Here is a 137926-nt window from a genome sequence, read left to right on the forward strand (position 1 = left end):
CAAAAACACTGAATGTATATTATATATGAATATATATCCTGTAGTAGTTAATGGTCTTCTTGTCAATGTGTGGAAGCTGACTCATAATGATTCATAAAAAAAAGATCTATTTTTGTGTTTCACAGGAACTATGCCTGTACAGCATACAGGTTTGGAACAGGGTGAGGGTGAGTGAATAAAGTTTTATTTTAAGGTGAAGTACTCCTTTAATAGTCATGGCTGCAGACAAACTCAGAAGCTGATCAGTGTGTTCTGTTTCGATATGAATCTTTAGAAAATGTACCCAAATTACCTATAAACAGACTAATGTTAGTGTGTGCACAGCTGTGCCAGCTGACATTTGACACACTGCAGTCTGTTTCTTAGTAAGGCTAAAAGAGGAGGAAATAGGGGCATATCTACAGATAAGTGAAACGATAGACCAAATTCAGCGAAAAACCAAATCAGTCCACATGATCACTGACTTCCTCTCTAATGCAGAACATGCTGAATTCAATGCCATTTTGTTCTGCAAGTTATGCAACCCCTTGCCAAGCATGGGGAACAGGGCTGTTCAAAGTACTGGTTTCTGTAGGTTCCTCATAACCTCTTTTAACTCTTTTCTGTTGGTATCCCAAAAGATCAAGGAATATCTAACCTAGAAATGACAGTTCTGTCATTTTTAAACTCAATTTCATGTCGCTTCAACCACAAACAGTATGGCTTTCTTCTTGTGGAACACTCAAGATAAACATTTGAATTTTATCCAGGCCACTATATATATGTAAATAACCTGCAAAATTACAAATAAAGTATCACAAAAAGTAACAAAGGTATCATTAATACAATTTTCTATTTTATTAAGTGTAATCTATTTTCAAATTTCATGATAATATCAGTTTGTTTGTCACACAAAGAAGACTTGAATATATTGTGTAAAGGTCATATGGACTACTTTTTTGATGCTATTATATTTATACTTTATAGAAATCTATTTCCCTTTCAGTTGGTCACTCTCGACGTGACGTAACCAAGATGTTACCATTCATTGTGATTGTAAGGGAAAAGAGCAACCAGTACATAAGGGCAGCAAAAAAAAAAAAAAAACAATTTTCCAATAATCCAGTGTTCATATGGTGAAATAACCCTCGTAAGACTTAACAGCTTTTTAAGACTGTCAGAAATGAGTTCAAACACACATGAGCACTAAAATTCTTTATTGTAGTGAAATAAAGAGTAGAAGTAATACAGAAATTATGTAATTTACAGCTGTACATTCTCAAAACATTAAAATTATTCTATTACCAACTATTTTACTATATTATACAATTTAATTATCTGAACTGTCTATTTACATAGCTTTATACTGGCAAGAATTTACAAATTATTCAATATTAGCATATGAAATCACATTGAATTATATGTGTCACTAAGTCCAAGAGTTCAGCTTAATAGTTGCAGGCTATTTTAAAGCTGAAGTGTGCAATTTTTCTGTTTTAAAAATATGTTCCCCTATCAGTGCTTAATTTAAGAGTTAACTATAAGTAAGCTATTATGGGTTGATTTTTCTGGAAAGTGTAAACATTGTGGCACTATCAGAACATTACTCTGCTTGGTTAATCATCCTGTCCAGCACAACACAGCAACAATGGTTCAACCAATTATGTAAGTTTGGGACATGGCTATCTGACCAGTGTGTGGAGTGTTTGGGAAACTTGTTAGAAAACAATCATTGTTTTTGCAATTCCACTTGCTGATGCTAATCACAAGCAAATTACACACTTCATCTTTAAATCTTAGCAGGAGTTGAGTTTTGGTATTGAGATTATGAAAATAACACTTAAGATTAATTTTCATTTGAGTAGGTGATCTATTAAAGGATGGGTACACCTGCGGGACACTTGTTCATGCCTCGACTGGGACACTGACTCAGACATGGCCCTCTGCCGGAACGACACCAGCTGTGGTTCTTCTAATCGAACACTTTCTGTGAATGTTTCTATGGTTTCTATGGATTGGTTAACTTTGTAATTGTCCAGTAGGTAGTCGTTCATGGATATGGGGCGGGATTTCCTGCCAAGCTCTCGGGCGTGTTGGACCGTCATGGCCCTGTACTCTGGAGGGGCCGGTTGTGCTCCGGTCTGCAGCGCCTGCTCATAGGATGGGGGGCTGCATGGCATACGACTATCCACATGTTGGAAGACTTCGATGGCGGAGAGAGGCCGACGTCGCCGAACAAGCTCATCAATGTTGTCTGTCTCATTTTGTGAGTCCTCTTGGAGAGTTTCACAAGGGAAGACAACTTCCTTCTGGGACTCCCCTTTTTTCAGACTGGCTCTGATAAATGTAAAGTTTCCAAGGCTTTTGGCCCTCAGTGAGAGGGATCGCCGGTTCACTTCCAGGTCTCCTTGGCCATTGCTGTGTCTAGATTTACTCATAAAGGATGAATGCCTAGTAGACTTGCGGGGGCTTGCGGGGGATGGCAGGGGTGACGTGGTTATTGATTGCTCTGAGAGATTTGAGGAGGTGCTATCTGAGGAACAAAACGATTGGCAGGAACCAGCCTTAGATGTTGGAGAAGACACACTGATCGGCAAGTCCATGTTCCCGACCAGTTTCTTGAGAAACATCTGGGATCTTCTGTTCTCACAGCGGTGGGGATGCAAGAAAGAGTCATCCGAGTTCTGCTTCTTGAGTGGTTGGTCGTCAAAGTCTTCCTTTTCTGTTGAAAAGTCGTCATGGCTGCGGGCAAGCTCTCTTAAACCCATTATGGGGGCAGAAGGAAAAATGGAGGGCTCAGAGCACCGCCGATTGAAAGGTTTCGTGAAAGTATCAAATATAGCGTCAGAGGAACAAGAATGAATGTCAGAGCGTTCTAGCTTGCATAGGCCTGGGCTCCCATGTGGCATGTTGTCCTCTTGAGTCTGGCTCTCAGCTTCTACACAGTCACAATCAACATCGGGATCTGTGCTGTCGTATGCTGAATCATGCCGGTGGACATCGAAGGAGATATCAGGGGACATCAAGGAGGCTGAATCTGTAGAAAATAAGTCAATGTCAAAGGTCTGAGTGGTTGTGTCATGCTATCAAAACAATGCTCTGTTCATTGGAGCATTCCAAGCAGCTCAACACAGCAACATTTACTGGTTGGGGCGAGACTATGGGTGATGCTTTTGGTAAATTTTAGACTTTTACTTGCTAACAAGTCCACCCTAACTTGGTAGCTGTGTATTGAAACATGGTAGATTATGTAACATGAAAATGAAAGTTGTGACATTTGCCAAGTGTGGTAACCCATACTTGGAATTGGTGCTCTGCATTTAACCCATCCAAGTGCACACACACAGCAGTGAGAAGTGAACACACACCCAGAGCAGTGGGCAGCTATATATCCAGCGCCCGGGAAGCAACTGGGGGTTCAGTGCCTTGCTCAAGGTCACTTCAGCCATGGGTATTGAGGGTGGAAGAGAGCGCTGTTCATTCACTCCCCACCCACCTACAACTCCTGCCAGCACCGAGACTCGATCTTGCGACCTTCTGGTTACAAGTCCAATTCTCTAACCATTAGGTCAAGCTGAACAAACTAGCTAATGCTAAGCTTCCAAAAGCTAATGATCTACCATGTTCCATATTTCTAACAAGGATTGAGGTAATGCAATTAGATTTGGCCACACTAGGGTTGCAGAAACATCTGCTTTTAGGCCATATTTTTAAATGCCAAAGTATTAACGCCAGAAATTCTCTTTACAATAATAGTTTAGTGAGCATCCTGTTGAGACTTTGTGGTCAACATCAAAATCATAAATGGAGCTCTTGATTGGGTAGATATTGAGTAAAGGTATTGAGAACTAAAATGACCTGATGTAGCACCTGAAAGAGCTCATAAATGGTGCATAGATCTTAATGTACATTTGAGAATGATATTTCTATTATTAAAAAAAAAAATAGTTAAGATTTATTTACCTGATTTGTCTATGGACTCCTGATCCTCCAAATCCTCAAAAAGCTTCAGGATAGCATTTCCAAATACCTCACAGCAATTTTCAATTAGGAACTGGATAAGATGTGTGGCCTTAATAAAAACACAGAAGAAAAATGTTTATTAAATATGCTGTAATGTATTTAGTTTTGTGTGCAACTCAGTGTCACAGTGCTTTTGGTGTTGTGGTTTCTATGCATCTAAAACCGCATCATGCATACGGCAGTGTCAAAAGATTAGTCAAAATGAGACTGCAGAGGAGTTTCAAAAAAAAAAAAAAAACACAACAAAAACACTTCTGACGTTCTCGCTAAAACACTGATCCAGAGCTAAGTTTAGCGCTACAGGCTCATGTTTCCAGAACCAAGACAGACCCCAAGAGAAAGAATTTCATGACATAACAGATTTTTTAGAAGTTTCTTATAAAAAGGCCAAAAAGGACCGTGTCTGACCTTTGCTACAACATCTCTGTCAAGGGGCTGGCTGTCACGATGCAGCAAGGTTGGAGCAATGCACACTGCCAAGTTCCTGGCATCCATTTTGTTGGTTTCTGAATGCATACTGATGTGGTGAAACAGGCACAGCAGGTGCTGCAGGAGGAGACTGTTTGCTTTGGGCAACTTCTCGGCCATTCTGAGAGTTGAGAACAAAAGAAAAATTATGAGTTTTGTGGTTTTTATGTTAAAAAATTTTTGTTTTTTTTTTGTTGAGGGTTGATTGAGTTTTTTATGGTGATGTTCTTCTGACATTTTGTGGTCAGACTTAAGCTTCTAATTTCCCTATTTTCAAATCTCTGAAGAGTACATAGAAAGTCCACAGAAAAGCCCCGTTTCTACCACCCTGCCTGTGCCAGGGACTTTTTTTTTTTTAACAGCCCCCACATCTCATGCCAGTTTCTCTCTACCCATTCTGACCTTACAGTGATTTTACTGCTAGGTCACGAGAGAAAGATTCCTGCTTACCTCCTCAGCTCTCTCTGAGCATCCTCTGTCCTCTCCTTTTCCAGAGCACTGGTCCAGCTTTCATAGTGCTCAAATACCAGCAGGCCTCCAGGGAGTTCCTTCAGGAAAATCTGTAAGTACATTAAAAATAAAGAAATGATTCCTTGTTTCACAGGCATGTCATAACGGAAAAAGGGGTGTTGACAGGAGACAGACATAGGCAAAGGCCGAGCCTACTGTAAACATGGAGTATTATTCACCTTCAATAGTCCAACCAAGAGTGTCACAGGCAGGGCTTCCATGTCCACCTGGGCTCCAGAGTTCAGCTGATCTTTGAGAGCATTCAGGTTTTTGCTGTTACATGAGACTCTAAAGACACCCACAGTAAATGGACCCTTCCTGAACAACAACAGTAGTATTTCCTGTTGGAGGACCAAAAACATGAGAAGTTTGAGGAAATCTTCTACTGACATCATAATCTTTCATCCTAATGACTCACTAGACGTCTGAAACAGTTTTACTTTTGAGATGACATCACCATGTCTACTTCAATTTTTTTGTATGCCATCAGTTTCCAAGGTCTGTTTGGCAAGGATTTTGAATGATTCTGCAAAACCTACTAAACCTGCTGTAGCTTTGGCCATATTTTTGTCTTTAATCAAAATGATCTTGAACACTTCTGAAACTGCACAACGCCTATAAAAAGAAACATTACATGTGCTACTGTACTGAATGCATCTGTGGTGCAGATGTTTTTGTAGACAGATTACTTTTTACATGTTCTTGGACAAAAAAATAAAAATCATGTGTATCATCATCCTCATCAAATCATGAAGTAAACAATAATACATCAATACAATACACTGACGTACAGTAATTGGTTTTGGAAGTGTGGCATCATCTGGGAGATGTCGTCCAAACAGCAAGTTCTTTGCACTGGACTCAGGATGAGCAGGTACACTTGAGTTGGTGGAGCTTCTCTTCAACTTCAAGAAAAAGTTCCTTTTGCTTCCATTCTCTCCTGAAGCCAAGAAAAGCATATTATTAGAAACACTTCAAATGATTTATATTTTGCTGAGTTTACCATTAAAGACTTAGTTTTTCACACCTTTGTTTTCTTGCACAATTTTTTTTTTCACTCCCACTCAGTTTCACTGTTTTTTTTTTGTTTTGTTTTTTTCTGGCGAGCACGCAACTCAACATGTGGTTTCAAACAGCCATTTTGACTAATTTAAACTCACCAATAGGCTGCTGTGTATGCGCCTCCTGGTTATGAAACTGCTTCGAGAGGGTGGAGATTTTGCCGTTGCCCTGGGAACAGGCACATGTTTGTCATGAGGACATGAAGTAGTAGTAGGGTGTGACTACAAATTACACACATGCAACTGTCAAAACTAAGATAGACTTTTTCATTCATTTTAGCGTCCTTTTTGTTGTTGTTGTTGTTGCTCCAGTCATTTTCAAGTGTCATTGGAAATAATTTATTACAAAAAAAAAAGTGTTTGTCAAGAGCATAAATCTAATATGAAGAGATGAAAATGAGAAATACTGAGTGCTCACATCAAAAGGCAACTCTGCTGAGTCCATCCCAACTCCACTTAGAGTTTTATTCTGTAAGAAAAAATAATGTCAGTTCAGTATTGTCAGTACCGTGAGACCCAAAATATATTTCCTTACACAGACCAGGGCCAAGGCTTACGCATTCTGTGATAAAAGCCACAGAAGAAAAAATATCCCATTCCAAGCATTTATGAAAGCTGATCACTTAAGTTAACAAATCAGTAACAGAGGAATGCGTACCGTGGTATTGCCACTCAGCACCTTCATGAGGACGCTGGGCGGTGGAGAAGTGCTGCCTGTCCTCGACCTTGCCTCTGAAGTTTTCCTGCCATGACATTTGAAATTGACTTTTTCTGTTATGCACATCACGTATAGTGACTTACAGCAATAAGTACACAAAAACTCTTTTGAGTACACAGCTGGTAAACATGTTATTACACTTTAGCGTCATTAACTAAAGAGATATGCATTTTCAGTAGGGTTCAGAAGTCTAATTCCACTTGTAATAGTCATATATTTAGCTTAATTTAAGTTGAATGAAAATTTCTGAATTTCTTATTTAGTATGTTCCCCTTTTGCAATCATGACATGTACCAAACGACACCTCACCTGTGTAGAGTATCTAGCCAGTGGTCCTTTAGCTCAGGAAGACTGCAAGTGAGAGAACAGCATGGTGTGAGTTAGTAATCCACAGAGAGTGCAGTGCGCGTGAATATGTTGTGAATATGAAGAGGCCACACTGTCTCGACCTCTTTACATCAGAAAGGGCAGGAAAGTCTCAGTGAGTCATGAGGGCAGGAAGCAGCATCACAGCGACAGCTACCACTTCCTCATTTCAGAGTGTGGCTTGGCGACAAGTGGAAACTTTATCTCTGCGACTTGCAGTTCATAGATGCAAGGTAGGTTAGGCCTAATAAAACCTGTAGACTGGATGACTGTAAAACGTGTGTATACATTTACATTTTTGGATTAGTATAAGACATGGATCCTTTCTGCATTTTTTTTTTAAGTTCTGCCTTTATAACATCTAGTATTACACTTTAGGTGTGAGGTTAGGTGTATAAATGTAAAATACACATTAAGATTTCTATATAACTATATGAGTTATCCACTGAATATTTGTTTTAGGAAATAGCAAATACTAATCTTTAACATTTTTGTATCACAATAACACTAAAAAGATTGATTGATTGATTGATTGATTGATTGACTGATTGATTGAAAAATATTGACTGGCAACAAAAAAAAAAAGAAAAAAAAAAAAGTGTCTTCGGACATTTCATTCCATGTTAACTGCAAGTAAATACAATTAGCTAAGCTTTAACTTTTTGCTTTCTTAACCCACTCAAATAGGACTTAAAAACTGCCAAATTTACTGACCAGCATTTATGGAAAACTAATATATATAAATATATAAATATATAAATATATACTTTTAAGATTTGAAGCAACCTGCAATATCATTAGTACCCAACACTTTTAAGTGAATTATAAAGTTCTTCTTTCTCTTCCAAATCATTGCCTTGATTTCTATTAAGTGTTGTGGTGTTATTGGAAGGCCTCTGTTGACTTTTAAATCATGTGACTGTATCTAACTACAAACTGCCAAATAATACTCATGGAAGATCATCACTGACTTCCCTTTCATGGCTTCTGCCTTAAACCACGTACTCATGTTGTGCAAAGCAGTGTGTATGATCTGCTATTTCTGCTTTCTTATTTTATTGCATTAATGGGTTCTACTTGTTCAAGTCAGGCAAACTTTGTTTTACAAGTTGCTCTTCAGTGGTGCAACCAACTACCAACACCTGTGAGAACACCTACATACCACACTTTCAACCAAGGCTGTGAAAAACACCTACTCTTTATCTCGGAATGACTGCACAAAGACCTTATACACCTGCTCTAACTACCCTGTGCTTTGCCGTAATATGCTAACAGTAGCGTCCTGGCTGTGTATGTCTTTGGTTAGAAACCTGGTTTCAGCATCAGCAACATGCCCACAGACTACCCACATACTCTGCTGTTTGTAACATGGTTGTGTGAACATATTCGCGTGAGTGATCAATAATAATCCTGGAGAGCTACTGTCTTGCAAGCTTAGTTTTGAAAAGAAATGAAAAGAAAATAATAATAATAATAAAAAATCACCAGAATGAGGCCAAGCACAGAGAAACAGACCAAGCCAATATGATAGATGTTCTTAGATCAACATCTGTATCTTCGTCCTCTGCCTCGTCATCATCATTTTCAAAGCTGCACACCCACAGGTCCTTGAGATCAATCCTGTGTTTCAGTCTGTAACTTGCATTTGACCTGTAAACACAGGAATCTCAGTTTTATTGTCTTGTTATGTTTTGCAATATGGTGATGTTCTCCGGACACATGTACTGTAAACTACATTTGGACAGGCATACACTATTGTGTGCAATCTTTTATTATTCTTAATCAGTGAGGGATGATGTAAGGCATAATGTACAGTTAACGCATTACAAAATAAACTCTGACAGGCTCCCATACAGTTTACAATGAATATACATAATAACACATAAATGTAAGATGGCATGGTATTTATGTTGCCATTTTAAAACAGAAAACCAAAGTTTTAAAATTTTTATATTTGTCTTGTCACAAAAAATTATAATCTTTAAATGTCTTAACCCTACACTTTCATCCAACACTTAATAATTTACCATGTCACCAGGGGCCCAAGTGTAGGGTAAAGGCAAACCCTACACTTGGGCCCCTGGTGACATGGTAAATTATTTTACTAAATAAAAGTACTCTTGATATAGAAATATATATTTACAGGGATAGTTCACTCAAAAATGAGCATTCTTTCATCAGTTAACCACCCTCATTCTGTTCCAAATCCCTTTCTGACCTTGACCCAAACAACGTAGTAACCTAAAAAAAAAAAAAAAAAAAAAACTGTTGATTTAATCATATTTAAAACAAAACTGAAACAAATGTTTGAAACCATCACATGTTTTGAGACAGTGATGAAGAAAGTGTGCTTGGCAACATTTTACAAAGTATTAAATCAGAATGTTAGTTCACAAATGTGTAAAGTCTGTCATTGCACTTCGTAACTGCAAAGTTCAAGTAAAGTTTACAGTTGACAAACAGGTGTTTGGGAAAGTAATGTCATGGTTTTTGTTGTTGATATTCATTTACTATTATGGGACAAATTCAAAATGGCCTTTTACCTCATTGGGGACATCCCTGATGTACCTTTAACATCATCATCATCATCATCATCGTCATCATCATCACCACCATAAGATTAGAACTAGTTTGATTATATCAAACTTCATAAAGTACTTATTTTATACTTCTATATTTCAGTTTATTCATATATAACAGCTGCTTAAAAGTCAATAGTGAATGAAACTAATGCAACACCAGCATTTACTTTAGATGCCACATTTAGAAAAAAAGGGAAGTAGCTTAATTCCCTTTTTCAATGACATGTTCATTTCATTGAGATGGTTAAGGGACACTGCTTAAAAAAACTGAAAATAAAATAAAACTAAGATTATCACAAATTCACAATAAACCAAAGACAAGCATCTGACAAAAAATGCATGTGTGCATTCTGTGTGTTATGATTTAAGATTTTTTATTTGCTGTGTTTGTGACTTCAGCATCTCTGAAGCAACATGTATTGAATAAGCCTCACCATGGGTCCTGTGTTATGTAATTGCAACGGTTCTCTGCAGATTAAAGGAGTCATATGATGCGATTTCAAGTTTTCCTTTCTCTTTGGAGTGTTACAAGCTCTTGGTGCATAAAGAAGATCTAAAAGACTAATAGCAAAGACTAAAGAGATATTCTTTATAAAAGTTAAGAGTCAACCACACCCTCCTAAAACACCTCGTTTAAACACGCCCCCACGTCTACGTCACGATGTGGGAAGATATGCATAATGCTGCCCAAATGTTCATGCAAAGAAAGAAGTCGTAACTTTGATTCTCGCTGTTGCCGCCGCCATGTTGTGGAGACGCTGTTTCGTTGTGAAACTGAAAATGCTTTGTTTGGCCTTCCAAAAGAGGACACAACTAGAAAATCAGTGGTTAAGTTGTATTTACAACACTGTTCCAGAACACTTCAACCCAAATATTCAGATGTGTGCAGTGCAATGCATGAACACTGTGTAGGGACCATGTCAATGGGAACACAGTTCATGCACAGAGGTCACTTCTAACCAGCTGATTATCTGACTCAGGTGTGTTAACAAAGAGTGACGTGCGAAATATGCAGAGCTGGGGGGCGCGAGGACTGGAACGTGACACGCATCACAGTATGGCGAGGGCCGTAACATTTCCGTTCAATCAGAAAGCACTGGATAGCTGGCCAATCGGAGCACACCTCACTTTTCAGAACGATGAGCTTTGTAAAAATCAACGTGTTTCAGAAGGCAGGGCATAGAGGAGAAACAATAATGTACAGTATGTGGAAAATAATGTGTTTTTTGAACCTTAAACCGCATAAACACATTTAATTACACAAAATATACAAAATAATGTTTTTTTTTAGCAACATTTTGATCATTAAAACTCACTGGAGTATTTGAATTGTCTCTTAACTGCAGCTAAGGTTATTGGCTTTCTCAGATCCTAATGGGAGTTTACACAAGCGGTGACCAAGCAGCTGAACCATCCAAGCATCTTCTCTGTTCTCTATCACATTAAGGTCAAACAGCTAGTCGACACTGAAGGAAACAGTCAATATAGAACTACTGTAGCAGCGGAAGAGCTATGTGTGCAGGACAGATCAAACCTGCATGAAATCTCTCGGCTGTGTAGGAATAAATCACAGATAAAGGTCACCAAGTTTACAAATGACAATGAAACAAGAGCATGCCAGAGCCAAGCTAGTGCATTTAAACATGTGCCCAAGATTTTTCAAATTGCTTTGTAAATGCAACTTTATCTCTCTTTTAAAACTAAAACTAGGAAGCAAATTCGACCCAAAAATATACATTAAGATATAGCAATGAATAATCTTATAAAGTTTGAATTAATTTGGTGTTTTAAAAGGGTATTGTGTAAAATTGTTAATGATTAATTATTTCTTATTTAAGATATACAACATTAATAAACATTAAGGTATATTAAGGTACATATTTACTGTAAGTTATAGTCCCTTTAACATATTCTTCTAAAACTAGAATACAAACATATTAATTTAGGTAATTCCTTATATTTTTTTTATTTTTATTTATTTATTTTTTAAGACCTGTATCTGTACTAAATAGGTAGGCTGCACAACCATGAATGTATAAATTTATAGATTTTTGTATTAATGTGGATCAATGCATGTCAAATTTGACCCAGTAATTAAAGGTGTGGTAAAGATAATATGACAACAAAGAATCCTGATTTGTTTTTTATTAAATGAGCGAATCATACTGTATCATAAATAAATAAAGGTTCCAATTTACTATTTTCTTAAAATAAATGTACTATTGTTTTGCAAAACACTTTTGCTACTGTTGAGGTGGGATACGTATGGCTAAGGTTAGGGACTGGTTTAAATAATAAAAACGATAAGACAAAATACCTGGGAATTAAGATACATTTTCAGTCTGTTTAAAAAACATAAATAAATGATTTGCAGATGTTGTTTCATATGTACTGTATGTACTAAGTGCATCGAATTAAATGATTAATATAAATGTTGAACATAGCATTTAAAGACATATAATATATAGTGATGCCAAAATAATATATTTAGCCTAAACTTGATTGTGGGGGAATCCCATCACAAATCTTTGTTTGCTAGGTGATTCCCATATCATATCAAAAATGAAAGTTGCTGTAAATATAGCAAGATCACTTCATGGTTTATGGACACTTTTAGTTTGTGTATAAATGCATTTGAGCAGGGGCACTGCTATGGTTTCTGGGCCCCCTGAACAGCATATTGAATCAGGCCCCCTCTGCGATTGCGTTTTGGGCATATCAGCAGATTTCACAATTCTTACTTGAGCTTGGCAATGACCAGGGCATCACTGAGGAGGAAGAGGTGTCTTTCCCTGGTCTTCAGTCCTTCGGTCAGCTGAGCACATTCATCCAGAATCAGCTCTGAGTGCTCACTGGTCAGTCCCAGCACAAAGGGACACTGATCCACCGCCACTAGACACTGAGCTTCCTCCCTGAAGATGAGTAAAGTTCTCACTATAAACCACCAACTCAACAACTACGACCACAGATGAATTAAAAATAGTAAAGTTGGGAAAGTCCAATAGTGTGTGGTTGCTTTGGGTTAAAGGTGCTTTGTAAAAATATCAATGAACAATATAGCACATTAAATATCTGAAAGAAAATCCTATGAATTATTCTTTGCACAAATCACACAATTTTCTGACTTTCTGAGTTGAAATATTTAATCTATGTTTAAACCATTAGTTTCATGATCTATCTGTACTGAAAGATTATTACATTTCACAAAAGAACAACAATAGATTTGTATTTATTTAAGTATTTTATAAAACATACCTTATTGGGCTCCAAGACATTCCTAGAGCTTTCCCCAGCACCAGGTTTGGAGCAGAACGTCTCCTCTGAGCCAGACCCCGCAGGTGCTGTATAGAGCAGCCGTTATTTTATTCATTGTTCTTTTATTTTACTTATTTAGTTAATTAAAACATTTATTTATTCAAATAATTGAACTGCAAACTGTAGGAATAAATGCAGGTATATTATTGAATAATAAAAAGCGTTTATATTGAGCTGATAAAAGAGTCAGATAATGCATCTTCAGCTTCCAAAATTTACTTTACACAGTCAGGTGCTGTATGTTTAAAGTTATGTCATCACAACTGTGTGTTAAATAATGAAACACAAAAATAATCCTTCTTTGTGAATTTCTGAAAAGAAATAAAAAATTAAAAAAAATGTTGTTTTGCTGGATCTTCTTCCCAGTGGAACTGAATTTTACACTGAAACTTATTGGTGTGAAGAATGGAGGTTGTGTGAAGTTTGAAACTGTTGCCATGTACAGCTGTTTGTTTTGTTAAAAAAAAAAAAACAGAAAAAAAGTATCGTGAAAAATGTTTAATGACAAATCACATCCATGAATATGTGCACAGGACAATTAATTAATGAGGTACTTTGAATTCTCACAAGCCAAAATTCAGCCATAGAGCCATAAAACATCAGATGGTATTGACTATAATTCTATGGATTCTCTAAAGCCCGAAGACTTAAATAAGAGAATGACCCATCAAAGCTTTCAGATAACTTGTCTGTTTTTCCATGACAGCTCAATCGAACAAGATTAGGGAACTTAAGACAGGAAATGACCATCTGCGTTTCCATTTCCATAGAAACCGAGCAGAGAGAGTAAACATACTGATCTTTAAGAGATGTGCAGGTTAATGTCTTTAAAGGCAGACTACTGCATTAGAGCAGTATTTAAAGGACATGTAAATACTCTCAAAGCAAGGCCATAAGACAAGAGTTTGAACTAACCTCAAAATGCACAGCAGTAATAAAAGGACAATTCAGCATTTCCGATGTTTATTGTCTTTAACGCAGTAGGGATTCAGAGCATTGAGAAAGGAGAAAGTTTAGGGGTCACCCACATAAATCATGTTTTTTAATAGTAGTTACTGACGATTCTGCAATCGTCTTTTCAGTCTTTACACAACTGCTTTGTTTGTGCACCTCCTGTTGGTTAAGGAATGAATCACTAGTGCAGAAAGCAGGACTAATCCCTGATCTTTCAAGTGCAGGGTCTCATTATTTCTTTTCAAATAAATCAGTTTTTTTTTTTTTTTTTTTTTTTTTTGTAAACCATCTAAAATGAGACTGAACATTCTGTTCCCTTAGTAGGACTAGACTTGGCTCAGACTGAACTGCATTTTACACACTTTGTAAAAGTTCATTAATCTGAGCAAGGGTCATTTACACTTTATGCAAAATTAGACCTCCTCTTTCATCATCTTTTCTTTTTTATCACAAAACTAGTCACTGATCTTAACCGATTTGGCTTCTTCAGTGAAATTCAGGCTAAATCCTGACACACAGTGACCCCGAATAGCATTTTGGTCCTTTAGGTGACATACAAAATATCTAACAAATGCAAACAATTGAGTCTAGAGGTATTTTTTAGAACATTGTTTTCTAGAGACATTTTTGTAAAAAAAAAAAAAAAAAAAAAAAAAACTTTATTTGGTGTAGAGGCTATTGTCACTCAAATTGCATGTATTATAATATATCCATCTATTTTTACATGTGAAGCCAACAACAGAAAATTTTCCTATTTAGTTCATAGAAGAAAAGCATGCCTGTTGGATTATGAAAACACATTTCTAAAGTGATTGTGTAGACTGTCAATGCATACATGATTAATTATGCTTTCATATATCTTAACAATTAAGAATTCCCTTTAGTATGTGTTTAATATTCATCAGGGTTTAAGAATCTCACTAGAAGCAAAAACTATTCAAGCACAGCATGCATCAGTTATTTAGTATATATTAATACAACATGACATAATTACAGAGCCTTCCTGGAACCTATTTTTCCACACTATTGAATTCTGGGGCAATTATGTGGTCCCAAACAACGATCACTTGTTCACACAGCCAGTGAAAAACAATACTGTGTCATTTGTATAGCATGGAGCCAATTAATCAGTCTGTCTGAGATTGGCAATGAACTCTGGCTGCAAAAAGGAGAAATAGTCACTTTATTCATAGCAAAGTCAATATGCCATCGGATTTCTCTATTAGAAATGGTATTCTCCTGTATGGGACTATTAAGTGTATAACACTGAAGTGATGGCAAGGCAGACTGCACTCACAATATCCCACTTTAACCTTAATTATCACTGTTAAAATTAAAATATTGCCTCTAAAGTTGTCTAAAACTTGCATAAACATCATATATAAAACGTTGTATAAACATGTAATTATGCTATAATAGTTCATATTATAGTTAATATAACAGACAGAATTTTTTTTTTATAATATTCTAAGTGTGAAACTTGAGAATGAGAAGCTATAGTCTCTGAATAGTCTCGGAAAATGTAAATATTTAGGCACGAAAATAAGTGCTTGCTTGCTAAATAAGTAAGTAAGTAAGTAAGTAAATAAATAAATTACTTAACTGCCATGGTAATATGTGCTTTTGTGTAAATAGTTATTTCAAACAATGGCCATATTTTAAAATAAGCCACTTAATCCAGCTTTAGTCCACATAATGTACAAACATGGCACAAACATCTGCTAATACTGTAATAGTTTATTTCAAAGCTAATTAGCACAAAATTATGAATGTGGAACTTGACAATGCAAAGCTAGTCTTTGAATTAGCTTGTTTATAATAGAATTACATTAGGAAAATGGAATTCTAAGAATTTTTATTGGTTATTTTAAAAGCTACCCTCAGAGTTACTCACTGGCTGTATGGGGGCAGTGGTCCCATCATAACTTCCTCTCCTCCTCATCCTGAGCACCTTTTCAACAGCACAGCCTGCGTCCAGAGTCTCTCACGGTTTATCCTGTTTTAATCTGGACTCTTTGAGAGGAGTTTTCAGCACCCTGCTTGCGGTCCAGTTTAAAATGAATGCTGGGTTCTCTTGACTGGCATCTTCAGCAGTAACTAATGAGGCTGAGAACAATGGAGGACCAGGGAGGACAAATGGGAGGAGAGAGGGGTTCCGCTTGACCTAGGCCAAACCTGCCCGCTGTGGCAGCCACTTATTCTTTGGGCTTTTTTAGCCATGTTTTCCCCTGATACAATTGAAGCTGCTGCTTCCTTGTTTACAAGCTAATGATGATCAGCTCTCACAATAACAACATTAGTTTAGTGGTTTAAAATCACAACAAAGGAACAAGACTGACCTAAACCCACCAAACAAGCAAACCCCACCTGAACTGATGGTACAGCCAGAGTGATAGAGTATACTTGTGCAAACAATCATCATCATCATCATCATCATCATCACCATAATCATCATCATCATTATTATTTATTTATTTTCAATACTGTTTGGTGATGCTAGAATGGTAGCACAGAAATTAAACACTTTGAAAGATACCTACCAAAGTGTGTCTGTTGAGACATGGAAATGCTACAGTGGTATAGTAGCTTACAGTGGCAACAAAAACAAAACAACTGTAATGTTAGTTAATCAGCATTACAAAATGATGATGTTTCAGTGTTGTAACCACGTTGAATTTCTCAAAAAAACAAAACAAAACAACAACAACAACAACAAACATTGGTAATGTTATTGAATCAACTATGATTTAGGCCATTCTGACACATTCATGCAAGGATTTGTAGGGCAATTCTATCACTGGAGTTGGTCAAAAGCAAAATAAGGATCACATTTATGACAACATTACTTTCAATTCTATTTCTAGTCTGGTCACTCTAAAAGAGCCTTTGTCAGAAGTGGGATTTGATTCTACACCTCCATTTGGAGACCAGAAACCTCAGCAACTGAGAAGGTGGAACTGCCTTGAGTCTAGCATCTTAGACTACTCTGGCGTTCTGACAATTTCATGCAAGAATGTGAAAGGCAATTCCATCACTGGAGTTGGTCAGAAGCAAAATAAAGGATCGAAAATATAGCATTTACTGTCTCAACATTACTTCCAATTCTAATTGTAGTCTGGTCACTCTAAAAGAGCCATTGTTAAAAGTGAGTTTCGAACCCACACCTCCATTTGGAGACCAGAAACCTCAGCAACTGGGAAGGGTGATGCCTTGAGTCTGGCATCTTAGACGACTCAGCCCTTCTGAAACATTTCTTCAAGGATATGAAGGCCAAATCTATCAGTGATGTTGGTCAAATGAAAAAATAAAGGATCCAAAATATGTTATTTATTTTCTTATAATTACTTCACAGGGCTCGCAAAATCGCTAGCCCGACGTCCTGGGGCTATTGTGTTTTCCATTCGGGCTACCAAAATGTATCATCGCCCTGCACAACAGGCTATTTTGAACAGTGATATAAAATTCCTTTTCTTGATTTGCTTTGTTCACTAGCTTGTAGGGGTAAAACGGATCATAGTTGATTGTTTGCACTTGTTTTTTTAAGTCTTGCTGATTTAAACATTCAAGTGTTTTAAACCATTCACGTGCATTCTGAGCTTCACGCACTCATTCAAAGCGTGCACAGAGAACTGCGTTTCAGACAATGCGCGTACTCAGAATTGATTCCTCTTTCGCATATCCTTGCATCTGAATCAACACATACACACACACAATTATCTCAAAATAACTGTCTCGGCGAGTATTCTCGTAAACACAGTCGGTTATGTCTTAAGTGAATGTGAATAGTGGTGAAAGAAATCTCAAGCATCATTTTATTGGATCCCTGCATTCGGTCTTAAAGGGGCAGCAGCCTATAAATACATGCTGTTCCATAAGCGTCACCTGCTGTCAGAGAGTGACATTTGCGGAGATGGTCCTCACTGCAGAACACAAGATCCAGGGGCGTGGTTGGATCCAGATCCAACTCCTCCCACTTTACATATACCTAAACCTACCCGTCTCCACCCTCTGATCCCTAAACCCACCCATCTCCACCAGGGGCGTCATGCACTCATTATTTTTGAGGGGTCATGAGTTGGGGGGGGGGGGGGGTCATCATGTGACACACAGAAGCCACAACAGCACCTATGTTTTATTTATTTATTTTTCCTTTTTATTCGAAACATTCCCATACGCATTAACTATATCATGAAACATCTTGATTCTCACCTTTATAATGTTGCTCTATAGTGGCCGATGGTCAAAGTAACCTAATAATGTAATCTATTAACTATGCATAAAAACCTGTCCGTTTACTTAATTAACAGATATACAGTACTGTGCAAAAGTCTTAGTCACGTTAGTATTTTCACCCCATAGAATGGTGTTCGGTCAGTTATTTCTATCTTTTGCTGTAGTGTGTCAGTAGAAAATGTCAGTTTACATTTCCAAACATTCATTTTGCCATTAATTTGAATAATAATCTAGTGAGATTTTTGAATGCACAAGCAGTCTGACAACAGCCGGTGCTCCACATGGAGATCTGACCTCACCATCATCAAATCTGTCTGTGATTAAATGAAGAAACAGATGAAACTGAGACAAACTAAATCTATCATGCCATAACATGTTTATAATATGACTGAGTTTATATTTAATGTGAATTTAATATTGAAAGTTAATGAGAATAAAAACATTGGAAGTTGGGCTGCTAATCAAAACACTTTCATTTTATAGAAAGAGAGCAAAGAACATTGACATTATCAAAGAACATTTTCACTGATAGTCTAGTTCAAGCCTTCTCAAAAACTCCCATTAAAATCACTGAAGCTGTTCACACTATGAAATTAATATTTTACAGATTCGTACACACATTTGCACTTTGTTGTTTCTGACGAGAGAATTCGCCAGAAAGAGGTATTCAGGCATTTTAGCGATGACTCATCTGAACGTCTCTGATTGGCCATTGCATTCATAAGCTCAACAGCATAGTGTGTGATTGGTTATTGTAACGAATTTGGCTTCTGTGGTTCTCTCTGATCGTCACCAGAGCCTGCCATCACCCGAATATTGACTTTCCTCCCTGAACTCCATTTCCCATCATTCCACACCTGACTCTGATTACGAGCACACCTGATGTGCTTTCATGGGACTATTTAAGCCACTGTTTCACACACTCTCATTGCGAAGTCTTGTTTTTCCCTGGCTGGCATCTCTGAGTGTTTACTACCTTTTTCCATTGGATTTCTGTGTATGACCCTGGACTGTTTCTATCGTTGTGGATTATTTGCTGCTTACCTTTTTGACCCTCTGCTCTGTTTTTGGACTGTTGTTTACTCTACTAGCTGCCTGCCCTGATCTCTTGTCTGCCTCAAGTATTTGCCTTTGTCTCGCCTCTGATAACCCTGTTTGCTGTTACTGATCTGTGCCTGTACAACCGTGCTTTTACCATTAAAAGTTACAAATGGATTTTCACTCTGTTGACCCATCATTACAGAAGACTTCGCCAGAACTGGATCCAGCAACTGTCTTCAGACTCGCCACCGAGGTCTCTGCCCAGGCAAATGTGCTGTCCGTCCATCAGCAACAGCTCACACGCCTCACATCTCTCACGGAAGGAATTGGTAATAACTCTGCAAACATTTAGGCCACCGTCATCCGAGTCTGCCTTGCTGCCATTAAATCCAGCCCCCCAAGCACCTTCTCCTAGCAACTTCACGGCCAGTCCTCACCTAGCCTACCCAGAGAAATCTGACGGCACCTCATCAAAATGTAAGGGTTTTTTACTACAATGTTCCCTGTTTGTTTCACAACAACCCATGTTATACCCCACCGAGGTAAGTCACATTGCTTTTGTATGCTCTCTCTTAACTGGCAAAGCACTGGACTGGGCCACCGTAGTATGGAATTTTGATCGGCCAGTCTTTCCCTCATTTGAGTTTTTTATGGCGCTTTCGTGAGGCGTTTGAATTACCTGGAGGGGGAGATGGAGCAGGCAAGCAGATTCTCATGCTGCGTCAGAGCAGGAGTTTGGTAGCTGAATTTGCTCTGACATTTCGGACTCTGGCTGCTCAAACTGGATGGCCTGATGATCCTTAAAAGCTGCATTTTCGCAAGGGACTGAATCCTGAGTTACAAGCAGAGCTCGCTTGTCGAGACGAGGGGAGAACTCTGAATCAACTGATTGATCTCGCCATTCGCGTTGACCATCTGATGCATTTTAGAAGACCTTGCCGGGGTTCAACGCCCCTTTCACCAAGTCCCTCGACTCTTCCTGAGGAAGAAGCAATGCAAGTGGGGCATGCATGCATCTCTCCAGAGGAGAGAGATCTCCATTATCGCCAGAATCATTGTCTTTACTGCGGCCAAGAAGGTCACCTGAGGAACTCCTGTCCTACACAACCCAAACAACACTCTTCCACTGCGGTGAGTCAGTTTTCACGTTCTTCAAGATGTGTAAAAGTACCTGTCAAATTAACCTCTAGTGATGTAGTGATAGAGACAATGGCTTTAGCTGATTCTGGAGCTGCAGGAAATTTTATGGATGCAGATTTTCTAAGATTCATAAGATTCCCTCTCAAACCCTGTAAGTCTCCCCTGGCAGTGGCAGCGCTAGATGGACCTGACCAGCGCCCAGTGGTCTCCCAACACACCACCAGTGACATCTGCCTGACCACTGGTGCCATGCACTCTGAAGTCATTTGTTTCTACATCATACAAGCTCCTAACAACCCAGTCGTTCTAGGCCTTCCCTGGCATCAACAACACGGACCACTGATCTCATGGACAGAGGGTCAAATCACACAGTGGTCAGCCAAGTGTTTCATTTAGTGTCTCCAGATGCCTGAACTCTCGTTACCTCAAGTAGCTACCATTAAAATGGAACCCTCACACTCAACTGACATCCCCTCTGATTATGTTGATCTAGCAGGATTCAGGAAGGCCAAAGCCACCCAACTTCCCCCTCATCGATCCAGCGACTGTAGAATTAACCTACTTCCTGGCATCACACCTCCTAAAGGTCAAATCTTTCCCCTCTCACAACCAGAAACTGAATCAATGAAGGCTTACATAGAGGAGGAACTAGCTAAAGGTTTCATCGTTCCATCTACCTCTCCTGCATCTGCTGGATTCTTCTTTGTCAAGAAGAAAGATGGGAGTCTTCGGCCCTGCATTGATTATAGATGTTTAAATGAGGTAACTGTTAAATTCCAATACCCTCCGTCTCTCGTTCCCTCATCCCTTGAATGACTTCGCTCAGCTAAGTACTTCACTAAACTTGATCTGCGCAATGCTTACAACTTGATCCACATCAGAGGGGGGGATGAGTGGAAAACAGCATTTTCTACCACGTCTGGGCACTATGAGTACCGGGTTATGCCATTCAGGCTTGTTAACAGTCCCTTAATCTATCAGTCATTCATAAATGTATTTCGTGACATGCTGAACAGATGGGTCATAGTCTACATGGATGACATTCTTGTCTACTCTGACGTGCTTGAGACGCACATTAGCCATGTCCGAGCTGTTCCAAGCACTTCCAGCACGTTTCTGAGGTATGCTGTCAGTCCAGAGGGAGAAGCAATGGATGATCGAAAGGTACAAGCTGTCTTGAACTGGCCCTGTCCTACGACTATCAAGGAGAAGCAGAGATTCCTCGGTTTTGTCAACTTTTACAGGCGATTAATCAGAGACTTCAGCTCAGTGGCATCCACCCTTACATCAATGATTAAAAAGAAGGGAGATCGTTTATCCTGCTCACCTGCTGCGGAGAGGGCATTCAATCACCTCAAGGAACGGTTCGCCACTGCACCCATGCTGCATCACCCTGACCCTGAGAAGGAGTTTGTTGTAGAAATAGATGCCTCCAGCATAGGGGTGGGGGCAGTCCTTTCACAACGTCATGGCAGTCCTCCCAAGCTTCTTTCCTGTGCTTACTTCTCACTCAACCTAAATCAAGCAGAGCAGAATTATGATGCAGGAAACCATGGGCGACACTGGCTTGAGGTATCCAAGTTTCCTTTCTCAGTTCTTACAATACGAAATAATGATTAAATGTAAATGTTACTGATCATTGTAATCTGGAATATTTTAGCAGTGCTAAAAGACTCATTCACAGACAGGCCAGGTGGGCCCTTTTCTTCACACGGTTCCAGTTCACAGCAACATATCATCCCGGTTCCAAAAACACCAAGGCAGATGCACTTTCTCACCAATTTGAGTCAGCATACCAACCCCTTTCACCAGACCCCATCTTACCTACCACTCTCATCGTAGCACCAGTGCAGTGGGACATAATGATGGAGATTGCAGAGACACAGAGCACTGACCTCATATCTGCTGACTGTCCACCCAACAGTACCTTTGTACCTCCTACCGTGAGGGAGCGAGTCATTCAACAAGTTCATGATCACCCCAGCTCCGGTCATCCAGGAATAACTGCATCCATTCAACTCCTATCTAATAAATTCTGGTGGCCCTCACTTCGCACTGACACAATTACTTTCATTAAGGACTGTGTAATCTGTAACACCTCTAAATCCTCTAAGCAGATGCCTGCAGTTCTACTACAACCACTTCCCGTTCCTCAGAGACCATGGTCCCACATTGCCATAGATTTCATCACTGACCTCCCCAAGTCCAAAGGCAATACCACCATTCTCACTTTCATTGATTGTTTCTTCAAATCCTGTCATCTCATACCATTACCCAAGCTATCCTTACGAAAAAGAAGTTTATTCAAGTGTGCTATTAGTATACTTCTTTTAAACTAAAAATAGGAAAGTATGCTTTTAGTTTACTTTTTATGTACTTCTCAGAAATGGGCTTTATGTACTCCTCAGAAATATACTTAAAATGACATTTAAGTATACTTGACTTATACTTACAAAGTCTAAATATACTTGAACTTTACTTAAGTATACTTAATAAAATAAACTTGAAGTATACTACTTTTTGGTAAGGGTACCCACAGCCCTGGAGACAGCCAAAGCTTTGTGCAGTTATGTCTTCTGCTGTTTGCCAAGATCTTAGCCAAAATCTTATAGTCAGTATTTAGCATACTCAACGGTCTGTAATTTTTAAGATCTTCTTTATCCCCTTTATTCTTATTCCTTTCTTCATGCTTTCACTAAATTTCTTTTGCTTAAAAATTTCCGCAAATACATTGTGCAGAATAGGTGTTAAAACATTTTTAAAAACTAAGATGTTAAGCCATCTAGGCCTGGACCTTTCCCATTATTCAATTAGCCTCTTCAATTTCCTCTTCATACATCATTACACATTCTCTTATCTTTTTCATTTACTTGCACTTGAATTTGATTCAATAAAAACTCTTAATCTTTCACATTTATATAATTTTTTTTTAATAAAGTAGTATAAAAATCCTTCACTTCATTCAACATACATTGTTTTTCCTTCACAACTTTCCCATCTTTTAATATACTTTTGATCAGTTCTGTATGTTTTTGTAATGCCACGCCAGCAGAGGGAGCCATCCCCTGAATACTGACTGAGATCAGCTCCCTCTGCTGCTTCTACCTTGACTTCCTGTTTGGTGACTATTTAGCCAGAGAAGCTACATCCATGCTTTGCGAAGTATTGCCAGTTACACTGCCTTACTGAGTGTTTTCCTTGTTTTCGTGTTTGCTGACCATGTGTATGATTCTGCCTGTTTGTCTTTGTTTATCCGGATTATCCCTTCTGATTTCGCTGTCTGATTGGACTGAATACTGTGTTTAGACCTATTGCCTGCCTGCCACTTTGCCTTTGGATTCTCTGTTTTTTATGTTCACAGATTGGACTGATTTTCTGGTATTGACCCACTGCCTGTCTACGATATATGTTTGTTTCTGTTGCTGCTCGATAAATCCTCTGCAAATGGATTCTACTTCGGACACTGCGTCCTCTTTACAGTTTTCTTGTTTTCTCCAACTCATAAAAGAATTTCGTACTTCTTTCTCCCTCTACTGTATTTTTCACTCTACTTCTTATTTTAGCTCCCCTGCACTTTTCCTCCTCTATTTTCCTAAATTCTTCTTCTAAAAACACTATTTTCGTCACGTCCATCTTTCCTTCAGGCACCTTTTTTATTTCTTTTTCCCATTCCTTATTTCTTACTTTTCTTTGCTTTTTGCATTCTTTTTGAATATTCAGTGTATATTTTTATAGCTTTTTTTCCAAGTGTTCCCACCACACACTTTTTGCTTCTTCGTATAAGATATTGGTTATGTTATTTATTATAAAATTTTCTATTTACATTTTGTAAGACCCATTTTTTTAAAAAAAAATTTTAAGTTCTGCATTGAAAACCCACACCCCTGGACCTCTCTCAACATTTAAAAAAAATCATGATCACTTTCACTGAACATTTTATAAAATACTTTTGAGATGAACAATTCTAACAGTCTGTTACATAAAACCAAATCAAGTCTACTTTGCTTTGAGACTGTGTTCACAATTTGCCTTCTGGAATATTCTCTTTTTGCTCTATTTTCTTTACCTCCATGTGGCTAAATAATTGTGTTTTTGAATCACATTTGTATAACCATCTATTAAAACACTTAAAAATGTGACTCTTTCTAAGCCTTCATCTGGTGCATGAATAGTACATATAATAAATTCTTCTTCTTTGCTTTTGACTTTAACTGCCAATAATCTTCATATTATCTGTGAACATTTCTGTTATTTTTGCTGTTGCTCCCCCTCTAATTAAAATTGCTACTCCTTTTCTCCTGTTTGGGTCAATATTGTAAAAAATTCCTCCGTTCCGTATTTTCCTAAAACCATTAACAATGTCTTCATTCTATCCAGTCTCGTGTATATATTATATCACTCTTCATGTTAAATAAATTACATTTTCAAATTTACTTCTAGTTGACAGTCCTCTTACATTGATTGACACTAGACTCAGTTGACTCATAAACAAAAGAAAAAAGACATAAAAACAAATCAAAACCCACATCACTTTTGTTCAGTCGCTCTCAAATCAACATCTTTAAAGCAATCATCTCAGCTTTCTTCCTCTTTCTTTCTTTAGATTTTCTTCGCATTCTTTGTCTTTCCAATACTTTTTCAATGTTTATTTGTCCTGTATTTTTTTCCCTTCTTTTTTTCATTTTAGTCCCCCTGCTCAAAAACGTTTATTTCCATAAATCCTTTTTTTTTTCTCCCCAGTGTTGCTTACCTCTTCCAGGGTTATACTTTGTTCCATTGTTATCTTAATTTTCCATCACATCCTGCTCCACATTGTTCACAGATAGTTGTAGTCCAGTCATCACCTCTTCATCCTGCTCATTTTCACTTGCTTACTCTTCTTCTTCTCCTTTTCCTTCACTGCTCAGTATATCCCTTGTTAATCTGTTTGTTTGTTGTGATGCATTGCCTTCATCAGCCTCCTCCAAAAACTTCATTTTGTGTCTCTATCTCCATTTCCTCATTATCCTCTTCATCTGTTTCACATGTGCATCTTAGCAATGCCTTTCTGCAGCCTTGGCACCTCGCGGCTGTACAGTCCCGTGCATAATGCACCTGCCCCACCCAGGCATTCTCTGCACGTTAGTTGGGGGCAGTCTTTCTTTTCATGTTCAGCACGTGAAAAAATTCTGCATATTTTTACTTGCTGATCATGAATGACTCTGAAAATCTGTGCTCCTTCCTCTGTTTCAAAATGGGTGTTATATGGAAGTGACACCATCTCCTTAGGGAATTTGACTCTTATAAATCTTGTTCCATCTGCCACCTGGGTAATACCTCCTTCTCAGCAGCAGTATCGGTGTAACTCCCTAGCTTAACAGTTTTTGTAGTACATCCTCGTCATTGATATTAGGCAGACATAAATAAGAAACCACTTTCTCTGTTGTGCAAAGTTTTCTCACTTTTCACATTTGTCCATTTAATATTAGTCCATTCAATAAATTGTCACAGTCCATATAATTTATTATCTCAACATTACTTCCAATACTATTTCTAGTCTGGTCACTCTAAAAGAGCTTTTGTCAGAAGTGGGATTTGAACCCATGCATATATATGGAGACCAGAAACCTTAGCAAATGAGAAGGTGGAAACCCATTGAGTCTAACAATTTAGAATACTCAGCAGTTCTGATAATTTCATACAAGTATGGGAAGGGCAATTCTATCACTGGAGTTCATCAGAAGCAAAATAAAGTATCTAAAATATATCATTTACTGTCTCAATATTACTTACAATTCTATTTCTAGTCTGGTCACTCTAAAAGAACCTTTGTCAGAAGTGGGATTTGAACATACGCCTCCATTAGGAGACCAGAAACATCAATAACTGAGAAGGGTAATGTGCCTTCAGTCTGGAGCCCTAGAATACTTGGCCAACCTGAAACTTTCATGCAAAGATGAGAAGGGCAGTTCTGTCACTGTTGTTGGTCAGAAGCAAAATAAAGGATCCGAAATATGTCATTTACTGTCTCATAATTACTTTCAGATCTACTTCTGGATTGGTCAATCTAAAAAAGGCTTTGTCAGAAGTGGGATTTGAACCCACGCCTCCATTTGAAGACCAGAAACCTCAGCAATTGAGAAGGTGGAAATGCCTTGAGTCTGGTGACTTAAACCGGGGGTCTCCACCTTTTTTACACCACAGACCAGTTACGTTTGAAAAATTTTCTTGCAGAAAGGCTGGACGCGGGTGGGGTGGAGGGTTGGATATATTATATATAAGAATATAAATGTTTTTTTTTTTTTTTTTTTTTAGTCACATATCTGATTATTTTTTCGAATAAACAAGAAAAAAAATATTTAAAGCACAATGACAATGTCGTGAAGCATTTTTGACATAAGCTAATTTTATGTGTACATATAAGCAACTTGGTATTTCTGCACTGTCTGAAACACATCTTTATATGCTTGTGCGCATTGTGTGCAAGAACAGCGCATGAGTATTGAACTGAGCTCTCTTTTGTTTCTTATTCTTGTGGTTTTTCTTCGCTTGAACGTGTAAATTGGCAAATTAACATCAAAACTGATACTTTAACTTGTCTTGCGTACACGTATTTTAATCTCTTTAACCTACAGTTGTGCCGGCGCCAATGAAGTCATGCAGTTAACGCACTTCTAATTCAGCTTAAAGGGCTCATATGATACTTTTTTAAAGATCATTATTTTGTGTATTTGGTGTAACAGAATATGCTGACATGCTTTAATCTTCAAAAAACACATTATTTTTCAAATACTGTACATTATTGTAGGTCCTCTATGCCGTGCCTCTCTCAAACGTGTCATTTTCTACAAAGTACTTTGTCGTAGGGTATGCCGTTAGGGCCGAGGGAGGTGATAGGAAGACATAGGCGTAAACCAGGATAAACCAAAGAGTGTTTTTTTATTAGCACAAGTACCAAGATTTGGGGGTGCTATCTACAAAATAAGTGAGTACTATTAAGGGGAAAAACAATTAATGAGAAAAAAAAAAAAATTACTAACACTTTACACAGCGTACACATGTTCTATCTTACAAAGAACAAAGTACATTTGAACAGCATAAAGGTAACATTCAGTTTAACTCACTGACCCCTCCTCTCTCTCCAAAAGGCTGAGAAGGACTGACTTAAATACTCTAAACTCCCACCAGAATAGGAACTGGACTAAACCAACTCTGTAACCAGATAGCATAAAGAAAGAAGAAAGAAAAAAAAAACATAATAAAATAAAACACTGATCTCACATTTAAAGAAAAACAGTACATCTATTGAAACAAACAATAATCAGATATAGAAAATGCCACTAACACGTATAACAGTTAAAAATGTTTTCTTATTCAGTACATTTGTCCAAAGAAAACACCTGGAAAAAACATACAAAAAAACAATTGGTACATTCCAGCCCTTTAAATGCGTGACCTTGAAAGTGCCCCTCCCGCTTTGGAAACCCCTGATCCAACATGGAAGTGACCAGCAGCATCTAAGCCACGGCAGACAACAAAGACGATCGTCTTTCCTCTTCAAACTAACAATGTGTTATGTCCTTATTTAATGAAAACCGACCAGGTAAATGAAGCGTGTTGTGTCTTACCAAAACAACATGATGGATGCGCAAGACAATTAAACTTTTTGAAACAAACAGCGTTATAGTCCGAGGGTGGATACAATAAATATAAATCATGTACTAACTGCATAACACACAGACCAGGTGACTATAAATACTGCATCTCATCGTCACATCCCTCCTTCTGACAAGCGCAGTCTACTCTGATTGGCCAATTCGCCCAGTGCATTGTGATTGGCCAAACACCGCAAGCACTTTCCATAATCACGAGCTTCATCTTTCAAAATAAATGTAAAGACAGTTAATAATGTCCTTAGTTTTAGCTTTAGTTTTAGTTCAAGCCCGAAAGGGTAACAGAGTCGCGTGACAGACACAGTGATGAAGCTCCTATGTGTTTGCAGTACACAAGCCACGGATGGTTAAAACAGCTGACTCCACTGTGTGACGCTCTCTCTCTCACACACACACACGCACGCGCACACACACAACGTGCAAAACTCTGCATTTGAACAGTTAGTAGCAAATGCTTAAACTAATAACAAAACATGCTTACAGTAGCTGATTCAGAAGCACCAGATTGTCTTGGCAAAGTCTGAATTACCTCCTCTTCTAGGTTCACGAAACGGTTGTCCATAAAATGAATTGCTGTTCTATTGTAAGTAATCTTAAAGATTCCTAAATGCATCTACTTTCGGAAGGCCAAATAAAGTGCTTTTGCTTTTGCCTAGATACACACAGCATCTCCCTGACATGACTGCTTCAACAGTAACTGCCGTTACTGAAACCACGCCTTCTTTCTTTGCGTGAACATTTGGGCGGCATTATGCAAATATTTCCACATAGTGATGTAGACATGTGGGGGCGCGTTTGAATGAGCCGTTTTTTTTTTTTTTGGGGGGGGGGGGGGCAGAGTCTTAACTTTGATGAACAATATCTCTTTGGATTTGAGACTTTAAGCTTTGCAACTTTACGGATCTTTTTTATGCACCAAGAGCTTGTAACACTCCAAAGAGAAACGAAAAATTTAAATCGCATCATATGACCCTTTAACCAACTTAACATTTTACAGAGTTTAATGTAGCACTGTGGTCACTCAGTTTTTCTAGATTTGTTTTAATCGTGTAAAAGATTTGAACAAAGAAATCAAGTGCTACTCATGTGTATTGGCCCTGTCTTGATTGCAAATAAAAATACAAAAATTATACGAGTGAAGAAAATGCGGTGTTTATTAAAAGAATCACCCTTTATTTAAATACATGAACACAGGAAACCACTGTTAACAGGTTAATATAATGTTTCCCATTCCATGACTGGTAAAATAATGGCAACTTACTCTCTGTATAATATTGAACATGGCTCTACTAGGAGTAGCGCTGCTGCGCACTGAGTCTTCTTCTTGTTTGACCGGTGTCAGTGTTAAGGTGCAATACTGCCCCCTGGGAGCTCAACCAGGTGCTGGAGAAGGCTATTTGTGTGTCATTTTATCAAAAGTGTCCTGTTAATTTTAAATATTGTGGTTATCGTGGTTCATCTATCGTCACACCCTAAATTAACACAATGTCGATATTTCATGATTTGAATAACACGGTTATCGTCAATACCGGTATATCGTGACACCCCTATCTGACACATTCAAGGAAGGATGTGAAGGACAATTCTATCACAGAAGTAGGTCAGATGGCAAAATACAGGATCCAAAATATGTTATTTATTGTCTCATAATTGCTTCCAATTCTATTTCTAGTCTGGTCACTCCAAAAGAGCCTTTGTCAGAAGCGAGATTTGAACCGACACCTCCATTTGGAGACCAAAAACTTCAGCTACTTAGAAGTGTGAAATTTCTTGAGTCTGACGCCTTAGACCCTTCGGCCATGCTGATATATTTGTGTGAGGATGGGAAGGACAGTTCTATCACTGGAGTTGGTCAGAAGCAAAATAAAGGATCCAAAATATGTAATTTACTGTCTCATAAGTACTGCCAATTCTATTTCTAGTCTGGTCACTCCAAAAAATCCTTTGTCAGAAGTGGGGCTTGAACCCACGCCTCCATTTGGAGACCAGAAACCTCAGCAACTGAGAAGGTTGTAAAGGTTTGAGTCTGGCGCCTCAGACCACTTGACCATTCTGATAATTTCATGCAAGTATGGGAAGGGCAGTTCTATCACTGGAGCTGGTCATTTGGCAAAATAAAGGATACAAAATATGTCATTTACTGTCTCATAATTACTTCCAAATCTACTTTTGGTCTGTTCAGACTGAAAGATTTTTTTTCACAAGTGGGATTTGAACCCACGCCTCCATTTGAAGACCAGAAACCTCAGCAACTGAGAAGGGTGAAATTTCTTGAGTCTGCCACCTTAGAACACTTGGCCATTTTGACATATTCAGATCAATACTTGCTCCAAGATGGCGTCGAGCATGGCAGCCGTGTTGCGAGCTCCAAGTAAACTCTGCAGTTTTTCATTTGTTTTAATTGTTATTTTGTTGTTCTACGTGTTGGATTGTAGCATCTACTTAAGATCATGTACGGTCATTTGGGCTTTATGTTGTAGGGATTCCTTTAGCCTTTTGACATTTGCATATAAATTACAGAATCTGGCCCAATAGTATACATTTATATGAGTGCTTAATGGCAAGGTTTACCCCCATTATCTGGAAGATACTGAGCAGACCTTCTTTAAGGTCTCCCATCCAACTTCAACCACATTCCGAGTTAACTAGATCGTCCTCGATGCCAGACACCTAATGAGCCCGGCTGAGCAGCCAGCTCTCTCTCTCTCACACACACACACAATCAAACCTTCTTGCATTTAACTCAGGATATAAGCCATTCCAAATGTATACGATATATCCCTGTGTGTTTGTATGTTTCCCAGCTCATATTAGCATAGTTATGATTCTCTAGTTGTGTTAGTTGACCTCTAAGTGCCTATATTCAAGCATAAGAATGTATCTTTATGTTTCTATCTGTCTTGCATATCTTTCTTGGTACCTAATTAAACCTTACGGTTTGCCTTAGCTAAATATCTCTACTATGTGAGCCTAAAATGCATCATACTATTTGTACCATAGTTTAGGGTGGCCAAACGTGCCATTTTCGCAGGAAACGTCCTGGCCAGGATTTTTATATTGCCTAAAATATCTACGTTTTGGCTTTGTTTGCGCTGCGCAGACCAATTGTTGTATAAAGTACAGTGAGAGTTCTAGAGAGCAGACGGCTTCTTGTGCTTTTGAATTGCTCTCACGGTACTTTGATGTCATACACCCATCGGTATGCTCAGTGCTGCTTCCAGTCCAACACTAATATTTACATGTATTTGCATCGCTTTGACCGTTCTCTGTAGATCCCACCTTCTCACACACCATGATTGGTCGATTGCATACAATATCTGCATTTTATTGGTCAAACGATCATTACCTTCATTAAGTATGAAAACAGGAAACATAAGCCAAAACCTGGATATTTTAGGCAATATAGAAATCCTGGCCAGGACGTGTCCTGCGAAAATGGCACGTTTGGCCACCCTACCATAGTTTGGGTTACCAGATAAGTAGTTAATCACTCCATTAATAAAATATGCAAATCAGGTGTCATTGAGACAAAGAAACACTTTCCCGTTGAAACTATATGCCTTGTTATTGGTCAATCCAACCAAAAGGGGTGTTACTGGGAAACCAGATAAAACCTCTTCCACACCCAAAAGGCATCTCTCTTAACTCTTTTTAACTTGCGATTCCCTGGAGACACCCATCACCTTGGACACCTCGCGACTCGCCTTCCGGCGGGGGGCGGGGGGTCCGATCTTCTGGCAGTTTTCAGCAACTTTGTTGATTCACTTGTCAACCCATGGATGAAATGACGAACGTTTCACTCCTAACAGGATTCAACAGGAATCTACGCATTATACATGCACCGGGACACTTTACTCAGCAACTTCTAGGCTTTGACCCCTTTTAATTAAGGTGATGAGATTATTTGATGGTTCTTAACAGGTTGTGATTTAGTTTATGAGTAAATACTGCCATGACTCTCCACTCTCTTGCGTGTGAGCGCTCGCTCGCTCTCTCACTCTCTGCAGTGCGCTCTCTCTCTCTCTCTCTCTGCTGCACGCTCTCTCTCTCTCTCACTCTGTCCATGCCTTCCTTGTGTTGGCATCTATGTTTAATATGTGTATGTTTGTTTTTAATCTGATGTTGCATGTTCCCCTGTAGTGTAGTTTAATAAACATCCATATGTATTCACACTTGGTTGTCTGTGTTTGCTGCTCACAGAACGAGGTCACTTTAACGTTCCGGTTTCGTTACATGCTCTGGGAACAATGTATCTCACATCTCACTTTGAAATAATTTGTTACAGGATGTTGTTAGTATTACTGTCTAATATAGAAACAGGCTTTTAAACAGTGGTTCCTATGTCGCACAATGCAAACCAGACTTTGAGTTCTTGAACGCCGCTGCTTTGTTTACAGACCCTGCATCTGAGGCCTTTGTTTGGGCCACATGGTCGAGACCAAGGAAACGCTGCCAGAAAAGGGGGAAGAGAGCCGGTGTCCTTGTCAGACTCTGACTCAGCAATCAAGCGTACAGGGTTCTCCGTGCACCGCTGTTTACATTCCCCCTCAAACCAACACAGACCAGGCACTCAAGGAACTGTATAGGAATATAAGTGAGCAGGAAACCGCGTACCGCGGTTTTCAACACATCACCATCAACATGTGTGGTGATTGTGCACTGGACCACTGCTACTCTCCTTTCCGGGACACCTACAAATCCCTCCCCAACCTACCTTTCGGCAAATGGAATCACTCTTCCACACTGCTCCTGCCTGCTTATAGGCAGAAACTGAAACAGGAAGCACCCACCCTCAGGATAATTCAATGCTGGTGGGACCAATCGGATGCTATACTACAGGACTGTTTTGATCATGTGGACTGGGACATGTTCCGGGCAGCATCTGATGATGACATAGAGGCGTACTCAGATACTGTAACGTGTTTCATCAGGAAGTGTGTAGAAGATGTACCGTGAAAAAACGTGGATTAATAGAGATGTTCGAGCAGCCTTGTCAGTGCAGACATCTGCTTTTAAATCCGGAAACGCTGACGATCGCAAACAAGCCAGTTACGATCTCAGGAAATCCATCAAAGCCGCAAAAAGACAATATAAAAACAGTTAAAGAAAAATTCAACACAACAATGCAAGAAGCATGTGGCAGGGCATCAATAACATAACAGACTTTAAAAGGAATAAACCAGCTGCTGTGAACATTGGCACCTCTCTAGCATATGAGTTTACAAACTTTTATGTTCGTTTCGAGGCTCACAACACTGCCCACAAAGAGAGCGCTCCCGCGGCTGCTGCAGAAGAGGTGAGTGCACTCTCCGTCTCTGTCGCGGATGTAACCTGATCCTTCCGACGGGAGAATGTCCATAAGGCTGCGGGTCCTGATGGCATCCCAGGCCGTGCTCTGAGCATGTGCATTCCAACTAGCCGGTGTTTTCAAAGACATTTTCATCCTCACCCTCTCTGTCTGTGGTTCCCTCGTGCTTCAAAAAATCCACCATTGTGCCCATACCAAAGAAAAATAAAATCACATGCTTGAATGACGCGAAGCCTGTTGCTCTTACACCCATCTCCAGCAATTGTTTTGAGAGACTCGTCAGAGACTACATCTGCTCTGTGCTGCCAGCCTGGATCCGCTACAATTTGCATTTCATAGCAACTGTTCTACAGACGATGCTATTGCTTTCACCCTACATACTGCTCTCTCCCACCTGGAAAATAAGAACACCTATGTGAGAATGCTGTTTGTGGACTACAGCTCAGCATTTAACACCATAGATCCCACACTAGCCGATTGACGGATAGCTTTTTCCCTCAGGCTATCAGACTAATGAACAGTCAGAATTAATACACCCTACAGCACCCTACAGCATACTCCCACAACAGGGTATGCTATACACTGCACTTTAACTCCAACAGTTCGTTACTGGACTAAACATACACACTGCATTTAATACAATAATCTGTCTGCTACCACTGGATATCAACCAATGCACACTCATGACATTTTGCATATCCAGTTCATGTATAATCTGTTGCACCTTTGCATATTTTATGTGTATATATGTCTACATAATATAGAATGTGTACATACTGTGTATAATGTGTATTGCTAAATATATGTCTATACTGCATTATAAAACCTTAATACCAAACCTATATAATGAGTTTGGAAATTTTAAAGAAATGCCTAATAAATTGAATTACACTAACTAAACCCATTAGATTTTAGCTGACTAAATCTACTGCAGATTAAGATGAATAAAATCTTATGATATTTAGTCGACTACAACTAAAACAATTCAGATGACTAAAATATGACTTAAACTAAATGGCATTTTAGTCAAAAGACTATGACTAAGACTAAATCAAAATTTGCTGTCAAAAATAACACTGATTTGAAGTCTAAGGTGCCAGATTCAAGAAACTCCTGACTTTTGCTGCAATTTCTGGTTTCCAAATGGAGGCGTGGCTTTAAATTCAATTCTTACAAAGGCTCTTTTGGAGTGACCAAACTAGAAATAGAATTGAAACTAATTATGAGATAATAAATAATATTCTTTGGATCCTTTATTTTGCCATTTGACCTTCTTCACGGATACAATTGCCCTTCACATCCTTGTGTGAACATGTCAGAACGGCCGAGTGCTCTAAGGCGCCAGACTCAAGACAGATAGACAAGATTTCTATCTGACCAGCTACACTGATAGAAATGCCGTTCACATCCTCAGCAACTGAGAAAGATTATTTGTCTTGAGTCTGGCGCCTTAGACCGCTCGGCCAATAAAGGAACCGAAATATTATTTATTTTCTCACTATTTCTTTAAATTCAATTTCTAGTCTGGTCAATCCATTTCATTTCACTTCAAAAGAACATCTGTCAGAAGTGAGATTTGAACCCACGCCTCCATTCGGAGACCAGAAGCCTCAGCAACTGAGAAAGATTATTTGTCTTGAGTCTGGCACCTTAGACCGCTCGACCATTCTGACATGGATACACAGGGATGTGAACTGCATTTCTATCAGTGAAGAAGGTCAAATGGCAAAATAAAGTATCCAAATAATATTTTTTATTGTCTCATGATTTCTTTAAATTCATTTTCTAGTCTGGTCAGTCCAAAATTGCCTTTGTCAGAAGTGGGATTTGAACCCACGCCTCCATTCGGAGACAAAGCCTTTTGATTTGACCAGTAGAAATTGAATTTGACATGATGAGACAATGCTCAGAAACTGAGAAGGATTATTTGTCTTGAGCCTGACACATTAATACAAGAATGTGAAGGGCAATTGCATCAGTGAAGAAGGTCAAATGGCAAAATAAAGGATGCAAAGAATATTATTTATTGTCTCATAATTTCTAGTCTGGTCAATCCACTTCATTTCTCTTCAAAAGAGACTTTGTCAGAAGTGGGATTTGAGCCCACGCCTCCATTTGGAGACCAGAAACCTCAGCAACTGAGAAGGATTATCTGTCTTGAGTCTGGCGCCATTCTGACATGTTCACCCAAGGATGTGAAGGGCATTTCTATCAGTGTAGTTGGTCAGATAGAAATTATGAGACAATAAATAATATTCTGACATGTTCACACAAGGATGTAAAGGGCATTTCTATCAGTGTAGTTGGTCAGATAGAAATTATGAGACAATAAATAATATTCTTTGGATCCTTTATTTTGCCATTTGACCTTCTTCACTGATACAATTGCCCTTCACATTCTTGTATTAATGTGTCAGGCTCAAGACAAATAATCCTTCTCAGCTGCTGAGGTTTCTGGTCTCCGAATGGAGGCGTGGGTTCAAATCCCACTTTTGACAGAGGCTCTTTTGAAGTGGATTGACCAGACTAGAAATTGAATTTAAAGAAATAGTGAGAAAATAAATAATAATTCGGATCCTTTATTTTGCCATCTGACCAACTTCACTGATAGAAATACCATTCTCATCATTGTGTATTCATGTCAGAATGGCCGAGCGGTCTAAGGCGCCAAACTCAAGACAAATAATCCTTCTCAGTTGCTGAGGTTTCTGGTCTCTGAATGGAGGCGTGGGTTCAAATCCGACTTCTGACAGAGGCTCTTTTGAAGTGAAATGAAGTGGCTTTTTGAGGTGGATTGACCAGACTAGAAATTGTGTTTTAAGAAATTATGAGACAATAAATAATATTCTTTGGATCCTTTATATTGCCATTTGACCTTCTTCACTGATAGAATGCCCTTCACATCCTTGTGTAACCATGTCGGAATGGCTGAGTGGTCTAAGGCGCCAGACTCAAAACAGATAATCCTTCTCAGTTGCTGAGGTTTCTGTTCTCCAAATGGAGGCGTGGGTTGAAGTCCCACTTCTGATAAAGGCTCTTTTGTAGTGAAATGAAGTGGATTGACCAGACTAGAAATTATGAGACAATAAATAATATTCTTTGGATCCTTTATTTTGCCATTTGACCTTCTTCACTGATGCAATTGCCCTTCAAATTCTTGTATTAATGTGTCAGGCTCAAGACAAATAATCCTTCTCAGTTTCTGAGCATTCTGGTCTCCGAATGGAGGCGTGGGTTCATATCCCACTTCTGACAAAGGCAGTTTTGGACTGACCAGACTAGAAAATGAATTTAAAGAAATCATGAGACAATAAAAAATATTCTTTGGATCGTTTATGTTGCCATTTGACCTTCTTCACTGATAGAAATGCCCTTCACATCCTTGTGGAACCATGTCAGAATGGCCGAGTGGTCTAAGGCGCCAGACTCAAGACAGATAATCCTTCTCAGCTGCTGAGGTTTCTGGTCTCCAAATGGAGACGTGGGTTCAAATCCCACTTCTGACAGAGGCTCTTTTGAAGTGGATTGACCAGACTAGAAATTGAATTTAAAGAAATAGTGAGAAGAAAATAAATAATAATTCGGATCCTTTATTTTGCCATCTGACCAACTTCACTGATAGAAATACCATTCTCATCATTGCGCATTCCTGTCAGAATGGGCCGAGCGGTCTAAGGCGCCAGACTCGAGACAGATAATCCTTTTCAGCTGCTGAGGTTTCTAGTCTCCGAATGGAGGCGTGGGTTCAAATCCCACTTCTGACAGAGGCTCTTTTGAAGTGAAATGAAGTGGCTTTTTGAAGTGGATTGACCAGACTAGAAATTGAATTTAAAGAAATTATGAGACAATAAATAATATTCTTTGGATCGTTTATTTTGCCATTTGACCTTCTTCACTGATAGAAATGCCCTTCACATCCTTGTGGAACCATGTCAGAATTGCCGAGTGATCTAAGGCGCCAGACTCAACAATAATCCTTCTCAGGTGCTGAGGTTTCTGGTCTCCAAATGGAGTTGTGGGTTCAAATCCCACTTCTGACAAAGGCTCTTTTTTGGATTGACCAGACTAGAAAATGAATTTAAAGAAATAGTGAGAAAATAAATAATAATTTGGATCCTTTATTTTGCCATCTGACCAACTTCACTGATAGAAATACCATTCTCATCATTGTGTATTCTTGTCAGAATGGCCGAGCGGTCTAAGGCGCCAGACTCAAGACAAATAATCCTTCTCAGTTGCTGAGGTTTCTGGTCTCTGAATGGAGGCGTGGGTTCAAATCCCACTTCTGACAGAGGTTCTTTTGAAGTGAAATGAAGTGGCTTTTTTAAGTGGATTGACCAGACTAGAAATTGAATTTAAAGAAATTATGAGACAATAAATAATATTCTTTGGATCTTTTTTTTGCCATTTGACCTTCTTCACTGATACAATTAGAACTTCACATCCTTGTATGAATGTGTCAGAATGGCCGAGTGGTCTAAGGCGCCAGACTCAAGACAAATAGTTCTTCTCAGTTGCTGAGGTTTCTGGTCTCCAAATGGAGACGTGGGTTCAACTCCCACTTCTGATAAAGGCTCTTTTGAAGTGATTTGACCAGACTAGAAATTGAATTTAAAGAAAAGATGAGAAAATAAATAATAATTGGGTTTTGGACTGACCAGACTAAAAATTGAATTTAATAAAATAATGTTTTGCATCCTTGTGTGAACATGTCAGAATGGCCGAGTGGTCTAAGGCGCCAGACTCAAGACAGATAATCCTTCTCAGTTGCTGAGGTTTCTGTTCTCCAAATGGAGGCGTGGGTTGAAGTCCCACTTCTGACAAAGGCTCTTTTGAAGTGAAATGAAGTGGCTTTTTGAAGTGGACTGACCAGACTAGAAAATGAAGTGAAATGAAATTATGAGACAATAAATAATACTCTTTGGATCCTTTATTTTGCCATTTGACCTTCTTCACTGATGCAATTGCCCTTCACATCCTTTCTTGTGTTAATGTTGTCAGAATGGCCGAGCGGTCTAAGGCGCCAGACTCAAGACAAATAATCCTTCTCAGTTGCTGAGGTTTCTGGTCTCCGAATGGAGGCGTGGGTTCAAATCCCACTTCTGACAAAGGCAGTTTTGGTGTATTTAAAGAAATCATGAGACAATAAAAAATATTCTTTGGATCATTTATTTTGCCATTTGACCTTCTTCACTGATAGAAATGCCCTTCACATCCTTGTGTGAACATGTCAGAATGGCCGAGTGGTCTAAGGCGCCAGACTCAAGACAGATAATCCTTCTCAGTTGCTGAGGTTTCTGGTCTCCAAATGGAGGCGTGGGTTCAAATCCCACTTCTGACAAAGGCTCTTTTTGAAATGAAATTGAGTTGGTTTTTCAGACTAGAAATTATGAGACAATAAATAATATATTCTTTGGATCCTTTATTTTGCCATTTGACCTTCTTCACTGATGCAATTGCCCTTCACATTCTTATGAATATGTAATGTGGTCTAAGGCTCAAGACAAATAATCCTTCTCAGTTTCTGAGCATTCTGGTCTCCGAATGGAGGCGTGGGTTCAAATCCCACTTCTGACAAAGGGAGTTTTGGACTGACCAGACTAGAAAATGAATTTAAAGAAATCATGAGACAAGAACAATAAAAAATATTCTTTGGATCGTTAATTTTGCCATTTGACCTTCTTCACTGATAGAAATGCCATTCTCATCGGAATTCATGTCAGAATGGCCGAGTGGTCTAAGGCGCCAGACTCAAGACAAATAATCCTTCTCAGTTGCTGAGGTTTCTGGTCTCCAAGTGGAGGTGTGTGTTCAAATCCCACTTCTGACAAAGGCTGTTTTGGACTGAACTGAAGTGGATTTTTGAATTGTACTGACCAGACTAGAAATTGAATTTAAAGAAATTATGAGACAATAAAAATAATATTCTTTGGATCGTTTATTTTGCCATCTGACCTTCTTCACTGATACAATTGCCCTTCACATCTTGTTGGAATGTGTCAGAATGGCTGAGTGGTCTAAGGCGCCAGACTCAAGACAGATAATCCTTCTCAGCTGCTGAGGTTTCTGGTCTCCAAATGGAGTTGTGGGTTCAAATCCCACTTCTGACAAAGGTCCTTCTCAGGATTGACCAGACTAGAAATTGAATTTAAAGAAATAATGAGAAAATAAAATATATAATTCATTCTCTTTATTTTGCCATCTGACCAACTTCACTGATAGAAATACCATTCTCATCATTGTGTATTCATGTCAGAATGGCCGAGCGGTCTAAGGCGCCAGACTCAAGACAAATAATCCTTCTCAGTTGCTGAGGTTTCTGGTCTCTGAATGGAGGTGTGGGTTGAAGTCCCACTTCTGACAAAGGCTCTTTTGAAGTGAAATGAAGTGGATTGACCAGACTAGAAATTGAATTTAAAGAAATTATGAGACAATAAATCATATTCTTTGGATCCTTTATTTTGCCATTTGACCTTCTTCACTGATGCAATTGCCCTTCACATCCTTGTATGAATTTGTCAGAATGGCCGAGTGGTCTAAGGCGCCAGACTCAAAACAGATAATCCTTCTCAGTTGCTGAGGTTTCTGTTCTCCAAATGGAGGCGTGGGTTCAAATATCCCACTTCTGACAAAGGGCTTTCGTTGATTTGACCAGACTAGAAATTGAATTTAAAGAAATGATGAGACAATAAATTATATATATTGGAACCTTTATTTTGCTATCTGACCAACTACACTGATAGAAATGCCCTTCACATCCTTGCGTGAACATGTCAGAATGGCCGAGTGGTCTAAGGCGCCAGACTCAAGACAGATAATCCTTCTCAGTTGCTGAGGTTTCTGGTCTCCAAATGGAGGCGTGGGTTCAAATCCCACTTCTGACAGAGGCTCTTTTGAAGTGAAATGAAGTGGATTGACCAGACTATAAATTGAATTTAAAGAAATTATGAGACAATAAATAATATTCTTTGGATCCATTATTTTGCCATTTGACCTTCTTCACTGATACAATTGCCCTTCACATTCTTGTATTAATGTGTCAGGCTCAAGACAAATAATCCTTTCTCAGTTTCTGAGCATTCTGGTCTCCGAATGGAGGCGTGGGTTCAAATCCCACTTCTGACAAAGGCAGTTTTGGACTGACCAGACTTGAAAATTAATTTAAAGAAATCATGAGACAATAAAAAATATTCTTTGGATCGTTTATTTTGCCATTTGACCTTCTTCACTGATAGAAGTGCCCTTCACATCCTTGTGGAACCATGTCAGAATGGCCGAGTGGTCTAAGGCGCCAGACTCAAGACAGATAATCCTTCTCAGCTGCTGAGGTTTCTGGTCTCCAAATGGAGTTGTGGGTTCAAATCCAACTTCTGACAAAGGCTCTTTTGAAGTGGATTGACCAGACTAGAAATTGAATTTTTAAGAAAAATAGTGAGAAAATAAATAATAATTCGGATACTTTATTTTGCCATCTGACCAACTTCACTGATAGAAATACCATTCTCATCGTTGTGTATTCATGTCAGAATGGCCGAGCGGTCTAAGGCGCCAGACTCAAGACAAATAATCCTTCTCAGTTGCTGAGGTTTCTGGTCTCCGAATGGAGGCGTGGGTTCAAATCCCACTTCTGACAGAGGCTCTTTTGAAGTGAAATGAAGTGGCTTTTTGAAGTGGATTGACCAGACTATAAATTGAATTGAAAGAAATTATGAGACAATAAATAATATTCTTTGGATCCTTTATTTTGCCATTTGACCTTCTTCACGGATACAATTGCCCTTCACATCCTTGTACGGATGTGTAAGAATGGCCGAGTGGTCTAAGGCGCCAGACTCAAGACAGATAATCCTTCTCAGTTGCTGAGGTTTCTGGTCTCCAAATGGAGGCGTGGGTTCAAATCCCACTTCTGACAAAGGCAGTTTTGGACTGACCAGACTAGAAAATGAATTTAAAAATGGAGGCGTGGGTTCAAATCCCACTTCTGACAAAGGCTGTTTTGGACTTATGACCAACTTCACTGATAGAAATGCCCTTCACATCCTTGTGTGAACATGTCAGAATGGCCGAGTGGTCTAAGGCGCCAGACTCAAGACAGATAATCCTTCTCAGTTGCTGAGGTTTCTGGTCTCCAAAATGAGGCGTGGGTTCAAATCCCACTTCTGACAGAGGCTCTTTTGAAGTGAAATGAAGTGGATTGACCAGACTAGAAATTGAATTTAAAGAAATTATGAGACAATAAATAATATTCTTTGGATCCTTTATTTTGCCATTTGACCTTCTTCACTGATGCAATTGCCCTTCACATTCTTGTGTATTGTGTCAGAATGGCCGAGTGTCTAAGGCGCCAGACTCAAGACAAATAATCCTTCTCAGTTTCTGAGGTTTCTGGTCTCCGAATGGAGGCGTGGGTTCAAATCCCACTTCTGACAGAGGGAGTTTTGAAATGAAGTGGACTGACCAGACTAGACAATGAATTTAAAGAAATCATGAGACAATAAAAAATATTCTTTGGATCATTTATTTTGCCAATTGACCTTCTTCACTGATAGAAATGCCCTTCACATCCTTGTGTGAACATGTCAGAATGGCCGAGTGGTCTAAGGCGCCAGACTCAAGACAGATAATCCTTCTCAGTTGCTGAGGTTTCTGGTCTCCAAATGGAGGCGTGGGTTCAAATCCCACTTCTGACAAAGGCTCTCTTTTGAAGTGAAATTGGTGGAGACTAGAAAGAATTTAAAGAAATATGAGAAATAAAAAATATTCTTTGGATCGTTTATTTTGCCATTTGACCAACTTCACTGATAGAAATACCATTTCATCATTCTTGTATTCATGTCATGTCAGAGTGGCCGAGCGGTCTAAGGCGCCAGACTCAAGACAAATAATCCTTCTCAGTTGCTGAGGTTTCTGGTCTCCGAATGGAGGCGTGGGTTCAAATCCCACTTCTGACAGAGGCTCTTTTGAAGTGGCTTTTTGAAGTGGATTGACCAGACTAGAAATTGAATTTAAAGAAATAGTGAGAAAATAAATAATATTCTTTGAATCCTTTATTTTGCCATTTGACCTTCTTCACTGATAGAAATGCCCTTCACATCCTTGTGAAACCATGTCAGAATGGCTGAGTGGTCTAAGGCGCCAGACTCAAGACAGATAATCCAGCTTCTCAGTTGCTGAGGTTTCTGGTCTCCAAATGGAGACGTGGGTTCAAATCCCACTTCTGACAAAGGCTCTTTTTTGAAGTGGATTGACCAGACTAGAAATTGAATTTAAAGAAATGAATTGAAACTAATAATAATTCGGATCCTTTATTTTGCCATCTGACCAACTTCACTGATAGAAATGCCCTTCACATCCTTGTGTGAACATGTCAGAATGGCCGAGTGGTCTAAGGCGCCAGACTCAAGACAGATAATACTTCTCAGTTGCTGAGGTTTCTTTTCTCCAAATGGAGGCGTGGGTTGAAGTCCCACTTCTGACAAAGGCTCTTTTGAAGTGAAATGAAGTGGCTTTTTGAAGTGGATTGACCAGACTAGAAATGAATTTAAAGAAATTATGAGACAATAAATAATATTCTTTGGATCGTTTATGTTGCCATTTGACCTTCTTCACCGATGCAATTGCCCTTCACATCCTTGTATGAATTTGTCAGAATGGCCGAGTGGTCTAAGGCGCCAGACTCAAGACAGGTAATCCTTCTCAGTTGCTGAGGTTTCTGGTCTCCAAATGGAGGCGTGGGTTCAAATCCCACTTCTGACAAGGCTCTTTTGAAGTGGATTGACCAGACTAGAAAATGAATTTAAAGAAATTATGAGACAATAAATACTATTATTTGTATCGTTTATTTTGCCATCTGACCAACTTCACTGATAGAAATACCATTCTCATCATTGTGCATTCATGTCAGAATGGCCGAGTGGTCTAAGGCGCCAGACTCAAGACAAATAGTAATCCTTCTCAGTTTCTGAGGTTTCTGGTCTCCGAATGGAGGCGTGGGTTCAAATCCCCCTTCTGACAGTGGCTCTTTTGAAGTGAAATGAAGTGGCTTTTTGAAGTGGATTGACCAGACTAGAAATTGAATTTAAAGAAATTATGAGACAATAAATAATATTCTTTGGATCCTTTATTTTGCCATTTGACCTTCTTCACGGATACAATTGCCCTTCACATCCTTGTATGAATGTGTCAGAATGGCCGAGTGGTCTAAGGCGCAAGACTCAAGACAAATAGTTCTTCTCAGTTGCTGAGGTTTCTGGTCTCCAAATGGAATCTTGGGTTCAAATCCCACTTCTTACAAAGGCCGCTTTGATTTGACCAGACTAGAAGTTGAATTTAAAGACATGATGAGACAATAAATTACATATATTGGAAGATCTGTTTTGCTATCTGACCAACTACACTGATAGAAATGCCCTTCACATCCTTGTGTGAACATGTCAGAATGGCTGAGTGGTCTAAGGCGCCAGACTCAAGACAGATAATCCTTCTCAGTTACTGAGGTTTCTGGTCTCCAAATGGAGTTGTGGGTTCAAATCCCACTTCTGACAAAGGCTCTTTTGAAGAGAAATGAAGTGGATTGACCAGACTAGAAATTATGAGACAATAAATAATATTCTTTGGATCCTTTATTTTGCCATTTGACCTTCTTCACTGATACAATTGCCCTTCACATTCTTGTATTAATGTGTCAGGCTCAAGACAAATAATCCTTCTCAGTTTCTGAGCATTCTGGTCTCCGAATGGAGGCGTGGGTTCAAATCCCACTTATGACAAAGCAGTTTTTGATTGGACTGACCAGACTAGAAAATGATTTTAAAGAAATCATGAGACAATAAAAAATATTCTTTGGATCATTTATTTTGCCATTTGACCTTCTTCACTGATAGAAGTGCCCTTCACATCCTTGTGGAACCATGTCAGAATGGCCGAGTGGTCTAAGGCGCCAGACTCAAGACAGATAATCCTTCTCAGCTGCTGAGGTTTCTGGTCTCCAAATGGAGGCGTGGGTTCAAATCCCACTTCTGACAAAGGCTCTTTTGAAGTGGATTGACCAGACTAGAAATTGAATTTAAAGAAATAGTGAGAAAATAAATAATAATTCGGATCCTTTATTTTGCCATCTGACCAACTTCACTGATAGAAATACCATTCTCATCATTGTGTATTCATGTCAGAGTGGCCGAGCGGTCTAAGGTGCCAGACTCAAGACAAATAATCCTTCTCAGTTGCTGAGGTTTCTGGTCTCTGAATGGAGGCGTGGGTTCAAATCCCACTTCTGACAGAGGCTCTTTTGAAGTGAAATGAAGTGGCTTTTTGAAGTGGATTGACCAGACTAGAAATTGAATTTAAAGAAATTATGAGACAATAAATAATATTCTTTGGATCCTTTATTTTGCCATTTGACCTTCTTCACGGATACAATTGCCCTTCACATCCTTGTATTCATGTCAGAATGGCCGAGCGGTCTAAGGCGCCAGACTCAAGACAAATAATCCTTCTCAGTTGCTGAGGTTTCTGGTCTCCAAATGGAGGCATGTGTTCAAATCCCACTTCTGACAAAGGCTTTTTTGGGACTTTTTGACCAGACTAGAAATTGAATTTAAAGAAATGATGAGACAAAAAAATATATTCTTTGGATCCTTTATTTTGCCATTGGCCAACTTCACTGATAGAAATGCCCTTCACATCCTTGTGTGAACATGTCAGAATGGCCGAGTGGTCTAAGGCGCCAGACTCAAGACAGATAATCCTTCTCAGTTGCTGAGGTTTCTGTTCTCCAAATGGAGGCGTGGGTTGAAGTCCCACTTCTGACAAAGGCTCTTTTTGATGAAGTGCTTTTTGAAGTGGATTGACCAGACTAGAAATTGATTTAAAAAGAAATATGAGACAATAAAATATTCTTTGGATCCTTTTATTTTGCCATTTGACCTTCTTCACAGATGCAATTGCCCTTCACATCCTTGTGGGAACCATGTCAGAATGGCCGAGTGGTCTAAGGCGCCAGTCTCAAGACAAATAATCCTTCTCAGTTGCTGAGGTTTCTGGTCTCCAAATGGAGGCGTGGGTTAAAATCCCACTTCTGACAAAGGCTGTCTTTTGAAGTGAAATGACCAGACTAGAAAATGAATTTAAAGAAATCATGAGACAATAAAAAATATTCTTTGGATCGTTTATTTTGCCATTTGACCTTCTTCACTGATAGAAATGCCATTCTCATCATTGTGTATTCATGTCTGAATGGCCGAGTGGTCTAAGGCGCCAGACTCAAGACAGATAGTCCTTCTCAGTTGCTGAGGTTTCTGGTCTCCGAATGGAGGCGTGGGTTCAAATCCCACTTCTGACAGAGGCTCTTTGGCTTTTTGTTTTTGATTGGATTTTTGTAGGTGTTGTGTTTAGAGTAGTATTTGAATTTAAAGAAATAGTGAGAAAATAAATAATATTCTTTTTTTACCTTCTTCACTGATAGAAATGCCATTCTCATCGTTGTGTATTCATGTCAGAATGGCCGAGTGGTCTAAGGCGCCAGACTCAAGACAAATAGTTCTTCTCAGTTGCTGAGGTTTCTGGTCTCCAAATGGGGGCGTGGGTTCAAATCCCACTTCTGACACAAAGGCTCTTTAGTGAAATGAAGTGGCTTTTTGAAGTGGATTGACCAGCCTATAAATTGAATTGAAAGAAATTATGAGACAATAAATAATACTCTTTGGATCATTTATTTTGCCATTTGACCTTCTTCACTGATAGAAATGCCCTTCACATCCTTGTGGAACCACGTAAGAATGGCCGAGTGGTCTAAGGCGCCAGACTCAAGACAAATAATTCTTCTCAGTTGCTGAGGTTTCTGGTCTCCAAATGGAGGCGTGTGTTCAAATCCCACTTCTGACAAAGGCCCTTTTGATTTTGAAGACTAGAAATTGAATTTTAAAGAAATGATGAGACAATAAAATAATTTTTTTGGATCCTTTATTTTGCCATCTGACCAACTTCACTGAGATGCCATTCACATCAAACAATCAGAAATTCTTGGTCTAAGGCGCCATAATCAAGACAAATAATCCTTCTCAGTTGCCATTTGGACGATGGAGGCGTGGGTTCAAATCCCACTTCTGACAGAGGCTCTTATGAAGTGAAATGAAGTGGCTTTTTGAAGTGGATTGACCCTTCACATAAATAATATTCCTTTATTTTGCCATTTGACCTTCTTCACTGATACAATTGCCCTTCACATCCTTGTGTGAATGTGTCAGAATGGCTGAGTGGTCTAAGGCGCCAGACTCAAGACAGATAATCCTTCTCAGCTGCTGAGGTTTCTGGTCTCCAAATGGAGGCGTGTGTTCAAATCCCACTTCTGACAAAGGCTCTTTTGAAGTGGATTGACCAGACTAGAAATTGAATTTAAAGAAATAGTGAGAAAATAAATAATAATTCGGATCCTTTATTTTGCCATCTGACCAACTTCTCTGATAGAAATACCATTCTCATCGTTGTGTATTCATGTCAGAGTGGCCGAGCGGTCTAAGGCGCCAGACTTATGACAAATAATCCTTCTCAGTTGCTGAGGTTTCTGGTCTCCGAATGGAGGCGTGGGTTCAAATCCCACTTCTGACAGAGGCTCTTTTGAAGTGAAATGAAGTGGCTTTTTGAAGTGGATTGACCAGACTAGAAATTGAATTTAAAGAAATTATGAGACAATAAATAATATTCTTTGGATCGTTTATTTTGCCATTTGACCTTCTTCACGGATACAATTGCCCTTCACATCCTTGTATGAATGTGTCAGAATGGCCGAGTGGTCTAAGGCGCCAGACTCAAGACAAATAATTCTTCTCAGTTGCTGAGGTTTCTGGTCTCCAAATGGAGGCCTGTGTTCAAATCCCACTTCTGACAAAGGCCGTTTTGATTTGACCAGACTAGAAATTGAATTTAAAGAAATTATGAGACAATAAATTACATATATTGGAAGATCTGTTTTGCTATCTGACCAACTACACTGATAGAAATGCCCTTCACATCCTTGTGAGAACATGTCAGAATGGCCGAGTGGTCTAAGGCGCCAGACTCAAGACAGATAATCCTTCTCAGTTGCTGTGGTTTCTGGTCTCCAAATGGAGGCGTGGGTTCAAATCCCACTTCTGACAAAGGCTCTTTTGAAGAGAAATGAAGTGGATTGAGCAGACTAGAAATTATGAGACAATAAATAATATTCTTTGGATCCTTTATTTTGCCATTTGACCTTCTTCACTGATACAATTGCCCTTCACATTCTTGTATTAATGTGTCAGGCTCAAGACAAATGATCCTTCTCAGTTTCTGAGCATTCTGGTCTCCGAATGGAGGCGTGGGTTCAAATCCCACTTCTGACAAAGGGAGTTTTGGTCTGACCAGACTAGAAAATGAATTTAAAGAAATCATGAGACAATAAAAAATATTCTTTGGATCCTTTATTTTGCCATTTGACCTTCTTCACTGATAGAAATGCCCTTCACATCCTTGCAGAACCATGTCAGAATGGCCGAGTGGTCTAAGGCGCCAGACTCAAGACAGGTAATCCTTCTCAGCTGCTGAGGTTTCTGGTCTCCAAATGGAGACGTGGGTTCAAATCCCACTTCTGACAAAGGCTCTTTTGAAGTGGATTGACCAGACTAGAAATTGAATTTAAAGAAATAGTGAGAAAATAAATAATAATTCGGATCCTTTATTTTGACATCTGACCAACTTCACTGATAGAAATACCATTCTCATCATTGTGTATTCATGTCAGAATGGCCGAGCGGTCTAAGGCGCCAGACTCAAGACAAATAATCCTTCTCAGTTGCTGAGGTTTCTGGTCTCCGAATGGAGGCGTGGGTTTAAATCCCACTTCTGACAGAGGCTCTTTTGAAGTGAAATGAAGTGGCTTTTTGAAGTGGATTGACCAGACTAGAAATTGAATTTAAAGAAATTATGAGACAATAAATAATATTCTTTGGATCCTTTATTTTGCCATTTGACCTTCTTCACTGATACAATTGCCCTTCACATCCTTGTAGAATTGCCCTTGACATCCACGTGTAATTGCCCTTGACATCCACGTGTTATTATCCTTCTCAGTTGCTGAGGTTTCTGGTCTCCAAATGGAGGCGTGGGTTCAAATCCCCCTTCTGACAAAGGGAGTTTTGGTCTGACCAGACTAGAAAATGAATTTAAAGAAATCATGAGACAATATGAGACAAAAAATATTCTTTGGATCATTTTATTTTGCCATTTGACCTTCTTCACTGATAGAAATGCCCTTCACATCCTTGTGTGAACCATGTCAGAATTGCCGAGTGGTCTAAGGCGCCAGACTCAAGACAGATAATACTTCTCAGTTGCTGAGGTTTCTGGTCTCCAAATGGAGGCGTGGGTTCAAATCCCACTTCTGACAATGGCTCTTTTTTTGAAGTGGATTGGATTGACCAGACTAGAAATTGAATTTAAAGAAAAATGTGAGAAAATAAAATATAATTCTTTGGATCCTTTATTTTGCCATCTGACCAACTTCACTGATAGAAATGCCCAGAAAGATCCTTGTGTATTCATGTCAGAATGGCCGAGCGGTCTAAGGCGCCAGACTCAAGACAAATAGTTCTTCTCAGTTGCTGAGGTTTCTGGTCTCCAAATGGAGGCGTGGGTTGAAGTCCCACTTCTGACAAAGGCTCTTTTGTAGTGAAATGAAGTGGCTTTTTGAAGTGGATTGACCAGACTAGAAATTGAATTTAAAGAAATTATGAGACAATAAATAATATTCTTTGGATCCTTTATTTTGCCATTTGACCTTCTTCACGGATACAATTGCCCTTCACATCCTTGTATGAATGTGTCAGAATGGCCGAGTGGTCTAAGGTGCCAGACTCAAGACAGATAATACTTCTCAGTTGCTGAGCATTCTGGTCTCAAAATGGAGGCGTGGGTTCAAATCCCACTTCTGACAAAGGCTCTTTTGAAGTGCTTTTTGACCAGACTAGAAATTGAATTTAAAGAAATTATGAGACAAATAAATAAATATTCTTTGGATCCTTTATTTTGCCATTTGACCTTCTTCACTGATAGAAATGCCCTTCACATCCTTGTGGAAGACATGTCAGAATGGCCGAGTGGTCTAAGGCGCCAGACTCAAGACAGATGATCCTTCTCAGTTGCTGAGGTTTCTGTTCTCCAAATGGAGGCGTGGGTTCAAATCCCACTTCTGACAAAGGCTCTTTTGAAGTGGATTGACCAGACTAGAAATTGAATTTAAAGAAATTATGAGACAATAAATAATATTCTTTGGATCCTTTATTTTGCCATTTGACCTTCTTCACTGATAGAATTGCCTTCTTCTCATCGTTGTGTATTCATGTCAGAATGGCCGAGTGGTCTAAGGCGCCAGACTCAAGACAAATAGTTCTTCTCAGTTGCTGAGGTTTCTGGTCTCCGAATGGAGGCGTGGGTTCAAATCCCACTTCTGACAAAGGCTCTTTTGAAGTGAAATGAAGTGGTGGCTTTTTTGAAGTGGATTGACCAGACTAGAAATTTGAAATTAAGAAAGTATGAGACAATAAATAATATTCTTTGGATCCTTTATTTTGCCATTTGACCTTCTTCACGGATACAATTGCCCTTCACATCCTTGTTTTTGCCATTTGACAGAATGGCCGAGTGGTCTAAGGCGCCAGACTCAAGACAGATAATCCTTCTCAGCTGCTGAGGTTTCTGGTCTCCAAATGGAGTTGTGGGTTCAAATCCCACTTCTGACAAAGGCCGTTTTGATTTGACCAGACTAGAAATTGAATTTAAAGACATGATGAGACAATAAATTATATATATTGGAAGATCTGTTTTGCTATCTGACCAACTACACTGATAGAAATGCCCTTCACATCCTTGTGTGAACATGTCAGAATGGCCGAGTGGTCTAAGGCGCCAGACTCAAGACAGATAATCCTTCTCAGTTGCTGAGGTTTCTGTTCTCCAAATGGAGGCGTGGGTTGAAGTCCCACTTCTGACAAAGGCTCTTTTGAAGTGAAATGAAGTGGATTGACCAGACTAGAAATTATGAGACAATAAATCAATATTCTTTGGATCCTTTATTTTGCCATTTGACCTTCTTCACTGATGCAATTGCCCTTCACATTCTTGTATTAATGTGTCAGGCTCAAGACAAATAATCCTTCTCAGTTTCTGAGCATTCTGGTCTCCGAATGGAGGCGTGGGTTCAAATCCCACTTCTGACAAAGGGAGTTTTGGACTGACCAGACTAGAAAATGAATTTAAAGAAATCATGAGACAATTCGAATGGAGGCGTTTGTTTAATTTATTTTTCTGTTTGAGGTTGTTTTGTGATAGAAATGCCCTTCACATCCTTGTGGAACCATGTCAGAATGGCCGAGTGGTCTAAGGCGCCAGACTCAAGACAGATAATCCTTCTCAGCTGCTGAGGTTTCTGGTCTCCAAATGGAGTCGTGGGTTCAAATCCCACTTCTGACAAAGGCTCTTTTGAAAGTGGATCGATTGACCAGAGTAGAAATTGAATTTAAAGAAATAGTGAGAAAATAAATAATAATTCGGATCCTTTATTTTGCCATCTGACCAACTTCACTGATAGAAATACCATTCTCATCATTGTGCATTCATGTCAGAATGGCCGAGCGGTCTAAGGCGCCAGACTCAAGACAAATAATCCTTCTAAGTTGCTGAGGTTTCTGTTCTCCGAATGGAGGCGTGGGTTCAAATCCCACTTCTGACAGAGGCTCTTTTGAAGTGAAATGAAGTGGCTTTTTGAAGTGGATTGACCAGACTAGAAATTGAATTTAAAGAAATTATGAGACAATAAATAATACTCTTTGGATCCTTTATTTTGCCATTTGACCTTCTTCACGGATACAATTGCCCTTCACATCCTTGTACGGGTGTGTCAGAATGGCTGAGTGGTCTAAGGCGCCAGACTCAAGACAGATAATCCTTCTCAGTTACTGAGGTTTCTGGTCTCCAAATCGAGGCGTGGGTTCAAATCCCACTTCTAACAAAGGCTCTTTTGAAGTTTGACCAGTGGAAATTGAATTTAAAGAAATTATGAGACAATAAATAATATTATTTGGGAAGATTTATTTTGCCATTTGACCTTCTTCACTGATACAAATGCCTTTCATCATTCATTGTATTAATGTCTCAGGCGCCAGACTCAAGACAAATTGTCCTTCTCAGATGCTGAGGTTTCTGGTCTCCGAATGGAGGCGTGGGTTCAAATTCCACTTCTGACAAAGGCTCTTTTTGGACTGACCGGACTGACCAGACTAGACAATGAATTTAAAGAAATCATGAGACAATAAAAAATATTCTTTGGATCCTTTATTTTGCCATTTGACCTTCTTCACTGATAGAAATGCCCTTCACATCCTTGTGGAACCACGTAAGAATGGCCGAGCCGTCTAAGGCGCCAGACTCAAGACAAATAATTCTTCTCAGTTGCTGAGGTTTCTGTTCTCCGAATTGAGGCGTGGGTTCAAATCCCACTTCTGACAAAGGCAGTTTTGATTTGACCAGACTAGAAATTGAATTTAAAGACATGATGAGACAATAAAATATATCTTTGGATCCTTTATTTTGCTATCTGACCAACTACACTGATAGAAATGCCCTTCACATCCTTGTGTGAACATGTCAGAATGGCCGAGTGGTTTAAGGCGCCAGACTCAAGACAGATAATCCTTCTCAGCTGCTGAGGTTTCTGGTCTCCAAATGGAGGCGTGGGTTCAAATCCCACTTCTGATAAAGGCTCTTTTGAAGTGGATTGACCAGACTAGAAATTGAATTTAAAGAAATAGTGAGAAAATAAATAATAATTCGGATCCTTTATTTTGCCATCTGACCAACTTCTCTGATAGAAATACCATTCTCATCGTTGTGTATTCATGTCAGAATGGCCGAGCGGTCTAAGGCGCCAGACTCAAGACAAATAATCTTTCTCAGTTGCTGAGGTTTCTGGTCTCCGAATGGAGGCGTGGGTTCAAATCCCACTTCTGACAGAGGCTCTTTTGAAGTGAAATGAAGTGGCTTTTTGAAGTGGATTGACCAGACTATAAATTGAATTTAAAGAAATTGTGAGACAATAAATAATATTCTTTGGATCCTTTATTTTGCCATTTGACCTTCTTCACTGATACAATTGCCCTTCACATCCTTGTGTGAACCATGTCAGAATGGCCGAGTGGTCTAAGGCGCCAGACTCAAGACAGATAATCCTTCTCAGCTGCTGAGGTTTCTGGTCTCCAAATGGAGGCGTGGGTTCAAATCCCATTTCTGATAAAGGCTCTTTTGAAGTGGATTGACCAGACTAGAAATTGAATTTAAAGAAATAGTGAGAAAATAAATAATAATTTGGATCCTTTATTTTGCCATCTGACCAACTTCACTGATAGAAATACCATTCTCATCATTGTGTATTCATGTCAGAATGGCCGAGCGGTCTAAGGCGCCAGACTCAAGACCGAATAATCCTTCTCAGTTGCTGAGGTTTCTGGGTCTCCGAATGGAGGCGTGGGTTAAAATCCCACTTCTGACAGAGGCTCTTTTGAAGTGAAATGAAGTGCTTTTTGAAGTGGATTGACCAGAACTAGAATTGAATTTAAAGAGACTAGAAATTGAATTTAAAGAAATTATGAGACAATAAATCATATTCTTTGGATCCTTTATTTTGCCATTTGACCTTCTTCACGGATACAATTGCCCTTCACATCCTGGTCTCCAAACGGAATGTGTCAGAATTGCCGAGTGGTCTAAGGCGCCAGACTCAAGACAAATAATCCTTCTCAGTTGCTGAGGTTTCTGGTCTCCAAATGGAGGTGTGTTTTCAAATGACCCACTACACTGACAAAGCCCTTCACATTTGTGTGACCATGTCAGAATGGCCGAGTGGTTAAGGCGCCAGACTCAAGACAGATAATCCTTCCAGTTGCTGAGGTTTCTGGTCTCCAAATGGAGGCGTGGGTTCAAATCCCACTTCTGACAAAGGCTCTTTTGAAGAGAAATGAAGTGGATTGACCAGACTATTCTTTGGATCCTTTATTTTGCCATTTGACCTTCTTCACTGATGCAATTGCCCTTCACATTCTTGTATTAATGTGTCAGGCTCAAGACAAATAATCCTTCTCAGTTTCTGAGCATTCTGGTCTCCGAATGGAGGCGTGGGTTCAAATCCCACTTTATCAAGAACAACAGAAAACAGTAATTAATGACTTACATGGCCAAAATGTGTTACATTATTGAGTTGTTTTGGACTTGTGTTTCTTTCAGCCCAGGATTTTTGGCCATATACAACACTTATAGTTTAATGGATGATACCACAGACAAGATTGTGCAGGTCAGTTTACATTACATAAATTTACATTCCGAATGTTATTTAAAAGACACCCTAGTGAGTGTTAAGTACTTTAAAGTGAAGTACAGTATTGGATTTTTTCCTTTTTTTCACCTCATTTGAAATTCTCTCAATATTTCATAACACTTGTAGGATATTTTGAACATGAACGACAATACACACCTTGTTTGTCTCGTATGGTTTTAATTGTCAGGTTACTCAAGCATCTAGTTCTGTGGCCATGGAGCCAATCGGTTTCAAGAGCAATCCAACACTCATTTCCTTATCTCAGGGAACTGAGGTTACATTAGTAACTGGAGCATTTTCCACTTGGCAAAACAGAGACTTCTGTTGGTGTAAAGATAATCTGCATTCAGGATTTTGAAATATAATGAAAATCAATGAAAATTCCAGTATTTCTCTACCATCTTTTTTTTTTCTCATGGAACACATTGGAATATATATATATATATATATATATATATATATATATATATATATATATATATATATATATATTATATATTTTTTTTTTTTTTTTTTTTTTTTTTTGAAGAAGAAGAAGAAGAAGAAAGAATCTTGATTTAGCTTTGTGTACAACTATAGGTCATTGATCATGTTTGTCAAGCTACGAGAGAGAGAGAGAGAGAGAGAGAGAGAGTTTGCTTATCATACTATGTCTCCAGAATAGTCAAGTTAAGTCACTGTGTAAAAAGCAGCTTTACAGAGATAAACAGGGAAAGCAGAATCAATTATGGGAACTCAACTATGGAGACAATTCAGATTCTGTTGTAAAGCAGCTATAAAAGACAATAATATTATTATTATTTAGCTCAAGTCATATACTACCTTTGTAGTTTAATTTTTACAAAACCTCAACTTCAGCCGTGTTTTAAGATGGGTCATGATAGGATGTATTCTCAACATCCTCCATAGTATTTTCTGTGCAACAACAGGCACCTCTTCAGATAAAATTGTTTTAAATAGAATTAAAAAATGTAATGGTTGTGCATGGTTGGGCCTGGAGAATTTTTGTCATGTCCTGACATTTGTGCTTTTTTCAGTTTCTTATAAATATCCAAATGGCTAAAGTCTAATCTCACTGTAATCAGCACAAACTGGGCTATAATAATATGTGAGCAGCATGTATGTACATGATTGTGTTTTTGAGAAAAAAAAAATGTTATGCGTGGTTAGTGAAAAACTAAAAATGTTAAATCACTTGAATAAGGCAATAAAACACATACAGAAAATTGGTTCCCAGGACTTTTGAGAACTGGAGCTTGTAGTCTAGAATTTTTTTTTTTCTAAATGATGTATAAATCATCTTGTTTACTCACTTACAGAAAACAATATATTGATTTAAATTTTCTAAGACACTTTTTGTTGGTAAAAGTCATATGGGAGTAGGCGTCAACTATCATGAATTCACACCTGAGAAGACAAAGACCTGCATAATGAGCTGCATAATGAGCCATTCAGTCAGCTGTGTCACTGAGAGGGGATGAGTTACAAGAAAAAATGTGAGGACAAAATAAATGTATATAATTTTATGTTTGTTGTTTATTTAGAATATATTTAATTATCCCACAACATAATTTAATATTCACTTGTGAGTGCAGTTAAACAGTTTATTAGGAACAATCAAAGCTGACTTTCAAACTGAATTTTTTGCATCATTACTCCAGTGACACAATCCTTCAGAAATCCTTTTAACAATCTTATTTTCTACACAAAAAAAAACATTTATTGTTATTATTATCATTATTATTATTATTATTATTATTAATGTAGAAAAGAGCTGAGAATATTTTGTCCAGGTTTTTTAGGGGGGATAAATTGAAAGAACAGCATTGTTTATTACATTTGTTACAGTTACATTTATTGGTACGTTTATATTATTTACATCAAGCTTTTGATTGGTATAGTAGTGTATATTGTTATTGAAACTTCATAATATTTCACTTGATTATACATTTAGTCAGGAATTATAGTTTGGAAAAAGTCTTTGGAAAAAGTCTAACTAGTAAAATGTTTACACGTTATGTGAAAACTAGTACAAGTATATAAATAAATAAATAAGAGACTTACTCATGTTTATGATCTCTGCTGGATAAAGTGCTTCATTCTTTTTTTCTGAGGAAATCCAAATCTCAAATCCTCAACCACATCACATCTTTTTGGGGTGAATTATGTCTTATTCCTCTCATCGCGAAGCAAACAGTAAAATAAAAAAAAAACTTGAAGAACAGTCTCGCTGCGTTGTCGTCTGTTTATGTGGGCGTATTCAAAAGCCGCGCGCTTCAGTGAAACATTTGAATCTCAAAAGCGCGTTCAGCGCGGGGGCGTGGTCGCATTAGAAGATAATGAAGGAAGACGTGAAAAACGGACATCGCGTTGTTTTCATATGGATTACTTTATCACAGAATATTTGTTCTCGGCAGTACTTGTTTAGTTTAAAAGTAGACATGTCAGGCTTTCTATAGATATCTCTCTCATGTCTCTTCGTTGAGTATTCACAGAGTTACAGTTCATTTTAATGACGCGTTTTGTAACTGAAGATCAGCGCAGACAAAGGCTGCATACAGCACTCCTTGTTTGTTATCTTTATTTTATAAGTGCACAAAGTTTTGTTGTTATTATGTCTGTATACAAAAAAAAGTAGACCCTTTACAGATTCGATTGATGTATTGCTCTTATCTGTACGATCAAAACTGAAAGTGTAATTTAAGTTCTTTTCGGGGTTATCAGGAAAAAATACCCCAAAACGCGTATACGTGTTAATCGACTTCAGAGGGTTAATATTTAATATGTTTATAAAAATTATCTTATATAGCAGAGTCCAGAGGCCACGGTGGATCGATGGACGATGGTGGAGGTGAGGGAGCTAGGAGTCAAGATGGAGCCGTTAGGTCTATGGGCCGAGGGCGGAGTCCGGGCCTCGGAGGTTGGAGGCAGAGGAGAGGGATTCCTATAGCTATGGAGACGATGGAGGTTGGCAGACCCACGAAGCTCGCACCATATAGATGGTGGGCTGAGAGCTAGCAGAGGGGCTGACAGACGACAGCAGAGGAGGAGGCAGGAGCAAGCGGGAGTGTGGGCATTTGTGAGCCTCCAGGCTTTCAGGGATAAACTCAAAATTGGGAGGGTCCTCTGAGCTGGACAAGGAAATGGGGGGACAAGGGGCTCCAAGGAATGAGGGAGTAGAGGGAGCAGGTCAGCCTTCCAGTCAATCAGGTCTTTTTCCGCTTCTCCTCTACCTGGGTCCATCATAAGCTCACCTTCAACCACGGTGCAGGAGGCAGAGCTCCTCTCTGTGCTCTCACCGTCTGCTGCTTTCTCTTTTATTGCAGCCGGCTCACATACCTGGCCTGATGGGTTGGGCTCTACTTCCGGGGTGATCCTCGGCTTAGTTACTCGGCATTGCACTGGTTCATTGATCGCGGCAGGCATTGGCTCTCTGTTATCGGTGGGCTTGGGCTCATGCTTTACGGGGAGATGGTGGGTCTACTCCACGAAGGCAGCGAAATCCTCTCGAGGACCATCTTTGGACGACGGCGCTCTGCTTGAGGTGTTCAAGCTTGCGTCATATAATGAGCATAATACGTCGTCCGGGTAGCTGGGGGCATTAGCTGACAACAGGAACAGTCTTGTATGGTCCTCGATAGATCTGTCCCCCTGCTCCAGCAGAAGGACGAGGTATTCGATACGGGGGAAGGCATCCATGAGGGAAACACAATGGAAACAAAACACTGAGGAAAAACGGAAACAAAAACAGAGGGGAGACACGGAGGTTACTGTTTTTAGGTCAGGTCTTAAGTCACTATCTGCACTCGGAGGAACAAGAGAGAAACATGGAGTACAAGCAATAATCTTTAATTCAGGAAACAGGGGAATATCCACAATAGAAACAACACGAACACAAAGAGTAGACACGACAAACACTGAACGCAAAGGCAGAGACTTAAATACAAAGGATAATAGGGAAACACAGGTGACATCAATGGAACATGACCAAATAAGGACAAACAGGAACAGAAACCAGGGCAAAAGACACAGACAGTCCAGAATCCTTACACTTTGCTTTACTTAAAGGGTCATGAAACCCCAGACTACTTTTTCTGAGATTTTAGCAGAGGTGTTTATGTTGCACCTCATAGAAGACAATGTTAGCATCCGATAATTTTAACTGTTGGAGAAAACTGGTTAATTTTAAGCTTTTTTGCGCTATTTTCATCTTCCGGGTTTAAAATCTACATTGTGTTGACGTCACAATCTGTGATGTGGTAGTGGACTATAGTACATAGATGACGCGTCGGTGTCTATTAAATTATTCATGAGACTGCATTTTCTTATCCTATGAGAAGACGCTTCGCTTAATTATTCACAACCACATGTGTTGATTCGCTATGACAGACGTTTCATACTGTGACATGACATCGCACACATCAACTGAGAGAAACGTTCATGGATTGAAGAAGAGTGTTTGTTTTTGTTCTGTAATAATAGTTCGAGCACAAACACGAATCATTTACTTGGTGAGCATAACCGTTTTTCTGTCAAAAGGCTTATATAAACGCCACAGAATAAGCCGATGCAGAGTGCAAATGGCTGTGCATTTATTTGTGTTTTTAACTTGATAGGAGTGAAATGAAACTGTCTGTCTCCCCTCTTCTTCTTCTTCCTCCTCCTCCTCCTCGGCCGTTGCGCACCACGGCCACTTTTTTAGCCTTTTTTAAAACTGTGGTGTGTACTAACCCGTGCTGAAACAGGGGGTTTCATGACCCTTTAACTAAGAAGATTGTGTTGTTTTTCCCTTATTGTTATTTTTCCATGGAATATAATACTTTTACTGCGTAGTTTAGGGTGCAAGACTTCAATTTAACCTTTAACTGATAAGTCTACATTTGGTACCAAAGGTGCATTTTTCTTTTAGGAAGTTTGTCATGTTTCAGCTCAAAGGTATTTTTAGATGTAACTTATTAAAAGGACAGATAAACATTCATCTTTACTGACCCCATGAGGTGACCATTTTAATCAGCTATCTACAATTTCCACTATTTGATCCTATTTCCATTGCCTACTTTTGAACATTGCTATGATACTTTTTTTGCTACTGGCCTCAGGCAAATCTTCACAAGTTTCACTAATATTATATAATATCACCCAAATAAGAGAACTTTTATAAATATACTTTTTAATGTTTTTGGAGGAATGGTACTGTATGTTATATGTTATTTATTAATTTTTGTTCATTATGCTAAGACCTATCAACATAATAGTGAATAATAAACTCAATCCCTCTTACTATGCATACTACTGCAAAGATCTCACAAAAGACTTATGCACATACAATTACTTCTTAAAAATAACTTGCTTCCGCTTCCTCAGGGTTGACCTTTTTTTTTTTTTTTAATAAGATTTGCTCATGGAAACCCAATGTTTTCCAGTTATAAAGATTATCTATTAACCAGGTGATTTCTTAAGGGGAATAAACAAAATAGTAGCTGAGGGCAAAGTCCACTCAGTGGAATCACCTCATTTAGAAAGTAGGTAAAACCACATTTAAAAAAAATATCTGATTCAATTTCAACATTTCATCATTAATGACAGACAGACAGACAGACTGACAGAGATGGATGGATGGATGGATGGATGGATGGATGGATGGAGGGATGGATGGATGGATGGATGGATGGGGGATTGTTGGTTGGTAGATAGATAGATAGATAGATAGATAGATAGATAGATAGATAGATAGATAGATAGATAGATAGATAGATAGATAGATAGATAGATAGATAGATAGATAGATAAGACTTACTGTTTTTGAATTGCCCACTGGGGGTCATAGTTTACCAACTTTTCCAAATACAGCTTCCGCAAAATACTACCAAAAGCATTAAATTAATTCATATTATTTGGTTTAATTTAGTTGTAAACTGTGGTTATATAGTTTTCTATTCTATTGTGTGGACACTTTAGTTTCCTGCACTTCCAAAGATGTTCCTTTATATATTACACATGTAGTACTATATATTACACATGATCCTGGGATCTTCAGCAGCAGAGCTGGGCCGGTACCGGTGCGCGTGCCCTCACTGAGTCTGCGCGTGCCCGCGGCCTGTGGTAGGAAGTCCAGAATAACGGAGCTAAAGATCATCAACATCATCATCATCATCCTGGAGGAGAGGCCCAGTGACTACATGCCCGACAAGCCTCGTCCGGAGCGGAAAGATGAGTTTACGAGTCTGATCTCAACCGTGTACAGTGTTCGATTCGGGGATTCGAGAGCAGATCCAGAGGTTCGGCCGCGGGACTCCAGCAACATGCGCGTGTGTAGCTGAAGCGCATGCATCCGAACAGGAAACGGACTCTCGGGACCGAGTCAAGCCGTGGAGTAGACGATCTAAAGCTCACGGGTTCACCGATCATCTTCGTCCGCTACATGTGACCGAACCGAGCTGTCCGAACCCATCTGCAGCTTCACCAGCAGGCTGCGCGTTAGCACGGCGAGGGTGAGAAAACACTTTCTCGTGAAGATTAGAGGATTAATAATATGAGATTGTTTCAGTTGTCGTTTGTACCGTCGACGCGTTTTATTAGATCTGGATGGCTGTTCTGATCCTGTTCGTCTCGGGTGGGTAACGGATCCGTCAAGGACTTTAGTCCAAATCTCATTAATTACCCGAATCAGCCAGACACCGGCCACTTTGTGTGAAGGACAGACAGTCGGAGATTACCTAAAATAAATAACCACTCAAATAAAGATTTGATTTCAATAAATAAATAATCATACAATGATCAGATGTGACCGTTAATCTGAATCAATGACCCGAGTTTGCTTCGCATTAGCTTAGCATGCTAACACAGCAGCGCAAGCACAGACACTTTCTGCTTTATTTAACAGCAGTGATTGTATATATCATCACGTTTTATTTAGTCTTTTATGTGTCTACATTTGTATTTTTAGAAAAATACACACGCTTTTGAATAATCTGGCAGTGCTGTTAAAGCAGCAGAAAAAAAAACTATGTAGCATGTTAGCCGGGATAGCTCTGTGTTCAACACCTCAATTTAAACATTTCACCTTCATTCAAAGGGTTTTTATTCTAATTTACCTTAAAACAAATGAATGAAACCCGTACAAACATCAGTAATGAAGTGTGTTTAACTGAATCAGGTCTTTGATGTCCAATCAAATGTTCTGGTGTAACGTTATATCTTTAATGTTATGAATAATTATAAAGACCGTTATTCTCATCGTTATTATTTTGTACAGGTTTGTTTTTATGGCATGCTCTAGCCCTGGTAAATACAGGATTAAGCATGGTATTGTGGTAAAGTGGATCTTGGTTTCTTTGGTTAACCTGAAGTAGCTCCTCCTCAACATGCTTATCAGGAAAGACACTATTTCATTTGAACCAAAGTTGTTCTTCTGTCAGTGTGAACCGGCACATGTTTACCTGAAGTTACTTGGAAGTGTGTTAGTAAATCGGTTCACATTCGTAAGATGCATCTCTATACATTGAGGCTATTTCTTTTTGTTTCTTTTTTTAGTCACCTCAATGTTTTGAGATTTAATTCGCTTGGGTGTTTTCTTTTTTTGCAGGCAGGACAGTACAGTATGGCTCCCCATCTGCACACGGCCCGCAAATTGTTCTGGATCTTAATGAACTCTCTGCTCCGTTTCACCTTCATGTTTGTCAATAACTGTGTTGCGATCCCGTCCTACTGCCTCTATCTGTTAGTCCTGCAGCCCTTAAGAGTTGTAGATGCCCCCACGTTCTGGTACATCGAAGGGGTCATGTTCAGGTGGTTACTGGCGATGGTGGCGTCTTGGGGCTGGTGTGCAGGTTACACAGGTAAGACCATCTTTTCCTACCCCTTCTGACTTTCTGAATCCCCTAAATGTTCAATTTTACTGCCTGAGCATGTAAAACAACCTTTTTTTCAAAGTAAGCCTAGCAGGGTGCTAGACTTCAGTCAGCGTCTCCAGTATATCATCTAGTGGCGCCAAAATTTGACTGCTGAGTGCAGATCTATTGACTGTTTTTCAACTTTATTGACTCTCGCACTCTAGGGTTTCCTGTGTTTGGATCGATTTCCTTATTTTCTTTGGGAGAGAAGTTTGATTAAGCCGTTACAGTGTGTTTTCTGCTTTAATAGAGTGTATTTGGACAATATTATACAGTGGGAACCTCATGGGAGGTCTTTGTTTACCTCCCATCTCTACTGACGAGTCCACATCATCGTTCATCAGAGACTGGAAGTGTTATCCGTATTGCTTCATGTGTAGTTTGTTACGAATATCGATTTGAATTAGACTTTTTCATTTGAAAGAGATTTTGGGTTTTCCTCCTAAAGGAGATTTGAATTTATGGCTAGGTTGGATCTAGGAGAGTTGATGCACCGCCTGCTTACTCACGGGAATTTCATGGGTAATTTCATTTATTGCATGCTGGTACTAAGAGTAGCCAGTGTGTTGATTGTGCGCAGAAAGCTCTAGACTGATTATGTGGACCACGAGATGGAAGTGCAGGGGCTGGGACAGTCAGACGATCACGAAGACAGATAAGACGGGTTTGTCAACTTCTCAAAAGGTAGTGAGCAGTGCTCCACAGTTTGACATGCTTTATTTAATCTCAGATAATTTTGCATAGATTTTATGAGCTCATTAGTTGAGAGATTAATATTTGTACTTTAAAAGGTAAAATGATATTTTAAAAAAGTGGCGCAAAACCTAAAAAGAAATAGTGACCAGTTTCTAGTTCTTGGTTTGTTTAAAAAAAAAAGAAAAATGGTAATAATAAAAATTTAATTGGAAATAATCAAGGAATGTTTTTTTCTTTAAGGAATACATTTACATTTTATTTTATATACACAAAACAATGTAATAAGCAGCTACATTTTTGTCTGCATGTATTATTAAAAATACATTAACAACAAATAAAATGGAGTTTCACAGAGACGAGTCAAACTGGCTATTCAAACACTGTTTTTGCAACTGAAATTTAAATCAGGAATATGATATATCAGAGATTTCCTGTAAGCAGGTCTCTTTGATGTGCTCGAAAAAGCGATGATTGAATTCCGCTTCATGCTGCATTTTACTACCAGTATTTTGAAAATTAGATTAGTGTCTAATGGATGCTTAGCTAATTGAATTGGCTATTGTTTATATGTTTAATGATGATAAAAAATTGGATTTCTTAAACTGAAGTGGTGTTTAGACAAGCTTCCCTTTCATATTCACAGTTCAAGTTTCTTTTTGTGTCTTTTACGTTTAACAAATTTAAGACAAATTCCTTAATTCTGCGTTGTCACGTTTGGAGTTGAGTCTTGTAGAATTTGAATGGTAGTAAAAGGAACAGTGTGAGAACTGCCTACAGTTTTAGGGTTACGCTACGCTGTGAGCTAAATGCTCACAAATTGGGATGAGCAGTATTTGGAAAGCAACAAGAGTGTTAAATTATTAATGGTGCTTTTCTTATTGAATACCTGCTCATGTGTAGCTGAGCTGGGAGACACATTGACGGTGTCTTCAGTTTAAAGGCTGTCCTTGAGCCCTAAAAGGAAAATATGGTGCTTTTATAAAATATTCAAAATAAAAAGGGTATAGATTATCAGATTTGTCAGTCAAGGTCAAAGTCGTTTGTCGTAATTTCTCACCTGTTTTGAATTTTACTCAAGATGCCTCACCACACTGATTAGAGGCTGACCTGATGATGCAGGTGGAGATAACTGTGTGTGGCAGAGGTCGAATCTGTGTGTCGTTCACCCGCTTGACTGCTTCCTTTTAAAGAAAGCACAAAGAACAGATCAGTTCTCACCTGTCCTGAAGGAACGACCTCACACAAAAATCAACATTTTGTCATTATTTAGTCACTTTCATGTTTATCGAAGTGTGATTGTTTTTTTGTTTTTTTTGGAACAGAAGAAATTTCAAGCTCCATTCAAAGTATCATACTAGTAGTCCATAATACTTGTGCATTGTTCCAAGTCTTTTATAGTTCTATATGAAGAACTGATAAAAATAAATAATTAATTACTGAAAAGCTTTCTTTCCGGTCAGTTGTTAACTCAAAGTGTTGAATTAATGAATTTAACTGATTCTGTTAAAGGTGCTGTATGTAGGATTGACACTGAGTGGTTGAACTAGGTATTGCAGTCCAAATTCAAAATATTGGAGAGGGTTTGTTTTACATGGCCCCTCCTCCTCAGACTTGACACACACGCAGGTTGCCAGCTTGACGACACAAACAGGAACAAGCGCACTTGATAATGAATTAAATGAATTATGCTGTGTTTTCTGCCAACTGGCAACCCGGGGTGCTGAAATACAATTGGGTAAACTGGCAGTGGGTGGGTTTCACAAACCAAAACAAAGATCGACATTCCAGCCCGGAACGTATATTTGCAAAGGAGAATAACTGACTGTAGCATTGTTTTTCAGATAAACAAGTATGTTATCTTAAATATCCGAGAACATATTATGGTATTTTTATGCTTTAGTAGAGTCAAAATCTTACATAAAGTACCTTTAAAATAATGAAACCAATTAAATGATGAAAATGAAAAGAACTGGTTGAAAATAATTATTTGTTCAATGATCTGGTTCTTAAGCTTGACTCAAGCCTTTTTCACACTGCCAGTCCAAATCCGATTTTTGTGTATACATATGAATGTGGCTTGAAGCAAATAAAAAATCGGATTTTTTTTTGTTGCCGTTCAGACTTGCTAAATATGATCGGATTCCAATCTGATATGCACAAAAATCAGATTTGCATCTTTTGTGTTCCTCTAAAATCAGAAAATCTATAAATCCCACATACTACTGTAACTTAAATTATTACAGAATTTTATTTACCAAGGTTTTGATCGATCAATCTTCTTCAGGCTTTCAATCAGGTAGATTGACAAAAATGTTGCTAATAAAATGTAACTATGATGCAAGTTTGAGTAGTGTGCAGACTTTATCAGTTGTTTCAAGTTTATATTGGACTTTTATCCTATTCACCTAGGAATGATTTACTGTGATCCACTGAAATAAAAAAAATAGCATACAGCTTTAGGGGCCATTCACTATAGGGCTGAAATGGTTAGTCGACATTATCGACAACGTCAACAATAAAAAAATGTTGTCAAATATTTTTGTTGTTGAGTAGTCATTTGATCTCATATGACCTTATGTCAGAGACTGCAATAATGTGGTTTGACCAGTGTGGCGCTGTAGCGCAATACTGTAATTCACCCCTACGGATGCAATTTAAGAGAAGACCTCGCAAACGCATCTGAACCTGAAGCTGTTGAGCTGTGTTTGGATGAATATGTAAATATATGCTGTACACTTTCCTCTAAGTAACGAAATAAACAACAAAAACTGACAGCGGTTAGAAAGCAGCAGTTAAGAAAGCATCTGACTACAGCCATGTGGATGTTTGCACGAGCTGTGCAGTCCGGTGCTCCAGTAAAGTCCAGTCACGTCACGTTTATTTATATAGTACTTTATGCAATAGATTGCCTTGAATCAAGCATCTTTACAGTATTAAACATGAAAAGTCAGTGTCCCTCTCAGTTTGAATTACAATCTGATTTTCTGTTCTAAAGCAGCTTTCCAGTGTGGAGCTAGCTAATGATAAAATCTTTTTATTAGTGGATTTTTTTAAGTGATAGTTTGGTTTGCAGAGATCAAAGCTTGATCTAGCTCAGGACTGTTATGATTTTCATAACCCTACTGTATTTTAAGATAGATTATGTTGTGAATAAAATAGTTTATACAAAAATTAGGTGTCTTATCACTTACCTTTTTTTGTTTCTTATTCATATGACTTACAAAAGGAGATGTTAGGCAGAATGATGTGTCATTCATATAGCTATCAGTTACTTTTTCATTTAGCTAATTAAATGATGAATGAGAGAGTTTCTTTGTAATCTCATTTTGTGTGCCAAATATATTTAATTGTATAATTGTAATTACATATGACTTTCAAAAGCTGAAGGTTTGATTTGTTAGACTATATCTCAATATTTTAACTAACTGCAAAAGCTGAGTTATCATAGTCTACTTATTAATTAGTGAAATAATCGAATATTAGTCGATTAATCGTTCTAATAATCATTAGACTAATCTATTATCAAAATAACAAATCACAAAACTCAGAACAATAGAATGAAAAAAAAAAAAAAAAAAAACGAAAAAAATAACTAAAGATGTTCTTTTATGTTGAGCGTGGAATTGTTAGAACGCAAGAACATGTCCATCAAGTGCATGTTTGCATAGAAAACCAATGGAAAAAGTGTGTCTGTGTTGAGTAAATAAGCCATTTTTTTAGTTAACTATTTCTTAAAGTGGCTTTCACATAATGAATAGCAGCGACAAAAAGACCTGAAGTCATGTTTTGTCATTGAGAGTTACCATTTATAGTGACATGAGTGACAGTGACCGCTGGTGTTGCGACAGAGTTGAGAAGCTTTATGTAAATGAGCATCGTCATGATTCGCATCTATGAGCCGGAATGAAGACCATGAACCACCGGCTGATACAGTTGGATGCAGAAGTTGAGTTGGAACTCGTGCTAGAAACTAATAAATGACTGTGAATGACAATTTGTGATTGGGAATGACATCTGCAAATAGCAGCACAGGTCACATGACCAAGATAAGGACACGTTGCTTAAATAGATGGGCATGATGTCATATAACATTTGGGAGGCCACAGTATACAAATGAAGTTCTCTCTCCGCCCTATCTTCATTTTTATTATTGTCCCGTTTTTATTTATTTTATCATACAGATTTTTCTTACACTATTGATGATTTCAGAGTTAACAAGGAAGGAAAAGCTGTTTTGCGTTGCATTTGCATGAGTTTTCCCCCACAAGGTTTCCATGACCAGGTTCCTGTATTACATGCAAAATGCTGGGAGGGATGTTTTATATTGTTCTCTGAAATGCAGATTTGCATTAAAGTTGTTTTGTTGATATGAGGGAATAACACCAAGCCAGGATCATCACACCCCTCCCCGTTTTGTTGAATTGACTGCACAGCAGTGTCTTTGCTTTGTTTTTGTTCATCTGAGTTTTGTACTCACTGGTTGCAAATGAGAATATGAGAGACCTGATGCAGCTCATTGGCTTGATCTGTCTAAGGGCCAAGTTTTGCTCCTGAATGACATATTGCTGAGCATGTCAGCAGCAGCTTGGTGGTGTAATTGCTGTTGGCTTGAAGTTGTGACTGTTAGTAAATGCCAGACAATATTGTCAAATGGTTACAAAAAGTGTTTTCTGATTGGTTGATATGTGAATATGTTGTAAAACAGTGATAAAAGCAATCACTTGTCAATCAGTTGTCATTCTACCTTCCTGAAGAGTCCCAAACATTATTTTATTTTATTTTATTTATTTTTTGAGCTGGCAACAGTGGGTCATGATGGCAAGGCTCAACGCTAAGGATTTTTTTCTACTGGCCCTGCCACAAAAATAAAATAGTTACTGTTATAATTGTTTTTGACCCATGTTTGACTGCTCCGGGTGTGTGTTCATGGTGTGTGTGTGTGTTTTCACTGCTGTGTGTGTGCACTTTGGACGGTTTATTTTAATGTTTTTATTGGTTAAACGCAGAGCACTAATTCTGAGTATGTGTCTTCATTTTTTTTTGTATTTTAATTAATTTTTTTATATGGTATAAAAATTTTAAATTCCAGTTCAAATTTACAGTTATCGGTTCTAATTGTAATACCAAAGAAAAAATTACTAGCCTAAAAAAAAAAAAAAACTAAAGTTCAAGCATTATTAAAGACAAGCGAAAAAGCAGTAAGAATAAGAACAAATTACAAACAAAAGCACAAATAAATTACAAAGATACAAATTAAATGGTGCTTCAGATTTTTTGGTTTGTAGGTGTTTAGGTACAGAAGTTAATGAATGATCAAATGAAAAATAACATTGCATATTCTTCGCTGTATAAATTATATATATATAGAGAGAGAGAGAGAGAGAGAGAGAGAGATTAAAGTTATTCAGTCAAGAGCAGTGAATGATTTACATTTTTTAAAACAACATTAAGTACACTGACAGCAGCTGGTAAATTAGACGTGGTCACTTTAAACACAATGCATGAATCAAATATTATGATACAGATCCGATTTCTTTCTCAACTGTTTAAATTTCCCTTATAATTGTTTTAAACTGCTTACATTATCAGAACTGTACACATAAATCCAAGAATTGCAGGCACAAAATGCAAAATGCCTCACATCTCTTGCAAAACGAAGCACTGTATTCAAAATTACACAAACGCATCTCAAAAGCAAACATTTGTCTTATGTTGCAAACACCTTTGGGAAAGTATGCTTGAATTTGAAATATTATTATAATATAATATTCGCTAATATTCGATTTATCGCCCAGCCCTAGTGTGAATTGAATGCTTTAAACTTTAAACTCGTGATTTCAAATTATGCTGCAATTTGCCCACTGTCATATTCATGTCATTTTCTCTGTGTGCTGTATGTAAAATGAGTGTTACCCTGGCTTTATTTGAAATATATGATTCCCAATGCACACAAACTTCCCAGAATACTGAGTGCCCTGTAGGTTACAGTGTTTACTTCCTTTTTAATTATATTTTTATTGTATATTTATTAATTTGTGAAAAATACTTTGTCATCCAAAGTATAAGTATGTTTATTTTACACATTTATTTTTTTTAATCCATTGTCAAATGATTTCAAATATCTTAAATATGAATTAAAAAAACTATATATATTAGCTTTATATCGGCTATCAGCCCCGCTGCTTTCCAAGATATAGGCATCGGCATCGGCTGTCCAAAAAACAGTATCGGTTGACCACTAGCACTGAAGAATTAGTTTGGCATTTTGATGTTTGAAAAAGGAAATCCAGATACGTCCTGTTAGATTTTTGTGTGTTACATAGATGATTGTGTGTTGTGTTTTACAAAAAGTGTTTTGTGAAATTGAAAACGGAGTCAAAGGCAGAGAATTAGTGTATGGTTTTACAGATGTGGTGTGTGTTTCTGGTGTTTGAGTGTCAGGTTTTAGAAATTGTGTGACAAGTAAAGATTTTGTGTGTAAGCAGTTGAAAAAAAAAAAAACTGTAAAGACATACCTGTCTTGGCCAGTATCCTCGAAAAAGAGTTATTTTGACATAGGCTACATTTTTATGTATTTTTCCTTTCAAGTAAAGGAAGACGCGAGTTGTTTTGAAATAGGTTTAATTTTTTGTTTTTGTATTTTTAAGTAAAGTTGGAAATGATACACTATAGTGAGGACACTGGCCCCGGGTCATCAGCCAGTCCTTATTGTCAAGTCCTGAATGGTCATCCACCATTAGTGATTATAGGCTAGTGTTTATTTCGTTATTTAAAAAAAAAAAAAAAATCCTAAAACTTGATGTAATTAATTTCAAAATAGTTTAGAAAGCATAATTATGACAACAAACAATAATTTATTTTGTAATTGTACAATTGTTGTGCATAAATTGGCAATTACATGGCAATTATATACCAATACACATAATAAAATGAAGAGTTGCATAAACCTATTAATAATTATTTTTAATGTATAGTTGTTTTGAATTATTTGGCAATTACATGGCAATTATATACCTATATATAGTCATGTTTATATCCCGTCATGTTTACCACCCCTTAATTTTTTTTTTTTTTTTTTTTCTGTCAAAATTCAGTCATTTCAATAGGAATCCACACGATCTGGAATTTGGTGTGAGGACAAAACATTTCCCCACACAGATTTCACAAGGGGGTTCAAGTTGTTCATGTGGATTTACCATGTTGACCAACAGAAAGCTGCTTGGTTCGAAAGTGACTTCTGCGTGAGCTGTGCTTCATACATCACTACACCATTGACAATGGACTTTTTTGCTTGCAAAATTTGTCTGAAATTGATGCTTTTGATATCTCTTATCCGATTTCCTCGCAGAAGCAGTGGGTGATCATTCTTAGAGCTGTTCACAGAGCTTTTTGTGATCTAGAATGTCGTAGCAGTTCCGCTTGTTGTCCTGAAGTCTGTAAGCAAATACTCTTTGTTTATAGAAGGTCTGGTGGTATCTTTTAGCAAACATCGGTGCCCGTAACTTGTCGTGTCAGGTGCCCTTAACCCGTGAGCTTGATACAGTGGAGGTGCTGTAATGGTTTTTGTTTGTGATCTTTGACTTGCTGGTAACAGCAGAGGCTGTCGGCCGTGCCATGACTCAGCATGACCTCTCAAAGAGGTGTTCCTGCTCTTCATAGAGTTGTTTAAACACACCGTCAAGGGCAAAGTACAGCGGTAGTAGAGGGGAGATTTACACCCTGTTGTGCAAGTGCATCTTGTGTCTTTTATTAACTTGCATAACTTGCTTTTGTAATGTTATGTATTATTTATTTATTTATTTATTTATTTAGGTTGCCAATATTTTCTTTAAAGACCAATGAGATATCTTGAGAGTAGGGTGACCGATATTACCAGTGGACACAATAGGGCTTGGTAACAGCAACTACCTCATGATATATGATACACATAGCTGTACATAAATCACAGTCCAGTACATAATGTTATTATAATCAGATTGCGATTGTGTGTCCGTAAGAGGGAATATCTTGTTGAAGCTGTTCTGACTGCACTGGAAAACATTGCCCTCCACGTTTGTGCTAATTAAGTCGATCTTTTTATTTTGGTGATCGATAGGTAGTGTTGCTTTCGTCAACGAAAATTATGACTAAATATCATCGTCAACAAACCTTTATCACATGACGAAGATGAGACGCAACGTAAATGCTGGTCATGTGATGATGACGATAAGTATAATGTTGACGAATAAAAACGAGACTAAATGTGGTTTACAAAATAAAAACTACGCTAAAATGTCTCTTCATTTTCATTGACCAAAATGAGATGAAACTAAATGTTATAATGTTATTTCGTCTCGTTCAGTCTCGTCTCGTTTAGTATTATTATTTTGCAGTATTTCTGTTTCCTGTGTCTCACTTCAAGGGCTGCATCAGTCGCGCTGCGCAGACGCAGGCAACATCACTTCCTCAAGCCCCACTCGCGGCATTATTTGGAAGATGACAACAAACAAAGTTAAGCAGGATTTATACTTTCGCCTGGCTCTGCTGACTGCAAGCGTACCTTCCCAAACAGTCATACTTTTCTTTGTACTATTCTTTGAAACAACAGGAGAGCGACGAGGAGTAATTGTCCTCTAAAACCGACGGGAATCACCGGTGAGAAGTCGTCATTTGCCAGTACAAGTCTTGTGATGAATGAGTTGATGAATTAATAATTTCTTTATGTACAAACTTGAAACAGTCTTAAACTATTGGCTGTATTTCCCATCAAACACAAGACAACTGTAAGCAAATAGTGTATAATTAATATCTAAATTAATTCTTATTCTATTTTATACAATAAAAATAAAACATACTTCAAATAAGAAGCCTTGTACAAACTATGCAAATTTTTTTTTTTTCTCAAAAAGTTACAAAAAAATACTGTGCACTCCGCCACGCGAAATGAGTTCACACGCACTCGAAGCGAACTTCCGGCAACACCGCGATGACGTCATATTTTCCGCGCTCACCCAAGCGAACTAGTGGACGCGTTGAGTATTAATCAGCCTTGACACAGAGAAAGGGACCGATGGCCGGCCAGCCAGGGTCTTTGGGAGAAAAATTAGCCGATTTTTATTTTATTTATTGTTTTTATTTAAATTTATTTGTGTGTACTTCTAACATGTTTGGTTGGTAAAATAAATGTTGTAAATCCAAATCAGAGAGTCTTCCGTGTCTGGAATGGATGTATTCTTGAGTCTATAAGGTAACAATGATATAATAAGACAACCTTGTTTGAAATGGGTTTGGCTAAAAGAAAATTGTGGTTTCGTCTATACTGCTAGGTACTTGTACTACATTGACTGGTTTAAATAGAATGGCATTATTAAAAAGAGACAAAAATAAAATTTTCATTGACTAAAACTAGGCTAAATGTCATCAGTTTTTGTCGACTAAAACTAGACTAGAATAAAAAGAGTATGAACGTGACTATAACTAATAAAAACTAAAATGACAGCTTCAAACAGACTAGACTAATACTAAAATTAAAACAGGCTGCCAAAAACAACACTATTGATAGGACATCATATGAATACACCAGTAAATAAATAAAAATTGATATAAGGATCTGTTGATATAAAAATGCTGTTCTTCTGAATTCTATTCATCAAAGAATCATGAAGAAAGTGTATCACGTTTCCACAAAAAATGTTAAGCAGCAACACCACTGCTTTTAACCTGAATATTAAGCAATGTTTCTTGAGCAGCAAATCAAGATCATGTGACACTGAAGACTGGAGTAATGATGTTGAAAATACAGCTTTACATCACAGGAATAAATTACTAAAATAACATAAAATATATTTATATATATATATATATATATATATATATATATATATATATATATATATATATATATATATATATTAATAAGAAATCTTTAAATATAAAAAATAGAAAACAGTAAATGTTAAATTGTAACAATAAATGGAACTAAAATAGTCATAATATTGTTCAGTATGATTGTTTTTAGTTTATTTTTTAACAAATAAATGCAGTCTTGGTGAGCATAAGAGACTTCTTTCAGGAACAGTAAAAAACATTTAAACAGTATTATAAGTATATTAATAAAATGTATGAATATTTGTGTTTATATATTCTTTTTCAATAACACAGAATGTTTTCTAACAATCCGCATAATGTGTTTTGTCTTTTTTTATTATTTTTTATTTTAGTGACAGAATGGGGTGATGATGTGAGACCGATGTCTGAAGATGAAGCCATGGTCATAGTCAACCATCAGTCTACAGGAGACGTGTGCACCCTAATGATGTGCTTGCAGGACAAGGGCACGGTAAGCATGCCTCTGCTCGGGTTAGGGTTAGTACTGCTCTGATGGTTGGGAATTATACATTAAATATAGGATGATATCACATTGATAACATTTCAGATCGCAATCAGAAAACAAAACTAATTGTCATGTTCTTGTCCAGGTTGTACGAAAGATGATGTGGTTGATGGACCATGTTTTTAAATATACCAATTTTGGGGTTGTGTCCCTGATTCATGGAGATTTCTTCATCAGGCAGGTAAGACCTGTTCACTTAAAAATAAAACTCGTATTTGTATTTTGTAACATGATGTGACAAGGATATTCCAACTTCATCCATATTTAATAAAGTAACACAGCGAACAAACTAAATGGTTTTTAGTGCAAGGGGAAATTTACTCAATGCTGACGAGATGTGTCATTACCAACAGGGCAAAGCACATCGAGAAAAGCAACTTGTTTACTTGAAGGATCACCTAGACAAGTATTACTACAGCAGAGACAGGAAATGGATCGTGCTGTTTCCTGAGGGCGGCTTTCTAAGAAAGAGGCGAGAGACAAGTCAGTCCTTTGCCAAAAAGAAAGACTTGCCTTACTTGACTCACGTAACACTGCCACGACTGGGGGCCACAGAGATTATCCTGAAGACCTTAGGACCCCAGCAGGAAAACGGCATTCTGGGAACAGAGGGAAATCCACCAGGTCAAAGTAAGGAACAAAATCAACTTTTTAATGTTGTAACAGATATATGGGTCTTTCACTATTTCTCTTGGTTCTGTGTATAAATTAATGTAATGGGATACCGATAACAGTGAGGCATTTGCCCTTTTCAAAACAGTATGAGTAATATCTGTATTATGGGATCTACTAGAACCAAAACTATGCATTGATGTAATCAGTGACGTTTACGTTCACACCCTAGAGCAGAAAGTATTTTTATGAGAAAATGTTTGGATAAAACATTGCAAGATTAATCACAGAAGTTGTTTTATTATTTATTAGTAAGTTAGCTAAAGGATTAATAAAAAAAAAAACATATGGAGTAATAGTCGATTAATCGTTTGTTGCAGACCTAGAATCTAAACTAGAGTCGAATCATTTTTAGTGCTGAATTTTAGTTCTGAACTTTATGTAAATGTAGATGTAAATGGCAGTTTATAAAATGTCAAACAAAACAAAATCAAATATTTTTTTAAACAATTGGCTGCACCAAATCTGTTTGCAATATTCAATTTCAGTGCAAGTATTTGTCATTGTTGTAATGTCTGAAAAGCTAAATGGATGGTTCAGCATCCAAACAATAAAAAGGAAAAGTAATTATTTTTCTTTCATTTGATCAGGATGATAAACATTAGAAGTAAACAACAGTGGACTCAGTGTCTTTTATTGTATTGATAAAAGTAAGGTAGTTGTTGTAGTTATGTTTAGGTATGGGTTAGGGTTAAGGGATATTGAATATGGTCATGCAGAAGTACTAATAATCAGCTAATATGCTAGTAATGCATACAGTTTTGGGATGACATTAGGGTCAGTAAATAATAAAGCAATAAGTCCCAAGAACTTTTATTTTTTTGGATAAACTTTAAATTTATTTAAACTAATAATAAAACTAACTTCAAATACTGATATTTCAGTGCGTTGACTGTGAGTTTTGACAGAAGTTTATTTTTTTTAGTACTGTACTGTCAATATTTTCCTACCACACCTAGTACATGCTTGAACTTCCTTGCCGGGTGGATCTTCCATTTTGTCTCCTCAGACCACTTATGCAGAGAATATATTTGCTTTGCTTAATGGTGGACTTACTGTTATTGGGTTAACTAATGGAGATGATGCATTCTGATAGGCGTGGATTCAAAACAAAGAAACATTAAGTCTAGTTAAACAAGATAATAAGCTGCTTGTATTGTCTTTCTGTAAATATGTGGAGACAACTATCACAGTAGCTCAGAACGCATCAGAGGACATGCCCATACAGAATGCACATTTTTAAAATTCATCTTCATTTTAATAATTCCTCTTGGAGGTTTGTAAGTACAATATGAATATGTTAACTAAACAAATGAACAACTGTCACATACCTTTAAGGAGATTAAAGCGGCACAGTCTCTGCATGTTTAAACTAGTTGGTTATTAAGGTGGACTTTTTTTTTTTTAGTTCTGTTTGTTTTCTTCCAGCTATATTATTTTAAAGCAGTGGCTCCTCTCTCTAGGAGTTGCATCTCTAACTTGATCTCTTTTAAGCCATCACAAGACTGCTCCAGCAATAAATCTCCCACTCTGTAAGACTTTAAATCACTTTGAGTGAGCAGTATTCCCATTTTAGGTAATATATAAACAATGCATTTTCCTAATGCTTCTGTTTTATTAGGAAGAATATGGTAGTTTTTGTAATTAAAGTTTTTATTTAGAATAGAGTTGTTTTAGTACTATTTATATACAGTTGTATATATTTTATTTTTTATATTGTCAGATTTTATTTAATAATTTTTTTATTTTATGGTCTCTTTTTTATTTTTTTATATTTCTATTTAGCTTTAATTTTTATTTCAGTTTTAGTACTTCAACCTAAACTTTTTTTTTTTTCAGTAAATATTTTACTTCAGTTTCACTGTAAATTTGTTTTATTTCCACTTTAGTTAACTGTAACAACACTGGTATATAAAAGATATTTGATAGGTGGCTATTTGTTGTTTTTATTCATTTATTTATTATTATTAATAATATGTTAGTTATCCTATTCAAGGCATGTGTGTTCTTGAATCTGTCTGCACTATTTCTTAAATTAATAAACAGCCAGTGCCGTAAATTCTCATACTGTTGTTTTGGTTGGATTTTATATTAGACATCCCACACCATTTTACAGACAATGTGTCATGTTAAATATAGTTAAACTTTTAAAACTGTATGTTCTGTTCCATTCTGTCATTCCCCATACAGCTGTTTGAGCACATGAACACATCTTATTTGAACGTCTCCTAAGAAACATGTCTAATCGGTGTCTGGTGGACCATAATTACACACAGCTTTCTTAAAGGGGACACTGGATTTAAAAGTTTGCATATAAATGTATCTTAGCAGTGTGTGGACAAAACCACCCTACAATAATACAAAGCCATTCGCGCCTTGAAGTTAATATTTGTATAGTTTTTCTCTGGCTGAAGTTTCTGTGTCTGCCCACCTTCAGGTATCAAAGCAAAAGGACTACAGTGGGTAATAGATATGACCATAGCCTACCCTAATGCAAGACCCATGGACATTCAGACATGGATTTTTGGTTACAGAGATCCAACAGTCACACATGTACATTACAGGTAAGAACTGTTTGAACTGCTCCTAAGTGAAAGTTGTAAAAACCAGACTGTTAAATGTGGTGTTAAACTACTTTTTATGGTCTGAACATGATGAACACTTCAGGTTTTTAATTCTTTACACTTTTACAGTCATTTTCCCTTAACAAAATAAATATATTAATAGAAAGAAAAAAAAAAATCTTAGTTTCTGCATGTTCTAATGATTGATATTTTTTCAAATCATGAAACAGGTTTGTGTCGTGTATTCATCAGCACAGTTTGCAGTGCAGGCTGTAATATTAATATTAACATGTTTTGTCTCTTAGAAATGCACATTTGACAGTAGCTTGAGTTAGGATGCAGATACACATTGACATCTGTAAAAATTGTAACAACCTAATTTTTATATTTTATATTCTGACTGTTTGAGTTTTTTAATATTAACCATTGGTCTTTCATAGTAGCATACATTTAGATCATGATAACCATAGTTAAAGCCACATATAGCACCTCCATACCATGGTAAATATGTAATTAAATGGTTTCTAGGTATTTGTATGAAAAAAATAATAAAAAAAAAATAAAATGGTAATCTTAATACATTAAACATAAATGCAAAAATAGCTTAATCATAATAAATATACATACATACATACATATACATATATATACGTATATATATATATATACGTATATATATATATATATATATATATATATACACACACACACACATATGGTAACCATTATATTGAACATTTATCAAACTCTTGTTATTGCTTTATCGAGGACGATTATATTGCGATAATTATAGTTAGTTTTATCGCCCAGGCCTACTTTAAATATGTTCTGATTGGTTGTAATTGTGTTTAATGTGCAGCACTTTCGCTTCCATTTTGGACAGCTAAATTACTTGTACTTGGAAACGTCATGCGTGGTTGGGACAAAGTGCAACATGGTGTTAAATATAAACAATGTCAAATGCATGTGAACACTTTGATTGTTCATTTAAATAAAACTAATAAATTATTTGGACACTAATTCACAGAATAAATTAACCATGATATATTACATTTCTATAATCTGTATGATTACATGCGGTAGATTTAGTCAATATGAATGAAGCCAGTTCACTTTTAGATTCCGTTTACGTTCATATGCGATTTATTCAGCAAATGCGCAATGCTTGTTCATGCATTTAGAAACAGAAAAGGCCACTGCAAGAAAGAAAAGCTTTTTACTAGCAAAAGTGTAGCAAATATGCATTGTTCTCTTCAGACCATTTTGTAAGATGTAAATAAACACATGCACATTCATAAGATGTATAAAACATGAGCAGCATGTATTTTTGAATCCTATTAAGAATGTCAGGTTCAAGCATTTATGTGGCTAATATCTGGATCATTCATGTAGATTTAAGCTAAACTTCAAAAACACTCTACTTGAGCCACTGTTTCATGGAGACCAGTCACTACTAGGGGTGTAATATACTCATGTCATGAGTCGTGATGTTGATCTCATTATATGATTAATTTACATTTATTCATTTAGCAGACAACTTACAATAGAGATTGAGGAAAACAACAAGTGATTCATCAAAAAGAGGCAAAAAAACAAGAAGGGCTCATAATACAAAGTTTCAGATGTTGTTCAGATTTGTACAAGCTAGACAGGGAAGGATTAAGGAAAGAAAAAGTAAAGGGTAATATATATATATATATATATATATATATATATATATATATATACATATATATATATATATATATATATATATATATAAGGATGCAGTCAAAGAGATGGGTTTTCAGCTGTCGCTTTAAAATTGTCAGGGATTCGGCATTCCGGATGGGGGTGGGAAGATCATTACACCAGCCAGGAACAGTGAACAAAAATGTTCTGGAAGGTGAGTTTGTGCCTCTCTGTGATGGTACCATGAGGCGTAGTTCACTTGTAGATCTCAGGCCTCTGGACTGGGATGTAGATTCGTAAGAGTGAGGAGGAAGTAGGCGGGTGCTGAGCCAGTGGCTGTTCTATATACAGGCATCAATGTCTTGAACTTGATGTGAGCCACAACAGGAAGCCAGTGCAGGGAGATAAAGAGAGGTGTGACGTGGGCCCTTGTGGGCTCGTTGAAGACCAGTCATGCTGCTGCATTCTGAATCATTTGTAGAGGTTTAATTGTGCTTGATGGAAGTCCAGCCAGAAGAGCTTTGCAGTAGTTCACCCTAGAAATGACAAGGGCCTGGACAAGAAGTTGTGTAGCATGCTCTATCAGGAAAGGCCTGATCTTTCTGAAGTTATGCAGTGCAAACCTGCATGATTGAGCGTTTTTTGCAATATGGTCTTCAAAGCTGGTCATCAGAGATTACACCAATATTTCTGACTGAACTTGATGGGGTAATTGTTGATGAACCTAGCTGGATGGTGAAATCATGCTGTAGAGTAAGAGTTGCAGGAAAGATGAGAAGCTCAGTCTTTGCTAGGTTGAGCTGTAGGTGATGTTCTTTCGTCCATGCCGAGATGTTTGCCAGGTATCCTGAAATCCGATTGTATTCCGTGCAGCTACCGTTAGAGCTGTGTGTCATCAGCATAGCAATGGTAAGAGAAACCATGTGCCTGTATGATGGGTCTCAGTGATGTAGTGTATATGGAGAAAAGGAGGGGTCCAAAAACTGATCCCTGAAGAACCCCAGTGACTAGTTGATTAGCTTTGGATACCTCCCCTCCCCAGGCAACCCTGAAAGAGCTACCTGTGAGATAGGATTCAAACCAGCAAAGTGGAATCCCTGTGATGCCCAATGATGAGAGCATGGACAGAAGAATCTGATGATTCACAGTATCAAAGGCGGCAGATAGATCCAGTAGAATGAGAACTGATGGTTTGGAATCAGCTTTCGCAATCCACAAGTTTTCAGTCACTGACAGTAATGCAGTTTCAGTTGAAAGTCCACTTCTGAAACCTGATTGGTTAACGTCCATTTGGTTATTCTGTGAAAGAAATAATGATATCGGGTTGAAAACAACTTGTTCAAGTGTTTTTGCTATGAATGGAAGGAGAGAGACAGGTCTGATACTCTCACAATACTTTATCAGGGTTTCCGCTGGTCCTTACAAAGTCTTAAATTTAGTTTTAAAAGTCTTAAATGGTACAATAAAGTCTTAATTATGATTTCAGGAGGTCTTAAATTTGGGGACTGAAAGACAAGAATTACGATATGGCTTAGTGTGATGATTAAACTTCAAAAGGCTGTGATTTCATTGCATGAGTGCTGCATGTTTCAGGGTGCTGTGCTGCTTTGTGTACTGCCATTACCGGGGAAACCACTATAGTCTGCCATTCCGAAAGCACCACCTGCTGGCAGAGAATAAATTTGCATTTTCATTAAAGGGATACCCCACACCAAAACGAAAATTTTGTCATTAATCACTTACCCCCATGTTTTTCCCAACCCGTAAAAGCTTCGTTCATCTACGAAACACAATTTAAGATATTTTGGATGAAAACCGGGAGGCTTGTGACTGTCCCATAGACTGCCAAGTAAAATACACTGTCAAAGTCCAGAAAAGTATGAAAAGCATCGTCAGGATAGTCCATCTGCTATCAGTGGTTCAACCGTAATGTTATGAAGCGACGGAAATACATTTGTACGAGAAGAAAACAAAAATAACGACTTTATTCAACTATTTGTCTCCCCTGTCTCTCCTCACATAACTGTAGAGCCAATTTGGAAAACACCTGCTGAATGCAAACTGCGTACGCTATTCTGTGTCAGCCGCGCTGCAGGGATGCGCTGTTTTCTTTCAAATCAAAGCGTAAATACTCGTAGAAAATGTATCCTTGTGTCGTGCCTGACACAGAATAGCATACGTAGTTTGCTTTTCTGTATCATGCTCTTCTGTATTATCCGCACCACAAGGATGCACTGTTTCTACGTGTATTTATCTTTGATTTGAAAGAAAACAGCACGGATGATCCTTGTGGCGCAGATGATAAAGAAGATCATACACAGCATACGGTGATATGGAGAGACACAGTGGAGACTGTTGACAAAGGAATTGTTGAATAAAGTCGTTAAGTGTTGTAACAAAAAGTGTTCCCGTCGCTTCATATAACCAAGATTGCACATCTGATGGCAGATGTAGTATTCTGACGACGACTTTCATACCTTTTATGGACCTTGACACTGTTATTTACTTGGCAGTCTATGGGACAGTCACAGGCCTCCCGGTTTTCATCCAAAATATCTTAAATTGTGTTCTGAAGACGAACAAAGCTTTTACGCGTTTGGAACAACATGAGGGTAAGTGATTAATGACAAAATTTTCATTTTGGGGTGGAGTATTCCTTTAAGTAATGTCTAACTGTAACAAGACTGTTGCTTTCCCGAATGTCAGCATGATCGCAAATGAATTGATTTTATACAACAGCTCAACAAACAAGATGCTAGTATTAAGTGTGTTATATTAGTCACAATGCTGTCTGTTTATCTCTGTTTCGGCAAGATTTTTTTTTGAACGAAGCCGAAGTAAGACCAATTGTGTGTCTCCGAGCAGCACTGTGTATTTTGTTACTGAATAAATCTGTGATTTTGAACAAATCATTTGAGTCAATGATTCAGTGGGCCATTTATACAATCACTAGCTTTGTTTCTAAATGAATCAGCTGTTTTGAATGAATGAGTCAATGGATCACTCATTAAGATGGAGACTTGCTTCCACCTACTGGTGCTTTAGTGTCATATTTATTTATCCATGACAGGATTATCACTATCCAAAAGAAAAAAAGACATTTTGTGTCAGTATTGCACACCCATAAAATAACCTAGCAGCATCTTTTAAAAAAAAAAAAAAAAAGTGCTAGAATTTTTTTTTTTTTTTTTGGAAATTTTATTGCATTTTTTATGGTTTTTGTTTTGTGTTTTTTTTGGTTTATTTTTGTTTTAATTGTGGTAATTCGTCCTGCACAAGGGGTCATTTTCTCCGATTTGGCCCTCAACCTTAAATGAGTAAAAGGACTGAATTTGATGTGTGTTTTCTCTAATTGTGATAATATTTGCGAGCATTTGTTTCACAGCCAGCATGAACAGCTTGAACGTATATCAATTAATTTGTTATGGGTTTTTATTAGCTAGTATTAATTTCCCTCCTCTCAGGTTAACATTCTTTTGTGGAAAAATCTAAACAAATTTGCAAATATTGTGAGGTTAGCTGGATTCTGTAAATGCCTGTAGGGACTGGTTCGAATTTAAATTGAATTGAAATATATTTTATTTTACATTTATTAATAATAATTAATAAACATGAAAGCTCAAATGTGTGACCTTCTGGCTTTACCATATTTGAACAAAATCTCTGTAAACTTTCATTTTGGTGAACTACAATATTTATTGTCACTATCCACAATACATATTGTTGCATTTTTTAATTGTTCTAAATTTTGACACCCTTAGGCACTGCACTAATGAGTACAAGAGATGACGAAAATGATGGGGAATGATTCGTAATCTCCTTCCATGTGTTACTCCCTATTTCTGAACCCTTGCTGTGAAACTGACTTTAAGCCATTTTTGTGAATGTAGGATGGTCATACTGGGTCAACAAACTGCCTGAGATTTTTTTTTTTAATGCTTCCCTGCAAACTGTCTTTTATTCTGCTTTGCAGTGTTTGCTGATTCAGTCAGAGTCCAGATTGCACTGCTGTGATTTATGAGCACCTCACCGTTTACATGCTCATCAGTTTTATCTCCAAACCCTGCCCTCAGTGGCAAACAAGAAACAAAAGTGTTGAGTTAATGAAGTTTTGCAAGGAAAGTAAAAAATACAGTCAATGTGGTTTTATATTTATATTTATAATGCAGGATGCCACATGATAATGGTTGACCAGCATGCTTTGTTGGTCACTTGCGTTCTGGTTTTATTTGTTAAGCCTGTAATGCCTAACATGTAAAATAATAGTCAGATACAATAGTCATGTAAAAAAGTTTACATGTGTGATTTTATTGAGTATCATATTTGATACATTTCATGGCTCATATAGGAGAATATGGAGCTCATACACCTAAAAAAAAAAAAAAACACCTGAATTTTATTCAGATCTGTCCTGCAATTGGGTCGTTTCTGATATTTATATGGCCAAAAAGTCAGATGACATTCTGATAATTTGTAAATGTACCAACAAAATTTTATAATAGTTAAACAGACTGTTTACTTAAAATGCTTATAAATATCTTGTTACTCTATATCTCCCATATAACATTCATTATCAAGATGGTATTTAGATGCTTGGTTTTAAAAACAAACTGTATTTCTATACTGCAATGCAATACATTGACAATGGAGAGATACAAATAAACATTCCTCAAAAGCCCGATTTCTTCAAAGGCTTGTGCACTCAACTGTTTGTGAAATGGAGCTTTGTGTTTGTGTATCCTACCTCTCTCATTTGTCACAAATCCAAATATTCCATAATATTTCCATATTTGCGATGTAATGTATCTGAATGCTAAACTGTTATTATGTAAATTATAGGCTCTGTACTTCAGTTCCAATGGTGGCACAGAGGCGGGTGCGCTGATGTTTGGTTCACTGTATTTTATTTTGATAATGTAACAACTGTGCTGCCAAGTTAGTAATGCTGGAACTGTTGTGTTGTGTGCGTGCGTGCCAGCGCAATTTATTTTCAGTAATTTATCAAAATATTTTAAAAGGTTTGCTGCATGGTTAAAATATGCTACGCGTATACATTTTTTATTTTTATTTTTTAAGAGAAAAAACAAGTTGCATATAATAAGTCACCTTTTATTATTTCATTCAGAAATAGGCCTAATGTCGACGCAAAATGTTTACAAACATGATGATAAACTGTAAACATAGCTAGGCTATTTTAGTTCCTCTCACTCCACAAAAAATCCTTTCAATTAACAGTATTTAGAAAAGAACAAGAATAAAAAAATAGGCCTTTCAGAAGTCATATCAATATAAACGACAAGCCAAAACAAATTCATTTAGGCTAAAATGAAACTGAAACCAACGTTGGTCCTCTCGTTCGACACAAAATCAAATGTTTCCGTATTCGCAATATTTGAATGCCAAATTATTATTTATTATGTAGCCTACTTAACTCGCGTTCCAATATCCACGTAAAACAAAATGTTTTGCATAACATGACAGTGGTACGGTGATAACACTTAACAGCAGATTAAGATAGATTTTACTACATATTTAAACTGAGCAGTGTGTTTTTTTTCTCCATATGTTTGACTTTATTATGATAAATGAACAGTCTGCATTGTCAAGGTAGCAAAGCTTAACCAGCGCAATCACTTGATTTTTTTTTCCTTCTAACAGTGGAAGCAACTACTCCTTTTAGTTATAAAGATAATCAGAGTTGTAAATGGATTGCCTTTATTTGTGTAAATAAAATAAAAGAATAATTAATAATAAATAAATAATACATTTAGTGTTTCACAATAAAAACAAATCTTTGTGCGTAAAATAAGCCTAAAGAAAAATAGGATAACGCTTTCTGCCATCTGGTTTCTTTTCGCACGGAACAAAAAAATTAAACTGAAAAAAAACTGAAAATGCATTTTTCGTTCATTTTATTAATTTATTAAGTAAAAATATATTTCTCGAATAGGACTATTTATTCATCATATATATAGCCTAGCTTTATTATGTTTTTCTCCGCTCTCAGAAGCTCCGCAGGTACGTGATGTGATGCATGTGAATCCTCATGTTCTGTTGTTTGCTGCTTTTTGCGCATGTAAAATTAAACCCCGGGAAACAAATGTTAGTATTTTTAACAGGTCACAGACACAGATACTTTCTAATTTAATTCAATTCTAATTTAAAATAATCTTGTGGGTTAACGGTTAATAATCGGTTAACGAGCGTCAGTTGTTGGTTAGGAAAAATAACCGAAATGAACATCCCAAATCCCTGTATAAAGGTCTGCTTTTATTTGTGTACACTTACAATGAAAACAAAACATTGTGCTTTTGTAAAATAAAGTAAACAAATAGGATGTCACTTTCTGCCACTTGAGTTTCCTTTCTGTGAACAAATTAAGCGTGTCACAAAAATGAACTGAAACTCAGCATATATAGGCTATGTTACGTGTTGCACTGTTTTTTCACCTTGTTTATCTGTAAACTAAATCAAATATATTTCAAGAATTTATTCCTTGTATGTATGTATGTATATATTTACTGCATATTATATATATTTAACATAATATAATAATATTTAGTATATTCACATCTAGGTGGACAAAAATTGTAATTTGTAATACTGTCTGTTCAAAATAAATGAAAAGAAACAGAGCATAGTAAAAAAAAAATTCCAGTTGTACCGAAATTGTATCGAACCGTGTCCCCCGAACTGAGGTACGTACTGAACCGTGACATCGGTGTACCGTTCCACCCCTAATATATGGATAATCGAGTAACCTAAGTTGATTCAGTAAGTGTTCGTCTTGATATACTACTCACAATATAAAAGTTATTCTTATGTTTACTTCTTAAAAATCAGTAAAGATTTTACAGCAGAAGCACATGAGAACCACAACCTGAAGGTGGACAATTTTAAAATTATACTAAAAGATATTTTACTTGTTGGTAATTTACAGGTCTTAGAAATTTGCGTATCAAATATAATACAGTGGACTTTATAGGGTTAAGGACAATAACAGAGTTAATTGTTTACAGAAAAAATGAATATATAAAAATGAATGTCGTTTGTTGATTGTCAGACATACAGACAAGGCATCTGTCAAATGACAACACTGAATCGGGGCTGAACTCGAACAGTGACTTGCCAATAACTCAATGTTTCACTGATGCTCTTTTCACACTTTGTTTTTGACATTGGCTGGCTAGAGGAGGGCCGAGAGCAACAGTGAAGATTCGAGGAGAATCTGTATCCTTCATCACAAACTCAAGTCTGATTTTAATTCTGACTGACTTTGAAATGACCTAAAGCAAAATGAACTTTCTGTGGGCACTTTTTTCTTGTCACACTTGGTTTGGTTTGACACAAGGTGGTTATGGGCACTTTCTGTTCACAGCCGATATAGTGATTGAAATGATGAACTGGTAGAATTGTTTAAATTTTTTTTTCTTCTTTTAAAGTAAAGGTTTCAATAGGGACTTTACACAGTTATGCTATGAGAACAATCATTTTGGGTGAACAGTTATTAAAGGGATACTCCACCCCAAAATGAAAATTTTGTCATTAATCACTTATCCCCATGTTGGGTTCAGTGCAATATCCGCTGAACGTAAGCAGTGTATGCTCTTCTGTGTCAGCCGCACTGCACAGATGCTCTATTTTTGTTTAAATCAAAGTGTAAATACACATAGAAAACGTATCCTTGTGTCGTGGCTGACACAGAATAACGTAGGTAGTTTGCTTTCAGCGGATATTCTTTAAAATGGCGCTACGGTGATGCGGAGAGAAACAAAGGAGACGAATTGTTGAATAAAGTCGTTATTTTTGTTTTCTTCACGTACAAAAAGTATTCTTGTAGCGTCATAACGGTACGGTTGAACCACTGTTGGCAGACGGAGTATGCTGACGATGTCTTTCATACTTTTCTGGACGACATCGTGTATTTTACTAGGCAGTCAATGAAAGTCACAAGCCTCCCGGTTTTCATCCAAAATATCTTAAATTGTGTTCCGAAGATGAAAAAAAGCTTTTACGGGTTTGAAACGACATAGGGGTAAGTGATTAATGATAAAAAAAAAAATTTCGGGTGGAGTAAACCTTTAAAAGAAGGAAACAAAGCACAATATAGAGTTTTGCTCCGTGGATTCTAAATCTACCAGGTCACGGAAATTCCCCTGAAACAAATCTCTGAGAGACAGAGAGGTTTAATTGGTTTGGTGGAGAATGCTCCATTTCAAGCAAGACTTACAGAGTCTCTAGGGAACATATTGCAATCCGCAACAAATTAACGTCACAATTTATGATTACAAGAACTTTTGCAATTCAACAAAATCTCATCCTAGTGAACTAGATGTTACCTTGGTGACATCAAGCCATACTGAGTTTTGAACAAAAAGAAAGACATGCTAATTTATATATTCTCATTCATTAGATGACCTGCCCTATAGAACATAAAAGATTCATACATGACATTACGAAAGCTTGTGGGACACATCAGTAACGTGACATGACAAACGTGTGCAGTGCTCATCTTTATGGAGCTGTATGTCCTTCTAGCGGGAAAACGTGTGATCTGATGCACAGATCTGTCCTATAGATGGTTCTGAGCGTCTCTGGTGACTTCTGTTCCCAGGGCTCTTATCTCACATCATTGCCAAGCATTTTCTGGAATTTGTCCACAAGGGCCTTATTACTCCACACCTATTGATTTGTGTGTGGTAGATGGAAAGAGAGCAAAGATAAACAAGTCGAAAGAAAGTAAACTATAGATGTACAGTATTCAGTATATGTTTCTACATGAATATTGGTGGTACCAGAGATTGAGAAAGTTGTCATCAGGACATATACCATAAATAGTGTATATAATAATACATAGAGTTCTGTTTAAGTTATATATGGGGAAACTGGGAAAGATTGTATACTAAATTGTCAATATAAAGTTATCTTTGACTGTGTTTTTATATACTTCACTTTTGATTTCCAACATATTTGTACTCGTTTTTGCATATTAGTCTTTATTCTCACATAAACTCATTTCAGCTTGATTCAATATCATTTTGATATGCAGGATTCTGCTAATGCAAATTTGTTCATGTAAGTTTTTTTTTTTTTTCAACATTTCTTGTACCAAAAGAAAGTTGTTAGTTATTAAGGAAACAGTAAAAAAAAAAAAAATGCAGTTGCAATTTACAGTCTCTCAGTAGTGATGTTATCATAGCCTAATGCGAATCTGCTCTTTAAAGAATTTGATTAATTATTTACAAGTACAGAAGCTAAGTTGACTATTTCTTAAACTAAGGGAAAAGCAGAAGCTGGGTAATTGCATGATGTTGTAATATTGCGCCAGTCAGATCTTCTCTGTACTCTTAGTTTTCATAAGAGACGTTTGCAGTCAGTCTTGTGTTTTTATGTCTCTGCTGTCTGTGCGGAGTTCGGACAGTGTTTCAGCAGAAAACTGCTGTTATCAGTTGAAGCGTCTCATCAGCACAAACGCTGAACCTGTCACACTCCTCGCGGCTTAAAGCCTAAAGAGCTGAGCTCTCCACTTCACCGTGCTAACTGTGGGAGATCTGGTGAAGACTGAGAATTGGGATCGTTTGTGCTCCATGCTCATCTGTTTTTTTTTTGTTGTTGTTGTTGTTTTTCAGTGCCTGTTAGATTTTCTCCCTCAAGCTGTCTTCCTTGCCTCCGCAAATTACCTTCATTATTGTAAATTTCCTTTAGTAAATTTTCTATGCTTCTGATACTGTTCTCATTTAATCAGCATCTCTCTCTTAAAGTGTTCAACATGCTAACTTTACTTCCAAAATATCAACTTGGCTTTTTTTTTTTTTTTTTTTTTTTTAATGAAAGAACATGAAAATATTGGGTCAGGAGGGCAACAAACACTCAACGTGTCAGAACTTATAATAAAAATAATCATTATTATTATTATTATTATTCACAAAGTGTGCAACCAAATGTACAAAATGAACTGAAATGTAATGGTTAAAATACATTCAGTGCTGTGTATAAGGCAAGGTACATGTGCAGCAATCCATGTTGTGAATTATTATTATTATTATTATAACTACTACTACATTTTACATTATTTAAATAACATTTAATAAACACTTTGTATGTGTTTACTATTTATAATTATGTAAAAAATATATATATATATATATATTTTATTTATATTATATATTTTTACTATTTATGTAAAACGGCTATATATAATATTATGACTACATTTAAAGTAGCCCATTTCATTTATTTTGTAAATATAATTCAGCCTAAAGTGTATTATCATACCTTAATTTGCATTTATTTTTGATAATAATAATTGTGAATTAAGTATAACACTCTAAAATGGTATTTGATGATGATGATGATGATGATGATGATGATGATGATTACGTTTAGTATAATGTTCACGTTTAAGTTTTGTAAATGTGATAATGCAGTCTACATTATTATGATTAATTATTATTAATCATGGAAACTAATGTGTTGCTTAAGTTTATATAATGCTTTTTGACCAGTGGTCAGTATAGACCTAAATGGTCAGTTTTATCATTTAGCTTTTGATTGTTTCTCAGTAGTGTTTATACTGAATTCTTATTTGTTATATTTTTAGGACATACCCTATAAAGGACGTCCCAGTAGAATCAGAAGCGCTGACAGATTGGCTGTATCAGAGATTTGTGGAAAAGGAGAAACTTCTGGCCCACTTCTACAAGACAGGTAGTTTGATGACAATCGAATTTTGTTTCGCCAGATTTGTAAATATTCATCCTTCAACTAAAACCAAACTTGCTGACAAGTTCTCTCCGTGTTTCCTTGGTCTCGCAGGAGCATTCCCTCCACCAGACGGCCAAAAAGAGTTGGCCTCCCGAAATATGACCCTTGATAATGTTTGGCTGCTCATCGTCCAAACGTTCGCCTTCGCCTCAGGCTACATGTGGTACAGCGTTCTAACTCACATCTACTGCTGGTTCTTCTGACCGCTCTGAGGAGAGCGTAACACGCAGGACGGAGGAGACCTAGAGCCCCGATTGCCATTCTCCTCTGCCGGATGGTCGAATGTACCCCGCAGGACGACTCCAGTTGCTGTATCCGATCGCGGTCCCCATCCTTACTTCGGACAGACACATCCACCCAATCCCAGCTGCCCGTGCAGACATGCGTTTATCCCTTAGATTTGAGTAGAACCAGATCAACACGTTTACACATGCGCTTACATGCAGAGAGAAAATTATGCACATTTAAATGTTTACTCATGCACATGTGAACCCCGCCCCCTCCCTTTTTTTTTTTTTTACGTACAATCAAAATTAGGCTCAGGAATAAGCCAGAGATAGATCTGTCAAGTCCTCTTATATCTCTCATGTCCTGCCACATGAGCTTCTCCCCCTTTTTATCGTTAACTCCCAAACAGGATGACTGAAATTTTTTTCAGAGACTGCGGTCCTCTTTGGAAGAGCCTCCTCTGGCCTTCATTGCACTATGAATCCTTGTCGCCCCCCCCCAATGGAAGACCCTCGGTGTGTGCTGCCCTCATGTCATTTCATCCTTGTGGCGGTTGACTGGACACTGTTGTCTGTGTGTATCGTCAGTATTGATAGACTGTAGAACGATCGGGATGTTTACACTGACTGAAGGGGGATTCAGTTTTGATGACGCGGCGGGGGGGAAGGGAATTTCAAAGACTAACCTGGTTCTTGTTTTAAAACAAGGAGACTACGTCCTCTGGAGAACTTTACACAGTCAACGCCATACAGATACATCCAAGCGCACCACATGACTGCCGATTCAATAGGACAAATACCCCTCACCTCCAAAGTTTTACAAATATTAAGCCATATGCTTATTTTAGGGTCAAAAGGGGGCGGACATTCTAATGACTGAACTTTTGTGTTTGTTCATTGTCCTAAAAGATTTTAATTTGTTAATTTTTGAGTCTCAAACTGGTCTCATTTCTGTAAATGTGACAGCTTAACCTGCCTGTGTGATTGTGTGCGACTGGCCGTTTCTTTATTTTTTTTTAGATGCACATAATGTCTGGTAACTTCATGTTATATCAGTGTGTTGGCAAATATCTGTTTAATCTTTTTCCTCATCCTGTGGTTAATCTTGTGCAGAAAGGTGTCACTCTCAGCGTTTTTACTTCTGAAACATCATGAATGTTTAAGAAAGACGGAGAGAAGGCTCTAAGGATCTCCTGTCCCGGCAGGTGCGTAAGTTGCTCTCAGTATCTGAGCGTCACCTCGTCTGCCAGTTGCTGTCTTCTGCGGCGGTCGTGTGGGCGCATTTCTGTTCATCAAAAGAAACCGTCTTAAAACTGCTGCCACACGGAGAGAATCGGAGGCGTAGATTCAATTTTGCGCGGAGGCACAAATATTTTAGATTAGCTTTAGACTATCTTGAGGAAAATGGAAGCGTTTTCCTCGAGCTTGAGACAAAATTGCGTTTTTGTTGTGTGAAATTGGATCTGTTTGTGTGTGTTAGTGGGGAAGAATGCCATGCTTGAGTCCGTCTACATTTGAGAGTATGGGCGAGGTCCAGCAATAATGTACTCTAAAATAAATGCCCATCTTGTGGCATTCTAAACAATGCTTAGATGTACAAATTACACATTTGTAGATGAAAACATTGTCATTTCCCCCCTTAACCGAAGCCATGTCATCTGTGAAAGTGAACTTTGTTTCTATAGCTTGCCAGATTGAAATGTGAATGATGCCAGAAGGCTAAAGCCAAGTTAGATGCGGACTGCATTCAGAGCAAGCTACGTCACCATGAACTTCACCGCGAGGATCTCAGACGCTGGCTTCCTCGTTCCGTTCTCGCTGTCTGTCAGATTGAGACATAACATTGTTTTCCTAAGTATGGTTTTATGTTAAAAAAAAAGTGTGAGATATATCTATATATTAGCAGTTTAACCAAATTACAATAGAATGGTCCATGATTTTCATTTTGTACTCCTGTTTCTCTTCCTAGCTACCCAGCCATTTTACAACACACAAATTAATTGTGCTGGAATAAAAATCATGCGCAGCAGTGACCCACAGGCTCTTCTCTGAGTGTTATTGATCTGAACGCATTCGACAGAGTTGCATTTGTTCATCTCTGAATCCTTCTGATCAGACTTTTGGCTTTTAAAGTTGATGTGAATTGCAGTGTTTTGTTCTTTGGAATAACAATAGCACCGATGTTCAATTCACAGTAAAATGTGGATCATGCATTAGATCAATTTTGATATTTAAACATGCCTCAGCTGCCTGTGTATATTGCACTTTATGTTCAGAAGAACGGCCCGAGTTGGTGCTTTCTGTGAATAGGGTATAAATAGGTTCCATTACTTCAACAATAAAAGCACAAATTCCATCTGTTGAGAAAAATGTTAGACATTGGCAGAATGTAGCTAGTTATAATTCATTATACCAACAGTAAAATGAATTAAAGTGGTCATCAATCACAGTCTGTGTTGATTTAATAATATATATAAAATCTCCAGAATGCTGGCAAGTCTAGTAAATGATCTCATTTCATTTTCCTTTTAGTTTACAAATGTTCATTGAAAGTGCCCATTGCTTTGGTTACTCGTGTTCAGTACAATCATATCTAAATATTATATATCTGTGTTTTGGTAAATCTTAATTGTAAACTAGGTTGACTGAAGCAATAGTCAAAACTTCAGCTACAAATTTGAGATCCCACACAGGTATTAATCAAAAATAGTAAAGTACAAAAGCAAAAGAGTGATGGTGAGAGATTTTCCACTTCTAATGAGGCAAAGTATATCTTTGTGTCTTTCTTCTTTGCTGGATTTGCTGTTCTTGGAAGCCTCGGAAATAAATTGTAACCTACTGTATACCAGATCCATACACATGCATTTGAACATTGACTAACTACAGTGATGTAAGTATTTTTTTTAATTATTATTATTATTTTATTACAATTTAATTTGAGTTTTGAGGGGTCATGTCATGTCACTGTCACTGGAGTTAAAATGTCCAGATGTCCATACTGTCCTTTCATTTATGTGGCATTTATTAGAGTGTTTGCTCATAACCAGCTATCTGTGATTCATGATTGATTATAGCTCTGATAATGCATCTATCTTCTCTAGGTCTTTCAGGCTGTGTGCTCGTATCCTGTAAAGCCTTCCAGTGGCATGAACCAGAAAGGGCTTTATGTGAACTTTGGCCGTGCCACACCCAGATATGTTCAGCACCATAAACACACACTGCTGCCACCGAGCGGACAAACAGTCCATGTGCCGCGTGTACAGGTTCAGGTCCTGAGTAACAGTCTGCAGACGGTACGTTTCTCAGAAGCAGCTTATTTTTGTCAAAATGAAGGAAAACATATGGAGCGCGTTGGAAGAAATGCTAACTAATTATTTAAAGCTATGATTTATTTAAAAATCTAGTCTTTACAGATTAGTTTTAAACTTTAAACCCGTTCAAAATGTTCGCTTTTTATACGCCTGTCCCTTTAAGAATCAGCCTCCGGCTGTTCCCGGGCGTTCTCGCGGTTCTTCAGCGCTTGGCAACGTGCAAGCTGTGTCCTTATATGGACCAATGAGATCACCGCCAACGACCAAGCTCAGCCAATCAGAATCCACAGTTCGTGCGCACGTTTGAAAATCAGCTTGCTTGCTTGCTTGACGTCTGTATGTTTCGGAGCGCAAACAAACTCTGTAACGTTTTGTGTTTACATTAAAATAATAAAAGACAGTGGAAGTCAAGCACACGAGTGACCAGAGTTGAATGAATTACGGTGAGTGAACTGACTGAATGAATCCTTCTGTGTTTGTTAGAAGAGTCTGCACATAAATAGCTGAGCTCTGTTGTATTAGTCTGTAGTTACTGTGCGCGTGATGCCGTCCAGAACTGAAGACTATGAGGTGTTGCTCACCATAGGATGTGGGTCGTATGGGAAATGCCAGAAAATCAAGAGGAAATCAGATGGAAAGGTCAGTAAAATACAGATCTCCGTTTAGCATGTGCAGTATGATGTATATGTAACGTTAGGTAACTGTCATACATGTATGTATAAGTCTGGGATCAGTAAGATTTGTAACGTTTTTTTAAGTCTCTTCTGCTCATCATGGATGTATTTGTTTGACCAAAAATACAGAAAAAAAACAGCAATATTGTAAAATATTATTACCATTTAAAATAATGCTTTTCTATTTTATGTATTTTAACATATAATTTATTTCTGTGATCCAAAGCTGAATTTTCAGCATCATTACTCCAGTCTTCAGTGTCACATGATCTTTCAGAAATCCTTCTAATATGCTGATTTACTGTCAATGTTGGAAACAGTTGTGCTGCTTACATTTCATTTTTATTTACTTATATATATTTGTTTGTTTAACCTGTGATACTGTTTTCAGGATTAGGCTATTTGATGAATAAAGTTAAAAAGAACAGCATTTTTTTTTTTTTTTTTTTTTTTCCAAATGGAAATCTTTTCTGACAATATAAGTGTTTATCACTATATCACTCAAGGGCACCTCAGTCGTGGTATTGCCGGCCCAAGACTCGAACCCACAACCTCAGGGTTAGGAGTTATATTCTCTAACCACTAGCCCACGACTTCCCATGAGGGAAGTATAACAAGGGTTCTAAAAAAAAATTAAGCAGCACAACTGTTTCTAACATTGATAATAAATCAGCATATTAGAATGATTTCTGAAAGATCATGTGACACTGAAAACCGGAGTAATGATGCTGAAAATTCAGCTTTACATATATTCTGTATTTCTGATGAAATAAATGCAGCTATGATGCGCAGAAGAGACAACTTCAAAAAACATTACAAATCTTTCTGACCTCAAACTTTATAACGGTGTGTGTGTGTGTGTGTGTGTGTGTGTGTGTGTGTATATATATATATATATATATAATATAGTCACCGGTGTCTCTTCTTGCTGGTTAATTTGGATCATGTCATCTGATCTCTTTAGATTCTGGTTTGGAAAGTGCTGGACTATGGCACTATGGCCGAGGCAGAGAAACAGATGCTGGTGTCGGAGGTCAATTTGCTCCGTGAGCTGAAGCACCCAAATATCGTCCGATACTATGACAGAATTATAGACCGGACAAACACAACATTATACATAGTGATGGAGTACTGTGAGGGTGGGGATCTCGCCAGCCTCATCAACAGATGCATCAAAGACAGGTAACATGAAGCTACTCAGTGTTTCTACAGTCTTAATCCACCCTTCCACAAATTAAAATGAAGTGTATGAATTAAAAAGTAACAGAGATCAGTAGGAAGTTGTGTTTTCAAAAATTAGTGTCTTAAGTGTCTTTCAAATCTTAAAGTGTTTTAAGTCTTCAATTCACCTCCATAAAACATGCAGGTACCCTGCTACTGTTATGTTGTTGTTTTCCTGCATTACTGCAATGTTGGTTTGTTCCACTTTCTTTGCAGACGGTACCTAGAAGAACAATTCACCCTTTGTGTAATGGCACAGTTGTCCCTGGCCTTAAAAGAGTGCCATGGTAGAAGTAACGGCAGCAGTACAGTTCTGCACCGTGACCTGAAACCCGCAAACATCTTTTTGGATGTCAAACAGAATGTAAAGCTAGGAGATTTCGGTTTAGCTCGGATACTGAACCATGATACAAGCTTTGCTAAAACATTTGTTGGAACTCCATATTACATGTCGCCGGTAAGTGTCCTTTCATTTGAATGTGAAAGGGAAAATTATTATGAAAATATAAATTGAACTGTAATAATAAATAAAAATCACTGGGATTGTGAGAAGGGGACAATGAGATGCACAAGTGCAGGACCCTTAAAGCAATAGTTCACCCAAAACTGAAAATTAATTTACTAACCTTAAAGTGATACTCCATCCTTAAATGAAAATTTTGTCATTAATCACTTACCCCCATGTCGTTCCAAACCTGTAAAAGTTTTGTTGGTACATCCCAACACTGTTTAGTTTTTTTGGTTTATGGAAGGTTGGATTTTTTGTGTTTAATAGACTGCCAAATTGTTGAATAAAGTCGTTATTTTTGTTTTCTTCATGTACCAAAAGTATTCTCATCACTTCATAACGTTACGGTTGAATCACTGATGGCAGATGGACTATTCTGATGATGATTTTCATACTTTCCTGGACCTTGACACTGTTATTTATTTGGCAGTCTATGGGACAGTCTCAAGCCTCCCCGTTTTCATCCAAAATATCTTAAATTGTGTTCTGAAGACGAACAGCTTTTACGTGTTTGGAACGCATGGGGGTAAGTGATTAATGACAAAATTTTCATTTTGCAGTGAAGTAACCCTTTAACCTCTTCACTGATATTTCTCTGAACAATGTTCACTCAGAAATTGCTAGTAAATTTCCCAAATAATTAAAAAGAACTGGCAAGTAACATTGAATTACATGACATATTGAAGTAGAAAGAATGACATATTATTGTCTTGTAAAACATCTTTACTTAACTTCAAAAAATGGCTTTTTACAGTGTGTGATTGACTTTCTTCTGCAAAACACGCACAATTTTTAATTGCAAACTGTACTGCAGAAGAAAGTAAGTCATAAGGGTGAGTAAATGAATGCCTGAGTGTGAATTTTTGGGTAAACTATATCTTTAAGTACATTTTTACAGACAGATGTTATACACACTGATGTCATAAAGTGCTTTTTGACCCAACCCTCTTCAAGAACACTCCTGGGGGACTGGAATGAGTCCAACCTAAACAAACAAACAAAAAAACCTGTTGTTAAATGTTTGTCATGACATGCATGAGGAATTATTTGTGCCACAGATTCATCATGATATTTCTTATTGTCAGGCCTGCTTTTATATTCACAGGAACAAATTAATCGCATGTCCTACAATGAAAAATCAGATATATGGTCTTTGGGATGTTTACTCTATGAACTATGTGCTTTATCGTAAGTATACATGTCTTTTTTTTTTTCTAATATGATTACACTGAAATCAGTTACATCCAAACTTGTGTGCTCATACTAACATTTTATTTTTTTTGAACCTCCATTTACAGCATACAACCAAACCGAGCTGGCCGGTAAAATCAGAGAAGGAAAGTTTCGAAGAATCCCATACCGATTCTCTGACGACTTGAACACACTTCTTTCGAAAATGCTCAACTTAAAGGTAAACAAATTTTTGGCGGGAGGCCCATTACTGTATGCTGTTTTGTCACTTCCTGGCTGGCTGTTCTCTTTTGTTAGGACTATCTGAGGCCCTCGGTGGAGTCCATTCTGCAGAACAGCTTGATCTCGGGTTGTGTAGCCCAGGAGCAGAAGAGGCTTCAGGAGAAGCAGCGGTGCAGATCAGCGGACGTAGAGCAGCCCAAACATCCAGAGCCGTCGCTTCTAGCAGATCTGCGGCTGAAGGAGCAGATTTTACGTGAGCGTGAGCAGGCCCTCAAAGAGCGAGAGCAGAGACTACAGCGTAAGTCTGCTTGATCTTATTAGGCCTCTTTACATCTGGAAACCAAAGTCTTTTGGGTTTGGAATGACATGACAGAGAGTACATGTTGTCCGATTTTTCATTTTAGCTGAACTGAATGTTTTTTGGGTTTGGAAGGATGTGAATTAGATTAAATTGATCTTTTAGTGTTTTTTATTTTTTTACTTTTTTCCCAGAAAGGGAACAGGAGCTGTGTGTCCGAGAACAGCAATCAAATGAAAAGCTGGCCAGGTTAATATACAGCTATCTTTGCTGAGCTGGTCATCTGAATGTATTCAATATTAGTAGCATAAACAGTAGTAGTGTGCTGCATAACTAGCTATAGCCACAGGTTGACACATGGTATACAATGTTGATAATATGTGGTTGTAATTGTTCTCTGTCAGAGCTGAAAGCTTGTTGAAGGTGTATAATTTGATCCGGCAGCAGAGGGCGCTGTCTCTACTCAGTGCCAGTGACACAGGTATAAAACCATTTAATGCTATATAGATGAGTGACCGTATGTTGTTTCCTATCTTCTTATTTCAGTGCTCTCTGTTTATGCTCAAGGTTAAGTGCCTGGTATTTGTTTGTATAATAATATTGGGCAAAAGTTTGGAATAATTAAAATTTTTAAATGTTTTGTATGATAAGATAAACATTTATAGTAATAAGAAATGTTTCTTGAGCAGCAAACCATCATATTAGAATAATTTCTGAAGGATCATGTGACACTGAAGACTCATGTACTGATGCTGAAAATTCAGCTCTACATCACATGAACAGGAAGGCTGAGGAGTGCAGTGTGCAGTTACAAGGAAAACATGACTCATAGCCAACATGATTTGGGTTACAGATCCTGTAATGAAAGAAAATACTTTTTTTTTTTTTTTTTCTTTTTTTTTATACACCTTTTAAAACATGAGAATGACATGATTCTGTCTTTTGTCAGAGAATGAAGAGAACATCTCCCCAGGAAAGAAGAGGGTTCACTTTGCAGGAGACGGCAAGGAAAACGGCAGACTGATCGCTAAACCTCAAGAACACTGTCTTGTAAAGAGGCACCAGTGGGCTAACATGCGTATCCAAACTCTTGATGAAGAGGAAAAGATGTATTCATCAAAGCCCAGAGAAATGCAGGGCATCCGCTAACCATGAACGACAATTTACTACTGAAAGTGGTGCATTAGTGTGATCAAGAGTTTTATTTACAGTTGTTTACATTAAAAGCAGAAATCTTATTTCCTATTTATTTGCTGCAACATTTGTACAGTACAGTGGAACAAAACATTTGTGGACATTACACTGGGTTATTTTATCAAAGATAATGTGCTGTATTCTTGTCATTTTATAGATGCTTTTTTACCTGGATTGTTTTATTTGGATGTGCAATTTTGTTATTAAAATAAAGTGTTGATTAATATTATCAGTTTTGTTATTAATCATTAAAACTGAGAAGAATTTTTGCTTTGAGCTCCATAACTTTGTAATACAGCTCGGAGTGTCACGGCTCAAGGGATACTCTACATTTAGTCATTTAGTTCTTCGTTTTTCTAGAAGTGAGTTAAATCTTCCTCGATCCCAAGTTTTCAACCAATCACAAGCGAGTGTGGGCGTGGCCAGACGCTGAGCGTGTTCCGTGTGGAAAGTTCTCTGGTCCGGGTGCAAACTTTCAGCCGTCTGCAGACTGGAGACAGGCGCTATAACAAGACCGAGCTCCGGTCCCCAGCGCTCATTACACACGCATAGAAGCGGCGCGTACTTTCTGTCGGTTATGAGATATTAACGTATCGTGTTTATTTAAAGCTTTGTTACGTGCTCTGCTCGCGGTGGAATCATGGCCTGCGCGCCGAACCGTGTCCGCCTTCTGTGCATGCTGGCACTTACCTTCGGCTTTTTCATCGTGGAGGTGGTGGTGAGCCGGGTCACGTCTTCTCTAGCGATGCTGTCGGACTCTTTTCATATGCTGTCGGACGTGATCGCGCTGGTCGTGGCTCTGGTAGCGGTGCGTTTCGCTGATAAGACCCAGTCCACCAACAAAAACACGTTCGGCTGGATCCGGGCCGAGGTGATGGGCGCGCTGGTCAACGCCGTGTTCCTCACCGCTCTCTGCTTCACCATCATCCTGGAGGCCATCGAGCGCTTCACGGAGCCCCAAGTGATGGAGAAGCCCGTGATGGTGATCACGGTGGGGGTTTTGGGCCTGCTAGTCAACCTGCTCGGGCTCTGTCTCTTTCACGGGCAAGGCGGAGGCGGAGAACACGGCCACAGCCACGGGGGAAACAAAAAACACAAGAACGGGAAGGACCGCCGGTGTGAGGCGCTGGAGGATGGTCGGTCCGCGGCCGAGGAGACCAATAATCTGGTCGGGAATCAGAACAACAGTCCTAATAGCGTTAATCCGGACAAGAGCAAAGCCGGTAAATTGTGTTTGTTGTCATTAACACTTATAAAATATGTAGAAAACTAGATGGGTATCCTTGATGATTCAAAACAAACGAGATCCGGTGTGTATTAATCATGCTAAAGTCGGATGATGCAAGACGAAGCGTGTGGAAAACTTTCCTCTCGGGGCTTTTGTTTCTGGTTTGTTAACCTGCAGCCACTGGCAACAAACCCATCGAGACAAAGCGATTGTTCACCCCAAAATGAGTTCTGTCATTTACTCCCCCTCATGTCGTTTCAACCCTGTGTGACTTTGTGCTGTGTATTCAGAGAAATGTCTCTGTCGGGGTTCAGTAGAAGGCAGGGGTACCAAAACTATTCAAGGTTGAGGAAGGAAGAATTTGGCTTTTGTTGTTGTTGTTTTGTCCATTCAGTTGAAGTCAGTGGTAACCAAAACTGATTAGTGACCAGCAATCTTTAAAATATCTTTGTATGTGTTCCGCAAAAGAAAGTCATAGAGGTTTGAAATGACATGAGTGTGAGCGAATGACAGAAATGACATTTTTGTGTCAAAAATGCCCCAAAATTTTAATGCCCAACTGTTTAAGTGGTGATTTTTCCCTGCTGGGGGGAACTAAACCCAGCCTATGCTCAAGCTGGTGTTCAGATGGTCTCCCAGCCTGCCCAGCTAGAGAAGAGGGCGAAAGACCAGCAAAAACTAGCCATACAGCTTAGGCTGGTTTTGGCTGTTATTGTTGGTGGTGTTTTTCTTATTTATTTATTTATTTAAGTTTTTAACTATTACCATGGTTTCCGCTAACATATAGGTACTACAGCCATTATTACTACAGATGAATTGTGGTAACTTTGTATTAGCCACCACTGTGATCTTTTTTATAGACAGATGCAGAGATTGGTAATTAGGTTCTTTATTAAGACCGTGTGGGATTTTGGGGTCACGATGGGGCCTTTCTCACCGCATTAGTTCCAGAACTAAATGTGCTGTACTAAAGTACTGGGACGATTTTGTGCAAACTTCCCAGTACCATTTAAAGGGTTGCATTCGCACCGACAGTGTGTACTAGGAAGTTACATAAGCTGATCGACAGCGACGTAATTTGTACACTTCAACAACGAAGAGTAAGAAAGGAGGACTAAGAATCTCCAGCTACATCCGGCAGTGCTACAAGTGCCTGCGCCTCAGCATCCATCCATCCATCGCTGTTCGTCATACTTGAGTAATTGAGTAAAAGTTGACGCAGTGTTTACAGTATGTTTACACAGCGTTTTAAATCATGGCGGGTTAGGGCGTTTTCGTACGCTTTTGGCCAATCAATGTTTACCAGGGATCTCCAACCCTGCTCCTGGAGAGCTACCATCCTGAAGACTTCAGATCCAACCCTGCTCCAACACACCTGTCTGTAATTATCAAGTAGCCCTGAACACCTTGATCAGCTGCTTCAGGTGTGTTTGATTGGGGTTGGAGCTGAGATCTGTAGGACAGTAGCTCTCCAGGAGCAGGGTTGGAGACCCCTGATGTATGCTTACATCATGGGTAGTAACTACCTGTTGTGCTGGTTAGACACTGTTTTTATACAGTCTATGGTTAGACCCTGCTCTGGAGTAGGAGCTAATTTGGTTCTCGAAAAAGGCAGTCCGGTACTAAAATCGCACCAGTTCCAGCGGTACGAAAACGCCAAAAAGTGGGTACTTCCACAGTTAGTTCTGGTACTATGAGAAGGTTCCCGCGGTGCGAAAGGCCCTCGTTTTCACTTTTCTCGCTTGCCACATATGGATTTATTTATTTTATTTATACAAATATGTCTAACAAGATACAATTGAAACTGCATCTTGTTAGATGCAGATCATGTGCAGACATTTTCTTTCTGTGCTTTTATATGTTTTTATAAGATAAGCAGAATTATAACCAGATAGGTTCCTTCAAGAAAAGCAGTTTATTCCAAATACAATATGAAATAGTACTCTTCTTAACTGGAGGAATTTAATCCAAGGCCTTGTCTGCTTGCTTGTTTGTCATCTTAGATGAAGGATGAACAGATAGTGTCCTATCACATGAGAGATGAACAGATGGGTTAAATTACCCACAGGCTTCAGTGAATCATCAGCTCACTGCAAAAATGTTATATTAATGAACTGAAGCCTCAGTGTCCAAAGCTTATGTGTATTTTGATACTACATTGTTAGTGAGGCATTTGGATGAATATTTCATTTGTTGGCACACCAAAGGCGAGAAATAACTGCAGCGTTTTAATAAATGGTCTAATTCTGAGAATAGGGAAGTCCACAGTACAACTATAACAGTAATGTCATACAGGAACAATATCATTGGAATCACTTTCAAAATTATTATTATTTTTTCAGTTTATGAAAACATTGACAGCTCATTGGAATCCACTAGGGATGTGCAAAATTTATCATGGACAGTCATACCATGATTAAGAATGTGTGAGCTGAAATTACAAAGACAAAGATAAAAAAACAGTCCAAAGGTATTTACTGTGTGAAAAAGCCCGTAAGAATGCCCATATAACTCGAGGTTTGGAAGCAGAAAATATTACTATGTTGTTTTTTTTTTTTATATTTATGTTTTATTGTTAGTATATATCGAGTTTTGGTGGGTGAAATTTTACCAAATATCGGCACGTGAGTGCACATTTATACAAAAGGTAAATATACAAGAAGTTAATACTGAGTGAGATGCATTTTAGACATAATATTGTTTTTCTGTTTCGCCAACTGAAATATTAACACAATTCTGGAGCAGGACATTGGTGCATCTCAGAGCAACTCTGGGGTGTTTCATTCCTGAATGAATCTGTTTTTGAATTAATCATTTGAGTCGCCGATTCAATGAACTATTCATAAAGACGCTTGCTAGCTTCGTTTCTAAATGAGTCAGCCATTTTTAGTGTTACATTTATCTGTCACAGGCATAAACCAGCCAAGGTACCGACACAAAAACACACTCCGCAAAATATTGTCTAATTATCATTACTGAAAAAAAAAAAATCCCCAAAATATCGAGATATCGTACACCCCTAGAATCCACTTTAGAAGACTTTAAAGAGCCTGAGCATTTAAAGGAGCTAAAGACTGCAGTGTATGGTTAAAATAAACAGAATATTATCGTCTGATGATGTGGATGCTAATATAGTTACTGTTATAGGTATCTTTATCTTTTGTTATGATTCTTGGTGTGAACGAGCCTTTACATTCTGTTGTGGAATACTGGAATAAAATGAAAGTCAGTGGGGTACAATGTTTTGTGTTCCACAAAAGAAAGTAGATCATACAGATTTGAAACGACATTTAGGTTTTTTGTGTGATCGTTTCAAGCAATATCACATTTTACTAATTATTGATATCAGTCTGGAACAGAGTATGTGAGTGGAGCAATGATAGTTTCCCCTCCTCTCTCAAAGTGTTCTCCTCCAGCTACACTCTGAATTGTTCATTCTTGTTCCCTGCTAGTTAGAGTGAGGCACACTTTGAGCCAGAAAAAGTCTTATTAAAAAAATTAATAATAATATTGTAACTTGCCACTGCATTCCACTTCACACTGCTCCCGTACTGTTGTCTGGAATGCTGTGAATACAAACAAGTTGTACAAATAGTGAAACGTTCCAGTGCTTTTATACACCCTAATTTCCTCCAACTGTTTAAAGGTTTCCTCAACAGTTGAAAAGTTTGTCTTTCCATAACTGCTGATTAATTTCAATGAGAATATACAAACGGCTGTTTTGTCATATGTGCAGATTTTCTTTAAATTTAATTCTTTCTCCTCCGTAGAGATGTATCTCAGTGACAGCCTGGATTTGCAGATTAACAGCAGCGCTCCGTACGAAGACTTTGATAATGGACAAGACTCGGCATCCCAGCTCAACATGCGGGGGGTTTTCCTGCACGTCCTGGGCGACGCTCTCGGCTCGGTCATCGTGGTGATCAATGCCATCATCTTCACCTTCGTATGGAAGCCATGCGCTCCGGGCACTATCTGTGACAACCCTTGTGTACACCAACAGTGTGATATCGATTTACTCAATATCACCAATGCATTATCCCCCAACACTATGCCCGTAGCGGGACCCTGCTGGGTGCTGTATCTCGACCCCACCCTCTGCGTCATTATGGTCGTTATCCTTCTCTACACCACATACCCGTTGTTAAAGGAGTCTGCACTTATCCTGCTACAGACCGTGCCCAAGCAAATCGACATGCATCAGCTCAACACTCGCCTGCAGGAGCTGGAGGGTGTGCTGGCAGTGCACGAGCTGCACATCTGGCAGCTGGCAGGCAGTCGCATCATTGCCACCGCGCACATCAAATGCCAAGACCCCACGTCCTACATGGACGTAGCCAAGCGTATCAAGGACTTTTTCCACAATGAGGGCATCCACGCTACAACCATTCAACCGGAATTCGTAACGATGAACTCGGAGTCTCGCATTTCACTCTGCGAGCTCTCCTGTAGAACGCAGTGCGCACCAAAGCTCTGCTGTGGCGCCGCTGATGCTGCAAAGCCTCCTGATGGAGCTGTAGAACCGAAGAAACCAAGTGACGACATAAACCCAATGGTAACCAGTACTTCTGCTACATCTCTGGAGATCATCAGCGAGTCTTTGGAGGAAACAAGGAGGCCAGAATCCATTAAGGATGTGGAATCCTCATCGTAATTGAGGAGCAGGTTAGACAGAGAACGTTCTGTTCTCTTAAGGGTTCAGATATGTATTGGCTCAGCTGACTGATTTCTGCCATGCTGTGAGAAGAACTGAGCCCTAATACACTCATGATAACACACACACACACACACTCCACAGCTCTATATCTCAGATACCAAACCAACATACAGACAATATAAATAGGCTGGAGAGCAAGGCTGGCCTCCTCTGCATGTGTTTACCACATCGTCTGATTGGTGTGTCTTTGCCAAAGCTTCTTTTCATACAGGAAACCAGACACTTGCGTCCTTCCTGTGGATTGTAATGCGACGACATGCAATTTTAACATCCAGCTGCTGGACCAAGTAGAAATGTCTGGACCAGTTTTTTTTTTTTTTTTTTTTATACCCATCCTTTTTCTGTTTTATTCTTCATACTTGTTTGTTTTCAAACTTTCAATTTTGTGAGAGATGTAAAAATGTACATATAAGTTGTTCATTTTTTATTTTATTTTATTTTATTTTTTTACTTTTTTTTTTTACAAAAAGCTTTTTGTAAAATTTAGATCTGGTGATTTTAGAGATAAAAACAAAAAGGATTTTTTTTTGCTTCTTTCACAACCAATGATCTGTACTTTAATCCAGAGTATTTTTAGATGATGATTTTCAAAGATTGCTATTCAGTCTTTCACATTTTTGCTTAGATAATCTGTTTTATTAGACATCAGAAGATGTGTAGACAGTACTTCACCATGCCTATAATTCAAACTTCTGTGTTATAGCAATGAGTCTAGTCAGTGTAGGAACTAGACAAACCTTCTCTTATTGGTTTTTATAAAAGCTTAGCTGATGCCTTGTTTGTTCTGTCGTTGTCAATCAAAACGAGATGTGAAAATGCTGTAAAAGTGTTTTTTTGTTGTTGTTTTTTTTAAAAACATATCACCCTCCACCATATATATGTGGGACTGCTGGAGGGTGAAATGTTTTGTCCATGCTGTCATAAAAGTGAAGGGACCTCCTAAGATTTGTGGAAGACATTAATTTGTGCATGACCAAATATTCATATGGTTGTATGGAAAGCTTTGAGAAGCCGAGAAAAACTTGTAAACCAAAGGACAAGGGAGTTACTTTCTGAAATACACGTAGGTTTGGTGTGTAGCACAATCTTTTCAGTGGCCTTCAGTAGAAAAAAAAAGCATATACTATCAGCTCTTCACAACAGTATTTATATCTGCAAACTTTATTTGGTGAAAATATGCAATTTATGAAAAAGTATAGTCTTTATTATTAGTTGTAGTGAATTTCATAGAAAACTGTTGAATAGAGATGAGCTCAAATGTGCTGACAGAGTGTTTGTATCACTGAGTAGTTTAAAAGTACCATGCCAGCTGACATGTTTTTGAGATATAACTGTCAAATGTGTGTTTGTGAATTAAACGTGCTTGTTTGGTATTATTCAATTCATGTCTCCTGTCACTTTTTTTAAGGAAAGCTGATTCATGCGAGGTTTATTTGATTTGACCAATTAATGAATAGAACAAGACACTTCAACACTGTACAATGAAAGGAAAATCTCTATGGAAATTATAATTTAGGCCAAGTCAACTATAAAGCTGGCCAAAATGAAAAATGCTAAAGAGCAGCTGGTGGGCAGCAGACTTCAGAGATAAAAATCATTTTAGAACATAGTAATGCTGATCACATTTAGTAAACAAAAAAAAAAAAGGTCAGCGCTACAAAGTCAGTTAAAGGGGTCATATGATGCTCTTTCAAGTTTTCCTTTCTCTTTGGAGTGTTACAAGCTGTTCATGCATAGATGCGATCCTTAAAGTTGCAAAGACTTAAGTCTAAAATCCAAAGAGATATTCTTTATAAAAGTTAAGACTCGTTCACGCCCTCCCAAAACGCCTCGTTTAAACACGCCCCCACATGTCTACGTCACAATGTGGGAAGACTTTTATAACGCCACCCAAATGTTCACGCAAAGAAAGAAATCGTAACTTTGATTCTCACTGTAGTATTGTTGCTGCCGCCACCATGTTGGTTTCGTTATGAAAGCGAAAATTGTTTGGTCTTTCAAAAGAGGACACAACTAGAAATCAGTGGTTAAGTTGTATTTACAACACTGTTCCAGAACAGTTCAACCCAAATATTCAGATGTGTGCAGCGGATTTTATGGAGGACTGTTTCCTGAACCTGGGAGAGTGTTTTTATTTAACACACAGTCAAGTATGGTGTCCAATAATAAGAACTCGTGCTCTGAGTTTAAAATATCAAGAGTGTACACACAGCAGTGAACACACACCCAGAGCAGTGGGCAGCCATTTATGCACTGGATAGCTTGCCAATCAGAGCACACCTTGCTTTTCAGACCGATGAGCTTTGTAAAAAACAATGCATTTCAGAAAGGCAAGGCAAAGAGGAGAAACAATAATGTACAGTATGTGGAAAATAATGTTTTTTTTTTTTTTACCTTAAACCACATAAACACATTTCTTTACACCAATATTGTTCTTTTTAGCAACAACATATGACCCCTGATGTATACTGATGTAACCAAGAAAGGTTTTGTTTGCTTCCATGACAAATAGCAAATGAGTCTTCAAGTAGATTATACCTAAATGGTGTAATGTGAATTCATAAGTTATGGTATGTAAGTTATTGTTTGATTGTTTGCTGTCAGATGCACTAGGACTCACTTATTCAGTGACACTCCAGTTGGTAAATGTATAGTAATATTAACATTTCAAAACAAGACTTCAGCTTTGCTTGATTCTTTCATTGTTTGCTGTTACTGACAACTCTATCTTTGCTACAAAAACCTTGCCATATGATCAATTTACCAAATGGCCAGCAAACAATGGAAAGATGTTTTGCTAAACACTCTAGTTTTAGGCCATAGTGACTATTCAGCCAAAAAGAACTTATATTGCAAAAACAGTTTCTATGTAGCTCTATGCTGACATTACATTCCAGCTTCCACTTTTTCCATTATAAAGTGGTTTCACTTCTACAATGGCATTTCAATGGGTAACACGCATTAAATGAATTTTTTAAAAATCTAATATCCTTGAAAATATTTGTGAAATGGAAAAGTTAATAGTATTGACTAATTTTGTAATAAGTTTTAAAACAAACAATTGATGAAGTCTAAGGTATGTGGTCGAAGAGACTTTTAACAGAACTCTGGTTTGAGGAAATGTGACTGAAAGAGACTCCTTTCAGCGTGTTATTGCAGAACCTTGAGTCATGATGGAAACTATAAAGCCTGATAATTAATCTTACGCAGCAGCACTCTGGCCTAATCAAAGCCATCACATGACTCTGCTGTCTAACTGAGAGGTTCAGAAAAACCTGCCTTTCACAATGACTCAGCATGTGTTTCACTGCCAGAAGATTCACATTAACCCCATAAAGCATTCTCCTTCAATGTAAAACCTCCTTCAGTGAAAATCTTCCCTTATATTATACAAGAAGCTGAATATTCATCTTTGAATAAATTTTTTTGTACAACAATACAACATTGAATACATACATGACCACATTTACATGTACAACAACATACCAATAATAAGAATTTGGTCCCATTCAGATTATGCTGTCATCACATTAATATTCCAGTAACTTATGTGATGTTAATCATTCAGAATAAAGACCTGTATAAGTGCATGTCACATGAATCAGCATCTAAACAAAATAGTTTAAGTTAATGAGAATCTTTTCTGTAGATCTGAGAGTGGCCTTAGAGCAAGCAGAAGGCAAGGGTCAGGAGAGTAACGATGTGGGAAGAGATTTTGCTTCACTGCCAGCTGCAAACCCCAGTCATCTGCAGACTTTGATCACACTGAGGTCAATAAATACAACATGTTGTTGTAATTCAGGTGATGTAACAAGCAATAACTTGTATCAAAGACAAATTCCAACAATTCCAATCCCCAAACTACACTGACTTTGTGTTTGTTTCAATTTTTTATTTACATTTTTTATTCTTAATGCATGTTACTGGTAAGCTTGTAAACAATTCATTCATGCATATATATATATATATATATATATATTATGTGTTAAAATTTCCACCTCTGAAGTCGTTATAACAAGTTTGTCATGTTTATCACTGAAGAACAGGGGACATGGAGGACACCAGGTTCATTTTATGTGCAGTATGTTTATACATAATAGTCCCATTCGATGACATATAAACATTACATGTGCTATTATATACATTTACCACGCTGTCTATAAACTCTTCTAGAATTTCAAGCAAATAATTGCTGTTCTCGCTATGTAAAATACATACAATATGCATTAAATGGTTATTTATAAATGCAAATTTGCATTACTGTTATGGTAAGAAAAAGCAATGGAGATGTTGTGGAAAACCAAATTCAAATTAACAGTCACTCTTCACTATTGTGATACTGGCCTACTCAACTTTGAAACTTTGAAACTCTGCCCAACTTTGAGTTTCCTAATCATAAATATGACTTGAGAGGCCATTCATGTCTATTCATGTTCATGTATTTCTGATAATCCTGACAACTCATGAAGACAGCATAAAGCCACATTCCAAATAGATCGGTGATCCTTTCCTTGGTTCCATTTCCTCCAAGAGGTTCCATCTCTCCTTGGAGAACAGAATTAGAAGGAATTAGTCTGGCAGGGAAGGGGTTTTTGTGAATGTCTTAGGGGTTTCACGTCAAATCACATCAAGGCAAGAATGAGTGACAGCTGCTCTCTGTTAACACTGCTGCTCACCATTAAGCCAGATGATGAACAGTCTATACACAGTCAATTGTCATTTAAATTATGGGAGGCACTTCCAGTTTAGGGAATGTCCACTCAAAATAACTGAAACAAATCATTAGAAATAATATGGTTGCACTACAAATAATCTTTATCTGTCTGAGTGAAAGAGCTGTACATTTTCTATCATGGTGTGTATTTATTCCTCAGGAAAATAATATAACACTTGTTTTCATTCACTTATGGACTATTTTAGAGCAGAAGTGTAGGGAATAGTCTATAGGGGTAATTTTGCATGAAGCCTAATCCAGTTATCCCACCCCTTAATCATCTCCATCATGCAGTCACTTGTCAAAAAAAGCTCAAACTTCCTGGATTCAGTTTAGAGTTCTGAAAAATCATGGATGGATCTGACTACAAATAATAATGATGCTACCTGTCAGGATGATGTAAAGTTAAAGTTAGGGTATAGGCTAGGGTTTGGGGTTCATATTTGTTTCAGCATTGTGTAACCAATGAAATCTTCAGAATCGACTATGGGCAGGGTTTGTGCTTAACTCGTTTCAAGGGAAAAATCACACTTTCACAACCTAAAACGAATGGGTCAAATAAGGGAAGACACCTAAAATGAGAATTGTTGGTGTGCTTTCAGGAACAAGGTTGGGAAACACTAATCTATTGCCACACACTTGCCATGATAGCACATCAGTACTTCTACTACATGTGACCGAAAACAAGGAAATAAAAACAATCACCTCTAAACTTGCTGACTTGACACATTAGAATAATGCCAGACCCCTGTGGAAAACAGCTCTGAGAGTGCCTGCGTCAGCATGGTGTTGCATTGGACATTAAAAAACAGCCATCAAACACACTTTCACAGGTTTTTTTTTTTTTTTTTTGAGAAACACTTTTCTGGGATTATGCAACTAAAAGAAATACTGAAGAAAAGTGTTTTCTGCATGAGTCAGACTTGGTGAGTCAGAATTGCGAAATCTTTTAAAAAGGAAGGCTGAAATCTAATGGATTCATTTTTACTTCATGAAATGATGTAAAGCTCCACTGATCTGAGTTCTTTTAAGCATAAACAAAATAATTGTCATTTAGTTGGGGCTGTCAAATTTCAAAGATGGCAAGACGTGCCATGAAAGTTTCATAAAAGTAGTCAGCTTGAACATTATGATAGCTGAATAAGGAACAGACTAAGATTCAAGTTGTAACATCATTGACTATTATGACAAAATCAATGGCAAAATGACAAAGAACAGAATCTCAAGATGAATCTAAACACAAACTAGAAGGGATTTTTTGTGGAATAATGATATAAATGTTGATGTTCTTCACACAAACAAATTGTTTGTCTTCAGAAAACCCGCACACATCACATTAACTACATTTTATGGTGCCTTTATGGCCTTGTAGGGCTTTGTAAAGATTTCTGATTTCATGTTCTACAAAAGAAAAAGATAACAGCATACAGGTCTGGGCAGTGTGATTAAGCAATTGAGTGTTTATATAAGGAATATTCTTTGAAAACCCAAAAGCAGAAAATAAGCTAGCACCGAGGCCTATAATAGCTTTACATTATCAATTACATATAATTTGTCAATGTGTATGTTCCTAATCACTTCCCATTATCAATAAACAGTGTGGTAAAGCTTAAATGTTCAGTCCAGGATCATAAACAGCTTAGATGGTGGAAGAAATCGGTCTTTGAGCAAAGGCCATTAAAAAAACACTTGTGAAATCAAATGTTGGAAACCCCCATCAATAGTACAATCAGATCACATGATCTATACTGGCACTTCCTTTTTCTTTTATTTATCTTATTTCTTTTTTTTTTATTAAATACTATCCCATTTTATTTATATTACATTTTTCATCACAATGATATTAATGTGAATAGTTATGATTTGGATATTGTAAATGTTTACAAGAATATGAATATGCTATTTCTGAATAGCAATAAAACAAAGGGCAGGAAGGACGCTCATTGTAACTTGTACACGTCAGAACTTATTAACAAGAAGACAGTGGATGACTAGGTATAATTTGTTCAATGACTTTCAGATTTTGACATTAGAGTAAAGTAATGCAGCACTATACCTTCTGTGTTACAAACGTCTTTGCTTTTATTTGATACAGTCACCACACAAGTCTGAATCACAGCCACACCAAACTTATGACTAGATTCTTCCTGTCTGTGTTCCGTGTCCCATGTCCCTCTTTTAAGGAAATTCCCCTAATGCACTCATCCGTAGTGAGATTTGTCAGTGCACGCATATACACATAAAAATGTTCACCACTGATCTGTGGTTCAATTTCATCACCAACATGGATTTCGCAGGGAGGATATCTTTAATGATATCAAATAATGAGACAAAGAACCATTGTTTTGGTATGGAAAATTCATGCTCTTTCGCAATTAAACTGAGCAAAAGGTAAACTGAGGTTTCTGATTGCAAGATCACAAGCACTGTAGTTTTAGAAAGTTATTAGTGGGCTATCATAATTTTAGTATACACCTGTAAGAAAAAAAAAGGATTTAAGGGCAATACATGTATATATAATATCTAAAGTGTTACAATATATATATATATATATGTGTGTGTGTTTGTGTGTGTGTGTGTGTGTGTGTGTGTGTGTGTGTGTGTGTATATATATATATATATATATATATATATATATATATATATATATATAGTAACACTTTAGTTTAGGTACCAATTCTCTATCAACAAATTGCATGTATGACAATACAGCCTTAGTGTTTCTAGTACAAGAATATCCTACATTTATAGTAAAATAGTTAACAAAATTATAATTAGTAAAATACATAAGGCAACAAATAATTTACAATGAAAACTGCAAAAGTTTGTTCCTAGAAGTGACAACTGTCACTCCACAACATATTGTTTTACTATTGATCACTTTTAACTTAAAACCTCCAATACATGCAGGTCTGGAAGCACCCGCAGGAACTGCTGTGTAACAGTGGTCAAAGTCTCTCTCTAGTGGTGAGAAGATAGAAAAGCACGTTTCTTAGGTTGGGGATGGGTGAGGCTTTGCTCTAATGGCAGGTAGCCTAATTCTGCTGTTAAGTGGAGGAGTGATTAAGTTGATCAGATCTATGAAAATAAAGTCTTTAGTGAGGAAGGAAACAAGACATTAAAAGTGCTTCTGAAGAGAATCAATGACAACACTCTGACTGGAATTCATCTTTGACACACACACACACACGCATATATGTGTATATATATATATACATATATATATATATATACATATATAATATATATATATATATATATATATATATATATATATATATATATATATATATATACATATACATATATATATATATACATATACATATACATATATATATAGTAAAATCTAATTTTTAGGCAATGCTATTAATTCATTTCTGAATGAAGTTTTTTAACTGAATCGTTTGTGAATTATTCAACGACTTACAAAGTCACTTCTGGCAAAACGATATAACCTACAGAAAAGGTCACTGAAAATCCCCAGAAAAGTCAGTCTGGATTTCGGAAACACTGACAAACTGAGTAAGCCAATCAGCTTTGAGGACCAGCGTTATAACTTGAACAGATATAATAGACCATGCTGTGTGAGTGTGTTTGATTCATTAAGTGACCAAACTGAGCGACTGGCCTCATGCATGTCATGGTTTAACTGCTAAGCTAAGACATCTGCTTAGATTAAACCTTTTCCATCTGCTGTCCTCCAGTCCACTGCAGAGCTACTAGATCACTCAATACATGTCTCAAAACATATCAGCATATCTTAAATGAATAACTACTAATCATTACATTTTTATTTCTTTATTTATGTATTTATTATTTATTTAAACCTGTTAACATGGACATTTTAACACTATTTCTAGGCCACTAATCAAATTTGTGACAATCAGCAGATGAGCGCTTTGAACAAAAGGTCAGATTTCCATGCTTGTATTGAAACTCATGCTCTCAAATCGTGCCGGATAACATAATCATGAGGTTTTTAAGCATAAATGGGGGGAAAAGAAAATAAGGCCTCAACGTTAGTCTTGTACCAGATATCTCATCTTAGTCACATGACCTCATAGCCCATACATGCTCATAATCTGTTTATGCAGCGCATGACCTGTCCTCCCCCTCTCTCCTGCCCTCCCATCCCGCCTGCCTTTCAGCTGATGATGCATGTAGCAGAATAGGCTTGGGGAGCATCGCTATAGCAACCGCAAACAGAAAAGCACTTCAGAGCAATCTCAAAGAGGAAATGTGACCTGGGCCATTACACATCTACAAGCCATACAAGACAACTGGATCACTTCTAAAGGTAAGGGGACTGAGAAAAGGAGAAATGAATAAAGAGGAGATAGCAAAAGAGAACGGGAGAGGAGTGGGTGGATGGATGTAGAGGAAGACAATATTGATTAAAAAAAACCACAAAATTAACGAATTCAGTATGTTTTGAGATGCCATTCTTTGTATTTTGAGAACCATCGGCAGTGATTTACAGTGATGTTAGTGGTAACAGGTGGACACTGAGCATATTACTTTTCGTTTTAGAAGCTTAAAATGTTTAGATTCTAAAAAAGATGTTAAATCGTAAACGCATGTTTACTTTTGTACAATAAACAGTTATGTACTGTGTTTGATCATCACCTAATGTCTGGTAAAATCTGAAAAAATCTTCACAAATTCACATCAGAACAGATTCTGTGTTGGAGATGTGCCGAGAACTCAGCGCTGTGATGTCTGTCAGGTGTTAAAGAGAGCATCTGTGCGCTGAGCTTTAGGCTTTAGTAACATTCAGCCCCAACAATGCTCTATGTTTTGTGTAAGCGTGATGGCTTTTACTGCACCTCAACAGGTAAAATTTAAGGTGAGCAGCAGAGGGCTGGTGACAGCTGCGAGCATGTCGTGGTTCAGTTGGAACGAACCGTACTATCGGAGCCCACGACGTGAGCCGTCTGAAGTGGTTACGGACACACTGATGCTGGAGCTGAGCTGGCAGATGAAGGAGGCCGAGAGGCTGCAGCGGGAGCGAGACAATGAATACCGACGGCTGAAGAGCGGCGTGGACTACAGCTGGCTCATGAGCACCCCACGCAGCTCATTTGACATCAGTCAAGGAGAGAGACTCGGCCTTGAGGACCTGTGTAGCAAAGTACCACCATCATACTGTGGATCGGTAATACAAAGGTAAGACAGATGGGTTAAAGGAACTGCTGCACACGGCACGTTTTGTTTTCGACATGAGGATCATGGGTTCAAGAGAGGGCGATCTGGGTAATTAGTCTACTAAGCTGTCTTTGTGATCTCTGTACTAGGAAACGCACAAAGACAGCCCTGTTTTTCTCTAGGTGAACTAAGCAGCTCTAACCTGCTGAAGTGATAATTGTAAATCACACACAGGCCTCACGGGATGCGCACCTGACAGATTTACCCTGTGTTCCATTCGGAAGGGCTCATCCCTATGCCCTAATCCCTTCCAAGAGTTTACCCTCCGGAGTGAGAGCTTCAAAGTGTTGAAGGGTGTAGGGTACCAAACAACTGTTTCTTGAAGTGCCCTTCTGCGTCATCATCACGTGCCCACACGGAGGTGCCTTCATTATGGAAAGAATCTGCGCAAAGGATCATGGGATCCCGAAATGTCCATCAGTTGTACCCTTTGAAATCCTTCATTCCGAAGGGCCCTTTGAAGTGCCCAGTTTTGAGCACTTCGGTTTGGAACGACCCTTCAATATGGCGGCCATGGTTGTTTTCACTCCAAAGTGCCCTTCAGAGGGCGATATATTCTGTTTGGAACACACCGTTAGATGAGCCATAACTGATGCTGTTCATTTTTGATCAGGTAGCAACTGCATAGCAACTTATATTTGTTCAGCCCCACTCATTATAACCATGATTTAAAAGAATATTTGACCCAAAAATGAAATTTCTGTCATCATATACTTACCCTCGTGTTGTTGCAAAATTATATGCTTTTCTTTCTTCTGTGGAACATAAAAGAGTTATTGTAGTTTTTTTTTTCTCTCTCTCACTATACAATGGCATTCCATAGTAATGGATTGGTTACCAATACCCTTAAAAATATATTAGTTTTCTTCAAAAAAAAAGAAGGTCATACATGTTTGTAAACACATGAGGGTGAATAAATGATTACAGAATTTTAATTTATGGCAGAACTATCATTACTTACTCATTATTTACCTATCGTCATGTCATTACAAAATGTATGCTGTTATTTTTATCCTGTGGAACACTCACAAAAACAATTCAAAGCAGTCGTGGGCTGTCCAGCATTTAAAAAAAAGTATTATGAACGCTATATATATATATATATATATATATATATATATATATATATATATATATATATATATATATATATATATATATATATATTTATATATATATAGCGTTCATAATACTTTTTTTTAATATATATATATATATATAAATCTGATTCAAAATATTAATAAAACAATTACAGTGATCTCAGTGATACCAAAATAACATTGGTTCCTCAGAAAACTAGGTGAAAAAGTACCAGGTGAAAAAGTGAGAGTTCTGAGAGGATTTTGTTGATTAAACAAAGAAGGAGAAGAAAGATTAAGAAAACACTGATTCACTGATTTAACTGGAAAGATAAGAACCTAGCTTGGAAACCTATTTTAAGACTTCCCAAGAACATCTTAGTCTGTGGAGCAAGGGCACAAAGGTCCTGGGAGGCTGTTTTTACTCTGATGTGTCAAGTGCTTATTTTCTGCTCTCATAGGGACCACAGGCGACAGTTCACCTGGGAACAAGTGGCTGGTGTTTTTGCGCTGTGTAAAATCTGCTTTAATGAGCGATTAAAACAGACCCACAACTTTTGGTTAATTTCTTAGTTTGAAAATGGCTGTTAAATGCTGTTTACTAGGTGTATCATGTTATAATATATTAGTAATCATTTAGTTTGTCCTTGAGGTCCACTTAGCTTATACATATGATAATTTTCCTCTCACTCTATAATGTTTACATTAAAAGATATTAATTTTGTCACTGTACTACATGTGTCAATGACCCCAATTATAATTGGCTAACCTTTTTTTTTTTCTTTTTTTTTTTGCATGTGAAATGAGTAATAATACTTATTTATAGGCTTCTAACATTAGGATCATATGGAAACACTTTTCTGCCTCAGAGTAAAAAAGTAAGCAAATGAATTGCAACTTTATTCTTTATCTTTCAGTATCACTTTAAATATCACAAGTGTCACTTTGTTTCTTGTAATACTGACTGTGCCTTTATATCAGTCCTGTCAATGTGACTTTAAATCTTGCAACTGTGACTTTATTTCTTGTAATTGCGACTTTATACCTCACACTTGTGACTTTATCTTTTAATGTTACTTTAAATCTTGCAAACGTGACTTTTTCTCACAATTCTAACTTCATATCTCACAATGTGCCTTTATATCTTCCAATTCTGATTTTATATTTCTCATTGTCACTTTAAATCTTGTAGTTGTAAGTGACTGTATTTCTTGTAACTGTAACTTTATATTTGGCAGTTGCAATGTTATTTCCCTCAATGTGGCTTTAAATTTAGCATGGGTAACTTTGTTTCTAAGTTAATCACTTTAAATGTTACAATGTGCCTTTATATTTTCCAACTGTGATTTTATATCTCACTATATGACTCAGTCTCACAAATGTGACTTTGTTTCTTGTAATTGCAAATTTATACATCATACTTGTGACTTTATCTTTTAATATTACTTTAAATCTTGGAAATGTGACTTTTTTCTCGTAACTCTAACTTAATTTCTCACAATGTGCCTTTGTATCTTCCAATTCTGACTTTATATTTCTGTGTCACTTTAATCTTGCAGCTGTGACTGTATTTCTTGTAACTGCTTTTTAATTGTGACTTTGTTTCTTGTAATTGCAACTTTATACGTCACATTTGTGACTTTACCTTTAATTGTGAGTCTAAATCTCACATGTGTGACTGTTTCTCATAATTCTGGCTTTATATCTCACAATTTTCCTTTATATCTTCCAGCTGTGACTTTATGTCTCAAAGTGAATTTAAATTTTGCAGTTGTGACTTTGCTTCTTGTAATTGTGACTTTATATCTCACAATGTCTTCCAGCTCTGACTTTATATCTCAAAATGTGACTTTATACATTTTTAGAATGAAACGTTGTTTCAGCTTAATTACAGTAAAGGCCTTTTTTTGGATAGACAGGAAGTTTTGTTTCCTGAAAGTTAGTAATATAGTACAAATAATTAATTAAACTTTTTTCCAATATGATGCTTCTTTTACAAAAGTCTTATGAAAAATTCTCCACACTCTCACTTGTCTTCATAGGTTCCGGCAGGTGCTGATGGAGAATGAGCCTGAGCTGCAGGAGGTTTCTGGACTCTTCCGCTCTGTGCTTTTGGAAACACTTGAGCGTGTTCACGAGGAGCAGGAGGCTCAGCGTCTGACCCACCAGTGGAACAACAGACGCTCCATAAGCCTGTCGCTGATGAGCTTCAAGTCTCGCGTGCGAATCAACCCTTTCGGCAGCACCTTGGGACTGAAATCAAACAGTTATGGCTCGGAGGAAGAAGGAGTAGATGTCAAGACTGTGTGTGGGGATGTCGAGAAGGGCTTTGGTCAGACAACAGAGAAAGTGCAGCGTGGGTGGAGCATGCCAGAGTTCCGACACAAGGGAATCAATGGGAAAGCTTGAGTGGGATTCAGCAGGATCTGATCTGATATTCCCAGCATCACCTTCACTTTCAGTGTATTATTATTTCCAGAAGTATGGAGGTAAGAGCTATGTTGATGTTGGGAAATAAAACTAAAGTCTTATAAGCAAAGCACCATGAATCAATAAATCTGCTACAAGGACTATAGATCAAAAAGGCACACTTTTCATTTTTGACTAAATGTGCATATATGCAGTAACTCCTAAAACAGGAAAGCAGATATATGTGAAGCATTCTGAAATAATCAGTTGCCTAATGTATCTAGTGAAATTTGGAAAAATTGGCTTTTTAAATGGCCCTTCTGTTTGACAATTGATACAAAAAACAAAACAAAACAAAACAGCAGGTCAACTTTTGTAATATTGCCCCATTTTTCAAAACAGGTTGTGCTGTATTTTGTGTGGAAATGCTCAGATGCTTGTGATGTGCAAGTGTGTAAGTGATGTTAGTCAGTGTAACTGTAGAATGTAAATGTATGAAACCAATAAATGCTTTAATTTTATTGTGCTGAAAAATAAAGATTTATGCACATTTGCTTTGAGCGTTTGTGATTATGAGACAGTGACATGGTATCCTATATTTTAATACAAATGCCTCACCTATATGGCATCTGATGGTATCAAAACTTTCACAAATATTTTCAAGAATTTACACTCAATACATGAATATAGGGAGAAGATATTGCTAAACTTTATGCTATTTTGCAGAAGTACTGACGAGTATTATAATACAGCCAATGCCTGTTAACAGAAGAAACTGTATAGGGCTAGACTGCAGATTAATATTTATTATTCATGCAGTAACAAACCCTGTGCAAAACAAGCATACCTTAAAAAACTTCCCCAAGTCTCTAAATGATTTTGTCAACTGTTAGAAACCCTGCCAACCAGTTTCTAACAAATGTTTATGTATTTGGTACCAAAAAATAAAGGACACAAACTGGAAATTTATTTAACAGTATTGTTATCAGCACAGTCAGATGCACGTGACTCACAAAGGCAGATGATGAGCTTTTAACTACCTGCTAGTGGTGCCTCTGCATTCGGCTCAACCAAGCAAATACACAGATTATCATGAGATAACAAGAAACACCACTAGAACAACACCACTACAATATTGTTTCAAATTTGAACTTGTTTTTTTTAAATAGATATACAACCTTCATGACGAAAGTTGCTGGCGAATCAGCAAAAACTGTTCATAAATGATTTAAATCTTTCTGAAAAATTCCTAAGAAATTTGAACTGATTCTGTTATGTACTTGAGGTTTGCAGTTTTAGTATGAGAATACAAAGAAATTTTTTTTTTTACAATTTCAGTAACATGTAACATCCATGCTACAGTTCTCAGAAGGTATAGTTAATTAGACAAAATATAAGTATTTCAGGACACAGACTGGATTTATATGTTAAAAAAAAAAAAAAAAGGAGGACAACAACCATCCACATGGTGTTTATGGTAAGGATTTGTCAACGTATAACATCAGGCAACAACATTAATAGTTGAAAATGGTCTTTCCCTGAGTGGTGGTCAGGTGAATAATGAAAAAAAGAAAGAAAGAAAAAGCTTGTCTGTTTCTGCAGCTCCAGGTCTGGACTGAATCAGAAAGTGGAGTTTAAGAACTCCAGCAGTTCGGCTCGGTTTTTGTCCCTCTGTTTAAAAAATAAATAAATAAATAAATAAATAAAGCAATCACCAGCCATCATAAAAAGATAAAATCAGCAGAGGAAAATATCCATTCCACGCGTTTATTTTAAAATCAAACATTTAATTAGTTGTTTTTCTTTAGTGTATTTATGTTATCTGCACAGTGAAAAACTCACCTGCTTGTCCTTCTTTGATTTTTTCAGTTTCATTTTAATCTTTTTCCCTGAAATCATACTGTATTTGCCAGATTTGTTCTTTTCCTTAAGATACTGGGGATGACAGAAATTCTGTTACATCACTAAACTTTGCAACAATTACAGAAACGTTTAATCAAAATCAAAATAAATAAAAGCAAAGAGACTACAGCATATTGCGAAAATGTGATGCTCACTATGAGGTTTTGGGTTGAGCTGAAAAAAGTACCTTTGAAATTTGAACAGGTCCAGAGCTGTCGTCCTGCCCTTTGTGTCCCCTTTCCTTCTTCCGCTTACGGGTCTTCTCTTTTTTTCCTTTCTATTTTTAATAATAGTAAAAACAGATAAGTGAAAATTTATTCCAAACCAACATTTAATCAATGAACATTGAACAGCTTTTATATATATATTAGTAAAAACAGATAAGTGAAAATTTATTCCAAACCAACATTTAATCAATGAACATTGAACAGCTTTAATATATATATGGAATACTTTCACAAATGTAGTGTCAAAAATGTGTGTGTTTATAATTTTTTTTTTGTGTATAAAGTCCTTGGTCAATCAGTGACATTGCAAGTCAATAGCTGTGTAAAATTATTAAAAAATGCTTGCTTTTTTGTTCCACAGAAAAAAATTACAATATACAAGTTTGTGACAATAAGGGTAAATAAATGACAGAATTTTTCTTTTTTTGTGTGTGAAATATCCCTTTATACTTGCTTATTCTGACAACTCTGGGCAAAAGTACACACATTTATAGTGTCAACTGAAAAGAAAAGAAAAGAAAAGAAAAGAAAAGAAAAGAAAAGAAAAAAAGACCCAGGTACCTTTTTTCCATGTCTCTCTTTCCTTTTCTTTGAAGACTTTCTTTGTTTTTTGCAAGAATCTAGCAGTGGAAGCACAGAACACATCTCTTATTCAGATCTTCTGCATCATCGTAATCAACTCATTTCAATTTCTGTTTCCTGTTAATGAAGTACGTGAAGTGATGAAGTTTTACACCTACAGAAATTCTCCTTTCAGACTTTATACCCTCGGGAATGAAGCCGGACTTTTATTAAATGCTGTTTATAATTGTAAATAATACATCATTCGATTTCCACTTTCTTTTTATTATTTAACTTACCTGAGCTATTAGAGCTGGAGTTACTACGTGATGATGAACTGCTGGACGAAGACTGTGAAGAAGAGGATGTTGATGAGGAGGAAGATGAAGAGCTGGAAGACGATCTGCTTCGGCTTCTCGCTCGTTTCCGGTTTTCGTTTTCTCTTCCTGTCAATATATGCACTGTATTTGTAAGCAAAATCATTTCTGCATGTTTGGCCGGTCAGGGTTAGTGATTCTGTTCTCCACATTTCCTTTCCTAACACAGATCGGTCCTGGTGTCCCGCTGCTCTGCATATTCAGCATGTCTCTCTTATTTAACACGCTTGATTCAGATCATTACTGAACCCCAACTTCTCCCCGGCTGCTGCAGCAAAGATGTGTGCTGGGACACCACACTTACCTACACTTCACGTTCACTTAGGGTCGAATAGAACAAGTCTGAAGTGATAAGAGATGCATACAAGATGTGCTGAGTGTGGGGTCTCGCGAGGACTAGAAGTGAGCAGCAGTGCTCCAGAGAAACTCACCTCTGCTCTGAGAACTGCTTCTGCTCTTTGTACTCGACTCACTTCTCTCCACGGTGTCCACTTGGGCAGACTAAAAAATAACAAATAAAGCATAGCAACTCAGCATCCAGATCTTTTCAAATGTTCAAAACATGGACTGTGTTCTGAATGAGAATCATAAACAAGAATCGGAGATCCAGTGCGCTAATGTTAGATAAAGCTCAAAAATGCTGTTTAGTTAAGTCTTACAATTCTTCTACAGGCAGCTGCTTATTTACTTCACAAATGCGTTACACGTTATCAAAAATTTTTAGAAGCAAAAGTTTGTAAACATCAACCAAAGAATTAAACTTCATCTGAAGGTTTAAGGCTTTTAATGTAACGTTAAGCAGCTGAACACTTTACCATGTTTATATTAAATTATCTTCAAAATGTGGTTCTTCCCACCACAACAAAAATCGGAAAAATCAGAAGAATAGCCAGATATGAATATAATCCGTGCTGAAGATAAGTTGCGTGGAATATAAATGACTCTTCTTCATTTCTGCGATCAGTGCAATGAGATAAACACCGCTGCCATCTTCTTTACGTCACACACACCACGTCATCCGGGTACTGTTCAGCAGCGCAGGCGCGTAACCGACGCAAGCAATAAATAGCTCCTGTTTTATGCAAATTGAATACTTTTGACGCAGCACGCAGACGGCGTCATCACACGATAGCTGTTACTTTTCTAAGCGCTGGGCCATTATAGCAATCATGGATGCTATTCATCTGGTATATGCGAGTTTTTTTTTTTAATAATACTCTATCATTAGGAACCCGTTCCTGAACCTGTCAATGCACCTATTGGTGAGATATGTTTCACTGTAAAAAATAAATAAATAAATAAAATAATAATAAATATGGTAGAAACTGTATAAAATAAGAGCTCTGTTCCTTGAGAACATTGTCTCTGTCCCTCCTGCAGTTTCATTTTGGATCAGCCTCTTTGATAGCCTCATTTAAATTGGAAAAATATATGGTCCATGTAGCAGAAGTTTTTCTTTACAAATGAAGTAAAATAAATATCTTTTAAATTACTTCATGACATTTATCCTGTCAAATTTAGATGTGATTTTGACACAAAATGTGCCTTTTGTCAGAATGACACTGAGACTCTTCTTCATTTGTTTTGGTCATGCAGTTATACGTCTCAGCTCTGGAAGGATGTAAGTTTCTTTATCTCGAATAGGCCTGCTATCTTACAAGATTTTTCAATGAATCCCAAATTTACTTTTTTTTTTAAGCAGATCCCAATGCCTGTTTTGTAATAAACCTAATTCTGTTCTTAGATTCTATTCACAAATGTAAATTTTCGAATTTTAAACCGAAATAGTAGTATTGTAGTATTGTAGTATTTTTACAAGAGATCAAAAAGTTATTTCTTTACAATTTCAGTTTCACTTAACAAGAAAGCCTAAAATTGTTCTACTCTATTTAATGTTTAATTTTGTTATTTAATGCCCTCTTTTTTTCTTTTTCTTTTATTATTTATTATGTTTCTATTTTGAACTATGGTACTAATTGTTTATTTCTTTCTTTCTCTCTATTGATGTTATTTTTAATTATCGTGTTCTAATTTTGTTGTACCGTAGTCTAAACTGAATGTTCAAATAAAGCATTATGAAAAAAAAAAATAAAAAAATCTACTGTAAACACAAATATCTTTTCTTTGGAAATTGGTTTAAAAATGTTATTTTTTGTCTCAACTTTTTAATCAAAATGGTTCAATCTGAGTTTTTGGTTAAGCATGTAATTCCTGTTAGTCCAAAAGAGTTTGCATGGAGTTCTTATGCTTTTTAGAGGTCTTTCTTTGACAATCCTTTGTCCCTCAGTGGACATTTGTAGGTAAACAGTTTCGTCAATTAAAAAAAAAAAAAAACAATAAGAAAATTAGAGTTTTGTTTTAGGAGGAGTCTGTTTCTGTGCCTTTTGTAATTTCTTAAGTGATATTTCCTGGAAGAAAGTTGGGTCATTACCTCGCAAACACCTGATAACTAACAAAATGAGAGAAATTACGTTTAAGTTGATTCATTTTCCCAGTTAAGTGCTCTCTTAAAAGACTTAAGAACAAACCAACTGTTCTTTCTGTTTAGAGAACCCTGAAATCTCTTTACATTTCAAACTTGAAATTAAAATGTATTTAGAATCTACTGAGTTTTCTTTTTTGAATCTACTGAGTAATAAGAACAATGGCTAGAGGAACACTGGAAATTTGGCAAATCATTCTAAGATACCCCTTACAGCTTTGTCTTTGCTTATCTAAAGTAACTGCATTGTGTATAGATTATTTAAAAAATAATGTTTCATTGGTTTTAACAGAACAAGAAAGCCTAATACAAGAGAGAACATTTCCTCTGTAATACATGGCTTTTCCTACAGAGGGGGCCCACGATAAATGATACTAAATGTTGGACATTTTCCCCTTCACGGTCACTGAAAGCATTGCCATTATTGCATCTCTTTTGTGTTATGTCTGAAAATTAAGTTGACAATGTATTTGTTAGTTTTTCAGGGTTTTAAATAGTTTAAAATAATGTATCATTGGTTGTACTGATTACAACGATAACTATTGTTGCAAGAAGGTTGAAGGATCTTTAGATGTGGACTACAATAATTATGAAAGCTTATCGTACATCACTATGCATCTCTAATGATGATTAAAAATGGGTCTGCAAAAACAAAGCTAAAATGCTGTTGCTCAAAGATGTTAAAACAAACTATTTAAATCCTGATTATACTCATACATCACAAATGAACATAACAGTCTTCGGTACATTCATTATAACAAAAAAAGAATTCAGCTGGTTTTATAAATGTACAAGTTTAATGCATTCACAGACTTGTTCAAGAGTGAGGCATATGGTAACATACATTCAGAGACACAAAAACTGAATCAGTAAGTCAGCTTGCAGTAAGACCTCTTTATCATTAAAAAACATGGCATTTAGTGGTCTTACCAAGTGCAAGAAGTGACTATCTGATCACGTCTGCTTATTCGTATTACGAGCTGAACATTCAAGCAATGTAGTAAAAGAGCTTTTATGTAAGGCTATTGTATGACATCATAGTTTTACTACAATCCTTACAAAAAGATGAAGTTTCAAAGATGTGAATGTACAGTGGCCACAAAACGCTTTTTTTGACACTACATCACATTGTCAACAAATGATGATTCCTCAGTGAGTGTTTTGTCAGAATTGACTTAATTAATTACTACTTTTAATCGGTTGGTCCCAGGGTCCATTAGTGGAGGTACGCATTAAGTGCTTCTCAAGTTCACTCAGGTGTTCTAGTAGAGTAACAACAGCTGGATATAATCACGTAAACTATAAACACGTTCCACTAATGTTATCCTAACAAACTAGGAAAGTGTGCTTAGCTTTCTTTTAAATACATGCCAATATTTTAGTTTTGATATTTTTTATAAAATTTTAAATGTGACTTTTTAATTACTATTTGGGGCCACTGTATTTCATATTAAAGTATTATAAATTGTGCGAAAATATAAAAGTTAACAATATATTTGTTAGTTCTTTGGGATACAATAGCTTAAATACTTCATATGTAATTGCATAAAGGGTTGTTAATGATCACAATAATGAGCAATGATAATTATTGCAATAAAGTTGAAGGATCTCTCTTTGGATGTGGACTTATATACATGATTATTTAAAGAAAAAACATTTAAAGAGCATTGGTCAAAATATCTAGTGATGATAACAGTTGGATCTATAAAACATAATAATGAAAAAAAGCACATTCAAAGTAAAATTAACTACTTTGATAACAGACACTTAAGCACAAGGTCTCACGTTGGCTCAGATTTTAATGAGCAGCTATTCAGTTATGTGCATTTCAGCAGATAATGACAATAACTGAGCAACACTTTAAGTTAACTTAGTAACTTTTTGGGAATTACTTTTAAACTTCTTACATTTCATTATATAATGCCTAATCCTAGAAGGTTTGAGACAGCGTTTATCAGTGTCATAAAATTAATTGCAGGTGTTTTTTAAAATTTAGCTACATGTATTTAGAAAAGCACCCATTATAAAATAAAACATGACATCTCTTAGTACTTATGATGATTTCACTGTTGAAGATGTTAGTAAGTGGAGTAGATGCTGATGTGAACAGCCCCTGAGGTGCTTATAGGACTGGGTCTCTTGATTTGCGAAGTGAACTGGTTTGGAGCAGAGCTTCAAGCCTCTGTTTTGTTCTTGGAATCATCGCCATGAGTCAAACGATCTTCGTGTTCCTCTTCTTCCTCTTCTTCCCCAGGTACCTGCATATCAAAAGCATCCACAATTATCAAACTTATTAGCTACAAGACATTTTCATAAGCATTAAAAACAGTTGTGGACATGTCCTTGCATTTCAAAATAGCATTAACATATCAATTATTTTGACGTACCTCCCAGAAGATTGAGTCTTCGAAGCAGTTTTGATCAGGTGGCTGCCCCCATAATGGAATCTTCATAACCAGACCTGGAGAAGGTATGAAAAAAGGTTTACTTTTGTAAGATTTTTTTTATTTATATTTTTTTTTTACTTTTTTAAATGTACTCTCTGAATTCATGTTGGTTTCATGGTTTTGAAAAGAAAAAAGAAAAAGAAAAACATTTTCAAGAAAAGTTTACATTTAATAACTCTATAATATGTAACTCTCTCTCTCTCTCTCTCTATATATATATTTGTTACTAGGCAACAATAAAAATGATAAAGATTATGCCAAACTATTTAATATGGTTAAAATGTATGTCAAAACAGATTCAGAATGTTCATTCAGAACATGTTCAAGTTCTTCTAGGAAGAAATATATTCATGTCATTTGTATTGATTTGCATTAATTAAATCCATTTACTGTATTTATACATTACAATATCTTGCAGATTTTATAGTGTTTGTATTAGTACCCACCTGTGACCAAACCACCCACCAAAGCAAACCCCAGAGATGATGCCAAGCCACATGCCTGATAACCTGGTGAAACACTGGGATAAACAAGCACAGAGATATTAAACCCATTTGTTGCCACATTGATAACAGCAAAAATCTAAAGACGCAATGTAAAGAACTGCAAGCTACCCGTCTTTCTTTCCTAGTGCTGCAGCCACAATGCCGGCAAGGCCCCCTAGGATGCCTGGCATGCCGTGGAGGTTATGCACGCCACAGGTGTCTTGGATTCCAAGTTTGGAGGCGAGTATGGGCTGAAGAGAACAACAAAAAAAATCATAATGTGATTGATTTTTAATATAGGCCTATTAGAATCACTGGGATATGAAAGGAACTCATACAGTGAGGAATTTAAAGCCAACGGTGGAGATAACGCCTGCTGTGATTCCGATCAACATTGCTCCAAACGGCTGGATGTCCATGTCAGCGCAGGTACCCACAGCGACTCCTCCAGCCAGCGTGGCATTCTGAATGTGAACCTATGCCACAAAAGACAATAAGCGAAGTCATAAGGATCATGGACTGCTAAAATGTGAGATCTGGTAAAATAACAAGAGACTAGCATGACCCACCATGTCAAGTTTCCCCTTCTTCTCCACCAGACTGGAGGTAGCGTATGCAGCGAGAGTGCAAGCAGCCAGAGAGAAATAAGTGTTGATAACAGCTCTTAGCTGAGGATCACCAGGATCAGCAATTGCAGAATTAAAGCTGGGCCAGAACATCCACAGGTAGACTGTGCCTACAGACGCAGGAAGAGTGGAAGGGTGAATGTTTAGAAGTACCTACAGACACGATACTTGGTGAATTATATTTATATGACTACCTGCTGAAATATCCAGCATTAGGTATGTTTTACCTGCTGGGATCAACATGGAATTCTGGTTTGCCTGATACCTCACTAAAGGTTCTGTGTGTCAATCTCTTACAGCCTTATTCATTTAAATATGGCGTCTACCAATTGCCAGTTACCTTGTGTGTAAAATATTACTGAAAATCTTGCTTATATATGCAAACATTATTTACTGAAGCTCTAGGAGAAAAATGTGGGCAAGTAAGACCCATGTAAGCAAATCTGGTTAGTCACTCTGATTTCAGAGTGCAATTAGGGACACATTTCTGTTATATAGCTTTTTATTCTGTTTTATAGTCTACACATACCAATCATTGCAAACATGTCTGAGTGATAGTTTGATCCTTCCTTCTCATGGCCGTTCCGAAGACCAGGGCGATAAAGAACACGAGCGACAGCTAATCCAAAATAAGCCCCAAAAGCATGGATGGTCATGGACGCACCAACATCAGAAACCTGTTAAGAGACAAGAATGTTTATGAATACCAGATGAAAGATTTTTGGTATGTTTGACAGCTGCTTTAAGGTAAGATTGTCTCCTAGAGATGCCACCACTGTTCAGTGTCAGACCTGTTCCATCTCGACAATAACAGTTTGTGCTGTTGGGAGTTAATAATAATAGTAATAAAAGTTGTATTTCCTTATCCCCAGGTAATCCAGGCACTACAGTGGGTATAGAAAAGAATCACCCCCTTTAAAATAATCACATCTTGTTGCTTTGCAGCCTGAAATGAACAACAAAAACAGCAACAAAATGTGATTATTTTAAAGGGCAGTGATTCTTTTCTATACCCACTGTATATCTTCTTCAAGAAGAAGAAGATGTTTTGCACACTGTTTTTCAGTTGTTATTGGAACACTGGGTGTGTTCATTAAGTTTATTCTGCCAACTTTAGGAAGGAGAATAAAGTAGGAAACTGCCTTAACTGCTTTTCCTTCATCTTTGACCCAGCTTCCTTTTGTAATAAAAGGAGTTCCTTGCAGGATCCCAGATAGCATGACATTTCACGAGGCTCTGCTACCAATATTAAGAAACCTCAACCTAATTAAAAGTAGTATTAAAATTATGCATTATTATAAAAACCTACACTAAGAACTTGATCTAGTGCAAATCAAGTTAATGATCAAATAAGGATGAAAGTGGCTTCACAATGATTCCTCCAGAATACTAAAACAAATTATCATTGCAGTATATGCAGTCATGTAAGTATATGAACTAATGAGCCTGTACAAACCCCAAGGAATTCCACAACCAAATGCTCATTGATGCAGAAGATAGTGATCTCCAGCAGGGTCATGATGAGAAGCTGGACAGGGCTGGTTTTTCCCAGAACTGCTCCAAATGAGATCAGAACAGTCGCTGTACTGAAGTCAGCATTAATCATTCTGCAGAGAAGGAAATATGGGACAGATTTATTTTATTTATTTTTTACTCACGGGCATATTAAATTAAGTACAACAGAACATCTAGCTTTTAACTATTTTGATAGATGATGAAATAATAATCAATTGTGTCACGTCAGTCACCCAAAATCCTCCCATAACCAAAAAGTTTAGTTTACCTATCGATGCTGACTCTTATTTTTCCCTCATGCATATGCCAGATGTTCTGGAGGAGAAGACCCCATTGCAAGCCAAAGGCAGCCAGCAACAGGTTGATGCCCACACTGCTGAAGCCATATCTCTTTAGGAAGGTCATCAGGAAACCAAAGCCAATGAAGATCATCACGTGTACATCCTGAAACACTGGACATATGGATAAAAAGTTTATGAGAAAGAGCTGTTTCTCCACATCTGAAGCCTGAAATTAATCACAGCATTCTAGAACCACATTCACATCCACAGAAAGTTCACCAAAAATGACAATTCTGTCATCATTTACTCACCCTCATGTCGTTCCAAACCAATAAGACTTTCATTCATCTTTGGAACACAAATTAAGATATTTTTGAATGATATATGAGAGATTTCTGTCCATCCATTGACAGTCTATGCAACTACCACTTTGATGCTTCAAAACATTTATAAAAAGATTGTAAAACTAATCCATATGAATTGATTGGTTTAGTCCAAATTTTCTGAAGAGACTCAATCTCTTCATATGATTAACGGATTTCATGTATAGGCTTTTATTCACATGTAAACATTAATCAATGCACACAACATTTATAGCAAATGGAAGTTCAAGCTAAAAATATCTTAATTTGTGTTCTGAAGATGAACAATTGGGTCTTAGGCTCACAAGAACAAAATTACTCTTATGGGTTTTGGAAAGACATAAAGGTGAGTAAATGATGATAGAAAGAATTATAATTTTTGCGTGAACAAACCCTTTAAGAAGACTTGAAACATAGCATACAGGTGGGCTTCTTACATGATATTTTTGCTGTTTGGATATTTTTGTTCTTTGACAGGTATTGTACATGTTTCCACACAGGAAACAATACCAGAAAATGCAAATGACAGAATTTTCTTTTTAGGATGAACTGTTAATTTTAAGGTGCAGATCTCGTCACGGTGAATGCGTAACATGTTTAGTAGTAATGTAATTCTTGATTAACAGCTGTACACCTAGAATTGTTATAGAGCAATACATTTACTCTTTTTGTTTTAAATCAGAAATCTGTTTCAGAATTGAATTGCCAGAACAATTCAATAACCATGCTCTTTCTGTCGCTGTGCAAAGGTCTTGTGTGCTCTTCTATTAGCCCATGAATGACAGGTTAAGAAGTTGCCCCTATTGGCCTTGTTGGCATGTATAATTTTATTCAATTCACATGACTCTGAGTGTTATAATGTACTTATTTCAGGATCTGTCACATTCAAAGCAACCCAGCCTCCAGCCTTTTCGGTGTTCTAACTGGTTGCAAAAAGACAAACCATGAGATAGTTTTGTAGCTTTTTCAGTTTCTGAACATGGCATTGTACATGCACTGAAATTTTGAATAGATGCACATGTAATGCTCATGTAAACGAATTAGATGTCAAAGTTTAGGGTGCATATAAACAGAACTTTCAAAATCTGAAAGGCTGGATTCATTTTGACTGATATAAAGCATTGCATATAAACATACCAAGTGATTTGAAGTCATTCCTTTTCATGAATGATACTCACCATTGGGGATTGAAACTATGTCAGAAATTGAGTGACTTTGATTCATGGAGTAAAAATCTAATTGCTATAATGCATATTACACTGCTGCATTTTGATGTATTGCATCCAGAGTGTTTCCCTTCTGAGATGCTGATGGATGAATGGAAATGGAGATGCTGTGTGCTTTGTTGTGAAAGCGAAACTATTTTGTTTGGTCTTCCAAAAGAGGACACAAGTGGTTAAGTTGTATTTACAACACTGTTCCAGAGCAGTTCAAGCCAAATATTCAGATGTGTGCAGCGCACAAAGGTTGTTTCTATAAAGTGGGTTAATTCCAACTTTGAAACGACAGTCTGGCGCTTCTGACTTACAGCCTGTAAGTATGTTTTTATATTTAAAGAATTTGCCACTGACGATTCAAACATGAGTTTTGAGCAGTGTAGAGTAGCGCTTGTTGTTTGTCATTTCTCCGATCACAAAATGCAGACATGGTTTTATGTTTACGTGGCGCAATGTGTAAAAAGACAGTATAAGTCATTATAATCTGTAATTATGTCCCCACTGGATGCAACAAATGCCTCAGGTTTGTAATGGGTTGTATTGTTTTTGTCTCATCGCGCTGGGACACAGCATCACAGTATGGTAAGGGGCATAACATTTCTGTCACACACTTGAGGCATTCGGCCAATCACAACACACTGGTTGTGCCAACCCTGAAACAACATACAGAACTACCAAATTTTGCTATAAGTTTGATTGTGTTATATAATAATAGCTGTTAATAGTGTTCATCGTCTGTTTGATTATGTCTTTAATTGATTTTTCTGTACATTTCTGCCATATGTACATAAACTGACAGTCACCACTGATAAGCTACTACTAAATATTGTAGAAACTTAATTTTCTGTAAAGTTGCTTTGCAACGATTTGTATTGTAAAAAGCGCTATACAAATAAACTTGATTTGAATTAAATCGAATTGAACTGGATAGCTGGCCAATCAGAGCACACCTCACTTTTCAGATTAATGAGCTTAGTAAAAATTGACACGTTTCAGAAAGGCGAGGGATAGAGGAGAAACAATAATGTACAGTATGTGGAAAAAAATAGTTTTTTTTTTAACCTTAAACCACATAAACACATTGCATTACACCAAATACACAAAACAATGTTCTTTTTAGCAACGTCATATGACCCCTTTAACAACACATAGTGCCAGTACTGCTGGCCTTTGCCCATCTTTCCTGCAGAGAGGAAATGAGTTGTAGACTATCCAACTCAGGAAGCTGTACAGTCAGCATCCCTGGACACAAAGATAGGATACAGTACAGAACACCTGATTCATCAGCAAGGCCCGTTTTCAGAATACACAATACAAACACTATTAATGTGCCTGCTGATAATAATCAGACACATTAACAATTGTCAGGACGTTTAAAAAGGGTCTCATTGTCAGTCCCAAGAGAGACAAGTGGAGCTATGAAGCCTGAAGTTTCAAAAGGTGTGGGACCAGGCTTTGAATAGGCAAACATGCAGTCTTCCTTGGAATGCCTCCACCCATTCAGTAATCAACACAAAATCTAAACTTGCCAGTAACAAACCCAAATAGTCATCAATCATAGTGCTCATGGTCTGACATCTGCTAAGCTCATCAAGATCGATGACCCCTGTAAGTACTCCCAACTAAGCTAAGTGGTGAGGCACTTTGATCAGGACTCAAACTGAACTAAATTTTCTTTGCTCGCTGTATATTTTTATTGCTTGCTATATAATTGTATTGCTTGCTGTCTTTATAAATGATCATATCCTAATTTTATAACATACCTCATGCATCATGTACGAAGATGCAGTAAGAAAGACTAAACAGGAAAAGTTTAAATTAAAAAGCAAATTTCAGTCTTCTTTTGCTATGCAAGCCATCTGAAAACAAACAAACAATTGAATGTGATCTATCACTGCATGCACTCAATTCTCAATGATAATTTTTTAAGTTTTGTGGAAACAAAGGATCCCCAAAAATGTGATAGAATCTAGTTTTGTTATATCATCAAAGCCCTTCCTATACTTCTAACTTCCTGTAGTACAAGAAAAAAGGACAAGGACAAGGTCATCAGTGATGTAGTTCTGGTTCCTGTCTGCTGTGGTGCTGAGTGGTTTGTGATTGTAGCTCTGTGTAGCTTCACTTTTCTTACTATCACTCTGTTTAAAGTGATAAAATATAAATGTAATTCCCACCATATATCTGATATTATCTATCAATAATCTAATCTGACTAATTTGATTGTTCGCTAGCGTACAACGCGTTAGCATTCGTTAGCCGGTTAGCTTATCATTCACGTTTCTATTCGTGTCTATTACCGTTTTCTTTTTTCTCTTGCCCCGTTTATTTTCTCACTAGTTCATCATACAACAGTGGTAAGTCAGAATCATTCATCAATCACGGTGAGTAATGGCTTCTTCTCCTGCTATTGTTGTTTGCACCGCTTGCCACATGTATAGTTTAGCTCTCTTTGTCAGTGTCGAGGGATTCACATATGATAAATGCAGGGAAATAGTTAGGATGACAGAGAAGATTTCATAATTAGAGACACACATTCAAACTTTAACTGAGGACAGTAAGAATGTGAGGGTCATAGTTACAGCTTTGGATATTACTAGCTCAGGAAGTTCCGTACATTGTTTGGTTCTGGTTACAATGCCTGTGCAGCAGGGCAACTGGGTGACTGTGAGGCAACATAGTTGTGGGTCAAAACACTGCTCTTCCGTTCCGAATAAAACAGGTTCTTCCCACTCAGTGACACACCCACTGTGAAACCTGTTCAAAGTGCTCTAGTTATTGGCGATTCTATTGTACGGTACGTGAAAATAGAGACACCAGCCACCATAGTCCAGTGTTTACAGGGAGCCAGAGCCAGAGTGTATGAACTTGCAAGTACGATATCAGATGGAAAACAAAACTAACGGTATTTGTTTGGCGGGAAAGTACCCTATCCTACAGAAAAGCATTAAAAACTGCTAGATCTGATTACTTTTCATCTCTTTTAGAAGAAAACAAGCATAACATCAGGTATTTATACAATACAGTGGCTAAATTAACAAAAAGTATAGCATCAACAGGTGTTGATATTTCCCAACAGCACAGCAGTAATGACTTTATGAACTACTTTACTTCCAAGATCGATACTACTAGAGATAAAATTGTAACCATGCAGCCATCAGCTACAGTATCACATCAGACAGTGCGCTATAGATCCCTTGAGGAACTATTCCACTCATTCTCTACTATAGGATTCTCTACTACACTTAAAAATCATCTAAACCAACAACGTGCATGTTAGACCCTATTCCATCTAAGATCCTAAAATTTAATTTATGCTTGTGATACTCAGCTTTATATTTCTTTGCGGTCTGGCTAAACATACCAGTTTGAAAAAAAGAATGCATAGTCGATCTAAAAAACTGGATGAAGAGTTATTTCTTACTGCTAAATTCTGAAAAAACAGAGGTATTAATTATTGGACCCAAAACCTCTGCATGTAATAACCTAGAACACTGTCTAGGACTCAATGGCTGCTCTGTCAATTCTTCATCAGCAGTTAGAAACCTAGGTGTGCTATTTGATAGCAATCTTTCCTTTGAACTCCACATTTCTAGCATTTGTAAAACTGCATTTTTCCATCTCAAAAATATATCTAAATTACGACCTATGCTCTCAATGTCTAATGCAGAAATGTTAATTAATGCGTTCATGACCTCAAGTTTAGATTAATGTAATGCTTTATTGGGTGGTTGTTCTGCATGCTTAATAAACAAACTCCAGCTGTTCAAAAATGCAGCAGCTAGCGTTCTTACTAGAACCAGGAAGTATGACCATATTAGCTCGTTCTGTCAACACTGCACTGGCTCCCTATTAAACAATGTATAGATGAAAAAATTTTGCGTATTACTTATAAAGCCCTGAGTGGTTTAGCACCTCAGTATTTGAACAAGCTCTTATTGCAGTATAGACCTCCACGTCCATTGAGTTCTCAAAACTCTGGCAATTTGATAATGCCTAGAATATCAGAATCAACTGCGGACAAGACAAGGACAAGACCACAGGAACAAGATGAGTCCTCTGCACAATTACCCCTTTTTCACCAATGCAGTTTGGGTGCTGGTTCGGAGCTAGAGCCTAGTTTCAAATCGGTTCTTTGTCTTTCGACACCCAAAACACCAGCTCCGAACCAAGAAAAATGGTTCGGAAGTAGCACCAAAACATTGCTGGGCTAGAAGTAAGAACTGCTTGTGTCAGGGGCTGGGGCGGGGTTACCGTGACCAACAAAATACCTTTAATCGCCATATTTGAAATAACAGCTAAACACGAACACGTTGGATTTGCTGTGTTTGGATGCCGATGTAGGTTCTTAAAGCCATGAACATCAATAGCAACGCAACGTCCACCATTGTTAATGGTGTTTAGGCTTGTTCGGGATGGCGGCAGCCAGACCGGTCAACGCATGGTTACAGCTGGATGATGACATCACAGAATTCAATGATGAACTGCCTTTAGCTGAAAATTGAGTGTTTACTATTGTCATTTTGCATTATTGACACACTATTTTCCTATTTAATACTGTAATGTTGCTTTTAAAAAAACACCATTCACACCTCCTGCACCACTCCTCTCCCCTCCTCCTGCACTTCAGATCAGTGAAGTTGATATGCGTCAGGTCTTCAGTAAGAACAAGAAAAGAAAGGCACCAGGCCCAGATGGTGTGTCACAAGCCTGTCTGAAAACCTGCTCTGACCAGCTGGCCCCCCATCTTCACACAGATCTTCAATAGATCACTGGAGCTGTGCGAAATCCCCTTGTGTTCTTTGTCTTCAAGCAGTCATTTACTTTATTGTCACTAGTCTTTGATGGTTGTTGAGTACTAAAAGGTGCTTCTGCTGAAGACCCCTCAAAAACATTTAGGTGGGCCTCTGACACGGCTGAAACAGAGGTTATCAACCCTTATCAGCTGTCGCATGACCCACGTCTTTTCCACTGATCTTTCTGTTGCTCTAGAGCAATACATATTTACAATTATAGTGTTGGCTTTTCCCTGAAAGTCCAATGAAAGGAATTTCCACTGGCTATTTCATGTATGCAAACTTTGGAAGAGCATCATAGTGGAATTCAGATAATCTAGCCGACTGAGTAAAGGTGCACAATCCATTTTTCCCAACTGTTGGCTGATACAACAAACAGAATAATATTCCTAGTGAAAGATTTCAAATTTCCCACATGCAACAACTTTGCTGATAACATCTGAAAGGCCCATTTTCCTAAAGGGTGGAAAGTTTCCTTTCTTTGTGGATGTTCAGCAACTTAATTACATTCTGTCATCTCTAATTTAGAGCACTGTGACATAACTTAGCTATATGTGTTTTCTCTGTTGCCAAGATTAAAGTGTCCTTTATTTTCTTTTCTTTGAAGCTTTTCTCACTCATTTCTGGAATGCCTTGTGTGTATGTACCAAAGTGACAGATGGCCTTAATTTTCCCAGTCTATAAAAACATATGCTTTATATATATATTTTTTTTAATTTTTATTTTTTTAAACAAAAACACAATATATTGTGTATGTACAGTTATGATATGTGCAAATTTTACATTTAAAAAAAGTATGTGTGTTAAATAAATGTATAATAGTGTTGTGTATTCCACGTTTATTGTAAAGAGTTCCTTTAGATGGATTGCCTGAGAGAATAAACTATTCCTCTGCCTGGCCATTCTGGACCTCAGTGCTTTGTAGCATTGACCAGATGGCAACAATTCAAAGAGTGAGTGTGTTGAATGTGAGTGGTCCAGAGTGATTTTGCCAGCCCTTTTGCTCACTCTGGATAAGTACAGTTCTTGGAGAGTAGTGGGGGTTGTACCAGTGATTCGCTCAGCAGTCTATCTTCTGTTGTCTTCTGAGGTCAGATTTGGTAACGGAGCTGAACCAGACAGTTACTGAAGTGCAGAGGACTCAATGATGGCGGACTCGAACTGTTTCAGCAGCTCCTGTGGCAGGTTGAACTTTTTCAGCTGGTGAGGGAAGTACAACCTCTGCTGGGCCTTTTTCACAGTGGACTCAATGTGAGTGTCCCACTTAAGGTCCTGAGAGATTGTGGTGCCCTGAATGACTCTACTGCAGTCACAGTGCTGTCCATGATGGTGTTTGGGGGGAGGGCAGGGGGGTTCCTCCTGAAGTCCAATATCATCTCCACTGTTTTGAGTGTGTTCATATGGGTGCTGGATGATAATTTTCCTAGCTTTACTAGCTGCTGCCTGTCTGTCTGTCAGGAAGCTGGTGATCCACTGACAGACAGAGGTAGCACGGATAGCTGAGTTAGTTTGAACAGGAGGAGGTTTGGGATGATGGTGTTGAAAGCCAAGCTGAAATCCACAAACATGATCCTCACATAAGACCCTGGTCTGTCTAGATGTTGCAGGATCTAGTGCAGACCCATGTTGACTGTATCATCCACAGACCTGTTTGCTCGGTAGGCAAACTGCAGGGGGTCCAGTAAGGGTCCAGTGGTGTCCTTCAGATAAGCCAAAACCAGTCTTTCAAATGATTTCATGTCCACAGACATTAGAGCCACAGGTCTGTAGTCATTAAGTCCAGTAATTTGGGGTTTCTTTGGGACGGGGATGATGGTGGAGCATTTAAAGCATGAGGGGATTTCGCACAGCTCCAGTGATCTATTGAAGATCTGTGTGAAGATGGGGGGCCAGCTGGTCAGAGCAGGTTTTCAGACAGGCTTGTGACACACCGTCTGGGCCTGGTACCTTTCTTTTCTTGTTCTTTCTGAAGACCTGACGCATATCAACTTCACTGATCTGAAGTGCAGGAGGAGGGGAGAGGAGTGCTGCAGGAGGTGTGAATGGTGTTTTTTAAACCTGCAATAAAACTCTTTCAGATGGTGTGCCAGTTGTTGATTCTCCACAGTGATGGGCAATGGTGTCTTGTAATCACCGGTGTGATTAGAAAGTTCAATGCGTCACGTGATCAACTGCTGAATTAAATCTATTTTTGCGCTCTAGCTGGCGCGGAGCCAGATCGGATGTGCTGAGTGCTTGTCATATTATCACAACTATTCAGTGTTTTCAACCATATAATGCTTATTTTAGGTTTCAGACATTTAAATACACATAAGTACAAGCAAAAGCATACATTTATAGTATATAATAATGATCCTTACAAATAGAATCTGACAACGTGTTTTATTGATATATACTGATTGTGTAGGTAACTATAAAGTTTACTCTGCTCTTCTCCCAGTTTACCGGAGAATTACTTTAACATGTTTCGGGAGGAGAGGATGAATTTACATGTTGTAAATCCCACAGCTCAGATTTAGCGTGAACTAACATAGCGGCGCCAATCACCCCATATAGATCATCTAACACGGTCATTATAAAAGTTTTTAAAATACCAAATACATTTACTTGCACATATTTCAGAATCGGATATTCTGAATACACTTCATAATATAGTGAACATGTTTGTGAATATTTTAAATAAAAAAGGAAAAACAAAATAAAAATGATCCATGTGTCATACAGAGCAATTGTGGTGACGTTGCATCACATGACAAGCATGAAGTCACCATGGAAACAATAAGGTGATACATTCTAAAATAATGGTCACCTATAAAAAAATTCACACTGGGGGCTCAGATAGTATATTTTAAACTCACGTGTGAAAGGGTTAAACATTTCTTTAGGTCATCAGGTTCAGTAGGTGGCAAAGAATTTGTATACTTTATTAGTTTTTTTTTTCTTTCTTTCTTTTTTTTAAACAGACATGCCCATCGCCTTAACATTTTTAAACTTAAGCTACTAAGAATGTTGTGTGATGAAAAATTTATTAAAGTGACTAAATTGACAGTCTCTGAAAACACCTCTTGCAACTCAAAGGCAGATGAGTTATTATCTAGGGTGAATATTTATTGCGTTTAATCTGGAGATTACTTTGAATTGCACAAATGAACAAATAGGTGGAAAAAAAGTTGTTCATAGGATAAAGGGGGCTGGGATAGTCCAGTGTCTCTGTGTGAGGTACTGAGAAAACAAAGAAAGTTACAACTGCAATTAAGAAACAGATGACAGTACTTATCAAACCCTAGACAAAAGCATCCCATGACATTAACAGTTACGTTTAATGTACTTGTAGTGTAATAAAATGAGACATATTACAAATTTTGAAAGGTTGAATGGAAACATTGAGGACACATGTGACACTGAGACTAATCTTGCATATTCATACTCTCCACACCCCAGAGTTGGTTTCAGTCCAAACCGTGTCCACGCAAACAACCACGAGTGCAATTTGAAGATAAAAGAAAATAAGGGTATTTTACAACTAAATGCATGTCATCTCTGCCAATTAGCAAACCATGTAGAGAAAATTAAAGAATGCAATTAAAGTTTAAAACATCTCAAAGGAAACATACAGTGTTTCTGTTTACTTGAATTAATAATTCATTTTATAATAGATTCTGCAGATCAGTGGTTCTCAACTGGTGGTTCACTGCCCAAAATAAACAGGCTTATCAACATTTTAAGGGGAAGAGAGAATTCTGTCATTTCATCGACATCTACACAAATACCAACACAACACTAAAAACCATGAACAAAACTATGCAAGATAAACATATGATCCAGATTATATTACATACACATTTATTGTGCAACCATAATGCATTTTGTGCAATTCTTGGCAGCTGAGAGTATGAAGCCAAATTAAATTAAATTAAATCCAAATTGGCTATTTTACCTATTCAGCCTACAATATGTCTTGTTAATAATTTTATATGTAATGTAAATAGAAATATGAATAAATGACAGAGTTAGATCATACAAACTTTTTTTTTTCTTCTTTTTCATTTGCAGCCTACATTAAATAGTTTTATAATGTATTGTATCACC

The 137926-nt window shown here is 37.5% G+C and overlaps 7 protein-coding genes and 48 non-coding genes across 60 annotated transcripts in view; 52 read left to right on the top strand and 3 right to left on the bottom strand.

Moving 5' to 3' along the window:
* Window positions 1-1832: 1832 nt before the first annotated feature.
* Window positions 1833-16047, bottom strand: LOC109112958 (T-cell activation Rho GTPase-activating protein-like). The gene is made up of 14 exons (XM_042777226.1): window positions 15871-16047; window positions 12963-13048; window positions 12449-12619; window positions 8611-8775; window positions 7069-7110; window positions 6700-6784; window positions 6460-6510; window positions 6141-6210; window positions 5772-5920; window positions 5160-5321; window positions 4921-5030; window positions 4411-4591; window positions 3943-4051; window positions 1833-3016 (listed from the first exon to the last, which is right to left on the bottom strand). Exons 1-14 carry the CDS (start codon window positions 15916-15918, stop codon window positions 1833-1835), a joined length of 2613 nt encoding a protein of 870 aa, XP_042633160.1. The 5' UTR covers window positions 15919-16047.
* A 20697-nt stretch (window positions 16048-36744) lies between these two features.
* On the top strand, window positions 36745-36856 carry trnal-caa. Its single transcript has 2 exons — window positions 36745-36782; window positions 36811-36856. It is a non-coding gene; the product is annotated as a tRNA-Leu (tRNA).
* Window positions 36857-37001: 145 nt separating this feature from the next.
* On the top strand, window positions 37002-37114 carry trnas-cga. The gene is made up of 2 exons: window positions 37002-37040; window positions 37069-37114. It is a non-coding gene; the product is annotated as a tRNA-Ser (tRNA).
* Window positions 37115-37529: 415 nt separating this feature from the next.
* trnal-caa lies at window positions 37530-37641 on the top strand. The gene is made up of 2 exons: window positions 37530-37567; window positions 37596-37641. It is a non-coding gene; the product is annotated as a tRNA-Leu (tRNA).
* Window positions 37642-37808: 167 nt separating this feature from the next.
* trnal-caa lies at window positions 37809-37920 on the top strand. The gene is made up of 2 exons: window positions 37809-37846; window positions 37875-37920. It is a non-coding gene; the product is annotated as a tRNA-Leu (tRNA).
* A 141-nt stretch (window positions 37921-38061) lies between these two features.
* On the top strand, window positions 38062-38173 carry trnal-caa. Its single transcript has 2 exons — window positions 38062-38099; window positions 38128-38173. It is a non-coding gene; the product is annotated as a tRNA-Leu (tRNA).
* A 173-nt stretch (window positions 38174-38346) lies between these two features.
* Window positions 38347-38458, top strand: trnal-caa. The gene is made up of 2 exons: window positions 38347-38384; window positions 38413-38458. It is a non-coding gene; the product is annotated as a tRNA-Leu (tRNA).
* A 121-nt stretch (window positions 38459-38579) lies between these two features.
* trnal-caa lies at window positions 38580-38691 on the top strand. Its single transcript has 2 exons — window positions 38580-38617; window positions 38646-38691. It is a non-coding gene; the product is annotated as a tRNA-Leu (tRNA).
* A 377-nt stretch (window positions 38692-39068) lies between these two features.
* trnal-caa lies at window positions 39069-39180 on the top strand. The gene is made up of 2 exons: window positions 39069-39106; window positions 39135-39180. It is a non-coding gene; the product is annotated as a tRNA-Leu (tRNA).
* Window positions 39181-39348: 168 nt separating this feature from the next.
* On the top strand, window positions 39349-39460 carry trnal-caa. The gene is made up of 2 exons: window positions 39349-39386; window positions 39415-39460. It is a non-coding gene; the product is annotated as a tRNA-Leu (tRNA).
* A 407-nt stretch (window positions 39461-39867) lies between these two features.
* Window positions 39868-39981, top strand: trnal-caa. Its single transcript has 2 exons — window positions 39868-39905; window positions 39934-39981. It is a non-coding gene; the product is annotated as a tRNA-Leu (tRNA).
* A 141-nt stretch (window positions 39982-40122) lies between these two features.
* On the top strand, window positions 40123-40234 carry trnal-caa. The gene is made up of 2 exons: window positions 40123-40160; window positions 40189-40234. It is a non-coding gene; the product is annotated as a tRNA-Leu (tRNA).
* A 380-nt stretch (window positions 40235-40614) lies between these two features.
* trnal-caa lies at window positions 40615-40726 on the top strand. The gene is made up of 2 exons: window positions 40615-40652; window positions 40681-40726. It is a non-coding gene; the product is annotated as a tRNA-Leu (tRNA).
* Window positions 40727-40871: 145 nt separating this feature from the next.
* Window positions 40872-40983, top strand: trnal-caa. The gene is made up of 2 exons: window positions 40872-40909; window positions 40938-40983. It is a non-coding gene; the product is annotated as a tRNA-Leu (tRNA).
* Window positions 40984-41150: 167 nt separating this feature from the next.
* trnal-caa lies at window positions 41151-41262 on the top strand. The gene is made up of 2 exons: window positions 41151-41188; window positions 41217-41262. It is a non-coding gene; the product is annotated as a tRNA-Leu (tRNA).
* A 141-nt stretch (window positions 41263-41403) lies between these two features.
* trnal-caa lies at window positions 41404-41515 on the top strand. Its single transcript has 2 exons — window positions 41404-41441; window positions 41470-41515. It is a non-coding gene; the product is annotated as a tRNA-Leu (tRNA).
* Window positions 41516-41668: 153 nt separating this feature from the next.
* Window positions 41669-41779, top strand: trnal-caa. The gene is made up of 2 exons: window positions 41669-41705; window positions 41734-41779. It is a non-coding gene; the product is annotated as a tRNA-Leu (tRNA).
* Window positions 41780-41928: 149 nt separating this feature from the next.
* On the top strand, window positions 41929-42040 carry trnal-caa. Its single transcript has 2 exons — window positions 41929-41966; window positions 41995-42040. It is a non-coding gene; the product is annotated as a tRNA-Leu (tRNA).
* Window positions 42041-42189: 149 nt separating this feature from the next.
* trnal-caa lies at window positions 42190-42301 on the top strand. The gene is made up of 2 exons: window positions 42190-42227; window positions 42256-42301. It is a non-coding gene; the product is annotated as a tRNA-Leu (tRNA).
* A 157-nt stretch (window positions 42302-42458) lies between these two features.
* Window positions 42459-42573, top strand: trnal-caa. Its single transcript has 2 exons — window positions 42459-42496; window positions 42528-42573. It is a non-coding gene; the product is annotated as a tRNA-Leu (tRNA).
* Window positions 42574-42994: 421 nt separating this feature from the next.
* Window positions 42995-43106, top strand: trnal-caa. Its single transcript has 2 exons — window positions 42995-43032; window positions 43061-43106. It is a non-coding gene; the product is annotated as a tRNA-Leu (tRNA).
* Window positions 43107-43249: 143 nt separating this feature from the next.
* Window positions 43250-43364, top strand: trnal-caa. Its single transcript has 2 exons — window positions 43250-43287; window positions 43319-43364. It is a non-coding gene; the product is annotated as a tRNA-Leu (tRNA).
* A 418-nt stretch (window positions 43365-43782) lies between these two features.
* Window positions 43783-43894, top strand: trnal-caa. Its single transcript has 2 exons — window positions 43783-43820; window positions 43849-43894. It is a non-coding gene; the product is annotated as a tRNA-Leu (tRNA).
* A 368-nt stretch (window positions 43895-44262) lies between these two features.
* On the top strand, window positions 44263-44374 carry trnal-caa. Its single transcript has 2 exons — window positions 44263-44300; window positions 44329-44374. It is a non-coding gene; the product is annotated as a tRNA-Leu (tRNA).
* A 142-nt stretch (window positions 44375-44516) lies between these two features.
* trnal-caa lies at window positions 44517-44628 on the top strand. The gene is made up of 2 exons: window positions 44517-44554; window positions 44583-44628. It is a non-coding gene; the product is annotated as a tRNA-Leu (tRNA).
* A 420-nt stretch (window positions 44629-45048) lies between these two features.
* On the top strand, window positions 45049-45160 carry trnal-caa. Its single transcript has 2 exons — window positions 45049-45086; window positions 45115-45160. It is a non-coding gene; the product is annotated as a tRNA-Leu (tRNA).
* Window positions 45161-45320: 160 nt separating this feature from the next.
* trnal-caa lies at window positions 45321-45432 on the top strand. The gene is made up of 2 exons: window positions 45321-45358; window positions 45387-45432. It is a non-coding gene; the product is annotated as a tRNA-Leu (tRNA).
* A 146-nt stretch (window positions 45433-45578) lies between these two features.
* trnal-caa lies at window positions 45579-45690 on the top strand. The gene is made up of 2 exons: window positions 45579-45616; window positions 45645-45690. It is a non-coding gene; the product is annotated as a tRNA-Leu (tRNA).
* Window positions 45691-45842: 152 nt separating this feature from the next.
* On the top strand, window positions 45843-45954 carry trnal-caa. The gene is made up of 2 exons: window positions 45843-45880; window positions 45909-45954. It is a non-coding gene; the product is annotated as a tRNA-Leu (tRNA).
* A 635-nt stretch (window positions 45955-46589) lies between these two features.
* trnal-caa lies at window positions 46590-46701 on the top strand. The gene is made up of 2 exons: window positions 46590-46627; window positions 46656-46701. It is a non-coding gene; the product is annotated as a tRNA-Leu (tRNA).
* A 142-nt stretch (window positions 46702-46843) lies between these two features.
* On the top strand, window positions 46844-46955 carry trnai-uau. The gene is made up of 2 exons: window positions 46844-46881; window positions 46910-46955. It is a non-coding gene; the product is annotated as a tRNA-Ile (tRNA).
* Window positions 46956-47122: 167 nt separating this feature from the next.
* Window positions 47123-47234, top strand: trnal-caa. Its single transcript has 2 exons — window positions 47123-47160; window positions 47189-47234. It is a non-coding gene; the product is annotated as a tRNA-Leu (tRNA).
* Window positions 47235-47373: 139 nt separating this feature from the next.
* On the top strand, window positions 47374-47485 carry trnal-caa. Its single transcript has 2 exons — window positions 47374-47411; window positions 47440-47485. It is a non-coding gene; the product is annotated as a tRNA-Leu (tRNA).
* A 364-nt stretch (window positions 47486-47849) lies between these two features.
* Window positions 47850-47961, top strand: trnal-caa. The gene is made up of 2 exons: window positions 47850-47887; window positions 47916-47961. It is a non-coding gene; the product is annotated as a tRNA-Leu (tRNA).
* A 142-nt stretch (window positions 47962-48103) lies between these two features.
* trnal-caa lies at window positions 48104-48215 on the top strand. The gene is made up of 2 exons: window positions 48104-48141; window positions 48170-48215. It is a non-coding gene; the product is annotated as a tRNA-Leu (tRNA).
* Window positions 48216-48641: 426 nt separating this feature from the next.
* Window positions 48642-48753, top strand: trnal-caa. The gene is made up of 2 exons: window positions 48642-48679; window positions 48708-48753. It is a non-coding gene; the product is annotated as a tRNA-Leu (tRNA).
* Window positions 48754-48908: 155 nt separating this feature from the next.
* Window positions 48909-49020, top strand: trnal-caa. The gene is made up of 2 exons: window positions 48909-48946; window positions 48975-49020. It is a non-coding gene; the product is annotated as a tRNA-Leu (tRNA).
* A 167-nt stretch (window positions 49021-49187) lies between these two features.
* Window positions 49188-49299, top strand: trnal-caa. The gene is made up of 2 exons: window positions 49188-49225; window positions 49254-49299. It is a non-coding gene; the product is annotated as a tRNA-Leu (tRNA).
* A 149-nt stretch (window positions 49300-49448) lies between these two features.
* trnal-caa lies at window positions 49449-49560 on the top strand. Its single transcript has 2 exons — window positions 49449-49486; window positions 49515-49560. It is a non-coding gene; the product is annotated as a tRNA-Leu (tRNA).
* Window positions 49561-49706: 146 nt separating this feature from the next.
* Window positions 49707-49818, top strand: trnal-caa. Its single transcript has 2 exons — window positions 49707-49744; window positions 49773-49818. It is a non-coding gene; the product is annotated as a tRNA-Leu (tRNA).
* A 174-nt stretch (window positions 49819-49992) lies between these two features.
* On the top strand, window positions 49993-50104 carry trnal-caa. Its single transcript has 2 exons — window positions 49993-50030; window positions 50059-50104. It is a non-coding gene; the product is annotated as a tRNA-Leu (tRNA).
* Window positions 50105-50243: 139 nt separating this feature from the next.
* trnal-caa lies at window positions 50244-50581 on the top strand. Its single transcript has 2 exons — window positions 50244-50281; window positions 50536-50581. It is a non-coding gene; the product is annotated as a tRNA-Leu (tRNA).
* Window positions 50582-50722: 141 nt separating this feature from the next.
* Window positions 50723-50834, top strand: trnal-caa. Its single transcript has 2 exons — window positions 50723-50760; window positions 50789-50834. It is a non-coding gene; the product is annotated as a tRNA-Leu (tRNA).
* A 147-nt stretch (window positions 50835-50981) lies between these two features.
* Window positions 50982-51093, top strand: trnal-caa. Its single transcript has 2 exons — window positions 50982-51019; window positions 51048-51093. It is a non-coding gene; the product is annotated as a tRNA-Leu (tRNA).
* Window positions 51094-52006: 913 nt separating this feature from the next.
* Window positions 52007-52118, top strand: trnal-caa. The gene is made up of 2 exons: window positions 52007-52044; window positions 52073-52118. It is a non-coding gene; the product is annotated as a tRNA-Leu (tRNA).
* A 142-nt stretch (window positions 52119-52260) lies between these two features.
* Window positions 52261-52372, top strand: trnal-caa. The gene is made up of 2 exons: window positions 52261-52298; window positions 52327-52372. It is a non-coding gene; the product is annotated as a tRNA-Leu (tRNA).
* Window positions 52373-52540: 168 nt separating this feature from the next.
* On the top strand, window positions 52541-52652 carry trnal-caa. The gene is made up of 2 exons: window positions 52541-52578; window positions 52607-52652. It is a non-coding gene; the product is annotated as a tRNA-Leu (tRNA).
* Window positions 52653-52794: 142 nt separating this feature from the next.
* On the top strand, window positions 52795-52908 carry trnal-caa. The gene is made up of 2 exons: window positions 52795-52832; window positions 52862-52908. It is a non-coding gene; the product is annotated as a tRNA-Leu (tRNA).
* Window positions 52909-53244: 336 nt separating this feature from the next.
* On the top strand, window positions 53245-53354 carry trnal-caa. The gene is made up of 2 exons: window positions 53245-53281; window positions 53309-53354. It is a non-coding gene; the product is annotated as a tRNA-Leu (tRNA).
* Window positions 53355-59829: 6475 nt separating this feature from the next.
* Window positions 59830-90621, top strand: LOC109049982 (acyl-CoA:lysophosphatidylglycerol acyltransferase 1-like). Of its 3 annotated transcripts, none has more exons than XM_042777476.1 (8): window positions 59830-60343; window positions 61316-61568; window positions 72518-72636; window positions 72776-72871; window positions 73044-73320; window positions 75800-75926; window positions 88198-88304; window positions 88413-90621. In XM_042777476.1, the coding sequence occupies exons 2-8, from the start codon at window positions 61331-61333 to the stop codon at window positions 88562-88564; spliced, it is 1116 nt and encodes a 371-aa protein (XP_042633410.1). In that variant the 5' UTR covers window positions 59830-60343; window positions 61316-61330; the 3' UTR covers window positions 88565-90621. The 3 variants fall into 3 exon arrangements, with proteins under 3 accessions (XP_042633410.1, XP_018923194.1, XP_042633409.1); XM_019067649.2 differs by having other exon boundaries at window positions 59832-60221; XM_042777475.1 differs by lacking the exon at window positions 59830-60343 and adding an exon at window positions 60988-61211.
* Window positions 90622-90767: 146 nt separating this feature from the next.
* On the top strand, window positions 90768-97436 carry LOC109049986 (serine/threonine-protein kinase Nek2-like). 3 transcript variants are annotated; one of them, XM_042777474.1, is made up of 11 exons: window positions 90768-92342; window positions 92429-92538; window positions 93538-93755; window positions 94011-94073; window positions 94167-94251; window positions 95408-95490; window positions 95587-95713; window positions 95791-96013; window positions 96208-96262; window positions 96418-96494; window positions 96963-97436. In XM_042777474.1, exons 1-11 carry the CDS (start codon window positions 92333-92335, stop codon window positions 97160-97162), a joined length of 1251 nt encoding a protein of 416 aa, XP_042633408.1. In that variant the 5' UTR covers window positions 90768-92332; the 3' UTR covers window positions 97163-97436. The 3 variants fall into 3 exon arrangements, with proteins under 3 accessions (XP_042633408.1, XP_042633407.1, XP_042633406.1); XM_042777473.1 differs by having other exon boundaries at window positions 92422-92538; window positions 94011-94251; XM_042777472.1 differs by having other exon boundaries at window positions 94011-94251.
* A 208-nt stretch (window positions 97437-97644) lies between these two features.
* Window positions 97645-104533, top strand: LOC109049987 (zinc transporter 1). The gene is made up of 2 exons (XM_042777471.1): window positions 97645-98430; window positions 102206-104533. The coding sequence occupies exons 1-2, from the start codon at window positions 97848-97850 to the stop codon at window positions 103087-103089; spliced, it is 1467 nt and encodes a 488-aa protein (XP_042633405.1). The 5' UTR covers window positions 97645-97847; the 3' UTR covers window positions 103090-104533.
* A 4090-nt stretch (window positions 104534-108623) lies between these two features.
* Window positions 108624-117115, top strand: LOC109049988 (protein RD3-like). Its single transcript, XM_019067654.2, has 4 exons — window positions 108624-108792; window positions 112018-112166; window positions 112704-113035; window positions 116196-117115. Exons 3-4 carry the CDS (start codon window positions 112749-112751, stop codon window positions 116560-116562), a joined length of 654 nt encoding a protein of 217 aa, XP_018923199.1. The 5' UTR covers window positions 108624-108792; window positions 112018-112166; window positions 112704-112748; the 3' UTR covers window positions 116563-117115.
* A 392-nt stretch (window positions 117116-117507) lies between these two features.
* On the bottom strand, window positions 117508-120693 carry LOC109049989 (pinin-like). The gene is made up of 7 exons (XM_042777478.1): window positions 120445-120693; window positions 120061-120130; window positions 119552-119698; window positions 119253-119311; window positions 118652-118741; window positions 118405-118497; window positions 117508-118233 (listed from the first exon to the last, which is right to left on the bottom strand). The coding sequence occupies exons 1-7, from the start codon at window positions 120445-120447 to the stop codon at window positions 118183-118185; spliced, it is 513 nt and encodes a 170-aa protein (XP_042633412.1). The 5' UTR covers window positions 120448-120693; the 3' UTR covers window positions 117508-118182.
* A 2196-nt stretch (window positions 120694-122889) lies between these two features.
* Window positions 122890-137926, bottom strand: part of LOC109049990 (ammonium transporter Rh type A-like) — a 15856-nt gene continuing 819 nt past the window's right edge. Inside the window, exons 2-11 of one of the 2 annotated variants that reach the window (XM_042777479.1) lie at window positions 127453-127636; window positions 127126-127276; window positions 126199-126346; window positions 125613-125779; window positions 125382-125519; window positions 125173-125294; window positions 125005-125078; window positions 124499-124572; window positions 124266-124369; window positions 122890-124232 (exon numbers count right to left, since the gene is read on the bottom strand). In XM_042777479.1, coding sequence (XP_042633413.1) covers window positions 124286-124369; window positions 124499-124572; window positions 125005-125078; window positions 125173-125294; window positions 125382-125519; window positions 125613-125779; window positions 126199-126346; window positions 127126-127276; window positions 127453-127636 — 1142 coding nt within the window. In that variant the 3' untranslated portion in view covers window positions 122890-124232; window positions 124266-124285. Of the gene's footprint in view, window positions 124370-124498; window positions 124573-125004; window positions 125079-125172; window positions 125295-125381; window positions 125520-125612; window positions 125780-126198; window positions 126347-127125; window positions 127277-127452; window positions 127637-137926 lie in introns of both variants that reach the window. The other variant, XM_019067655.2, reaches the window with a different exon arrangement.

This window comes from Cyprinus carpio, chromosome A20 (genome assembly GCF_018340385.1).
Source record: "Cyprinus carpio isolate SPL01 chromosome A20, ASM1834038v1, whole genome shotgun sequence".
NCBI classification, from domain to species: Eukaryota; Metazoa; Chordata; class Actinopteri; order Cypriniformes; family Cyprinidae; genus Cyprinus; species Cyprinus carpio.

Excerpts from the sequence above, each read along its gene's own strand:
- LOC109112958 (XM_042777226.1), bottom strand. The coding sequence starts at position 15,918 with ATGAGGAGGAGAGGAAGTTATGATGGGACCACTGCCCCCATACAGCCA. Across the intron at positions 13,049-15,870 it reads CCACTGCCCCCATACAGCCA|CACCTGCGGGGTCTGGCTCA; the intron begins GTGAGTAACTCT and ends TGCTCTATACAG. Across the intron at positions 5,921-6,140 it reads GCATACACAGCAGCCTATTG|GAGAGAATGGAAGCAAAAGG; the intron begins GTGAGTTTAAAT and ends TCTTGGCTTCAG.
- LOC109049982 (XM_042777475.1), top strand. The coding sequence starts at position 61,095 with ATGCTTATCAGGAAAGACACTATTTCATTTGAACCAAAGTTGTTCTTC. Across the intron at positions 61,569-72,517 it reads CTGGTGTGCAGGTTACACAG|TGACAGAATGGGGTGATGAT; the intron begins GTAAGACCATCT and ends TTTTTATTTTAG. Across the intron at positions 75,927-88,197 it reads GTCACACATGTACATTACAG|GACATACCCTATAAAGGACG; the intron begins GTAAGAACTGTT and ends TTATATTTTTAG.
- LOC109049986 (XM_042777472.1), top strand. Across the intron at positions 95,491-95,586 it reads TATGAACTATGTGCTTTATC|ACCTCCATTTACAGCATACA; the intron begins GTAAGTATACAT and ends TATTTTTTTTGA. Across the intron at positions 96,263-96,417 it reads TCAAATGAAAAGCTGGCCAG|AGCTGAAAGCTTGTTGAAGG; the intron begins GTTAATATACAG and ends GTTCTCTGTCAG.
- LOC109049987 (XM_042777471.1), top strand. The coding sequence starts at position 97,848 with ATGGCCTGCGCGCCGAACCGTGTCCGCCTTCTGTGCATGCTGGCACTT. Across the intron at positions 98,431-102,205 it reads TCCGGACAAGAGCAAAGCCG|AGATGTATCTCAGTGACAGC; the intron begins GTAAATTGTGTT and ends TCTCCTCCGTAG.
- LOC109049988 (XM_019067654.2), top strand. The coding sequence starts at position 112,749 with ATGTCGTGGTTCAGTTGGAACGAACCGTACTATCGGAGCCCACGACGT. Across the intron at positions 113,036-116,195 it reads TGTGGATCGGTAATACAAAG|GTTCCGGCAGGTGCTGATGG; the intron begins GTAAGACAGATG and ends TTGTCTTCATAG.
- LOC109049989 (XM_042777478.1), bottom strand. Across the intron at positions 119,312-119,551 it reads CTCCAGCTCTAATAGCTCAG|ATTCTTGCAAAAAACAAAGA; the intron begins GTAAGTTAAATA and ends TTCCACTGCTAG. Across the intron at positions 118,498-118,651 it reads GACCTGTTCAAATTTCAAAG|TATCTTAAGGAAAAGAACAA; the intron begins GTACTTTTTTCA and ends TGTCATCCCCAG.